Here is a 121,896-nt window from a genome sequence, read left to right on the forward strand (position 1 = left end):
AATATGGACGACTTACAGGCTGTGAGTCAGAAGCGGGAGGAATTATAATATCATGTCCATGTCAACTGGCCCAGGACATAAACTGATTCTTACAATCTGTTTGTTGTAGTCCAAGAAAAAAAGATTTAAGTTTGAGAAGATAACTCGCGTCATCGTTTACTTTGGGATTTGAACCGTTTGCATATCGTTAACATGTAATAATACACACTTAGGCTGCGCCCGAAACCGCATACTGTGTACAGTAGGTACTGAATGAGATGAAGTACCTACTTACTGACCGTTAAAACAGTAGGTACTGTATAGTATGAATCCTAGTAGTATGAATGCGATTTGGACGTACTACATCCGCCATGTTGATACATCAGGTGTCATACGTCGTCATCACGTCATGTCATACCAGCGCGAAAACAGCCGCATCGCTGCTTTCACCTCTTCTTCTTCATTGCATAACTCCACTCCCGAGGCATATAGTGAAGTGTCCATCGTATGCACGCTGCAAAATCTAACCTGGAAGTAGTAGGTCATCCGGGTACTTTTCGCATACTATGTATTTGGACATACTACTCGCCTTGCCTACTGCTTTTCGCCTACTATATAGTATGGAAGTAGGCGGTTTCGGATGCAGCATTACCAAAGGAAATGTAAAATCTTGAATTGCATAACAGGTGCTGCTTAGGTCATCTTTATTTAATGAAATGTTGCATACAAAACATTTGTAAAACACCAAATAAAAGCATTGGCAAAGAGTCAAAAAGTCATTTTTAGATAAATCGTAATTTCATAATCATTTTTATCATTTTAAATCATATTTCAAATTATGACTGTTAACAGCACTATAAACCTTATTAAGGTAACAACCATATTAACAATAATAAGTTAGTGATATCTTGATCTCTGTCCTAGTTTATTCTTGGTAACTCTCTGCCTTTAAGGGCGCACTCACATTATCCAAACCAAACCGTGCCCCAGCGCGATTGTCCCTCCTCCCTACTCCCCCAGAAGCACGCACTCACATTGTACTTTTATCAATTCGAGCCCGGGCGCACTTTTGTCATTAACGCTCTCTCTTAACACTGGAGCCCATTGTAATGTTAAGCCTGTGCTTTTTATTCAGAGTCATTTGGTGCGCGATGACACACAGCCCTCACATGCCTATCATATTGCTTAGTTGATCTGTCACATGTGCAGCTCGCACAGTCACGTAACCCTGCTGCACGCATCATAAGGTTTTAACAAAGGCAGATGAAGGTGAGAGGTCACGCAATTGACGTCTCTAATTTTGAAACGCGTTCTGGCACGATTAGTGATCACACTTCGCCTTCCGTGCCTGAGCCCAAGTGAGCCGCGCTCCAACCCACCTCTGCAACCCAGCCAGGGCACAATAGGCTTTATGCCCAGCTGCACTACTTCCTGAACTTCACCCAGCTCCTTATTTCCTGTCTGCCATTATTGGACAAACTGATTAATCCAGGTGTGTCTGATTATTGTTGTTGTGACTACTGAGGTCAGACACACCTGGATTAATCAGTTTGTCCAATAATGGCAGACAGAAAACAAGGAGCTGGCTGAAGTTCAGGAAGTAGTGCGGTTGGGCATAAAGCCTATTAACCAAACCAGGCGCGGTTTGGTTTGGATAGTGTGAGTGAGCCCGACTTAACAGAGCTGCATTATGCTGGGCAGATGTGTGATTGTAAAAAACTAGACATTTTCAGGAAGGCCTTCGCCTTTTATATTTATATGGCAGGTGGGAAAAAACTCTCCTATAGTCTGCATGGGAAGATTGATAATTATTTTGCGAAATGAGGGAAATTTTGAATTTATGTAATCAACAGCATTAACAAACTTGAGACAAGACAAAATAATAATAGGGCCCTGGTGCATATTGAAAACTTGAGGTGTTGGCAATACCTCTGTCTGCACTTTATTTATTTGTTTGTTTATATTGACCTTTTATGTTGTCTGCACTTACTTTTTATATTGTTATTATTTACTAATGAACTGTTTTGTTTTATGTATGTTTTTCTATTTTTTATTTATGTTGAATTTATGTTTAGGCTGCCTACGATTGTTTATTACACTCTTAAAAATGAAGGTGCTTTCTGTTGCCATTTTTTGTCTAAATTCTTTAAAGTACCTTTAACATCTCAAGCATGTTTTACAAAAGTTTCTTTAGGTTATATAAATGTATGAAAGAAATGGTTCTTTGAAGAACCTTTAACTAAATGGTTCTTCAAGGAACCAAAAAAGGTTCTTCTATGGCATCATTGTGAAGCACCTTTATTTTGTAGATAAGAAAAACTCAATAAGAAAATCAATAAAGTGTAAATCATAAAAAGAGTCCAGAGATATAATAACAATGGCCTAAAATTGTCTGTAACATTTTGTCTAAAGCATTTACAAGGTCATCTTTATTTAAGTCAAATCAAATCATGGTGTTACATACAAAACATTTTAAAAACAACAAATTAAAGCATTGGCAATAAGTCAAACCATAATAAATTAGCACCATCTTATCACATGTAAACTAACTATACACGCTTTATATGAGTGGAATCCTTCCAACAAATCCCAAGTGCAAAATTACAGTAGATGATGGTTTTTTAATGATCACACTTGGAACATACAGTATGTCTTAAAAAAGGACTTGGTAACTTGGATACAATGCTGGTTTGCTTTTTATTTTTAGTTGTGTGCATAGTCTTAAAATAGAACATATAAAACACACACAAAAAAACACACATGTTAATGGACAATCCCTGACAGAATGATATAAGTATATGTGTAGACTTAAAATAATTGTACATTTTTATGGAATATGTAGGTCCTGACCACCTTCACTTGACCAAGGTACATGGGCAACAGGTGGGCTTTTTGCAATGTCCTTACAATATAAGAGTTCATCTTATCAGAGCTTTCAGAAAGTGGATCAGACAGTTCAATAACCCAGCAGCACTATTCTTCATTAGCTGGTAGTTGAAAAAGACACACATGCACACGCGCACACACACGCGCACACACACACACACACACACATTCCTGTACAACTACCAAAATGAGGACCGGTTAAATTAAACTGCAGTATGAGGACCACCATTTCTGCTTTAATTTGAGATAAACAAATGTTATATTCTAACACTAGGGGTGCCCATGAGCCTAGTTATCACCTCAGATTCTTAGTAAAACAAAGGGAAAGAAAAAGTTTTTTACCAGCAGAGCGAGGACATTTTCATGGGGGCGCTATTGAGTTCATTTGTCAATGTATTGTTTGAACTACATTGATTTAGCTTTCAACCATCTTTGCCATTTTATGTTTCATCATGCAAGCCACAAACTGGGGTTTTTAAAAAACTAAATATGTTTGTTATTATAATCTGACTACAGTACTAAAATGCAAAGAGTTTCCAGTGCAATTATTAATTATACTAAAGGAACCAAATTTTAGCAATATATATACCCACCATCCCGCAATTTCCAAAAAGCGGCAAGAGAGATACCATCTGCAGTAACCAGATGAACATTTATTTTGTTCACAATTTCAGAAAACAGTAAACGTTACAACAAAATGTTAAAACCAAAAAAAAAAGGAAAAGTGAGAAACAGAGAAAGAGAGATTGAGATGAAGACCACATTTAGCCTTTAAAATTTTAGTTTTCTTGAAGCAGATCTCCGATTTAGAGTTACAATTGTGTTGTACACAAAATTCTTCACATCCTTCCAAGATCGTTCATTTAGGGCTTCTTCTTCCTCTATGCACTTCATGCATGGCAGTTTTCCAGGAACTCTGCGCTCGGCTATAAACTTGGCCAAGTGTTTGTGTACTGCACTCCTCTCTGCCTCACTCCATGGTCTCTTCACATTTACCTTGGCCGACACTACAAATGACAATGTAGATTTTGTAACATTAAATCATAAACCATTTACATTTATACTTTTGGCAAAAGCTTTTATCCAAAGTAACTTGCACTGCATTTAACATGTACATTATTTGCATTCCCTGGTAATCAAACCCACAATCTTTAGTGTTGCTAAGTTACATGAACAACTAAAAGTATCAATTAAATAAAGTTTTTTTTTAAACTGCAACTGCTTGCTCACAGGCCGTACCTTTGGCACTTTTGGTCTGTCGTCCTATTTTTTTATTTGGTGTGGTTTTTTTCAGCAGGTTTGCTCCTGAACACTCATCTGTAGCAGAAACGCATGAGAAGCTATTAGTAAAAACATTAGGTATTGTTAACCCTGTGTACTAAAGTGTAAACAGTAAAATGTGACATCAAGCCTTCATGAAACACTATCACACTACTTAAAACAAGATTAAAACATTACTTACCATCTACATCTGATTCTGAACTACCATCTTCACGGCATGACTTAAGTCGCTTTTCAAGGAAGGAGAGATCAGCACCTCCATCTAAAAAACAAAGTCACACATAAACCTGTGCCTGTAACAGGAGTATGGTACGGTCATGCGTTACAAGATTTGTTGAGCCACAAACTTTTAGACAGTATATAGTGTAAGGGTGGTTGAATACTGTACTGTCTCTGTTGGAATTATAACATTTTTTGCAATCTAGATGGAAATTGTAAGAGTCGGTTTACATCAACAGTGTAAAATCCACCTATGGAAAAGGACTTACCAATAACTAAGCACCCACCCACCAGATGACCTGTATGATGCGAAATCAAACAGCTGCCCACACGACCGTCGGTTTCTTTTGAAACGTTTTTACAGCAAGGTAAAGTTCAATTTCATTCCATTTCATAATTGTTTTATGTAATTGATTTTTGTCTTCATACTAGAAGTGTTCGAATTGTTATAGTTGCCATTTAAAATACATAACTGTGAATGTGTGTAGATAAATTCTCAGTCTGCGAAAAAAGGGCCAAGATGAGATGATCTTTGATCAAAACCACAAATCAGTATGTGTGGGTTAGCAGCTAGCATATTTTACTGTTTTGTATATTTAACTCATGAAAACCTGCCTTTCAAGACATGCTTGTTGTTTAAAGTATCTCTTTAGATCAGGTCCAAGATTGTGGCATTTAAAAAACATTTTACTTCACTTCATGGATTCCAGATGCCTTTGCAATAAAGTATTTTTCTGTGTGTACCTTAACCTTATTTTTTTAAATATAAAGTTTATCTACATTTGTGTTTACAGAAATCATGTACCACAGTGATGACACTAAAGAAGTGGACGTTGTGCCTGCAGTCTGAGTAAAAATATATGTGAGTTTAATACATAGATGGTAAATAACTGTGTATAATAAATGTGTATATAATTATGTGTATGAGCAGTCTGCTCTCCAATCACTCTCGATCGGTCCGTGCAGCGTGCATGATGTCAAACACACCTCTGTTACCTGGGGTCATTTAGGATGCGATGACGCGCAACTGTATGCATTTGTGCTGCACATGTCCAATTGTTATTGAGGCTTTTTACCCCTGGTATTAAGATGCATTTTGCCTGTTCAGATCACAAGTGAACAATGCTATAGACAAGTGTAAACGAGGTCTAAAACTTTTTAACCTCGTCAACTTTTGACCACATTAAGTAGTTTAAAACACATTCGACCGGATTGCTTTGTGGGGCAGATGCTCATGTGGTTAAATGTGCTTGAGCAGCCACAAAAGACTGTTGACTCTCCGCCTATTGATCTAATGTATTGAGCACAATGTTTTTACATAGGATCTGACTTCTAGAGCGTACACACAATATACAGCACTATCTTAAGGCTTTCATTGATAAAAATTAAGTGGCTGCTGTCCGCCTCTTTCATTTGTTTTAATTTCCGAGCATGTGAAAGTTGTGTGAGCTTATTTCATTAATTTTTCTGTTTACTAATAATATAAGCAGCAGACTCTAACATAATATTAGTTCACATCAATTTAAACCTGTCATTTTTCCCACTCGCGTTTAAACGAAAGCAGAGGGACTTGCCCACAGTTTCCACAGACTATCCCCTCAAAGCAATCAGGACAGAAGCGGTCGAATGTGGACAAAAGAGATCAATTAAAATACCAGGTGTGAACTTGATGTGTCTCTCTCGTCCACCAAAACGCATCTTAATACCAGATGTAAACAGCCCCTTACCATGACACGAAGCTTGGCATTCAGAAGCGAGTGCCTCACCCCCGAATCAAAGTAAACCCTACCCGAGACAACCTCTGCAAAGTGCACCAAGTTACGCTTATGCGTACCACACTCTGGTACAATTCGAAGCAATCACACCAGCAAAACGAACTGTACTTTGGGCTCAAACGTACCTTGGTACGATATGGTTCACATAATGCGAGTACACCCTAACTCTGCCAAACATACCAGAGTACGATGATGGTCCTCCCACACTCATGATGGTCCCCCCATACATGTTTTATGATCCGGAAACAAGTATGTTTATGTCATTGTGATGTAAATTGTTTTTGAAGGTCAGAAGATATGCATCCTGTCTCAGCAAAGCCAGTGCAATGAAGTTCACGGTAATTGTTAAGTTTGTAGTTTATTAGACGTGTTTGATTTCATGTGGCGTTGCGCAGATCGAGAGTAAAACTCAAGCTTTCTGTCATAGTGTTTAGCAACTGAAAATATACTAAAGTTATACTTAAGCTAAAATTATACTTGGCCTCTAAATGCACACAATAGTGAGTAAAATCTAAAAATGAATTAGACAATGGCTAATATTAGACAATACTTAGTTACCCAGAGTGAAGATTTTGACTTGTATCCGAGTGATGTACTTGCATTGTAGAAGGTTGCTAGCCGTGATATTTTATGAAGATGTCAAAGGGAATGACAGGCACTTTTGGTAAAAGGTAAATGCATAGACAAATAAGTTTGGTTAAAAATATACCATTAGTTTTGAGCACGTTTTGTGAATGTTTTTTACTTCAGTCTCTGTTTGTTTAATGGTCTGATTAGTTGCTAAATTGAACCATTGAACAAATACCTTGTCGAAAATAACAAATGTTTTGGTTTCCTAGGTAATCTACGTGTTGTTTAATTTGCTTGTTATATTAATTAACTACTTTAAAAAGGACTTTGTTGTTATTTATTCTTAGCAGGGTTTACCAGAAGTTACATGTGTTCCACAAAAGCCGTTTATGTTGTTACTGCTGAAACCATCTACATGATCTAGGGATGCCACTAACGACTTTTTATAACGACTAATCTATCGATTATTCTAAACAAATAATTTACCACAAAAAAAAAATCAACAAACTTTTAATCAAACATCCCTAAACCTTAATGTTCTTTTAACGTGGGATACTCTTTTTATATTGTATATAAATACTATTTATTATGTGATTTATATATATTTTTTTCACGTTCTGGAAAGGGAAGCACACTCAATGTGACGCATATAAATTTACCTGCTAACATCAATTGATCCACAACAAGTAAAATGTATTATTCTTGCAACTGTATTTGAAGAACTCATCCAAAGCAGAAATACAAAGATTTAAGCTGCGGTCACACTGGACTTATGTGAGACCAGTTCATCAGATCTTTGGCTTCATTAATTTATGCTTTTTAGTAAAGAGAAAGGTCACTCCATAACATAACGCTTTTCTGCTGGTCACATATCTCAATGTGTTATACCCCTGTCTGCCTTGTTGCCCTGATTATTGGATTGTTTACCCGTGTATGACCTTCTGCCTGTTTACTTGGACTTATGTTTGTGGATTGCCCTGATATTAAACTGCATTTGGATCCTCAACCCTTTGTGTCTCTGAGCAGTTTGTTACAGATTTAAATGTCTGTTGTATTGTGTTTACTTAAAAAATAATCAACTTACCCTTTGCTTCCCCACTCTTGGTCTGTCGTCGTTGTCGTCTGTTCTTATTAGGTGTGGGGTTTTTCTTCAGGTTTGCTCCTGAACAATCATCTGTAGCAGAAATGCATGAGAAGCTAGGTATTGTTAACTCTCGTGGTACATGTCTTCAAGATTCAAACATTACTTACCATCTACATCTAAACCATCAGCTTCACGGCATGGTTGACGTGTCTTTTCAGGGGATGAGAGATCAAAACCTTCATCTAAAAAACAAAAAGTGTAACTGTGAGCTTCATACATTATAACAGGATCAGGTGTTTTATTAACTGAGCTTGACACAAAACAGAGATTTGAATCATGTCATAAAAAATAACTTACACTTTGTTTCCCCACTCTTGGTCTGTCGTTGTCGTCTGTTCTTATTAGGTGTGGGGGTTTTCTTCAGGTTTGCTCCTGAACAATCATCTGTAGCAGAAATGCATGAGAAGCTATTAGTAAAAACATTAAGTATTGTTAACTCTCGTGGTACATGTCTTCAAGATTCAAACATTACTTACCATCTACATCTGAACCATCAGCTTCATGGCATGATTTAAGTCTCTTTTCAGGGGAGGAGAGATCAGAACCTCCATCTAAAAAACAAAAAGTGTAACTGTGAGCTTGATAGTTTATAAAACACCTGATCCTGTTATAATGTGACCTTCACACAAAACAGAGATTTGAATCCTCAGGGCGCGAAAGTGTGACCAATTCAGCCCTGGTCCGAAGACGGCATTAGGTAATGAGCCTCTTACAATCGAGTCAGAGCACCAATGTCGCGTGCGCCCAATTTATAGAAAAAAGCCAGGAGTCAGGACCACTGTTTTCTTCATAATCTTACTTCCCTGCCAGACTGGCTGTCTTAAATAGAGAAATAAATCCATTCATTGATTTGCATTGTTGATTCATTAATAAATAATTCCCCCCCAAGGGTTTAATTTATGCGCAAAAAGCATTACAATGAATAGGACATGATGATTACGTCTTTCTTTGGTGAAAAAGTAATAAAATAAATAAGACTACATGAAATGTGTTTCACTTAAATAATTAGAAAATTTACAAAACGAATTCAAAAGTAGCCTATAGCCAATATGAGTTTACTTTTTGTGTGACGCGCTCCAAAACCAATGCAGCACAAAAAACTTTTTTTTACCCATTTAAAAAGCACAATGTTTTGTTATTATTGTGAGTGTAACTTTACAAAAATAAATGAACACCATTACAGTTTTGAATGTTGTTTTACTTTTATTTATATGACCATAATTTAAGGTAATGCAAGATGCAAGCTCATCACGCGTATCATGCGATCACCGGCCGGGTTTATGCAGGGCAGCAATAAAGAGATATTAAACTTTAAACATTTAAAATTCTACTTTAGGGTTTTTTTGGACATCCCTTTGGAATCACTGCCATCATATCATCAATTTATCAGGCAATTATAAATATAAGCGCAGCGCTTATGAGTGTTCAAACACTGCTGAACCCTCAGCTGTCAATCTGCCGACCCTCACAAAGTTTTACATTAAATGATAGTATATTTGTCCAATCATTGCCCTGTGCTTATTTCTGTCAATGTTCTGCATGAAGATCTTTAAAAGTTTCTACTTCTTACTTCACGATTGCGGTGCGGCCGGTCGCAGTCTTTATGTCAAATGGGCGGGTATGAAATAAATTGATGCTGATGTCGGATAACGGGTCAAGTGTTATTTTAATCGCGCAGATGCGGGTTATCAAACAGGACTGTGCATGACTCGTATAAGGAAAATGGAATGGCAACATGAAAATTATAAAATAGCCTACATGTTTATATTCTGTATTAAACCACCATGGGCCCTAAACTAGCGGTGTTAAAGGGACAGTTCACCCAAAAATGAAAATTCTGTCATCATTAACTCTCTCTCATTTTGTTACAAACCTGCAAAATGTCTTTGTTCTGATGAACACCAAGCAAGATATTTTGAGGAATGTTAATAACCAAACCAAGCATGAGTCCCATTCACTTCTATAGTAGGAAAAAATTATACTATGGAAGTGAATGGTTTGGTTACAAACATTCCTAAAAATATTTTCATTCATGTTCACCAGAACAAAGACATTTATACAGGTTTGTAACAACATGAGAGTGAGTAAATTATGACAGAATTTTCATTTTTGGGTGAACTACAAATCCGATGCAGTCAAAAATTTGGGTGCACCTATTTTTTGTACTGGTGCACCTAAGAAAAAATGTTAGCCCTGATCATGTCATAAAAAAACAACTTACACTTTGTTTCCCCACTCTTGGTCTGTCGTGGTCTTTTCTTATTTGGTGTGGGGTTTTTCTTCAGGTTTGCTCCTGAACAATCATCTGTAGCAGAAATGCATGAGAAGCTATTAGTAAAAACATTAGGTATTGTTAACTCTCGTGGTACATGTCTTCAAGATTCAAACATTACTTACCATCTACATCTGAACCATCAGCTTCATGGCATGATTTAAGTCTCTTTTCAGGGGATGAGAGATCAAAACCTTCATCTAAAAAACAAAAAGTGTAACTGTGAGCTTCATACATTATAACAGGATCAGGTGTTTTATTAACTGAGCTTGACACAAAACAGAGATTTGAATCATGTCATAAAAAACAACTTACACTTTGTTTCCCCACTCTTGGTCTGTCGTCTGTTCTTATTTGGTGTGGGTTTTTTCTTCAGGTTTGCTCCTGAACAATCATCTGTAGCAGAAATGCATGAGAAGCTATTAGTAAAAACATTAGGTATTGTTAACTCTCGTGGTACATGTCTTCAAGATTCAAACATTACTTACCATCTACATCTGAACCATCAGCTTCACGGCATGGTTGACGTGTCTTTTCAGGGGATAAGAGATCAAAACCTTCATCTAAAAAACAAAAAGTGTAACTGTGAGCTTCATACATTATAACAGGATCAGGTGTTTTATTAACTGAGCTTGACACAAAACAGAGATTTGAATCATGTCATAAAAAATAACTTACACTTTGTTTCCCCACTCTTGGTCTGTCGTCGTCGTCTGTTCTTATTTGGTGTGGGGTTTTTCTTCAGGTTTGCTCCTGAACAATCATCTGTAGCAGAAATGCATGAGAAGCTATTAGTAAAAACATTAGGTATTGTTAACTCTCGTGGTACATGTCTTCAAGATTCAAACATTACTTACCATCTACATCTGAACCATCAGCTTCATGGCATGATTGACGTGTCTTTTCAGGGGAGGAGAGATCAGAACCTCCATCTAAAAAACAAAAAGTCCTTTGCCTATAAACTCTTTACTGAGATAATTAAGTTTCAGGTGCTTCTAACACCATGTCCTAACTACATGCACCACGGCGACATCCGATAAAAGTTACGTTTTCCATGATAATCAGAGTTTTGTCCTAACCAACCACAACGTGATACCACAATTACTCTATTTTAGAAACGGTCTGACATGTCATGGCTGACAGCTCCACCTATACAGAGATCTTATTTAATGAAAGCTATGCGCATTATGAATATTATGTCTCTCCTCTTTCATGTTTGTAGATGTTTGATTCAAAAGCAGAAATAAATAACAAATCCCTAAAGTTGCACAGGGGAAAGCACCAAGAAGCATAGGAATGTGTCTGTGTATTAGGGGTGGCACGGTTCATGAAAAAAATCCGAACCGTTCGGTTCGCTTGTCTCGGTTCGGAGCGCGTGTGTGTCGTACGGTTCAACGGTTCATGGCATGCGCAATGTATGTAGCCTCGTGCCCTGTATGTGACCTCAGATAGCGTGTTCCCCTTTCGCGAATAGCGCGAAAGAAGAGGTGACTGGTGTGGAGAGTGAGTGCTGCCGGTCATGTTACGTGTAGAAATGGCAAGAGGGAGAGAAAAAGAAGTCTGCCCGCAGTTGGAGGATGCGCCAGCGTCGTATAAGTTTGGTGTGTGGAAACAGTTTTTATTTCATGTTACCTATGATGACAGCGGAAATAAAATAATAGCTACAGCCACACGCGACAGCCTTCTCTCCGACCATTTATCTAATCTGAGGTAATGAACACTGTTTTACGTCTTTTCGTATTCAGCGCTATTTTTAGCCTTTCGTTGATAAAACAAAAGCGGCTGATTTCCGCGTAGTTTCATTTTGCTAGCGTGTGAAAGTTGCGCGATCTTATTTCATAAACTGCCCCTTAAAGTAATCAGGACAGAAATGGTCAAAAGTGGACAAAAGAGACGGATTTAAATATTACAGGTGTAAACGTTATGTTTCTCTCTCGTTCACATATTCTCTCTGCATTATTTAAGCAGCCTCTCAGTGATAAATCTTAAAGCTACACTGAAGTTGGCATTTTGATAAATGCAAGTTATCTTCGTGTGCTAAAAATGCACACAAAGTTCATGTAGATGGCAATACACATTCTCTTTTTTGCCAAATAAATGAAAAGCATGTTGAAATCATCAATGTCTTCCCTCTCGCTGTGTCAAAATCTCGCCTGGCTTTCCTCAGGGATGTTCCCAATAATGTGCTTAAAGTCAAATTCAGTTTGTGCATAATTACATGATATAACTTTTTTTAATACTGTATCCTAAATTATGGATAATTAATACATTAATAAGATAATACATTTCTGGAGTGTTAAAAAAAACAAGAACCGTACTTAACCGAGAACCGTGACCATAAAACCGTGATACGAACCGAACCGAGGGTTTTGTGAACCGTGCCACCCCTACTGTGTATGTGTGCATGCTCTTCAGCTGCAGTGTGATAGGGCAGCGCACAAACAGAGCAAACTGTTATGATGTGGCACGCCCCTGTTTTAGCCCGATTTATAGTCGTGCATAGGTTCTACACCGTAGCTACGGTGTAGGCTATCCGTAGCCTGTCGCGCACCTCACAAAAATTAACAGCGCGTCAGATCTACGCAGACCGCAAGCGTTGTGATTGGTCCACCAGAACCCCTCGCGTCAGGTAAAAAAAACTGCGTCATAGGTATTTGCGTTTGTGACGGTGAAAACAAGATGAGCCAAGTTGAGGAGTGATTTAACTCAAACTGCATCAAACGTCGCTGTTTATTTACTTCCACCATTGCTGGTCTTCTCAAATTATACACAACAAGTTGCAGTTTCTTATTCGTTTGTGGGTTAACTTGCTAAGCTTCTCCTTCTTTGACGTTTGCGCTGCTGCTGTGGTGACACGCATGGTTCCTGCCTACCAGCGGTCTGTGCGTGTGTTTGCATGACGACGCAAAAGTATAAATGAAAACCGATGCGGAACCTACGCCGTAGGACCTACGCACGACTATAACGAGCCCTTTAGTCCTGTTCAGTATGGACAGACAAACTGCCTGTCGCTGGAATCATATCGCTTCGCATGTAGTTAGGACACGGTCTTAGTTAGGGTGACCATACACTGTAAAAAAATTTCGTAGAAATTTCAATGTTATTGCAGCTGGGTTGCCGGTAATTTACCGTAGATTTAGATTTATGTTATTTACTGGCAAGAGTTTGTTCAAAGTTATATAAATTTTAAATATTAACAAGTCTTTATCTTTACAGAATAAAACTATACAATAACAGCCTCATGCAAAGCATTCTGGGAACCAGAAATCATCATCAACCTTTTTCTGTTTTTTGCTTCAGGTTTTGTTTCCCAGAATGTTTTGCTTGATGCAGTTTTTTTTTAGTTTTACTCTATAAAGACAAAGACTTGTAAATGGTTAATGTTCATTTTACTTTGAACAAAATGTTGCCAGTAAAAAACATAAATTTAAATCTACGGTAAGTTACCAGCAACCCAGCTGCAATTTCTACGGAATTTTTTTACAGTGTATGTGGTATTTTCCCAGGATGTGTTCTCGATGACGTGTGCGGTCGACAAATTATACTTTCGGAAGATGCACCCGAAAATCATGGCCAAGACACGTCCCGGGAAAATGGCACGTATGGTCCCCTAGTGTTAGTGCCAAAAAAATTGAAATTTAAAAACTTACCCTCAGCCAGCTTTACTCTCTTTTTCTTTGTTCTCGGTGAGACACCCACAGAATTCAGTGTGGGACCTTCACCTGTAACAGATAACAACATTAAAATTTTATAGAAATATACTTTTACATGGACTTCTTCTAAATTAAAATAATTACATTGGTAGTATACAGTAAATGATAAATCTGCTATCAGTTGTCCAATAAAGTCAATGATTAGCTCTTAAAAATTACCCTAGTGGGTAAACCACAGGCAGTTAAAAGATGTGTGTCTACACAATAAAAATGCATTGGAGATAAAACTGCAAACGTACCACAGGCCGGTGCAAGTGTATTAAGGTTCTTCCCCCTTAAAGTCTGAGTGCCTTGCTCCATTGCAAACAGAAGCTTACTTATTTTGGCAATTTGAAATGTTTTGTCAGTTTGCCTATAAAAGTCACGGTGAACTCTGATATCATGCCCCATGAACCTTGCAACTTGCTCCAGTTCTTGTTCACTAAGGTCCAAGAGTTGGCAAAGTGTGGCAACTTGTTTTCTTAATTTAGTTGACCTCAAGAGTTCAGGGTTTTCTGCTTTGCTTTTTTTTGCATATTTCCGCAGACAGTCACATCCGCGTATGTTTGTCATCACACCGGGTCTTGCAAAGAGATAGGGATTTTCAGCAGGTACACCAGCTTCCACTCGCTTTTGAACCAACAAATCAATTGATGCCTTCATTCTCTTTGTCAAGAAAACTGGAACTTTCTTTCCTCGTTTTCCTCTGATTTCTATGCGGGTTAATAACTTGCTGAGCTGCTTTTCCAATGGTGACAAGGTTTTATAAATGTCCTCGTTTATGGCACTTGTGCTTGCTTTCATGTAAACGTCAAGAGTAAGGCGTGATGCTTCCCCTTCACGCCGCTTGTTGAAGATAATGACCTGTGCTAGAACGGACTCGTTTAATGTTTTGTATGCATGTAAATCCATTTGTTCTGTCAATTCCTTTCTTGCTTCATCTTCTACCATCCTGAGATGGTCTCTTAAAGCAATCACATTTTTTGTGAGGGGGATGTCATCATCTTTATTCCATCTTTTTTCTTGTATGGTTTGGTGAGCTGTGACAGAAACACTGTTTCTCCAGTTTTTCTCCAGAAGTTCCAAAAACTTTTTAGCTTTCTTTTCTGCAAGATCATCTTCATTCATTAGAGTCTGTCCTATTAGGACCTCCACAGCCCCTTTAAGACAGAATCCAATTTTGACTGCTGTTGAAGGTTTTCCAAACTCATTTTTGCCTGGACTAAACTGAGTTAGACACTTGGCAACACTGACAACAAGCTGATATTTTGATGGCACACACAAATCTTCAAGATAATTGACAGTCTTGTCCATGTCCTTAGCCACTAACATGAATCGGCCAAGCTCTCTCATTCTTTGTGCAATGTACTGGTGCCTGGACTTCACTCGACCATGTTTTGCGTACAGTGATTCACCATAGTTGCAAATTAAACTATCACTCCTGATATGAAACGAAACATCATCTTGTCTCATTTGGTTAATGATGCTCTGACAGCCATCTGAGGAAGCTGCAATAGGAAGCAGGGATGCGGCGCGACTTTGTATTCTACTTCGTCTATTCTTTGTTTTTTCATCGGTCACACAAGATTTTCTTGTTCTGCATGATGATTGATGTCTCCAAAGGTCTTTTCTCTTAAACATTCCAAAACAGTATGGGCAAGGCAAATAATCCTTAACCGAGGCTTTATCAGATGGCTGCTTCCACGTCACTATTTGTCCTCTGCCTTTTTCCAGAACTTTGGAATTATGTTTAAAGTCTCCTTTGTTGCGGAGCTGTTCTAAAAGACTTTTTCTTTGTTTTGATCCTAATGAAAAGCTGAAGGCATATGCCACATCTTTGACATCCATGTGTTTTCTCTCTAAATGTCTTGAAATCTTTAACTGAGATTTCCCACAGTAGAGGCAATAATGTCTTTTGTCCCAAGCTCTTTTCTTGTCTTCCCGCCTTGTGCAAATTTTTAGGGTCACATTTAATTTGGATGTATCTGTCTTTTTTATCTTGTGTAGTTTATGGTGTTTTTTTACATACGTTCTTGTGTTTTCAGTTTTTTTGATGGCACTGTCGCTAGAATTTGTGTCGGAACATTCAAGTATTTCACTGGACATCATTGGTTTCTTCCACGATGAACCTTTGTCTGGGCTCAAATCACTGGACGATGAACTCTGACCTGGTTTGTAATCTGGGTCTAGTCCTGCACAACTGGATAACTCTGATTCTGATGAATCACTATCCTCCTGCTCCTCAGAAATAGCATCCAGCTACAAATTAAAAGTATTATTATTATTATTATTATTATTATTATTATTATTATAAGCAAAAAAGCAGAGAGTTGGCTCCTAGTTATATCTATTAAATCATTTAAAATCCTTCACATTAATACATGAACTTTTAATGGTATAATCCTTATGATCAGAATGTCAAATTGAAATCGCAGGGTTCATGAGTTGAAAGCAATTGCTTACAATTTAATCGTAAAATGAATTTAAAGTACGTTTAAAAAAAGAGGAAAAAAACTGGCAACACTTTATAATAAGAATATATTTCTTAACAATTAGTTAATGCATTAGATAGCAAGAACTAACAATGAACAATATTTCTACAGCATATATTAATCTTTGTTCATGTTAATTTCAGCATTTGTTAATGCATTTATAAAATCAAGCGTTATAACTTTTAACATTAATTAATGCATGTTTAATTTGTTGATGTTAGTTACTGCATTTACTAATGTTTACTAATACAACCTTATTGTAAAGTGTTACTTACTAAGATTTGTATAATTTGAATGTCATGTAACCATTATGCAATACTACAGTACATCATAAAACCGAGAATTCATTCATCACTTCGCCCAAGAAGCAGTGCTTCACCTTCTGAGAATATAGTTCCCACTATGTATACTGTTAAAAGATGGCTTATATGACTTTGTTATTTGTACACGGTGTGATTTGTATAGTCACAACACATAAATAGGAAAATGTTGGCATTATTTTGTCACTTATTTGGAGCAGTATGCTAGCTGGAGCCATTCACTTCCAGTCTTTGTGCTAAACTAAGCTAGCAGGGGCATGCGTCAGACAGAGTTACAGCATGCACGGAGATGAAAAAGGTATGGACTTATTTAACTCTGGGGGATACGGTGAATAAGCTAAATTCCCAAAATGTGGGCGTGTTCCTTTAAAAACGTGTCTTTACGGGATCTTTGCTGTATCTGTGTGAATGCAAACACAGATTCCGAGAAGTCATTGACAGTGTGAATGAAGATCAAACAATTCCAGACAAAACCAGGATGCGTTTTCTGTAATATCTGTGTAAAAAAGGGCTGAATAAACTTAAATACGGAAGAAAAATTAATGTTTTTAAAACATGCAAATGAGACATTAAAATATTTACTGGAAAATCACAGGGAAATTCTCAAGTAAATAATTTAGGTCAAAGGTGTTCAGCTGACAAAAAAGTCTGAAAACCAGTGGTGGCCGGTGACTTATTTTTCGAGGCCAAATGATGTGAAGCTCGTCACAACATGTATGTAACCTGTTATGTGTGTGGTTCATCATTTTAAAAATATGTGTTCGGCACATCATGTAAACTGTGCATCACGTCATGTCAAAATATGAGCCTGCTGCAGATGCTTCAAAGGGGTTTATGATAAGAGAGACGCTCACATTTGCCAGATACTCTGTTAATCTTATGTGTAATCAAAGTTAGGGTTAAGTAGGTGTCGTACGAGTATTTTGTGAACATGAGCATCTCTTTTATCATTCGACGTGTGTGCACCAGGCACGCATTTTAAAAAGAGGCATGATGCACATGGTTCACATGACGCAACAAACAAATATTTTGACTTGACGAGCAACACACGACACTGCAAACACATTATGAATTACGCACCTCAGAAGAGAAGTCATCAGCCGCCACTGTTAAAAAACCCTGTGCTGTAGCTTAGAGCCAATGGAATTGTCCAGATACTTGATGTTTTATATGTGAAACATACCTAAAAACACAATTAGACTGAACCACAGTCTCTATAAATAGCAATGCTGACATTGCGGACACGTGTGTCAAAATTTTGAGGCATAAAATCTGTTTCCGCCACACGGGACTTTTACAATGCATCTCATGCAATATCCACCCCTCGCCGCATGGTTGTTGTATGTTTTTACTAAATACAACAATAAATACGTCAAGTCTGACCACCAAAAGCGTTTGATATTTTGAGCTTTCAACCCAGAGGTGTTTGTTTTTAGTTCAAAGCAACTGTTTGAAAATGTGTGACACTTTCAATCATTTCGTGTGCTTCCACTAAACTCTGGACACTAATGAAAGCTAGGTGGACATGAAATTATATATATATATGTATGTATGTATGTATGTATGTATGTATGTATGTATGTATGTATGTATATGTATGCATATAAATAAAAATTATATATATATATATATATTCATATGTATGCATTTATATGTATGCATATAAATAAAAATTATAATATATTATATATAGGCTATATTGTGTCACCATTGGAAGCAGTGACATGAGCGACCCCCGCAACTCCTTCTCGTACTTTTGAGTGACTGACAGCTCTCTGTGCAAACACTTCAAAGTCACAACCAGATTCATCGAAACAAATAACGCAATTTGACGCGAGGTACAGAGGGGCGATTTAAATCCGATAAAGCATTACGTTATCCTCGCCGAGCGCAGCTCGTGGTTGCTAAGAAACACGCCACGGGAGCGCGCTTTGGAAGAAAGAAGCGCTTTGATCCGGGTTTAGCACGTGTTTTAAAACGTGACACGCGAACGGCCACGGAACGCTGTAATGTAACATTACGAAATACACATTTCCTCCTTACATTAAATGACAAATGGAACTTTTTAAAAGATTTTGAAAAAGCACATACCTGTGTTGAACGCTCTCCCATTGTTTCCTGGACACCAAGATTGAAAATGTATATCAGCATAACACATATTAAACATATCAAAATGTACAGACTGCACAAATACAACCAAATGAATGCATCCTAATTCAACTTAATCTATGATCACATGACTCTTAAAGTGAGGCCTACAGGCTGTACTGATGTTACAATCTATGGTCTTAAGTTCTGATTCAATCTTAAAACATTAAACAAGGGTTAAAACATTGAGATGTTTTACAAAAACGACAGTTAGTCTGTGAATTGATATGCATTATGCTTTCTGGACAATTAAGACAATTAAAACAAAAACATGCATTTAAATAAATATGAAGATAAATAATAATGTTAGAAACACTTACCTGACGAAGAAAAGTTTGTTCAAAACGGCTTGCGCATTTATTGTGATGCTGTCTAAGTCTCTCCAATCTTCTCTGAAATCGCTCCATCAACCATGAGTTATAAACAAACGCTGATGAGCAGTGCAGTGAAATGGGGGATGGGGAAACAGTGTAGCAGTGTAGCGCTGGTCTGAGGAGTGGGGGTTGGGCGACGCAAACACGTGCAGTGTAGCGCTGGTCTGAGGAGTGGGGGTTGGGCGACGCAAACACGTGCAGTGTAGCGCTAGTCTGGGGCAATGGGGGATGGGCGTTGATTTTGTATCACAACAATATTGTCACAGTGTTTCACATGGAAGAATCTTGACTTTTTCAACATTAATAAGATCTTAACCTACGTCAGATTTAACCATTCATTTAAATATAACTGTAGTGAAAAATATATGATATTTTAACACTGTATTCATTTTGTTAAAGGCCTGCATTAAAACTTTTATTAAAGTAAATTTACAAAAGCAGTACCATTAAGCATTATATGCAAAAATTTAGTGATTATAATACAGTATGTAAATGATGCATTGATTAAACAATTCTTTATATTGGAATTATATGAGAAAATGAAGACTAAACTAAACTTCGATTAAATTAGTATGTCTACACTGTATTTAATGTACTTAACTGGCTCACAGAGGTACAGTGTTATTCGTTTGTGAGCTGAAGTTATATGGATGTACATTTACTTTAATGTGTGGCTACAAACAGTTGTGTAGTGCAAGGTATATACAGAGTATACCCACTTTATTAGATGGCATGGGGTAAACCCACTTTTAAATTTCAAATATTAATGAATAATATTAATTTCATAATGATCCTTATGCTGAGAAGTCAAGCAGCTGTAGTTAAGCGACAATACTGATTCCATTTTGGAGTTAACCAAATATGCAAGACTAATCAAACATGTCACTGTTTATAACACAGGGCATTCAACCTTAGTTTGGCCACTATGTACTGTGTCTTAAGAACTAGTCTAATCAACTAGGGCTAATCAGTACATTTTGGATTGAAATGAGATCAGTCTTGACCAGTTTTGAAGAAAATAGATTACTAACTTGTATGACTAGTCTAAACAGTTTATGCAGTCGACCACAGGACATACTGTGTGAGTGACTGGAAGATAGCATTGTGCTATCAGCCCTATAACTAATTTAGTTATAAATTGCTAACGGTAGCCGAATAGCAATGAAATCACGATGCCCTTCTCCATTCAAATTGCCATCCAAAGTCACACCTCTTTCAAAACACATGAAGACGCACAGATCAGACGGTCACATCTCATGTCTCGTTCACCAGTGAGAAAACTTTGCAGTACAAAGTGAATAACATTACCAAAATAACCAACATAAACAACTGTTTTACATCAGAATTAAAGAACACTTTCGGCTGTGTAGACATAGTAACATAACTATATCGTTATGCTAATCCATAAACGAACACAAATTTCAGAAGCAACACAATGTTTCATCAAAGTAGAATATCTGAATCCATCTCAATACAAACATATCGTGTACCTGTCTTACCAAAATAAACTTTTAGACCCTTTGCCTCCTGCAGCTGTTTGCATCTCGTGGTAAAGCAAGTTGCCGATGTTCATTTGTGTTTTTGCTCTTTGCTGAGCCAGACAGTTTTTGCTGTTGTTGTTATAAAAGATTTCTTTTGTTGTGTGGCTCCTGTGCAGGTCAATTCAGCAGAAAAGTTTGTCATTATCCCTCTGTTTACAGACAGGAGATGAGCGCACGTGAACACACCGATGATGTATGGTGTCTGCGTGAACAAGCTGCGCAGTGACATTCAAATTATGCTTACGGATGAGGGACAAAAAAGACAACATCCGTTCGAACCGAGATCTATGATTGGTTTAAAATTTTTTGGTCCTACGCCTTTCACAGATGACAGAAATTTCAACAAATACATTCAAACAACTTAACATAGTGATTGCTATCAGGATGTGAGGAAACTTTTAATCAGCATAACTAAAAGTGTTTCTGGATCAAATCAGATACCCTGCCTTTAACCAAATAGCTGTCTCCCTCCAAGTGACCATGTCTGTGTGGCCAGGTAATACAACATCTGACTTCAGTAAAACTCCATCAACCTCCAAAATAGACAGCATAACACTAGTGATGACAATAGAATAAATTATATGAAAAATAATAAAGTATACATGGAAAATGTACAGTCACCTCCATAAGTATTGAAACAGAAGCAGGTTTTGTGTTATTTAAGCTGTTTACCAAAATTTATTCCAGTTAAAGTCATATAGTAAATATAGGCTTAAAGTGCACACATCCAGTTTGGATGAATGGTTTAGGCAGTTTAAAATGTGAGAGTAAAATAAGATCATCCACCACTGTTATCCTATATAGGTGTACAGGATTTTTATGTTGCTATGCTCACCATTGTGTTTTTTTAGTTAGAATGTTGATCTGGTCACTCTTAAGGTTCCTGCCATCTCTCTGATGGATTTGTTGTGTTTTGATGTATATCTAAAAGGGGCAGTTACATTAAATGGCTGTTATTCCCCTGCTGAAAAAAACAGCATCAAACCAGCATGGACCAGCATGGGAATTATGCTGGTCTATGCTGGTTTAGCTGGTGTTCACTAGCACAGTGGTTCTCAACGTCACTCCCGGAGGCCCACTGGCCTGCACACCTTGTATGTCTCTTTTGTCTGACAGACTCACTTCAGTTCATGGAGATCTCTTCTAATGAGCTGATGATTTGAATTAGGTGTGCTAAATAAGGGAGACATACAAAATGTGCAGGGCAGTGGGCCTCCAGGAATAACGTTAAGAACCACTGCACTAGCAAATAAGCACCAAAACACAACATATGCTGGTCTTGCTGGTATGCTGTTTTTTTTAGCAGGGTCCTTAACTATTTAGACAATCTGGATGTGAATGCCCTCTGAGTAAAGCTGAGGGTGTGCACTATAAACTATGTAACACAAAATGTGCTTCTGTTCCAATATTTATGAAGGTGACTGTATGTAAGGGTCAAAGATCACATAAAGTTGAAATTTAGTATCATAGTAGCACCAGACCCCGAGCCTAACCCTCATTTGACTTGACATTGTTCATTTAAGAGCATCTCTGTGGCTATTAGACACAGATGCATATAAAGTCCATATTCCTGCATAAAAACTAGAAAAACTCCTTATTTTAGAGACTTTGTATGACATCTTTGTATGACACTCAGGGGATGCTGCAAAACCACCATGTGAAGTTTGGGGCTGGTCAGATCTGTCTAGAACAATATATTGATGACAATACATGCACAATGTAAGCACACCTGAAGTGTCGCTTATAGACCTTTCAGCTGCAATAACACAAACAAACGGATTTTGTGGCCCAAACTTAACTTCCAGTAAACGTCTGCATAGAACAGAAGTCCATCTACAGTACAGTAGATTATTTCTGATAACAAGCAAAATAAATAACCACAAAATTACTCAAATCAGAGCTAAAGTGTATCAACCATAAAACTGAGAAACAATTGCTTGGAGGAAGAAGACTGGAGAATCAATGAAATTATTAATATAAACTTTAATTACAGTAACAAAAACCAGGCAGACTTAAAGTTTATTTCCACATCCTTTTTGTTTCCTATCTGAATTTGCGGAATTGCCCATGTCCTTCACACGTGATGCCTTAGATTTAGACATTAAATAGGCTATACTGTCTACTGTCATTCTGTCAAATGTTTAGATGAAGGTTGTGATTTATTTCACCTACAGTTCAGTTTGAAGTAATCTAATACAACATTGTTTAGTCAAGAGAGACTACACGACTGTCAGCGTGTGCCACAGTAGTAGAAACAACACAAATATGGATATAAAGTCATTAACCCACTGTAACTGTACTATATATGTCTTAATACATAAAGCTGCGTTTAAGTAATAAGTATACATGCAACCAGAGGTGGGTAGGAACGGTACATTTACTTCATTACATGTACTTGAGTAAGATTTCTGAAAATATTTACTATTAGTACATTTAAAATGCCCTACTAAAAAACAGCTAAAACTAGCATAAGCTGGTAGCTGGCTCTAGCTGGTTTAAGGTGTCAGTAGCTGTTTTAAGTTGGCCCATCCAGCCTGGCAAAGCTGGTCAAGCTGGTGGGTCTGGTCTTCCAACCTGACCAGCTGTACAGCTTAACCAGCTTAAAAAATGACCAAAACACAGGTAAACCAGATGGTTCATTAGCAAAACCAGCTAACCATTAGGCCTATGTAAATTAACCATGGATTTATTGTGGTAAAAGTGTAGTAGGTTTAACTATGGTTTTTGAAATCCATGGTTGTCAAAACTTATTTTGTTGTTACCATGGTTTTACTACAGTAACCATGTTTTTTTTTTTAACTCAAAGAGCCAAAACCAGCTCACCAGCCCATGCTAATTTTAGCCGTTTTTTCAGGGTTCACTTTAACTCTTACTGGAGTAAATTTAATGGACAATTTGTACTTTTACTGCGTTACTGTATTTTAATTCATTATTGTTTCTTGGCCATTTGCTCATTAATTACTCATTTGAGTCGATTCCTTCGTGTATTGCAAATAAATGAGTCATTTGAGTCGATTCTTTATCACGAATGTATTGAACAATGGGCCAAACGTTTGAATTGATTCGCGAATCAGTTTGAATGAATTGTTCAGTACGCTGCGCAAACTGAACCGTCTGTTGCGGTTTTTTTCACTCATATAAAAAACACGGAGAACATAAAGAGTGTTGGATGGCATGGATATGAATCTACTACATCTATTTACTAAAAGCAAACTTCACACGTGTACTATTGATGAAGACCCGGCAGTATAAGCGCGCGACCTGTTCGTCGTCAGATAAACGCGCGCACTATACTGTAACAGCACAGACTGAAGAAAATCCGTCGATGATTGACGTGTGATTTGCTGTATCTTCAAATGTAAGTGCTTCTTATTTTACACTATCGATGTCATCAGACCACTTTGGCAGATGCTCTGAGTTTAGTTAACTTTTTTGCATAGTGAATTCGAAACTGTCGGTTTATTTAATATTGTCTGTACTTTAATATTGACTGTACATCGACATGAAGACTAACTGTTAAGAGATAATTTCACAGAAATGCTTCTCTATTGTGTGTTTGTTATTACAGTACTTGTACAGTAGTCTTTAACCTGTACTGTTTGTGAATGGTGCAATTTTTACACATATTGTGTAAATACAGTAACATAAATGTAATATTTTAAGGTCCATTTAAATTTCAGATACTGATCATGCAATCCTTGATAAAAAGTGCAATACCTAAATTCACCATGGTTTTACATTTTTAATACATCATTACTGTAGTAACACAGGTAACTGGATTTTAATAAATACACTCATAAAATATAATTTAAATAATATATATGGTTATTCTTGCAGAGGGTAATAAAAATGCATAAAATATGTAGGGTTTTGGTAAGACATTAAGATGTCACATGGAAGTTGACCTTTGACCTGAGATATAGCCAAAAATTGTTGTGTAAGATCACAAACTTCAAAATATCACTAGACATGTATCCAGATGTAATAAAACCCCCTTCATCTGTTTTTGATATCAATATATAGAGATCTAATCAGCTTTAACATTTGTGTCAGACTTAAAGAAATTCAGGCATTCCTGAGATATTGAATTCACAAGTTCAATTATGGCCAACATTTTGATTTGTTAAGTCACAGTGACCTTGACCTTTGAACTCTGCTCCTCAAATAATTTGCACCCTAAACATTTATGACAAATTTGAAGAAATTCCCTAAAAGCAGTCTTTTTAGAGCTATCGCAAGGACTATTTATAGGCGCAATATGTTGTAAATTCATAGGGGGCGATAGAGAGCAAACCGTGTGTGTATCCAAGGTAAAAAAAAAATCGGTCCCTCTCATTTTTCCATCAATCTGAGGACCTCTTTAAAACTTAGAGAAAAGCCTATATTACAGCCATTGGAGGCCATTACAGTGAAAACATAGTGAGGACCGGCCTAAATGTCCTCACTTTGTAAAAAGGTCCTCACTCCAAAGGTTAAAAACTCACGCTGGTCCTCACAAAGATAGCCAAACAAACACACACACACACACACACACACACACACACACATTCTGGTTTCCATGTTTTGTGGGGACATTCCATAGACGTAATGCATTTTATACTGTACAAACTGTATATTCTATTCCCCAAACTTTCTGCTACTTCACATTTTCAAGAAACCTCATTTTGTTTGATTTATAAGCTTGTTTCCTCATGGGGACATCAAAATGTCCCCACAAGGTCACAAAAATACTGATATTCCTATCTTTGTGGGGAAAATTGGTCCCCACAACCACTACGGTAGCCAGGATTCACAATGTGGGTGGGCCCAGAGAAAATCAGGTGGGCCTTAACCGAAAATGCATCTGTTATCAAAATATACAAACGCACAACTACACCAGCTTCAATAGATCACCGTTTATTAAGAACAAAAGCCTGTATGGGCCCTATTTTAACAATCTAAGCGCAATGTGCAATAAACCAATAATAAGTGTCATCTCTCATCCCCTTTAAAAGCCAGTTGGTGGCGCCATCCCGATTCCATATTTTGGCAGAATTTGTAAACTAAAAAAACTAAGCGGAGGAAGAAGACCACCAGTTTAAGGTTGATATAAAAAATGCGTTGTTTTTATTTGTAATGAAATTTTTAGTTTTTGGTGTTAAAACCTTTAAAAGTCGTTTTCTTTCAGTCATGGAAGTAAAAATAGCAGGCTTTTAATTGCTGTAAATGTATGGCTAGCCCAGATGATCAGTCTTATCTCAAATAATATTTTACAAATATGCAAGAAAAGCTTTGTACTTTAAAAATACTTTAAGTAGTAGCCTAATTTGTTGGTATTTGAAGAGTTTTGTTGCAAAAAGAGATAATTCTATTTTCAGAAATCTTGTTTTTTGGTTGTGTATTTCAATTAATATCAATTCAACTGCAGTTGCTTTGTTTCAGAGGTGTATAATACTTAAGTATTTTAGTTACATTTTCCAAGCATCTGTGCTTTATCGGAGTGTTTGTCTTGGGAAAAAATTTACTTTTCTTTACTAAAAAATGTTCACTACATTCTAAAGCATAGAATCATACTGTGTATTCATTATATATTGCATATTAAAATTGATTTAATGCCTAATTACATAAAAATTGTGTACTTTTACTTTCTTGAGTAAAAGTACAAAAAATTACTAGATGTTTAATGTACTTAAATATTAAATATATACCAAAAACTTGAAATTATGAAATGTAGTGGAGTAAAAATTATGATAATATGTTATAGAATGTTTGTTTTCCAAAGAAAAACACAAATAAAATACGGATAATTGAAAATTTACTTTTATGCAGAAAGTAAAAATACTTAAGTACTATACAACTCTGGTTTGTTTTGATTTAAACCTTCATAACTTTAAATACAGCTAAGTAGCACTATAAAACAAAATAATAACCTGATAACATAACAATAATTTGACAAAAATGTTAAAAACGTAGTTATATTGTTTTGCAATGAAATTCTTCATTTAAACTTTTTAAAGTCGTTTTCTTTCAGTCATGGAAGTAAAAATAGCAGGCTTTTAATTGTTGTAAATGTATGGATAGCATGATCGGTGTAATCTCAAAGAATAATTTACAAATATGCAAGAAAAGGTTTGTACTTTAAAAAAAGTTTATTTGTAACAAACAGGAGATAAATAATTTACAAACGTGCCGTTTCAGCACTAGAACAGCTGTTTTGAAATTTAAGCATAACATAAAAACGGTTCTCATCTCATCATATCCACAGGTACAAAGTCATCATATATAATAAATCTGTGGGGTAGCATTAAAAAAATTCTAAATAAATGCAATATTTGCATTTGTTTAAAGCAAAACATTGAATTACCAGGCTACAGGTGAAGCAGCTTTTTACGCCTTCTAACGTCTCATAATCGGTCCTCATTTATGTCCAAGACACTCAATAATAATCTTTTTAAACATTTTACCATTTTAATCCTTTGATTTTTCATATTTTAAACGTTTGTGTGCTGCTACGCATCCATGTGATAAGCAAATGCGTGTTGTCGTCCCGTAGGCGCATATTACTAACGCGCTCATTAAATAACAAAAGCAATATTGCTCCATTGACTTTAGAGCAGGTTTTAGTTAGTCAGTGGCGTAGTCTATTTTATTTGCCTCAAAATAGCAACACACCAACAATGCGCCTGAACACACCTCATTTTCAGACCAGAAGGCTCATGGGCGCAAAAGTGGGCGCAAATGTTATCTGCAAAGACTTTTCTTTTTTTAGCTGCTGAACCAACACTTTATGTTCAGAATCCTCAACGGTGATGTTAAAGGGTGCACCATCAAGCTGTAAAGTTTTCTCACCGAAGGTCTTCATGACCTTCATTCTAAGACAATGAAGCAGCGCAGCTTTCATTATTCCTTACGTGTCAGCCTTAAACCGGGTGTTCATTTCTATGATGTGGGGTGTAGGAGGGGCGAGGGGGCTGTTCGAAATGCGCTATTTATTGCACTACTATTTACAAAATTAACTTATTCCTTATTATAATAGCAACCAAGAGTTTAAAAAAAGATTTTTTATAGGTCAAGTATAGTGATAATTGCAACATAATTTACTCATTAGTCATTAGGATAACTAATAGGCTTTACTGGATGGGCAGGTGGGTGGGCCTAGCTGACAGATAGCTACGCGACTACCCACAACGTGATAATTACCAGGTACACACACGCCTCTCATCAGGACCTGGATCAAACTGTAGTGGAAACCTAATTTCAGTTCTGTCATTCTTCTCCATAGAACTCCACTACCGTTCAAAAGTTATAGAGCACTACTTATTCTTTATTTATACATTTTAGACAAGTAGTAAGATCATCAAAACTACTGGCTGATATAATAAAACCAAATGCATTCAATATGTCACAGGTCGGAGCGGACCACAGATGTTGGGAGTCTCGCCCCTCCCTAGTTTCCACCTCAAGGAGGTCCCAAGAACACTCCAATGACCAGACACACAAGGAGCGTAAGTGAATTAAAACAAACTTTATTTAAATTATTTAAAAATTAGGGGAGGGGAAAGGGAATCTAAAAGCAAACTCTCGGGGCCAGAGAGTGTCAATCCTGAGTCGCTCTGACTCCGTCACGGGGACTCTCAGGTAGGTCTTCAGACTCTTCATATTTTCTCCCTCATGTGACCTCAACAGGATTATTCACAGCTTTGTCTTTGTGTTTGTATTGCAGGAGAACTGCCAGTGGAGCCTTTTCCTTTCCTGGATGTGAAGAAATGAAGATGGTAAGTGACACTGACGAATTAAATGAGGTGAGTACCTGATGCTGATAGCGGCGAGTACCTGGGCTCAACACTGGAACACCTAGAAGCTACACAGAGAGGTATTTAAAAAGCGACACGGCCTAGTATGGTGGTCAACCCACTAAGAATGCAGACAGTCGTCCTGGATTTTTGGCCTTCAGGGTTTAGGTAAGGGTGAATGATGTCTGAATGTGATCTTTACTCGGGTTGTTCAGGTGAGTATACATGACGACACACTGCTACTTTACTTTGTGGACTCTGGTGAGTATACAGAGATAATACACTGGCTCTTAGCTTTGAGGCATACAGGTGAAAACACAGAAGGACACACTGAGTCTTCAAGGATAATACGCTGGCTCTTAGCTTTGGACGTACAGGTGAGTATACAGGCTAATATGCTGGCTCTTAGCTTTGGGCATACAGGTGAGTATACAGAAGGTCACACTGGATCTTTACTTTGGGCATACAGGTCAGTATACAAGGGTAATATGCTGGCTCTTAGCTTTGGACGTATAGGTGAGTATACAGGGTAATACGCTGGATCTTAGCTTTGGACGTACAGGTAAGTATACGAAAAGGCACTCTGGATCTTTACTTGGGCATACAGGTGAGTATACAAAGGTAATACGCTGGCTCTTAGCTTTGGGCGTACAGATGAGTATACAGAAGGGCACACTGGGTCTTTACTTTGGGCATACAGGTGAGTATACGGAATGGCTGAGAATAGGTACAACTCACAGACCCTCGAAGAGGTAGACAACAGCCTTTAGCTCTTTGAAGCTTGGGAGACTGAAGAGGATGTATTTGCCACGACACTTGTAGCCTTCTTCACCGGGACAGACTTCCCAGACAAACACTCAACACGGTCACTTCCAATCGTAGAAGAAACTCCCCCGCCGACACAGAGCCATAGGCTCAGACTTGCAGAATTGGTAGCAAGAAGACTTACAGAATTCCTTCACAGATTTACTTGGCTTCAGTGAGTATATGGGTAAAGATACACCACCTCTTGACTTCGAACAAGGGCGGATGGAGGTACGGGTCGGGGCTGCTGCTTGTTGGGCATAACGCGGCCTGGTGTCACCACAACGGGTAAGTGCAGGTAGGTTGTTGCGCCAAGTATGTACCACAGGAATGGATCGAATGCTTTCCTCTTCCAACTGACAGAACAAGAGATCTAGACAGGGGCGGCCTCTGAAATCACTCCACAGACAGGTAACCATACACAGAGACAACACGGCTAGTTTTCCATGCAGCAGCCGGTACTTCCCTCCGTTGATGTTCCCCACAATAGTCACACAGTTCCTTACTTGCTACCGTTGCCTCGCCACCACCAGGTGGGGAAAAGGGACCAGAAGTCACAAGCGGGCGTGTATATAGAAGAGTGGTCGTCCACCAGCACCAGTACATGTTCTCTCAAACAGGGTTTTCCTTCCCGGCCTAAGGAGTGAATGCTGACAACAGAGACACGGCACGACACTGCAATATTCAGGTGTACACACGTCAAGAAAAGACTCACCCACTGCACTCCACACACTCCAGTGAAATAGGGTCACCACACCACATTTGACCGGAGACAGCGGATGGCCAGGTATAAACATTACCGCCACGACAATGTAACGTACTCCCTCCTTAGCTGGTTCCGGCTCACCCACCAATCCTTTCTGCGGTGGGGCCGCTTACACACTGATCACAACTCACAAGAGGTACCCCGATATTCCACACTCGTAAGTAACACACTGGTACGATGACAATTTAGCGTACTCACGATTCCGTTGACACTAGATCTTCTCCCTTTCCTTCCAGATAATTCACATGAACATGGCCGGCAGTACAATGTTCTCGTTCCTACCTCCCTGCACTGTATTTCCGGCAGCTCTTCAATGCATCCAATCTCTTCACAGGAAATAACATAGATCAATACGACACATCAATGAAGGCAATCCTTTACTCAAACCTGTGTGTATGTTCACGCCCAAACCTCAAGTTCACTTCACCCTATCCTCAATATCCACAAGACATCCATCTCTTCAATCGTCTCCACCGCTCCGCTTCACCCGCAGTATCTGCTGGAATAAACTACCTCTTCCTGTGTTTTCGATGCCCTATTTATATGCCTCCTCTTCCTTGAATTGCCCAAGCATCAATCGCTACACTCATCTGCACACCTGCTGCCAATAAAACCCAGATTTGGGTTGCCCGGAGTTCCCGGAAGGGACTGGTGTTTCAGGGATCGTCGTCGGGCGGAACTAATCTCCACCACTTTAGGTTCCGCAATTCAAAAGTCACTCCGTGACAAATATATTAAAAATATGTTGTATTATATAATCTTCAGTGTAGTCATGCTTTGCCTTGAGTTTGCATACATGTACTTTTGGCATTTTATCAAGCAGCTTCTTGATGTCTCACCCAAATGTTCCCATTTAGTATAAATATTTTTCTATAAAAATGGATAGTAGTTCTAATCATAGAATCTAATATGTTGAAATATTTTTGTATTTTTGTATACAAAGATTGTCTTCAAACATTTAGGCATACGCTTTCAGATTAGAAGTTATGTAGCTAAAAAAAATCTTTACACTTAAAAATGCAACAAAATCTTTAGTACCATGTAATCCTTACATGTTTTGTTTAAAATATTTATCTGACATTTATTTCCGTTGGAAGGAGGAATTCTTAAAAACAGCATCTGTAGCAGCACCTGAACCTTCTCACCCTGTTCCTATGCTTTGTCCTTTCTTCACATGATATGACACATAAAGTCACAAACATGGCAGGGTATTCATCTGAGTGTTGCATACTAATTTCATAAAAAACATTCATGATGCCTCAAGGTGGATCAAAAGACAATGGGCTCTGGAGTAAAACACAATTGAGATTCTTTTAAATTGATGTAATTTATAATTTCCTGGTGGACATTGTTGACTCTTGAAGATTTTTAGCTTAATTGTGTTCTTATACAAAACCTAGAAGTACAACAGCTAACTAAGAGTATGTTGGTGTGAAATTATTTCAGATTAAAGTTAAACAGTGCTGAACCTACTGTTGGTTGTGTGGTTATTGGAAGCAGAACTGTCACCAATAAAGGGTTAATAACATTTTGAAATTCAATACATAATGTTTGTACATACCTGTAATCCCTTATTGCTGATGTTTTGTAATTTGCTGTTGATTTACATTATAATGATTTTTACAATACACTGACATTGTAAAAACTGCTTAAAATTGTTTATTTTATTTACTTCCTTACCAAATATAAACGAATTCAGCTAGAATCTCAGAACCAGCACAAGAAGTCATAGGGTCTAGTGAGTCACTATAAACTCACATGCTGAAGTATTAGCATATTATCTGCCTCAACAGAAACCCCCTGAGCAAAAGAGCACATATGAAACCTGTTACTGGAAGCCTGAGCGCACAGATCATGTTGAAGCCTGTTCATGTGTCACATTCCAGAAAAAAATGACATTTCTAGGCAAATAGCAACTTCAGACATAGTGAGAGGATAAATTCACTGCTGAGACTAATTGTGAATACACAATTAGCTTGTCTGTGTTTCCAGTGGTTTTGCATACATTTGATGGCAACATTTAATTCAAGTCACTAATAAATGTATGGAATAATTACAAATATACATTTGTCAAAAGCTTTTATCCAAAGTGATTTGAATACATTTCATTAGTATGTGTGTTCCCAGGAAACATTGTCTTTGCATTGCTAACCCAATGCCCTACCAACTGTACTACAGGAAACAGGTAGGGTAGGAAGGGATAGGATAGTATGGTGTAGAGTAGGATAGGGTAGGGTATGAAGGGATAAGACAGGATAGGGTAGGATAGGAAATGATATGATAGGGCAGTGTATAAAGGGATAGGATAGGGTGGACTAGGGTAGGGTAGAAGGGATAGTGTGAGGTAGGGTAGAAAAGGGTAGGGTAGAAGGGATAGTGTGAGGTAGGGTAGAAAAGGATAGGGTAGAAAAGGATAGGGTAGAAAAGGGTAGGGTAGGGTATGAAGAGATAGGATAGGAGGGTTGGGTAGAAAAGAAAGTGATAGGATAGGTAAAAAACAATAGGTTAGGGTATGAAGTGATAGGATAGGAGGGTGGGATAGGGCAGAAAGGGATAGGGTAGGTTTAAAAGAATAGGGTAGGGTATGAAGGGACAGGGTAGAGTAGAAAGGGATAGGATAGAACAGGGTAAGGTAACAAGGGATAAGGTAGGGTAGGGTAGGGTAGGGTAGGAAGGGATAAGGTAGGGTAGGGTATGAAGAGATAGGATAGGAGGGTTGGGTAGGGAAGAAAGGGATAGGATAGGAGGGTGGGGTAGGGCAGAAAGGGATAGGATAGGTTTAAAAGAATAGGGTAGGGTATGAAGGGTTGGGTAGGGTCTGGTAGAAAGGGATAGGATAGAAAAGGGTAGGATAGGAAGGGATAAAGTATGGTAGGAAGGGGTAAGGTAGAGTAGTAGGAAGGGATAAGGTAGGGTATGAAGGGATAGGATAAGCTGGGGGATGGTAGAAAGGGGTAGTATAGAGTAGAAAGGGATAGGATATGTAGGAAATTATACGGTAGGGTATGAAGGGACAGGGTAGAGTAAAAAGGGATAGGATAGAACAGGGTGGGGTAAGAAGGGATAAGGTAGGGTAGGAAGGGATAAGGCAGGGTAGGGTATGAAGGGATAGGATAGGAGGGTGGGGTAGAAAGGGATAGGATAGGTATGAAAGGTTAAGGTAGGGTTTGAAGGGATAGGGTGTGGTAGAAAGGGATAGGATAGAAAAAGGAACGATAGGAAGGGAAAAGGTAGGGTAGGAAAGGATAAGGCAGGTTAGGAAGAGATAGGATAGGATGGGGGTTGGTAGAAAGGGATAGTATAGGGTAGAAAGGGATAGGATAGGTAGGAAATTATAGGGTAGGGTATGAAGGGATAGGGTAGAGTAGAAAGGCATAGGGTATAACAGGGTATGGTAGGAAGGGATAATGTAGGGTAGGAAGGGATAAGGGAGGGTGGGATAGGGTAGGAAGGGATAGGGCTGGATACCGGACGTCGATACTTTTATGGTTTTGAACAAAAAACTGATACTTTGAGTATCAAAAAATGATTTATCTTTCGGTACCACATTTCGGTTCCAAAAGCCAAGCGGCTGTGTCTGTGTGAGCCTGTACTTGCATGTAAGGACCTAAAGTGCTGGCGATTGGCTGTACACCACCACGTGACGAGGAGGGTTTCTAAAAGATACTCGCAGTCCAACTCGCAGTCACCCAACACACGTGTGGAAAGGATGCAATATGAGAAATCTACAGAAAGGCTTTGTGAATAGCGCAAATCGTCAACCAAAACTGCGCTTCTCCGAAACTGACGAGGGATTTTAATTTAAAGCATGTGCACAGCATGTGTCTCTCAATGCTTGTTACTCGCGCCTGGTTCCGCAGCATTGCAAGATTTCACGTGCGTCTCCCACAACAGACTCAGACAAGGTGTTTAAACTTGACCCACACACGCAGCTCTCAATGCTTATGAAATACTCGCGCCTGTCTCTCCGCATCGCAACGCCTTCATGCCTTCATCTCCCAAAATGGTCAATGCGTTTAAACTTATTTTTTACAGTCTATGGTTTAAACTTGATGCACACGCCTGACTCGTTATTTAAAACAAACTAAAATTTCATTTAACTGGTTTGCTAATTTCACTTGAATGAAATGATTGAACGCATTTTCTACTCATTTTAAAAATCCCAAATGTATTTAATAATTATGAAGTTGAGAATTACACTTTGTTTACAAAAAACAAACATGCATACAAATCTTCCCAGTAAAACTCAGTCACCCATTTATATATTTTAACTTTTTGTCAAAGTTGCAGCTATAATGAACCCACTTATTTAAATCCTGTTAGTCCAAACTAAGACCATTTTACATTATATAAAATAATGCAGTGTTAATTATAATCTTAATTTCTTTATTTTCATAAAAAAACACAGATAAGTGTGTCTGCTGCTGGTGCACCCCTATCCAAAAAGCAAAACCAGTTTTACTAATAATGTTACCCGGAGTGAGAAGTGTAACCAAAATAAAAGTTGGGTGTTTAATGTATTTTTGTTGATGTTTAAATGGATTTTAAAACATATGGTATCGGAAAAAGTATCGTTAGGAATCGGTATCGAAACTGAGGTATTGAAATCGGCACCGGATCGAAAGATTTTAAACAATACCCAGCCCTAGGAAGGGATAAGGTATGGTAGGAAGGGATAAGGTAGGGTAAAAAAGGGATAGGATAGAAAAGGGTAGGGTAAGAAGAAATAAGGTAGGGTAGGATAGGAAGGTATAAGGTAGGCTCAGATAGGAAAGGGTATGGTAGTTTAGGAAGGGATAAGTTAGGGTAGGGTAGGAAAAGATAGGGTAGGATAAGGTAGGGAATGATAGGGTAGGAAGGGATAAGGTAGGGTTGGAAACAATAGAAAATTATAAGGCAGGATAGCGTAGGAAAGGATAAGGTAGGGTAGGATAGGATAGGAAACAACAGAAAATTAGGATAAGAAATGATTGGGTGGGGTATGGTGGGGTGGGGTAGTGTAAGAAATAGGAGAACTTTGCAATATGAGTCATCTGTGGAAAATGTGTTAGAGCAGTAGACATATATAACATCATAGTTTACCAAAGAAACAGTACAACATAATGTGCAATTAAATATCTTTGGCAAAACACTAAGACTGCACAAATGCTGTGCAGCTCTTCATAAGCATTACCATGGCACTAATCAAGCCTGTCATTTTTAGCAATTAGGATAAAACTTGACGAGCACCGTTGCAAACAAAAACACACCCACAACACACAAGCCTTCAAGCTCAGTCAACAGGAAGTTCTGTGCCAAGTAGCATTGGCCAGATTGTCTCACAACAGGAAGAAAATTATTCTTTATTTAAAGCAGATGGTTCTGTTTATTGGTTATCAATCCCGCCACAACCCTGAACCCCCCAAATTTGTCCAGTATCAACAGTGCCGCTGCTAGCCATTTTGGTGCCCTAAGCATAATTCCTTTATAATGCCCCCCACCTCGACCCTGAGAAAAAAAACTTTGTTTTTGCCAGTTTAACTTTTTACAAACATATAACTTAAAAGCAGAAAGTAAAATCTTCACAGTTTTAGCCAACACACACTAATTTGAACGTGCAAACTTTTATAGAATAGCAATAGAAAAAAATTAACAAACTTAAATAGGATAACAAAATAAAAAAATTATCAAAATAATCCAGACATGTTTTTCCCAGGTACAATGTCACTTTAAATAAATTACATTAAATAAATATCAATAAGTAAACAAGAATACCCAATATTCTTAAATAAAACAAAGATTTAGAGAACGAAGTGTCACAGTAATGTTTGCTTCATATCATACATACATGATGACATTTTATATTTATATATATTTAACAGTCAGGAATTGTTAGCCTACCATGTGCACTGACTGCTAACGTTAACTTTTACTGAGAAAGTATTAACCACCGTCACGTCAAAACCACAAAATAAACTACTGCTCAATATCTAAAGAAACGTAGTAAAGAAAGTAACAGCTGGCGTCAGTTATTTGTAAAATGCATATGCATAGGTAATGTTTTACAGTAAAATCTCAATGCACTAAAGTTATAAATTATAACAACATAGTTTGCTAACATTGATGTCAGCACAGCAAGTTCGAGGCGCGTTCGAGGCGCATTCCGATTAGCAGCAGCTGCAGCCCATGCACATTTCCCTTATTAGGATTGATTAAACATGATGGACTTACCTGCAAGTGATGCACGCGCATCATCCCGCAGTTTTTTCTTTTTTCCGATCCTGACTCCTGCTGTCTTTTCGGGGCCGTTTTTAAAAGTTGCCTACTGACTGGCCGTTTCTCAATCCGAAGGCTGCAGCCTGCGCGAGGTCGAATATGCAGGCTGCATACGTCATCAAGCCTGGTTTATTTCAGTTAACTGAACATTACATTATCAAGTCATAAGCATATTACAACCATTTACGATTAACTAAGAATATTAGTCAACTTAATAAGCGTTTATATTACGAAATAAGAAAGTTTTGATGACGTATCCAGTCTAGAAATGCGACCTCTGGAGGCTGCAGACTTCGGACTGAGAAACGGCCTCTGTCAAACTTCTTCAGGCGCCCGCGCGATCAACCGGCACGGACCATCAAAGGCTGGGGGGCATACTTTCTATACTAGAGCAATTAAATTATGTCGTTTCCCCTTTTTTTGTAACATATATATGGATAAAAATTGCCTGATAATTTTCTATAGGCTAATGAAATTCTATCAGCATTATAATTTTTTTTCATTAGGGTTATTTTTGGTGCCCTATCAGCACCTGGTGCCCTACGCACAGCGCGTGATGCGCGTTATGGGAGCGGCGGGGCTGAGTATCAATTATATGTTGTAGCTCACGATCATCTCTTGGTGCACCTGTGCTATTTTCTCCAGCTGGTTAAGTGTGGGATGTTTGTTACATACTATAAGCACACTTCCTCACTATTAGCCCAGTTTTGGGGCTCTCTAATCTAGATTAACATAGTACTACTCACCCTCTCTGTTAAACTACAACAATCGATCTAAAACTCATACAGAGCCACCCACCACCCACACTTGAGTGTTTTTATAGCTAGCTGTATCACATGGGTGGCTGGCTGCGGGGGTGGAGGACGGATGCGGTGTCTATATTTTGGAAAAAATGTGCTGGAAAAGATGGAGAGAAACACACTGAAGACATTAAGTGTATTTGCTATGACAACGATTTATTCTCAATTAATTTATGATTACTGACTAAATAACCATAAATGTGACCCTGCCTGTGAAATCCAGGCTAAAGTCTCATAATCTAATAGTGAGATATAGGAGCATCAAAGTTTGATTTTGTTAATTGATTTCAATCTTTGACATGACATTACATGAGGTTATATTTCACAGAAACCCATTCAGCGTAATGTAAATAACATTGTGTAAAAATATAGCCTCACAGCGATATTGTTAATACTGACTCAAAAACCATGTCAAATATTAAAATGCATGTTTAGGTTATGAAAACTTTGATGATTATTAGATGATGAGACATTTGCCTGGATTGCACAGACAGTCAGATAATGCATTTACTGTAAACCACAGGAAAACACGATAAATGTTTTTTCACTTACATTGCAAATAAATGTCCTGACATTCACAGGTCAGGTGAAATGATTTTAGCTTGAGGTTAAACAGTGTGGATCAATCTAGCCTCCCACTTTGACTCCTGTGAGTAAATACACTGATGTAATCTGTTCAGCCCTCAGGCATAAGCAGTCAATCACCGTGCTTTCACATCATGTGTAGGCTGAGCCTGTATACAAAACGGATTGAATTTTGTTCTTTATTTTAATGCTTCTTTCCTGATCTCAAGTGATTTAAGCAGATTCAAGTAGAAAAGGAGTAGGTCTATAACCTCTGGCACAGTGACAACAAAGATGAAAGGTTTTTAAATGAACCCTCTTCCTCTCTGTGTCTTCAATCAGTAAAGCAACAAGTGTGCATTTAAATCAGTTCACTGAAATAGCACTTCACCTTTTTCTCTTATTTGATCCATCATTCGCTCCTGTTTTTCTATATTGTAGCAGTAAAGTATTGCAATGTTTAATGGGCTATATTAAACAATCTGCTATGTTTCAATATGTTTACTATGTTTATTCCTGCATTGTCAAATTAGGCCAAATCATCCGGTTGTATCTCCATAGACAGTGGTGTATAATCCATATATTGTAATGTAATTTAGGGGTAAATAATGTAATTAGCTGTCATTAAAAATGCAAAAAAAAAATAAATTATGGCAATATATTTCAATTTCCCCCCATTAACCACAATATATCTTTTCATTATGCTTACAGTTGCATTTGTGCTTTCTAAGACTAGATATGTAAGCTGTCACACACATCATAAAATAAAGCCCATTGCATTCTGCAGGTGCTTTGACCCCTATTAGTGTTGGTAATTATTTTCATAAACCTCTGCCCTTTGCTGAAATTGAAAAGCTCACTCGCTTTAGTTTGTAGTGTCTGTTGTGCACCTTTGAATTACTTAATACACACATGCTAGTCATATTTTAGCTATTAAATGTATGCAGTGGTGTAGTCTAGATTTTTGAAGTGAGTATACTGTGATTTTTCCCTCTTACCCTTATGCCCAGCTTGACACCCCATAAGCACCACCACACTCACAGATGCATACAGATCTTCATGTAACTAAGAGTATTCTAAAGTGTACTCATAAACACATAAACTGAATGTGTTATCAATGTCAGTTTATTATAAGAAAAAAAAGACTTTAAAAGCCAATGGGTTTACAGCTGGGGAAACTGGACTGATTTTTAGACTGGTTTAGTGTTAATCAACATCTAACTCATGGCCAAAAGTTACTCAACTGTTAATTAAAATTAAATAAACTGTTTACAATCTTCAATCCGTGGCTAACATATGCATTGAAGGAGAAAAATATCCACTCTTTCAAAAGCTATTATCTGACAACTATTGATAACATTACCATGTGTAATTTAATGGTGTAAATGTTTTTAATTAATACACATTTAAGATGACCATGAATTAACTCTAATTTGCATAGTCATTGATATAAAAAGATTATTTTTGCATATAATACAAGCATTGTCTAAAAATGAAAATAGGCTTTTATACTTAATTATTACAAGACCATCATGTAGCCTAATATTAGACACCCAAACCAAAGTGAAGAAAATTATTACTTTAATTTGCAAGTCTGAACTGAACATCAACGCAGACATGAATTTCCTCACAGACGTTTAAGATCATAAACATCTTGAATGTAAATATATAAACGAACACAGAGAAGGGAAGTTTAACACTGTGAAGCACAAGCAAACATGCTAAAGGCAGTTAAAAACCATCAGGACATAAACACCGGCTTATTTTATTGCATTTGGATCCTTACCTCCAGATAAAGTAATGAACTGGACTGATGATTTAAATTGTTTACTCACATGTGCGTTGTTAACTCTCCGGATTTTATGTTGCAGCACTCGTTCACTTCTCCACATGGACTGTTTGTTTACAGTGTCGCGTGAGCAGCTACACTGCAGGTTCGAGTTCATTTGGCGCTAAGCAGACCTCTTGGTGATGTCAAAGTTCCGCGAGAGCGATTCAAAGCAAATTTCTCCATCTGATAACTGGAATCGCTCTCACGGAACTTTGCTGTCACTCGCCTGTGTGGTTCATGTGGCACCACACTTGTCTCATCCCCATTCACTTTCGCGCCACTATAGTAATTTGATTTCATACGCAGAGCGGATTGCGCAGTTCTGCAAAAAGTCAGACACACCAAATATATAGCCTAATATGTATATGCATTTCAACCCGCTAAAGTAGCAAGTGTAGCATGCTAATGGTCAGTGCTTCACTATGACTAAATGTTTGAAATGTCAGAAAACCATGCTGTTACGCATCCTCACGCTATACTTTTAGTGGGTATATGGAAATCCTTGACAATTTCTAGAGAGGATACAGCGTATACCTGCGAATCACGTAAACTACACCACTGCATTTATGTTATTTCTGTCATCATTTTCTCATCCGCATGTTGTTCTTAATCTGTATGCATTTTTTTTTTTTTTGATGAACACAAAATAAGATATTATAATAAGCTGATTGTAACCATTGGCTACCATAGTAGGAAAACAAATATTATGGAAGTATTGTGATAAATAATGCAGACGATATTTTGATCAATGATGGTGAGTACACAGTTGAAGATTCCCATTGAATTCCATTGTATTTGTTTTTCCTACTATGGAAGTCAATGGTTACAATCAGCTGTGTGTTTACCATCATTTATCAAAATATCTGCTTTTGTGTTCATCAGATAAAAATAAATTTATACAGGTTTACAACAACATAAGGATGAGAAAAGAATGACAGAATTATCATTTTTGGTTGAACTATCCCTTTAACCAAAATGTATCCTTTATAAAATAATGCAGTTATTTTTTTACACAAAGAGCTACGAGATCTATATGAATCAATAAACAAAAAGGATGTTGATAACTCCCTAGTACATTTTAAGCCATTTAACACTAACAAATCAATTTTAACAAAAGATTCACAGTGTGCACGTCTCATTTTCGGCACTAAAAGCGTTGCAGAATGGGTGAACTTTATCTTTGTAAACTATTGTTCGTGGTTTAATTGCCTTTTTGTCTTTATGCTGTGGCAAAATGCAGCTGTCAAATCCTAATGGCTGAATAGCTCTCATCAGAAGCACTATGGGTGCGATATTGTCTCTGTGTTCCTCAATTCTTCCCTTTCTCAGTATAGTCCTTTGCTTTTATATTCCTGCTTTAAAATATTAGATTGCATGTCTCATTGTTTGCTTTTATTAAAAATATTTAATAAAGCAGAGAAATATAAAAGCATAGGAAATTTTGCACTTAAAATATTTGCTTTTATGTCATTCTCAGAGTTTGACATATTGAGAGACTTTTGTAATGCAAGTACAACTTGACTTTCTGTTTGTCTTTCATTTGTCTTTCTTTACTGCATAGCATTACAAAGGTTCGATTAATATAGTTGCAAACATGCCCAGAATAAATTACATAACTGTTTGGCACTTTCATGTGACTTCCAGTGCGTGCAAGCTTTACATTTTCATGAGAACATGCTTTCCCTCGGGACTGAACCCATGACTTTGTTGTTGCTAGCCCTATGGGGCTCAAGCTGTGCAAATTATTTATCAAGTAGCAAGTACTGTATTGGTCTTTAAAACCCCACTTCTTTTGGTGAGCATTACTTTTCATGTAACAGCAGTTGTAAGCTTTGCTTTTAAAGGAATAATTGTTGACATAATGTAAAGATTCAATCCTGATTCACATTTGGTTCACTGCTTCAGTCATACTGAGCCATGATGGCATATGGTCATAACACCATGGGATAAGCACCAAAGCATACTGAGAAATACGTAACCAGAAATGTTCATATCAGGACAGACTGGAGAAATCAAATTTTGGATGAATAGTTGTTGGTCTTTCCAAATGATCTTGAAACTTGACATTTTAAGTATGGCTTAGGTATTTAATCACGTTTAGGTGCCACTATGTAGTATGCAAACATTGGAATTCTTAAAATATCTTGAACTAATGTGGACTAAATGTTTTTTTAATATTCATAAATAAATATTCATTTTTCATTAAAGCCCATAGTCGTGGGAGCAGACCTTTATAACTAACACAGGTGCACATGAATCACCAAGATTTGTCATGGGTAACACTTCAATAAATCTGTGAATATCATCAGGTTTTGATTTAAAATTTGTATCTTAAAGAGCACCTATTTCATTGCTAAAAAGCATTATTTTGTGCATTTGGTATAATACAATGTGTTTGCGTGGTTTATGGTTACAAAAACATTTTTTCCACATAGTACTGTAAATTTTTGTAGCTCCAGATATACTTTCCTCAAATGCATTGATTTTGTACAAAACTCATCGATTTGAAAAGCGCTGTGTCTATGATTTGTCAGCTAATCTGTACGTTGTGATTGGCCTGAACACCTCTGACTTCAGCCAAAAAATTGTGATGCTCCTTACCATGTTTAAAGATTCGGTGACAATGCAATGCTAACAGGAGTTAAAGGGCCCCCCCACTTTTTTTTAAAATATGCTCATTTTCCAGCTCCCCTAGAGTTAAACATTTGATTTTTACCGTTTTGGAATCCATTTAGCGGATCTCCGGGTCTGGCGGTACCACTTTTAGCATAGCTTAGCACAATCCATTGAATCTGAGTTTTGCGTGTGTGTTTGATGCGCTGGATTTTCCCAACCGGGTCACGAGTTGCATGCGGTAAGTAAGACTTCTGTCTTATGTTGGAAATAGGAGCGTGAATATTATGTCACAGGTGACGGTTTGTGAGGGCGGAACCAAAAGTGTGGAAGACGGGTTCCGCCCGATGATGGTTCCGCCCGGACGCTTTACCCTGAACACCGGAATTTCCGGGGTTTCCCCGAAGCCGAAATTAAGCCTGATTACGCTCAGGTGGGGTTAATTTACACAGCGGTTGCTAATAGGCTGACAAGGAGAAGAGTCAGAGCTTAAAAAGACCTTTGAAAGACATCAAACGGGGTGCTTGTGGTGTACTTTGTATACGCTGTGTTGCTGCTTTGCAGACGGACTACGCTGGCTTGATCGTTCCCCTGGGGAAGAGAGAAAGGCACAGTCAGCTAGCGAAGGAATACTGGGAGACTTCACTCGTGAGAGAGCGGACACAGAGCATTCAACAGGGCAGATATTGGAAGTCATTGACAACGAAGAGTGAGTAACAGCTGTAGTACTTATCTGTATAAAACTTGGAAGAGGAGTTGCTTGGTGTGTGTTTTCCTTGTGTTTGAGGTCCCTGGCCCCACTGGAGAGGAAAGTGTGGGCGAGCCGCGGGTTGACCGGAAGCACAGACGAGACAATTGGTAGGAAGCACCGTTCACCAATAAAGCAGTGGCCCTGTGGGAAAAAGGAAGCGCAGGTGAGCCAGAGGAGCGATAAACAACACGCCGGGCCTGTGAATAACACACATCTCACTCTCATTGGTGGTCCAGCTATCGCACAACTATCCTCTCGAGGTAGTCGTAGCCAGGCGGCGAGGGCGATCTAAATAATCACGTGAAGTTGTATAAGAGTGCTGTGGGTGAGTCTCACTGATTGATGGTGTTTACGCTTTACTTGCTGTGTGTATGCTGTGCTTGTAGCGTCCAATCTGCCTAGCCTCAGACGAGCCGCGAGACGACGACATCTGTTGTGGCCTGGGCCCTAAGGAGAGCGAGGAAATTAAGCCCTGTGCCCTGGGTGTGTCAATGAGAGCTTCGTTCTGCCATAGAGCAGACAGTGGTGAAACCCAGTGAGTATTATAGAAAGTGTACCGTGCGGATTGAGGGTTATAGCTGTGTGTGTACTGACCTTTCCAACAGAAGCTCGTGGTGAGCGGAGCCCCGACGAAAGTTCGCCCCAACTCGGGACCCCGGCCGTGGAAGTAGGAGGGGGAGTTTGGGAAGCGTTCGGCTCCGTGCCACTGGACCCACCAGTCCCTACAACGCCCGGACAGCTCGAGTGGATGGGCGAAGGAATACGGTGCACCAACGCTGTAGCGAAGATCCACTGTCTGCAAGTGAACGAAGAGATCCAGTGCTGAGGGTAATGTAACTGGTGAGCTGAAATTAACCTGTGCTTATAACAATCACCTACCTGTGTCCCAGCGAAGGCTCCGTGTGAGCGAAAATCCCCAATGCTGTGAGTAACGTAACCTGTGAAGAGAAATTGTTCTGTGCTTATAGCAATCACCTACCTGTGTTCCAACGAAGGCCCCGTGTGAGCGAAGATCCCCAGTGCTGTGAGTAACGTAACCTGTGAAGTGGAATTGTACTGTGCTTATAGCAATTACTATCTGTGTTCCAACGAAGGCTCCGTGTGAGCGAAAATCCCCAATGCTGTGAGTAACGTAACCTGTGAAGAGAAATTGTTCTGTGCTTATAGCAATCCCCTACCTGTGTTCCAACGAAGGCTCCGTGTGAGCGAAGATCCCCAGTGCTGTGAGTAACGTAACCTGAGAAGTGGAATTGTACTGTGCTTATAGCAATTACTATCTGTGTTCCAACGAAGGCTCCGTGTGAGCGAAGATCCCCAGTGGTGTGAGTAACGTAGCCTGTGAAGTGGAATTGTACTGTGCTTATAGCAATTACTATCTGTGTTCCAACGAAGGCTCCGTGTGAGCGAAAATCCCCAATGCTGTGAGTAACGTAACCTGTGAAGAGAAATTGTTCTGTGCTTATAGCAATCACCTACCTGTGTTCCAACGAAGGCCCCGTGTGAGCGAAGATCCCCAGTTCTGTGAGTAACGTAACCTGTGAAGTGGAATTGTACTGTGCTTATAGCAATTACTATCTGTGTTCCAACGAAGGCCCCGTGTGAGCGAAGATCCCCAGTTCTGTGAGTAACGTAACCTGTGAAGTGGAATTGTACTGTGCTTATAGCAATCACTATCTGTGTTCCAACGAAGGCTCCGTGTGAGCGAAGATCCCCAGTGCTGTGAGTAACGTAACCTGTGAAGTAAACTTTATCTGTGCTTATAACGATTAGTTACCTGTGTTCCAACGAAGGCCCGGGTGAACGAAGATCCCCAGTGCTGTGAGTAACGTATTCTGGAAGTGGAAATTAACCTGTGCTTACAGCGCTTACTTACTAGTGGTTGAAGACTCTTGGCGAGTGAGGATCCCCAGTGTTGGTTTGAAGAGCCGCGTGACTAAGGCACGGGAGACAGAGAGAAAGAGGAAGAGGGGTGAGAAAAGTAGCGATCTGCAACAAAGTAACATACCAGCAACTAACTTTTATTTGATTCTGCCTCCAGGAGAAGCGGAGCGCGCCACGGATTCCCGGGCCAGAGCCCTAAAAGAGCCCTGTCCCCAGTCCTTATCCCAAGTGGCCCTGGAGGAGAGAAGAAGACCCATTAGTTTTAAATTACCCCTTCCCCTTTTTCCCCCCTTCCTTTTAAATATTTAATAAAGATTATTTTAACGATAGTTTACTCGTCTGTCTGGTCATTGGGGTGGTCTTGGGAACCTCCTCGAGGTGGAAGAGTTGAGAGGGGCGTGACCTTTAGTATAGTCGGGTCCGCCCCCGGCCGTGACAATTATATAAATGACACGAACATGTAGTGAATCATAAGTTATAAGTGTTGCATGACTCGTACTCGCTCTTCCCGCGGTTTAACTCCTCCTTCTTTCTTTTATAAATCTGATTAAACTAAAGACTCTTCGGAGATATAAAGGATGTCATACTACTCTATAGGTACTCCAGATTAACATCAGAAATGCAGAAACAGTGTGTGTTACGTGAGCTTTAACATCTTTTAAATATCTATAGGCCCCTTCTCCAAATCTTACCCTGGAGGTCCAGAGCCTGCAGAGTCCAGTTCCAACCTTGATCAAACACACCTGCACAAGCTAATCAAGGTCTTCATGATCACTAGAAAATCCCAGGTGATTTGGGTTGGAGCCAAACTCTGCAGTGCTCTGGACCTCCAGGGTAAGATTTGAGGAACCCTGATCTATAGTATATTTTCTCCATTGTGTTTATTAATTCTCATATTCCTCTCATATTTTCCTTGACTTCTAAGCATCTTCTCTCCCTTCGTCATCATGTGCTTTGTATCAGTCGATCAGAGTAACTCATGGGGATGTAAGATGTTTTGAAAAGATTAAAAACCTGTCAGATGTAGTGAACCGTACAGACTTGTTCTACAACACACCTGGAGAAAGAAACAGCACAAGTATCCAGATATAAACTTTACTTATCCATCATCATTGTATAGACATAGGCTCTTCATTAGTAATGTCTGAAAAATATACAAAGATTCATTCTATCCATTAGTTAAATCGGTTCCAATACTGATTTAATGTTAAACAAACACATATATGTCTGACAAAATAAAGAAAGTGAGGTTTAATACTACAAGCAGTTCCATGCAGCACAAATTTACGAGTAATGAAGCAAGCCAACAAACATTTACTTTCCTTGATTTCATCATTCTTTAACACTGTAGTTTTTGTTTTATAGGTGCTGTTTCTGTCTGATTTGGAAACTCACTGGCCCTTTGATCGTTTTGCTTCAGTAAGCCCTTGCTCCTATAGACCCCTTCAGTAGCTGTCTCCTCCTGAAGCAATGTCACAGCACCATGACAGGAAGAGCAGCTAACAAGGAGAAAAACAAACCATAAAAGTCCTTTTTCCTGAGAGCTACACAATCTTTCTGCTCAGCCACACTGAATTTATAAAGAGTCTGCGGGCCACTTGAAAATCTCATTAGGCGGGGTTGCTGTCTACACTTTTTGTAATTTATGGAAATTAAGTTGGTGATAATTGTCAAGATGGACTCTTCTGGGTTACCGAGTACAGACAGAAATGGGTTTCTATGCACCGGTGGAAATGATTTAAATTTCTAATAACTCACTGAATACATTCTCATTAAGTTAATAACTGTGTGACAGTGACTTAAAAAAGCCCACTATGAAATGTGGAATATATTTAGTACATAACTATCATTTATAAGCGTATATAGTATTGTATTGTGCCCCTAAAGAAACAGTTTTTATCCTTTAACTCTGCTTTATCATTTATCACTTAAATTAAAGGGGACATACCATGAAAATCTGAGTTCTTCTAAAGCACTAATCGGACGGGATTAGTTTTCCAAACGACGTTTGAGTTTCAGCGTGTCCCCCAGGACGTCTGTGATTTTATGTACCAATTCGGACGGGATTAAAATGATGCAGGCTATTCCAGAGATGGGAGTGTCTGTTTCATGCATTTGGGCGTTGCAGTAGCACGTGCTCTGGATACGCCAGTGTCGGCGCCAGAGAATACAGAATGAGGGGGCCTCCTATTTTACTGGTGGGGCACCTGGTTCATCTTATTATTTTATTATTATTATTACTACATGGCACTGTAAAATGCTTGGTACTGATTGGCCACTGGCCAGTCGCAACATTCAAAGGTATTTTATTCCTTGAACAACCGCCTGAAACACAGCCTCACCCGGGTACTGCGAGTGCGAGCGAGTCACGTTAACAGGGACAGTTTAATACCTACGAATTAATACAGAATAAATATGCATAATTAATAACGTATATGAGATTGTATTTACAATGATTAAACCGAATGTTCCTCTTTTGACTTTTAACTTGTTTTAACGCGTCTGGAAACGTTTTGCCAGAAGGTTTGCATTTCTTAAAAATAAGCTAATAAAAGACATCAAATCAAAATGTTATGTCTATATATTTACTCATATAGCAACTAGCCGTGAAATTAGCAGGATTGATACAGCCAGCCAAGTTGTTGTCGCAAATAAATCCCTCACTATAGTAAAACCATAACTTATAATGACGTTAAAGTGCAAGACTGGATAACTCACGCAAATAATAAAGACCAGTACATAACCAAATAACAGCAAAAGAAAACAATGTTACTGACATATCTAACACCAGAATGAACTATGCGTTTACCTTCAGAAGAGCTGCAGGCGACGAGAGGACTTTTTAAAACTTTTTAAGAAGGTCCTTTTATTTGTCGCGAAATTTCTTCGTCTTGCTCAAATGCCAAGACTTACAAGTATACATTATTTAGACAGAAAATGAGTTGGCGATTGAGCCCCCGAACGTGACAGTAACTTTCAGTGCAGACAAAACACTCGGGATACCTTTAAGAATTTGTGTTGTTCAAATGTAGTGGCTGCGTGTATGTAACTGGCTGACTATGTTAGCATTTGTTACCTTTTTATCATCCGCCTCGGCTATCGTGACGGTAGTTGTAACAGTTCACTCGGGTTTGTTTACACGCAGTCTCCATCGCTTTCTTATCAGGTTTACATCATCTGAACACCCGGGTGGCAGGGCAAAACTTGCAAATAAACTTGAGATAAACATGAAAACAGCTCGTATTTCCTTCTGTGTATCACTATTAACAACGCACATGCGAACACAGCGCTCCTCGACTACATTACCCAGAGTTCAGCACGGTCTGCACTACAAGCCCCACATTCTTAAACATTGTGGGTTAGTATTTTAATTATTATTTTTTATTAATTATACTCCGAATTTTATTCAGTATTCATTGTATAACCAAATGTATTTGCAGCACATTTTTTTAATTATTAAGTTCATTGTTATTTTGAGAAGTAAGGGGGCACAGTGACTCAAGTGGCCGGGCCATGCCCCCTAGGGCCCGCTCGTGGCGCCGACACTGGGATACGCGTGTTTCTAATGTTTAATATTTTGCTTTAAATGTAAAATTATGACAGAACATGTAATTTATTAATTTAATTTAAACAAATCAAAATAAAATATACAAATCCTACTAAAGTAACGTTAGCCTACGTGTTTTATATAACTGTCTGCTTATAACAAACACAAAGAAATGAAGAAATAATGATTAATACAATTTTATATCTTTATAAATTAACATTACCATTCCGGAGTTGAACAACTTTGAACGGAGTTTCTTATAATGTTAATGATATTACAGTGTTTAGTCTTAACAGCGTATGATATTCAGCTTGTCTTGATTTAATTACTTAATTTTGCCGAATGCGAAAAAACATTCATATCTGAATGAATGGGACTCAGGAAATACGATATACGCGCATTAGTAAGACCTTACGGCAGATCACGTTGGCCAAAACACGAAATGAACCGCGTTTTCAAAAGATATTGCAGGCAAACACAGACATTTGCATCCGGACCGGATTAAATTTCTCAGAGGACCTCTGAGTTCGGCGGAAAAACAGTAGGTAAATTGCTCTGGAATTCTTACGGAGGTCGTCAGAGAAAAACACAGACATGGGCGATTCGGACGGGATTAAAAACACAGAGGACCTCTGAGAAGCACGATTTTCTCAGAGGTCCCCCTGTAAAACTAATCCCGTCCGAATAGGGCTTAAGTGCTATTATTGGGTCCCCAGTGCTTCTATCGACCTACAAAATGTGAAAACGAACAAACCACAAACTAATTTGGTAAACCATATAAGGTAAAAAATAGGTAATTGAAATTTGGCTCCCCTTGTGATGTCAGAAGGGGGTCTTGTTTTAATAAAAATATTTATCTGCACTATCCAACCACAGCACTGCCATTTAGTTCAAAGGAAAGAGAAAAAATGTTTGACAGCACAATTGAGTTTCAATTTCAACAAACCGCGATCATTGTGATCAGTGTTTGCATTTCATCAGCTGATTTAAATTTTAAAGGACACACCCAAAACTGTACATTTTTGCTGGGACCTACAAAGTGTCAATTTTAACATGCTATAATAAATTATCTATATGATATTTTGACGTAAAACTTCACATATGTACTCTGGCGACACCAAAGATTTATTTTACATCTTAAAAAAGTCTTGTGAAACGTCCCCTTTAAACTACACTGTAGAAATCTGTAGAAATTACAGTATTGCTGGCAGCTGTTTCAGTGTCTTGCTGTAGATTTAAATGTATGTTATTTACTGGCAAAGGTTTGTTCAAAGTTAAATGAACATTAAATCTTAACAACTCTTTATCTTTACAGAATAAAACTAAAATAACAGCAACATGCAAAGCTGTACCATAATCTAAAGTAAAAAACAGATAATGGTTGATGAAAATTTCTGGTTACCATGCTTTGCATGAGGCTGTTTTTGTATAGTTTTATTCTGTAAAGATAAAGACTTGTTAATGTTTAATGTTCATTTAACAAACTGTTGCCAGTAAAAAACATCAATTTAAATCTACAGTAAGTTACCGGCAAACAGCTGCATAACCACAGCACATATTTTACAGTGTATGGTTGTTTCAGTGGTTGGGTCAGATATTGACATTTTCTAGGTTAATTTAACCCAACAGTTCCATATTTGACCCAATCATGGTTTAAATCAACCCAGCATTTATGTGTGATTTTCTATTGTGTATTTTACATAGCGCAGATCTGATACATTTACAACTTTTTCACAGAAGGTCAGCGTGTACTTTATCCAAACATATTCATCATAATCCTGCTCATGCACACACCTAATAATGCAGTGCTATAACAGGGATACCACTACATTAGCATCATATCTGTTGGTCAGGGTCACATATGATACAGCTGAGTGGCTGCTTTCTTTGTGCTATTTTGAAGCAGGACTGCGCGAGGTCACGACTCTTAATGGATTTCTGGAAAGTGCTTTTGCTGTTGCAATAGCTCCATCCTCCCAATAAGGTGAAGTGATCCCATCCCCGCAAACAGCCAAACAGCAAGAAATAAAATGGGAAGTGCATGTCTAGTTTCCATTTCATAGGATAACACAGTATATGTGCTGATGGAAAGATATATTTTGTCTGCACTTTTAACTTTTAAGTTTCACCCCTTCTGCTGACCTTTTGAAAATGCATTTTCTATATCTGGTTCTCAGTAAGTGTCACATTTGTTCCTGTGAGGTCCCTGGTTTTATGATTCACGTTGTGCACACATGGTACCACTTGCATCCAAGTTTATTCATTCGACTTATGGGGTAACAAAGTAAGAGAGACATGCTACGGTATGGTCCTGTAGCTCAACTGGTAGAGCACAGTGCTACAGTAGCAACACATACAAATAGATGAAATGTACACTGTATAATTGTAAGAGTCTGTGGATGAATCTTCAGGGTGTTTATTGTACATTGTCCAGAAAGAATGGACAAAAAATTGTACCCTTTCAAAAATGACATATTTGCATCTATAGAGCTCATTTTAGTACCTCAGAGGTACATAGTACCAAATGCACACATAGCTTTACCTAAATGGTACATTTTATGACCTTTAAAAGGGTACTACTGCCCCTTGGGACCATTTCTTGACCATTTTTTCTGACAGCGTATCAGGATGCATGTATGTTCCCTGATAATTAAACCATTGACTATTGTTACTATTGCTGCGGACTACCAGTTGAGACAAAGGAACAAAATAATATTTACATAATTTTACATAATAACATAATATTTACTATGACTGAATAAAATTGACACACAGCTGTGGACAAAAATATTGGTAAATATGAGCTTTTGAGCTACCTGATAAGGAACACTGTGCCGTACACGGAACACCCCCTCCCTTGCACGTGAGGCTGCATTACGTCATTGTAACTTTAAAGCATTAAATCTTCAAAATATACGGTCATGCGGCACATCGTTGTAAAGCTTAGACTTTAGGAATTCCATTAAGCGCACACACAAAGCATAATATGATTTCATAAAACTGTAATCTAGTTGTTAGTTACCTGAACCGGGCGGCGCCGATTTGGGATATTTACTTGCCTTCAAAATCTTCCCTTTATCCGCTTCGGTGAAATTGTCCAAAACAAATTGTTCATAAATCCCCAAAAGTCCAAGGAATATCCAAGCCCTTTAATCCAAAACGATTTGTTCATCTCACAATCTTGACGTTTCTGACCGAATTACGATATAAATACTGTATACAATTAGTTAACTAACGGACATTTGTTCGAATCTCACTTTTCATTCACGATTTATAATGAATATATTCGGATGTCATGTTTATTGTGCAACGTCTGAGGAACAAATACGCCCCCTTGTGGAATTTCAGCCGTTCCATAAGGGCTACATTTACCAAGGCTGCCATTATTTTGTTCACAACTGTATGTAGTGTTCCATGCAATGTTTGAGTTGAGGGGAGCTGGGGTGGTCCTAGTCTCAGCCTCAGACGTCACGCCCACAAACTGTTGGCTGAACGTCTGATGTTTTTCGTACACTTTTCTGGAAACCCTGTGAGAATGTTAAAGTCGTCTTTGATTGGTTGAAAAAAAACGGATTTCCAGGAGATGCGAGTGTCGCGATTAGTTTCGGTCCCTGGAAAACAAAGCTCTGACGTTCCAATTGAGGAAGAGAATCAGTCGTGTTCACGTGGATAATAATGAGCAGTTATCATGATCAGCTAAACATTGGATTTTCAAAAATATGCAAAGTTCGCGGCATCGACTTTCTAAAAGATGTCCAAGAGTTTTGCTTGAGGCAGTTAGTTGAGTCAAAAAGTTTGGTTCTCCTGAATTGCTTGTATGTGTTAAAAAGTAGAGAGATATGCTTCAAACAGACGTTTAACGGGAGCATCTCATTGGTGTGGCTGTTGATGAAGTGCACAACGTTGTTCTATGGTGAGTAATGTTGTTTATTTAGATGCTATTCGGTTGCGACTGGTTATTTCAAAACCTGACTTGTTGCCAGCCGGCTCGTTATTGTGGGGAGTCCAAAACGTGACGCTAGATGAAACAAACTGTGATTGGTTGTTTGATATGTCGGTCAAACAGCTCGTGGGCGGGCTTTGTCCAGAAAAAGCAGCGAAAAACACCAGACCTTCAGTATTGAAGGTCTGGCTACGCGAGACTAGGGTGGTCCCCCCATTGAGGGACCCCCTATAATATTTCTATATTAAAAATATAAATGGGGGGGGGTCCCCTGGTTTATATTAAAATGAAAATACTACATGAATTTAAAATTCTCATGCTGTGCTGCCACAAAGTGATACTGTCCATTATTTGTCCCAATTTCGCAATAAACTAATCCAAAAGATTTCTGTCTGTAAACTCTCAAGTACATTTCACGCTGTTTTCTGGAGGAATTGACAGATTGTTAAAGCAACACTATGTAGTTTCCATGTAAAAATGACTTACAGCTCCCCCATGTGGTTGAAAAGTGCAACAGTGCCTGGTATCAGACACTCTTCTGCAGGCAGGGGGAGGGGCGGGGCTGTGTTTCCTACCCTCCACCGCCCCTTTCAGAGTGTGTTTGTTGCAGCTAGGAGGCTGCTCAGGTTGCAACAACATTACAATTTGTCCAGTTAAAAGTTGTTCTATCACTGAAATAATTTTAGAGACATTATTTAAAGGTAAAAAAACTACATCGTGTTGCTTTAAATTTAGATTTATTTATTGGGTTAGGGGCTTTTAAAAATTATTCTCAAACTATTACTTAAAGGTGCTCAAAGCGAGTTCACACGTTTTAGGCCATAAAACATTTTTTGTTTCATACAGTAAACATCTCCTCACTATCTGCTTGCTGCCTGTCCCCTGAACACACTGTAAAAACGTCTTTGTAGACAGCCCAAGCTCCACAAACTGCAACAAAAACAAAGTGGTCAAACCTAGCACCACGAAACAAAACAAAGTGTTCCAGCTAATAAACGACAAGAAGGATTTGGGAGTGGGGGTTGGGCGCGTTCATGACTCATTCAGAAAGCACGGAAGGGAGGGGGAGGGAAGAAGTTAGCTTTGTTTTGTTTGACAACACTTCGAACATCAACAAGAAGTGATGTCAACCAGATTCGCTTAGAGTGCCTTTAGAAGTTGGAAGTTGGCCCCTTTATTTAATCCTCTTTGCTTCCTCCATTTGCAAGGATAACATCTGTGTAATGTCTAATGATGTTGAACAATTTAACTCATTTAAAGGGGTCATAGGGTGAAAATCAGACTTTTTCCATGTTTAAGTGTTATAATTTGGTCCCCAGTGCTTCTATCAACCTGGTAAATGTAATCAAGATCAACCCAGTAACTTTGTTTGGGTTAGCCATTTACTGCAAGCGTGTGAAAAATTAGATCGTTCAGATTTTGCCTGTTTTGTGAGGTAGGTAGCAAGGCGAATTACAACAATATCGCCCCCTTTATCTGCAATATCCAGCCACAGCACTGCCATTTAGTGCAGAGAGAAAGAGGAAGAAAAGAAGGACTTGACAGCACAATTGAGTTTTCAATTACAACAAACCACCATCATTGTGATCAGTGTTTGCACTTTAAACGACACACCCAAAGACGGCACACATTTGCTCAGGCCTACAAATTAGCAATTTTTAAATGCGATAATAAATTAGCTGTTGAGTATTTTGAGCTAAAACTTCACATACGCAATCTGGGGACACCAAGATTTATTTTACATCTTAAAAAAATCTCATAATATGACCCCTTTAAGGGGTAATATGGTTAGGGTTTGGGTTAAGGGTCATTTGGGGTTTCTTTGATTAAAATGTTGATTTAGGACCAACAAAAAATGTTGATTCAGGAAACCCTATAATGACATGGGGCTTGGTTGGGGGGGGTCATAATATTTGACATAAATTGAACACTGGTTTCTTGATCAATTTATATGAGGCACCACAACTGAGATCATTACAGTTTTTCTCAATTGCTAAAACACTATAACCAGGCTTTTGAACTAAATTTTTAAAACCATAATGCCATTATTCAGGAAGCACAATAATTTTGCTGAACTATAAACACTACTCCCCTGCTTTAACACATGAGTCATATTTGTTAAACTTTTACTTCAAAACTCTACACACAAATCCCTACATTTCTCAGTGTTTACACCATGTGGTCATATGGAAAGCACTAGCATCTAATACTGTTCACTCAAATCAGCACAGCTTAGGCTCAGTTAGCAAACAATTACCAAGGTGGAAACACTAATGCTGCGTTTACACCAACCGCGGTAGAGGCGTGAAGCGGCAGTGATTTCAATGTTAAATCAATGTGAAGATGCGTTGACGCGCGTCAGGAGGACCCGCAGTGCGGATGAGGCATTTGGTGCGGCACGGAAGGCGCGTTTCCGCCTCATTGAGCGTTGTGCGCGGTACGCGCCGCATGCGCGAATGGTGCTTTTTGTGCATTTTGTGTTTGACGCGAATTGGCGGCTGACGCCAGAGTTGAAAAATTTGAACTTCGGCGCAAATTTTGCGCCGCGTCAACCAATCAGGAGCCTGCTTACTGCTGTGGAGGCAGCCCCGCCCGGAGTCACTCATTCAACCTGAAGGAACGCTTGATATTGTCTGTGAGCAGTCACCCGGAGCTATACGACACAAGTTCTTATTTCTGTAGCGACAGGAATAAAAAGGACCTCGCTTGAAAGAGTGTCAGTGAGGACATTGGGCAACCTGGTAAGTTGTAATACCTATTTCACTTTTGAGTCACGTAACGTTTATCGACCCGCGATGTTTATTTTCCCCCTATAGTAAGTTACCAAATACAAACCGGTAACTCTCTAGATAAATGCACAATCAACATCAGTCATCTTGCAAGCAGACAACCGCATAGCACTTGCCTCTCCCACAAGAAGCGGAGTTTGCCTCTGACGCATGTCAAATGCTTGCTTTTTCCGCACGTCTACTCCGCTCTACACGCGCGAATGCATTCAAAGTGTTCAAGCGGCAAACTAGGCGCGGTAGACGCGATTTTGACGGCTGAAACGCGGTTGGTGTAAACTCAGCATAAGAGTCAAAATTAAACACACATAAATCAGATCCTTCAATAGATAAATAAAAGGGCCTGAATCAGTTTACTGAGCTTTGGAACAATGGATCCACAGAGAAATGAAGGAATAGGTCGAGGTGAAGGAGGAGGAAGAGGAGGAGGGAGAGGCAGAGGAGAAGGCAGAAGAGGAGGAGGAAGAGGACATGGTGAAGGAGTAGGAAGAGAAGGAGGACGAGGTGAAAAAGGAGGAGGGAGAGGACATGATGAAGGAGTAGGAAGAGGAGGAGGACATGGTGAAGGAGTAGGAAGAGAAGGAGGACGAGGTGAAAAAGGAGGAGGGAGAGGACATGATGAAGGAGTAGGAAGAGGAGGAGGACATGGTGAAGGAGTAGGAAGAGAAGGAGGACGAGGTGAAAGAGGAGGAGGGAGAGGACATGATGAAGGAGTAGGAAGAAGAGGAGGACATGGTGAAGGAGTAGGAAGAGGAGGAGGACGTGGTGAAAGAGGAGGATGACATGGTGAAGGAGGAGGGAGAGGAGGAGGACATGCAGAAAGAGGAGATGGGTGAGGAAGGGCAAGGTGACAAGCAGTCTCAGATGAAATTCGAGCCACTCTAGCTGACCATGTCCTTGTTCATGGTATGACTATGAGGGAGGCTGAGCAACGAGTAAAGCCTAATTTGAGTCGCTTCACTGTTGCCTTCATCTTCAGAGCCTTCAGGGCGGAAAACAGATAGATGTACTTACAGTAAGACTGCTATGTACAGTAACTTTAGTGTGCATACTTTAGTGTTGGACTATGCTACTGGAATAAAGAAATGCATCAAATTGCCTTGCATACAGATCGACATATCAGTAGATGAATGCCAGGGGTGGATCATACAAGAGGATTTTACCCTCGCTGTTTGGCTAGGACCAATGTAGCCTGTGATGTGGATGAGATTCTCTGGCCTTTACCCAGAACAAAGACGGGATGATGAGGAGGAATAATAAAAAAATTACTGTTGTGCTGTGTAGCACATAAATGAATAAAAATGTGCTAATGTATACATTGATTGTGTCTTTTTTGGTCATATGAAAAGGTTTTTGAGCGGGAGAACCACAAGCAACTTACCAGTTTTGGATATATTGTTTTGAATTTATTGCAATACTATGTTGTAGTGTGTGTGTGTTTAAAAGCTTGTGTGTGTTGTCTGAGGGAAAAGTCTGGTTTTTCAGTAAGAGTGAATGGTTTTGAGTGTAGAGATTCATTTTGACCTGAAAATAGGATGTTTGGAGTATTGTGTGAGATCTTATGGAATTGTGTTTACTGTTTTGAGAATATGAGGCATAGTTTCAAGAAATGTGTTTAAGCAACCGAGAAAAACTGTAAAATCTTGGAGAAATAAGTAAGGCTGGATAGATGTATTTTTCCTTTTGATGCCAGATTTTTAGCATTCCTTTAATGAGTGCGGTCACATAGAACAACGGTGGAACCTCTAAGCAACTTCTAACCATAAAATAAAGTTGTTTTAATATAAATTCATATCACACACTACCTCAAAATGTTTGGTGTGGCAAATGCCAAAATGCTACAAAATAACCTATGTTGCAATGTGGTACTTTTAGCTCATTCACCGCCAGCCTTTTTGAGAAAAGTTGCCCACCTGCATTTTTGTGATTTTAACAAAAGTTTCACAAAATTCCTTGCAGGAAAAATTATCTTCTATAAATATGTAAACATACAAATTATATCAAATTAAAGAACACACCCTCTGCTTTCAAACAAACAATAAACAAACAAACAAACAAACAAACAAAAAGGGGAAAAAACGTTTCATTATATATTTACTTTTTCTACTTAATTTAACCACTGAAATACGGATATTTCTCTTCAAAAATACAACATTTTGAGCAAAAAAGCTTAAAAAATTGCGTTTTTGTAAAGGAATTTATGTTAGAGATCAGACTCAGAATGACTATCAAACATAAAGGCAGTAAAAATAATTCACTAAATCTTTTTAACTTCCGTTTTTGATCAATTCGGTTTGGCGCCATCAAGTGGATAAAAGCGGTATTACACTTTCACTTTGAAATTCGTCCAGAGAGGCACATTTATTAGTTAAATATTAACTCATAATTGACGAGATAACTCGTCAATGGCGGTGAATGAGTTAGAAAGATATTTTTACTGAAATGCAATATAATATACATAACTATATTATCAGTGGTATATAAACCTTACATAATGATGTGTATTGTTTTTTATTAACTTAGAATGAACCTTTTTTTTGGGAGCTGCCATGTTTCTCCAGTAGCCCTAAACTGACAAACTGCTCTATAAAGCGCGTTTTGTCTCTACGTTGTCTCAAATGATGACATTTTTGTCCTGTGGTGACTACTGTAGCTTCACCAATGGTGCTTTTCTATTGCATAGTACCCCACGGTTTAGGCCGGGTCAGCTCACCTCACTTTGGCTTGGTAAACTTTGCCATCGAGATTAGTAACACTTCCCAGTGGGAGGGATTATAGGTGTGTCATTATATTTGCGCTGCCTACTGCTGTCAGAGATTTTTGAATGCTATACATCCCCATACATTCATGTATTTATCAGTCTGCCACAAAATGAAAATTGACCACCACAAATAGATCACAATTATCACTACCTCTCACATGACAGTTTCTGTACAAACACCTGTGGTGTCGGTCGACGCGCTCCGCTGAGCCTCATTTAAGTTGCATTTAAGCACATATGTGGACGTTTGCATCACGAATGTGCCACCACAAACTGCAAGTCCAGAAAAACCGTTATGGTGTTCCTGGTTCTCAACCTGTGGATGTTTTTCATCACCAAAAGGGAGTTTGGGAACTTATAGCAGAGCACAGATGACAACATGTTTGCTCGAGACAGCGCCAGCTTAGCATTAAGGTAAAGCTAATCTTTACATTGTAGCGATGACGCTTGTAGTGACGATTCTCTGTGACGTTGTTTTCGCGTCACGTTTGGTATCAGTTCGGATCGCTTGGAACACCAACCGAGGTGCTACAAAAAAGTATCGGGTACTACGTACTGCACCCAATGGAAAATCTCACAAAAAAAAGCTGATCTGACCCAAACTACCATGGGGTACTATGCAATGGAAAAGCGCCATAAGTAGACCCCGACCCAAATCGTGTGGTACTATGCAATTTGTTGCAATTCAGCATCTCACTGCTAGATGTCTTTAAAAGTCCCACATTGCACCTTTAATTTATAATTTGTATTTTGTGAGTCATCATTGCCTCAGAGCAAAAAGAAACTCACTGAGATCTCACATCAGTTAAAGTATAACATACTGTGGTGAGATGATGAAGTATTCAGTGTAAATGTGCCAACAGCATAGTCAAACTATCAGTTTATCTTCTGTATAAGGCTCATTTCAGCTTACATCACATTGGCCCAGTTTCACAGATGAAATTTAGATTAAAGTGATAGTTCACCCAAAAATGAAAATTCTGTCACCATTTTCCCTCTCTTATGTTGTTTCAAACCTGTATCCATTTCTTTGTTCTGATGAACACAACAAAGATATTGAGAAATGTTTGTAGCCAAACCGTTCGTGAGCCCCATTCACTTCCATAGTAAGAAAATAGAATACTATGGAAGTGAATGGGGCTCACAAACAGTTTGATTACAAACATTGCTCAAAATATTTTCCTTTTGGTTCATCAGAACAAATTAATTAGTTACATTTATATAGCGCTTTTTTCAGTACTCAAAGCGCTTTACATGTGAATGAGGTACATTTATGTGGGTTTGTAACAACAGAAGGTTAAGTAAATGATGACAGAATTTTAATTCTTGTGTGAACTATCCCTTTAAGCCAGGATTAGACCTTTATTAAATCTTGAGTAGCTTTTAAAAATGTGACTTAGAAAAACATTACTGTGCATACTGAGACATAACAATGGCACTGATATATTTAAGACATGTTTTTCCTGTTGACGGCTCAAATATGAATTTTAGTCTGAGACTAGTCTTAAGCATCGTCTGCGAAACCGGGACTAAATCACACAACACAGTCATTGAATGGAGCAATGAGGTATCGCCAGTCTTTTAATGTTATACATTTTGCAACTTTTTTTGATACATTAAAATAGTTTGAGGTATTCAGAGTATACAGACATTCATACAGTACAGCAGGATTTTTCCATAGAACGCCAGAAACAATTTAAAATCATACAATTAAATAATAAAATGAAAAAGAATTGCTTTATATATAGACAATACATTTGATTACACACACACATTTACCCCTCAAAAGTTAAGGCTTACTTTACTCAAATGTTTTGAAATGCATATCCTTACATTTTGAAAAATTGTCAAAAATTTTATTGTTGCTGTTTGATAAACAATTTTTACAAATTCTAGTCATGAGAAAAAACTAAAGAGAATTAGGGATGTGATGAGATTTCGTGCACGAGATTAAAATGTCACATGATTTCTCATTGAGATTTCTATTGTAAAGAATTGGACAATTTTTAAAGATTTAAATGAATTTGTTTTGCCAAAAGTAAGCGTTTTCTCAATCTAAAATTAAAGTAAATAAGCAATCGCGAGTCCAATGGCGCCATCTGCAGACATTTGTTATAAATCATAATGCTGGTTTTTACATGTATGTTTTTCTTTAATAAAACGATGTGTTTACTTGGTTTTGATTCTTTATTTGAACCAATTATTATTGCATTATCATTATCATGTATTTTTAAAGGTTATTGTTCACTTAGATCTATTTTTATTATCAAACAATAATCAAATTACTTCATTATGAATTACTTAAAAAAATATTAGGGACAGTCCTAGATTAGTTAAAACATTTATTTTTATAAATGTGATTTTTAAGAACTTATGCGATTTCAGTTTTTCATGCATTGAGGATATATTTAATCATTGAGGATTTCTTAAAAAGTGTCAAAATCTGTCTTGTGGAGTAAGTGTCTCTTCACACCCCTAGTTAAAATATAACATCCTTTTAATTTCCTCTGGATTGTCTTTAGTCACAACATAATTCCTAAAATTACAGTTGTGTTATTCCACGGTTTAGGGAGTTTACAAAGAAATGAGTAAGTGACCCTAAACTTTTGACCGGTAGTGTGCGAATATACAGTAGTGTGCACACATGCACACACGCTTAATGACAGCAACTTCATAAAACTTTGAAGATAAGGGAAAAGCACCATGCAAGGACAATTTCCCTCTTCTTGACACCTGAAGGCAATGGCATGCAAAGGTTGTGAACTTGTTTAAATGAATATACACAAAAAGAATGCTGGTGTACAGTGCCATCTTCTGGTGCAAACATGCAATAAGTTCTCATATAAGATAGAATTTTATCTTTTTGGGTGTTGCTACGAATAAATAATGAACAACATGTGATCACTAAATGAGGTAAAATACTTCAATGCAAATTGCAAATGCCAATTTTCATCTTTGTAAGCATTAGGATTAAAGAATTTCTTTAATCACTCACAGCAAAACATGCATGTTAAATAAGAGATCCTGATGTCAGTTCCACATGAATTCCCAACATGCACATTATATTACCTAGCAGCACCTGTAAAAGTACAATGGTGAAATATAATTTAAATAAATAAATAAAGATAAGCTCATTTATTAAACCTTACTTAAGACATATGTGTCTATAGGTATAAAAATATAGATCATTAAGGTCACTTAAGCCTTTGAACAACAAGGGTTCGAATTCAATACATTTTGTCAATAAACAGTCCTACTAAAAATGTGCATAGGAACCCTTTACCAGATTTAGTTTTAAGCAGTAACACAAACTTCCTTAACTTAAAACAAGGTATTGAAGCATCGAAAGTGCTTTGTCAGCAATGCCTTTGTGTTTCTATCATAGTCAAACATCATGTGTCTGAAGAAAGTGTAGTACAACGTGTCAAACCTTTTCGATCTCTAGGTACTCTGCTGTTTGATCAGTCAGACTTTGACTTTGTTTTCTCTGTCCACATTTCAAAAATCCATTAGATGTCACTTTCTCATTGCGCTTGTCAAACTCCTTTGTGATCTCTGCTAGTGTCCTCCCCTTGGTTTCAGGTAAAGTAAAACCAATAAAAAGACACCCGGCTACACAAACACCACCGAACGGTATGAAGCAGAACTGTCCCAGGCCGTTAACAATAAAAGGGAATGCCATTCCCATAAGGAAGAGATTAAGCCACATCATAGAGCCGGCAACCATATAAGCTGCAGGGCGAGCCATTTGGTCAAAAAGTTCAGCCGGAAGAATCCCCGTGACCCCTGCGGGACCCATACCAAAACTCAAGATGTAGGCAAAGACACACACCATACTCAGATAAGGCATGCCGGGCACTTTCCCCTGCAGTGACAGAGCCACCGTGAAGACCACCGCCCAGCAAGCCATGAGCGCATACCCACCTGCGAGAAGCAACCTGCGTCCGACACGCTCTATCAGTAAATTACACACCACGGCGGAGGTGAACTCGCACGCGCCCGTGCCAATGGCCACATACTGGATCTTTTCCAAAGGAATGCCAGCTTCCTGAAAGATATAGGATGCATAGAAATAAATGGAATCATTACCACACAGCATCATGGCACTACTGGCTGCCATAACAGTGCAGAGCTGCCTGCGAAGGCTTCGGTCGGCGAAGAGTTCCCACATAGTTTTGGCACGGACTTCACCTGTTCCCGTCCTCTCTTGAAGGATCTCCTCCATCTCCGAGTCAAAAACGCTGCAGGCTCTAAGGCGCTTCAGGGCTTGGATGCAGGCCTTGCTATCTCCTTTGTCGATGAGAAGGTAACGTGGGCTTTCTGGAAACCAGGGCAGGGTGAGCAGCTGCACAAGACCAGGGAGAGCATTGCTCGCCAGTAGATACGGCCAGACAGACTCGCTCCCCAGAACCTCAGTAAGACCGGTTACCTGACCCAACAAGATTCCCAGAGCAGTAAAAACAGCGGAGGAAAAGGTGACAGCCCCTCTGAGGTCTTTAGGGGCACTCTCCCCAAAGTACATGGGCTGGACATTCATACTAACTCCGGCATTGACACCCACCAGCAGACGAGCAAGGATGACCATTTCGAAAGATCCAGCTGAGCGGCTGCTCAACACAAAGACTGCACTTAATAAAAGAAAGCAGTTGTTTAGTAGCAGTGCTCCTTTACGCCCAAACCGGATAGCCATGGGTCCAGCAAGCAGAGAGCCAAAAAGTCCTCCGAGTGAAAAGGAGGAAACAATAACTGTCCATATCACTGTCACCTGAGTGGGCCCCAGAGCAGTACCCCATCTTCTCACACACGTCTCATTGATGAACTTCTGCAGGTGAGATGTGGGTGCATTGATGATTGAAATATTGTAGCCATACTGAAAAGTGCCACCAATGGCTGCAGAGCAGACAGTTAGTGCAAGAGTCAACGTCCATCCTTCTCCCTTTTTACTAGTTTCCTTCATTTTATAAAAGCAAAGCAGAAACGTATACGTTTAAAAAACCTCACTTCAATAGCTGTGCCATTACTGAAACGTTTAAATAGAGAATGGCTACAATATACACACGTGCAAATCCCTGCTGTAGTCTCTTTAATGTCAGCGGTCTGTCATTGAACAGCAGCAGTAGACGTAGCGCTTCCGTGGATGACGTTAGTCTGCTCTCTTTCAAAATAAAAGTCCGCGTGTGAGTATGGTTACAATATCTGCGCCATTACCGAAACGTTTAATTGGAGAATGGCTACAATATACACACGTGCAAATCCCTGCTGTAGTCTCTTTAATGTCATCGGCCTGTCATTGAACAGCAGCAGCAGACGTAGCACTTCCGGGGATGACGTCAGTCTGCTCTCTTTCAAAATAAAAGTCCGTGTGTGAGTATGGCTACACTATCTGCGCCATTACCGAAACGTTTAATTGGAGAATGGCTACAATATACACACGTGCAATTCCCAGATGTCGTGTCGGTAGGGTTGCCAACTGTCCCGTATTAGCCGAGACGTCCCGTATTTTGAGCCTAATTTTTTGTCCCGTAAGGGACGTCTCGCGGCGTCACAACCGAGCGGCAGATAACATAAAAATCCCGCGAGAGCGATTGGAGATCATACAGAGGAGACTGCTATCGAAATGTTCTTGCGGTACTTTGATGCCATCCATCGGTCAGTTCTCGCAGCGGTACAAGCAGCAGTAGACAGTGCTGATCACGACACTTGATAATAATCTCCGACACCTTTCATCCAATCACAACCAGTATACGTTTAAGAGGGTAAGCTAATACGATTTCAAGTTTTCTTTTTTAATGGAGATGGTTACAAAGTTCGTTCTCAATTCTGATCCAGAGACCTACCTAAAACGCCTCAATCTGAAATGCCCCAAGGCATTTCCAACTTTGCTAGGAAATTCTCGCTCTTGAGATTTACAGACTGCAACGTAAGTGTGTTTTAATTATTTAATGTTAACTCAATAACTAAAAAAATAATTCAGCTCACATAATCTATGTTAGTTTAAGTTTGTCACACGTAAGATTAACATGAAGAGGATAACGTTTTACCCTAAGGAGTCAAGCTGCATACGAAACACCTAAAATAGGCGCCACCTGCTGGTGAAATCATTGTAAAAGCAACCAGATATCAGTCCAAACATTTTATACTTTTTACAAAATAATTGCAAAGGTTTTTCTTAAAACATGTTAAGAAAAATAATTTATTTAACTTAAGCCAACAAATAAAAGGGCAAAAAGATCATTAACATGAACTCCCCTTTTAATTATGCACATGTTTGTTATGAAATCTGTCTATAAACAAAACGTAGGCAAAATGGTAGCGTTATTTATCTGAAAGAGGAATGTTTTATAAACTAGCATAATAAAACGGACCCCAATTCAACTATCTATATTAGACACTGGCCATTTGTGATCAACTCCCCCTAGTGGTGCCCCAAGTGAAAAAGCACTTCATATTTTTTGGTAATGTGACTATTATTTTGGATTCATTTCTGTAAATAAATATATTAACCATAACCTACTGTTAATTTTTTCATTGTTGTTCAAAGTTGTATTGTTGAGTTTCTATAGCAAAACAAAACAAATTGAGTGTTTTTTAATTAATCTTTTACTGTTACTAGCTAAGTTTCATAGTCATCGCAATAAATTCTCTTATCTAAAACCCTTATTTATTATTTTTGAAAAGGAAATCCAACTATACATCAAAGCTCTTTCATCTTCCAAAAAATTAACTGTTTTTGTTAAAAGTCCTTATGTACCCTTCACATTGTCTTCCTTTATTTCTCATCATTGCAATATTTTAATATACAAATTCTTTATACCTCTATATATTTTCATTTATTGTATTGAATCTTGAAACCCTGGCAAAAAAAAATGTAACTGAACAGAAGCAGACAGAGCACTTCCGTAAATGACGTCAGGCAGCTTCTTTGAAAATAAGTGTCTATACTTCTTTGAGTAATATTTTTGCAGTAAATAAATACACTGCACATAATATTCACTCGTAAATGACACATAACCAGTTTTGTGCAGTAATTCCTGTGTAGTACATGAAACTTCTGAAAAGTAACACTAAACACACACTTTTAATTACACTGTTCTGTAATGTCTAAGCAAGCACTTAATTATCCGTCAAAAGCACACAAAATGTATGGCAGTGGTGGTATTTGAACCCACGCCCCCAAAGAGATTGAAGCCTTATCCTGCAATCACACTAACACTTTGCACATGCAAGCATTTGTCAGACATTGCTGCGGAGAGTGCAGGGAGCAGCTCATCAATATGATCTTTAGCTTCGTCCATTTGTGCTTTTCTGTAGAAAGAAAGGCTGTTTTTCAATAGACCTTTTTACTGTTTGTACACAATGATGACGTGGCAGTGTGTGCGCGCATCTTGGCAACGGAAGTATGGCAAGAATCAGCAGCGAAGCAACACAGACAGAGAAAGTTATTTAAAAAATGACTTTAACAACTTTTTCATCACAGCTACCAAATCCGTGTACTATAGCGAAATGGATAGAAGACGTTAGCATATACGTATATTATATTAGTGCAACCAAACGCAACAACCAGATATTTTGATGCTGGTAAACTTTTTTGATAAACTTTCTAAGTTGCTAACCACTGGGGAATGACACCACTTCTGTTGCCAAGATGCGTGTGCAGGCTATTCGATCACGTGCCTTGTAAAAGGGTCAATATGCATTCTTCAGTGATCTTGCATCCTTGTGTTCTCGCTCTACATCATCATTAACCGTCGAAGTTCAATAGAAGGTATGCACTGACGTCACTTTTCCACCTGACCACCACAGAGCTCACCCTGTTGAGAAGCAAAACAATCAACAAAATGGCTGGTTTTCATAGCGGTTGCTGCGAAAACACCAGTAAAACTGAGGACCTCTATGAGGGGTGTGGATTGGCTCACTTTGTTGGCTCGAGCGAATAAAATAATTTTTGTTTGGCACCTGGAACCTTTGTCTCCTGAGTATTTTTTCTTATGAAGATTCTAGCTAAGCCTTTTTGCCACTTCACCAGCGGTCGGGCACTGTAACAGAGATTTCTGTAAGAGTATTGGGAGAATAAGGTTGTTTTGGCATGCAATAACGTCCCACGTGTTAATTGGTTTGTCAGAAGCGCTTCCTTTAGATTTCTGTGGGAGCTTTGGAAATCTCACCTAATTTTCGATTTCAAGCAAACCCCATGGCTTCATTTGTTGTGTCATATGTACAGTGAGGAAAATAAGTATTGGGACACCCTGCTATTTTGCAAGTTCTCCCACTTAGAAATCACAGAGGGGTCTGAAATTGTCATCGTAGGTGCATATCCACTGTGAGAGACATAATCTAAAAAAATTCAGAAATCACAATGTATGATTTTTTAACTATTTATTTGTTTGATACAGCTGCAAATAAGTATTGAACACCTGAGAAAGTCAATGTTAATATTTGGTACAGAAGCCTTTTTGCAATTACAGAGGTCAAACGTTTTCTGTAGTTTTTCAACAGGTTTGCACACACTGCAGGAGGGATTTTGACCCACTCTTCCACACAGATCTTCTCTAGATCAGTCAGGTTTCTGGCCTGTCGCTGAGAAACTGAGAGTTTGAGCTCACTTCAAAGATTCTTTATTGGGTTTAGGTCTGGAGACTAGCTAGGCCACGCCAGAACCTTGATATGCTTCTTACAGAGCCACTCCTTGGTTATCCTGGCTGTGTGCTTCGGGTCATTGTCATGTTGGAAGACCCAGCCTCGACCCATTTTCAATGCTTTAACTGAGAAAAGGAGGTTGTTCCCCAAAATCTTGCAATACATGGCCCCGGTCATCCTCTCCTTAATACAGTGCAGTCGCCCTGTCCTATGTGCAGAAAAACACCCCCAAAGCATGATGCTACCACTCCCATGCTCCCAAGTAGGGATTGTGTTCTTGGGATGGTACTCATCATTCTTTTTCCTCCAAACACATTTAGTGGAATTATGACCCAAAAGTTACTTTTTTGTCTCATCTGACCACATGACTTTCTGCCATGACTCCTCTGGATCATCCAAATGGTCATTGGCAAACTTAAGACAGGCCTGGACATGTGTTGAATTAAGCAGGGGAACCTTCCGTACCATGCATGATTTCAAACCATGACGTCTTAGTGTATTACCAACAGTAACCTTGGAAACGGTGGTCCCAGCTCTTTTCAGGTCATTGACCAGCTCCTCGCGTGTAGTTCTGGGCTGATTTCTCACCTTTCTTAGGATCATTGAGACCCCACGAGGTGAGATCTTGCATGGAGCCCCAGTCCGAGGGAGATTGACAGTCATGTTTAGCTTCTTCCATCTTCTAATGATTGCGGCAACAGTGGACCTTTTTTCACCAAGCTGCTTGGCAATTTCCCCATAGCCCTTTGGATTCTTACTGATTGTATGGGGTGGACAGGTGTCTTTATGCAGCTAACGACGTCAAACAGGTGCATCTAATTTAGGATAATAAATGGAGTGGAGGTGGACATTTTAAAGGCAGACTAACAGATCTTTGAGGGTCAGAATTCTAGCTGATAGACAGGTGTTCAAATATTTATTTGCAGCTGTATCATACAAATAATAGTTCAAAAATCATATATTGTGATTTCTGGATTTTTTTTATAGATTATGTCTCTCACAGTGGACATGCACCTACGATGACAATTTCAGACCCCTCCATGATTCAATGTGGGAGAACTTGCAAAATAGCAGGGTATTCAAATACTTATTTTCCTCACTGTTCTTTCTAAACGATAGATCTTCAGGAGTATGACTCAGCACAGCAGGAGCTCAAAGACGATTTTCTCCTGCCGACGTGGTCCTCGAAATCAACTTCTGCAAGGAGAGCACAACTGGGTTTCTTGCACTCTGGCTACCCACACTGAGGACATATCCAAAGCGCGTATCCATCTGGCCTGGCTGACTGCAACTGAACATTACATTCACAAGTCACAAGCATATTACAGCAATTTACGATTAACCAAGAATAATAGTCAACTTGATATTTGTTAGTATTCTAAAATAAGAGTCTTTATAACGTACGCAGCCTACAAACGCGACCCCCCCGATTGAGAAACAGTCCACGTGAGACTTCCAAAGCGTGTATCCATCTGGCCTGGCTGACTGCTGGCAATAGAGCCTCTTTAAAACAACTGCTGGCAGCGGTGGGATTCGAACCCACGCCCCCAAAGAGACTGGAGCCTAAATCCAGCGCCTTGGACCGCTCGGCCACGCTACCTCTTGGAAAAGAGCTCTCTGGTGGGTTTCGGTGTGGGTGCAGCTCAACGGACAGCCTCAGATGATTTCGAGGACCTCGTCGGCAGGAGAGAATCGTCTTTGAGGTCCTGCTGTGCTGAGTCATGCTCCTGGAGATCCCAAATCCTACAGAGTTCTATCGTTTAGAAATTACATCTGACACAACAAATGAAGCCATGGGGTTTGCTTGAAATCGAAAATTAGGTGAGATTACCAAAGCTCCCACAGAAATCTAAAGCAAGCGCTTCTGACTAAACAATTAACACCTGGGATGTTCTTGCATGCCAAAACCACTTTTTTCTCCCAATACTCTTACAGAAATCTCTGATACAGTGCCCGACTGCTGGCAATTGAGCCTCTTTAAAACTTCTCCTGGCAGCGGTGGGATTCGAACCCACGCCCCGAAGAGACTGGAGCCTTAATCCAGCGCCTTAGACCGCTCGGCCAGGCTACCACTTAAAGGGCTTGCTTTGGTTGTCCGGAGCTCGCATATGCAGGCTGCATCGAGCGTCAAGCCAGCTTCATTCAAGTTAACTGAACCCCCGGAGGCTTCAGCCTTCCGATTGAGAAACGGTCCACGTGAGACTTCCAAAGCGCGTATCCATCTGGCCTGGCTGACTGCAACTGAACATTACATTCGCAAGTCACAAGCATATTACAGCAATTTACGATTAACCAAGAATAATAGTCAACTTGATATTTGTTAGTATTCTAAAATAAGAGTCTTTATAACGTACGGAGCCTACAAACGCGACCCCCCGGAGCCTGAAGCCTTCCGATTGAGAAACGGTCCATGTGAGACTTCCAAAGCGCGTATCCATCCGGCCTGGCTGACTGCTGGCAATAGAGCCTCTTTAAAACAACTGCTGGCAGCGGTGGGATTCGAACCCACGCCCCCGGAGAGACTGGAGCCTAAATCCAGCGCCTTGGACCGCTCGGCCACGCTACCTCTTGGAAAAGAGCTCTCTGGTGGGTTTCGGTGTGGGTGCAGCTCAACGGACAGCCTCAGATGATTTCGAGGACCTCGTCAAAGCTTCTAATTCTTGCGATATTTTTGAGATGATAGTATGCTGATTTAGTTATTGCTTTGACATGACTACTGAAACTAAGGTCAGACTCCAGAATCACACCAAGATTCCTGACTTGATTTTTAGTTGTTTGACCCCTAGCGTCAAGGTATGCATTCACCTTGAGAACTTCATCTTTGTTTCCAAATGCAATGACTTCAGTTTTCTCTTTGTTTAACTGAAGAAAGTTTTGGCACATCCAACTGTTAACTTCATCAATGCATTTGCACAGGGAGTCAATGGGGCTGTAGTCATTAGGGGATAGAGCTAAGTAGATCTGAGTGTCGTCTGCATAACTGTGATAGGCAATTTTGTTCTCTCTCATTATTTGGCTTAGTGGGAGCATATACAGGTTGAACAGGAGTGGCGCAAGAATTGAGCCTTGCGGGACTCCGCATGTCATGGATGTCCAATTATATTTATGTCCAACTATACTTAAATAATAACATATACCTTCTAAGTATGAATTTTAACATTTCAGTACCACCCCAGAAAGACAGACCCATTTTTACAGCATTTCAAGTTGTATGTTGTGATCGACAGTGTCAAAAGCAGCACTGAGATCGAGTAGCACCAGCACTGATAGTTTGCCTGTGTCTGTATTGAGGCGAATATCATTTATTATCTTTATGAGCGCTGTCTCTGTACTGTGGTGTGGTCTGAAACCAGATTGAAAAATATCAAAGTAACCATTAGAAATTAGGAATTTGTTCAGCTGATTGAAAACAACTTTTTCAATGATCTTGCCTATGAAAGGAAGATTTGAGATTGGTCTGTAGTTGCTCAATACAGTGTTATCTAGGTTGCTCTTTTTCAGGAGGGGCTTAACAACTGCAGTTTTAAGGGACTTTGGAAAAGTCCCAGAGTGAAGTGATGAATTTACCACTTCTAGGAGATCTGGTTCTAAACAGTTAAAGACACTTTTGAAAAAAGATGTGGGGAGTGTGTCAAGGGCGCAGGTTGATGTTTTAAGATGCTGTACTGTTTCTTCCAAAGTTTTACCATCAACTGCTTCGAAATCAGACATCATAACTACTTTCTGATGTTGTGGTCTGATTTGTCTGACCCCGGCGCAGCTCAAGGATGTGCTGATCACCTTTCTGATATTATTGATTTTCTCAGAGAAGAAGTTAGCAAACTCACTACATTTGCTGTCCAAGAGCATTTCACTTGGAATGCGACTTGGGGGGGTTGTTAGTCTCTCTATAGTAGCAAAAAGTGTGCGTGTGTTATTTATGTTTTTGTTTATAATATTTGAAAAGAAGGTCTGTCTAGCTTTGCCTAGTTCCACACTGAAAGCACGAAGGCTGTCTTTATAGATATTATAATGGACTACAAGTTTTGTCTTCCGCCACATGCGCTCAGCTTTTCTGCATTGTCTCTTCATATTCTGCACCTCTGTTGAGTTTCTCCAAGGTGATTTTTGCCTGCCATTCTTCTTCCGAACTTTTACAGGAGCAATATCATCGATTGCACTCTTAATTTTCGAATTAAAGGAATCAAGGAGAAAATCAACAGAGTCTGCAGATATGCTTGGTGTTAAAGATATAGCCTTCATAAATAGCACACTGGTGTTCTCATTTAAGGATCTCTTTTTGACAGACACAGATCTAGTTTCAATAGTAGGAAAGATTAATATATCAAAGAAAATACAGAAATGATCAGACAGTGCTACATCCTTAATAACAATTGATGAAATGTTTACACCCTTACTGATAATTAAATCTAGAGTGTGTCCACGATTGTGTGTGGGTCCATGTACATGTTGAGTCAGATCAAAAGTATTTAAAACAGCTGTGACATCTTTTGTCATAATGCTTTCTGGCTTATCTATGTGAATGTTAAAATCTCCAGCCATAGCAAAACAGTCAAACTCTGAGGAAATCGTTGATAACAGTTCTGTAAAGTCCTCAACAAATGCTGGAGAGTATTTTGGGGGCCTGTAAATAATGATCAGTAGAATGCGTGGGGTACCTTTCAACACAATACCTAGATGTTCAAAAGACGGGTAATTCCCAAATGACACTTGCTTACATTGATAGACATCTTTAAAAAGAGCAGCTAGACCGCCACCCCTCCTAGCCGTTCTGCAGAAACTCATATAAGTAAAGTTAGGAGGGGCTGTTTCATTAAGGACTGTTGCACTGTAGCTTTCTTCTAGCCATGTTTCATTTAGAAACATAAAATCAAGGTTGTTTGTGGCTATTAAGTCGCTGACTAGAAGTGATTTGTTTTTAAGTGAACAGATATTTAAAAGTGCTAACTTAACAGTACAATTTTTTTCCCTAACAGAGATCTTAGTTTGACAAGTCACAGGCAGCAGATTAGATTGATTTACCACACGATTTGATCTAGCCTTACGCTTTCTATCATGTACTAAAACAGAAATAGAGAAAGATATAGGCACACTGAGTTCCTGCTTTTGTAAACATTTGATAAAAGTATTAGTATTTTGATAGCAGGAACCCGACACACATCACTGAGAGCCGTTATCAGTTGTTTTTGGTTCACCTACAGTAGATGGAGGAGGGTGTGTGCCTTGGCGTTGTGTCAGAGACCGAAGAGCTCTCACAGGACGAGGAGGGGGAACTGGGCCCACTGGCTTTGGTGGTTTTGGGGCTTGCCGTTTTCTGGTTGAAATCTGGGGGCTTGCAGCAATAGAGTGGGATAGTTTAGTTCCAGCATAAACCAGTTCCTCCATTTTTTCAGAGAAGGTCAAAAGCGGGGATGCTGGAGAGAGGAATGACATATCTAGTGAGGAGTCCTGTTGTTCTGATGTGACCGGAGGCTGTGATATGTTGTCCTGGTTTCCCTGGCTGTTTTCCATTAAGTCGTCCTTGGGTGCTGAATCTTGGAGCCGTTCTAATCTGACACAGTCTGACTGTGGTGAGCTCTGTGGGCAGGACTCAGCTGAGATTGTGTCCATGAGCAGTGGTTGTTGTGGCTGCGTGGTGTTATCTCTGTCCTTGTGGGATATGTCAACGTCATGTCCATTCAGGTGCTGGAGAGAAGTCCTGTGGTCATTCATACTCTGTCCAGGGCAGGAGAGAATCGTCTTTGAGGTCCTGCTGTGCTGAGTCATGCTCCTGGAGATCCCAAATCCTACAGAGTTCTATCGTTTAGAAATTACATCTGACACAACAAATGAAGCCATGGGGTTTGCTTGAAATCGAAAATTAGGTGAGATTCCCAAAGCTCCCACAGAAATCTAAAGGAAGCGCTTCTGACAAAACAATTAACACCTGGGATGTTCTTGCATGCCAAAACCACTTTATTCTCCCAATACTCTTACAGAAATCTCTGATACAGTGCCCGACTGCTGGCAATTGAGCCTCTTTAAAACTTCTCCTGGCAGCGGTGGGATTCGAACCCACGCCCCCGAAGAGACTGGAGCCTTAATCCAGCGCCTTAGACCGCTCGGCCACGCTACCACTTAAAGGGCTTGCTTTGGTTGTCCGGAGCTCGCATATGCAGGCTGCATCGAGCGTCAAGCCAGCTTCATTCAAGTTAACTGAACCCCCGGAGGCTTCAGCCTTCCGATTGAGAAACGGTCCACGTGAGACTTCCAAAGCGCGTATCCATCTGGCCTGGCTGACTGCAACTGAACATTACATTCGCAAGTCACAAGCATATTACAGCAATTTACGATTAACCAAGAATAATAGTCAACTTGATATTTGTTAGTATTCTAAAATAAGAGTCTTTATAACGTACGCAGCCTACAAACGCGACCCCCCCGATTGAGAAACAGTCCACGTGAGACTTCCAAAGCGCGTATCCATCCGGCCTGGCTGACTGCTGGCAATAGAGCCTCTTTAAAACAACTGCTGGCAGCGGTGGGATTCGAACCCACGCCCCCGTAGAGACTGGAGCCTAAATCCAGCGCCTTGGATTCGGCCACGCTACCTCTCGGAAAAGAGCTCTCTGGTGGTTTTCGGTGTGGGTGCAGCTCAACGGACAGCCTCAGATGATTTCGAGGACCTCGTCGGCAGGAGAGAATCGTCTTTGGGGTCCTGCTGTGCTGGGTCGTGCTCCTGGAGATCCCAAATCCTACAGAGTTCTATCGTTTGGAAATTACATCTGGCACAGCGGATGAGGCCATGGGGTTTGCTTGAAATCGAAAATTAGGTGAGATTCTGACAAAACAATTAACACCTGGGATGTTCTTGCATGCCAAAACCACTTTATTCTCCCAATACTCTTACAGAAATCTCTGATACAGTGCCCGACTGCTGGCAATTGAGCCTCTTTAAAACTTCTCCTGGCAGCGGTGGGATTCGAACCCACGCCCCCGAAGAGACTGGAGCCTTAATCCAGCGCCTTAGACCGCTCGGCCACGCTACCACTTAAAGGGCTTGCTTTGGTTGTCCGGAGCTCGCATATGCAGGCTGCATCGAGCGTCAAGCCAGCTTCATTCAAGTTAACTGAACCCCCGGAGGCTTCAGCCTTCCGATTGAGAAACGGTCCACGTGAGACTTCCAAAGCGCGTATCCATCTGGCCTGGCTGACTGCAACTGAACATTACATTCGCAAGTCACAAGCATATTACAGCAATTTACGATTAACCAAGAATAATAGTCAACTTGATATTTGTTAGTATTCTAAAATAAGAGTCTTTATAACGTACGCAGCCTACAAACGCGACCCCCCGGAGCCTGAAGCCTTCCGATTGAGAAACGGTTCATGTGAGACTTTCAAAGCGCGTATCCATCCGGCCTGGCTGACTGCTGGCAATAGAGCCTCTTTAAAACAACTGCTGGCAGCGGTGGGATTCGAACCCACGCCCCCGGAGAGACTGGAGCCTAAATCCAGCGCCTTGGACCGCTCGGCCACGCTACCTCTTGGAAAAGAGCTCTCTGGTGGGTTTCGGTGTGGGTGCAGCTCAACGGACAGCCTCAGATGATTTCGAGGACCTCGTCGGCAGGAGAGAATCGTCTTTGAGGTCCTGCTGTGCTGAGTCATGCTCCTGGAGATCCCAAATCCTACAGAGTTCTATCGTTTAGAAATTACATCTGACACAACAAATGAAGCCATGGGGTTTGCTTGAAATCGAAAATTAGGTGAGATTCCCAAAGCTCCCACAGAAATCTAAAGGAAGCGCTTCTGACAAAACAATTAACACCTGGGATGTTCTTGCATGCCAAAACCACTTTATTCTCCCAATACTCTTACAGAAATCTCTGATACAGTGCCCGACTGCTGGCAATTGAGCCTCTTTAAAACTTCTCCTGGCAGCGGTGGGATTCGAACCCACGCCCCCGAAGAGACTGGAGCCTTAATCCAGCGCCTTAGACCGCTCGGCCACGCTACCACTTGCTTTGGTTGTCCGGAGCTCGCATATGCAGGCTGCATCGAGCGTCAAGCCAGCTTCATTCAAGTTAACTGAACCCCCGGAGGCTTCAGCCTTCCGATTGAGAAATGGTCCATGTGAGACTTCCAAAGCGCGTATCCATCTGGCCTGGCTGACTGCAACTGAACATTACATTCGCAAGTCACAAGCATATTACAGCAATTTACGATTAACCAAGAATAATAGTCAACTTGATATTTGTTAGTATTCTAAAATAAGAGTCTTTATAACGTACGCAGCCTACAAACGCGACCCCCCCGATTGAGAAACAGTCCACGTGAGACTTCCAAAGCGCGTATCCATCCGGCCTGGCTGACTGCTGGCAATAGAGCCTCTTTAAAACAACTGCTGGCAGCGGTGGGATTCGAACCCACGCCCCCGGAGAGACTGGAGCCTAAATCCAGCGCCTTGGATTCGGCCACGCTACCTCTTGGAAAAGAGCTCTCTGGTGGGTTTCGGTGTGGGTGCAGCTCAACGGACAGCCTCAGATGATTTCGAGGACCTCGTCGGCAGGAGAGAATCGTCTTTGAGGTCCTGCTGTGCTGAGTCATGCTCCTGGAGATCCCAAATCCTACAGAGTTCTATCGTTTAGAAATTACATCTGACACAACAAATGAAGCCATGGGGTTTGCTTGAAATCGAAAATTAGGTGAGATTCCCAAAGCTCCCACAGAAATCTAAAGGAAGCGCTTCTGACAAAACAATTAACACCTGGGATGTTCTTGCATGCCGGGGCCGCTTTTTTCTCCCAGTGCTCTTGCAGAGGTCTCTGGTGCAGTGCCCGACTGCTGGCAATTGAGCCTCTTTAAAACTTCTCCTGGCAGCGGTGGGATTCGAACCCACGCCCCCGAAGAGACTGGAGCCTTAATCCAGCGCCTTAGACCGCTCGGCCACGCTACCACTTAAAGGGCTTGCTTTGGTTGTCCGGAGCTCGCATATGCAGGCTGCATCGAGCGTCAAGCCAGCTTCATTCAAGTTAACTGAACCCCCGGAGGCTTCAGCCTTCCGATTGAGAAACGGTCCACGTGAGACTTCCAAAGCGCGTATCCATCTGGCCTGGCTGACTGCAACTGAACATTACATTCGCAAGTCACAAGCATATTACAGCAATTTACGATTAACCAAGAATAATAGTCAACTTGATATTTGTTAGTATTCTAAAATAATAGTCTTTATAACGTACGGAGCCTACAAACGCGACCCCCCGGAGCCTGAAGCCTTCCGATTGAGAAACGGTTCATGTGAGACTTTCAAAGCGCGTATCCATCCGGCCTGGCTGACTGCTGGCAATAGAGCCTCTTTAAAACAACTGCTGGCAGCGGTGGGATTCCGACCCACGCCCCAGGAGAGACTGGAGCCTAAATCCAGCGCCTTGGATTCGGCCACGCTACCTCTCGGAAAAGAGCTCTCTGGTGGGTTTCGGTGTGGGTGCAACTCAACGGACAGCCTCAGATGATTACGAAGACCTCGTCGGCAGGAGAGAATCGTCTTTGAGGTCCTGCTGTGGCGAGTCATGCTCCTGGAGATCCCAAATCCTACAGAGTTCTATCGTGTAGAAATTACATCTGACACAACAAATGAAGCCATGGGGTTTGCTTGAAATCGAAAATTAGGTGAGATTACCAAAGCTCCCACAGAAATCTAAAGCAAGCGCTTCTGACAAAACAATTAACACCTGGGATGTTCTTGCATGCCAAAACCACTTTATTCTCCCAATACTCTTACAGAAATCTCTGATACAGTGCCCGACTGCTGGCAATTGAGCCTCTTTAAAACTTCTCCTGGCAGCGGTGGGATTCGAACCCACGCCCCCGAAGAGACTGGAGCCTTAATCCAGCGCCTTAGACCGCTCGGCCACGCTACCACTTAAAGGGCTTGCTTTGGTTGTCCGGAGCTCGCATATGCAGGCTGCATCGAGCGTCAAGCCAGCTTCATTCAAGTTAACTGAACCCCCGGAGGCTTCAGCCTTCCGATTGAGAAACGGTCCACGTGAGACTTCCAAAGCGCGTATCCATCTGGCCTGGCTGACTGCAACTGAACATTACATTCGCAAGTCACAAGCATATTACAGCAATTTACGATTAACCAAGAATAATAGTCAACTTGATATTTGTTAGTATTCTAAAATAAGAGTCTTTATAACGTACGGAGCCTACAAACGCGACCCCCCGGAGCCTGAAGCCTTCCGATTGAGAAACGGTTCATGTGAGACTTTCAAAGCGCGTATCCATCCGGCCTGGCTGACTGCTGGCAATAGAGCCTCTTTAAAACAACTGCTGGCAGCGGTGGGATTCGAACCCACGCCCCCGGAGAGACTGGAGCCTAAATCCAGCGCCTTGGACCGCTCGGCCACGCTACCTCTTGGAAAAGAGCTCTCTGGTGGGTTTCGGTGTTGGTGCAGCTCAACGGACAGCCTCAGATGATTTCGAGGACCTCGTCGGCAGGAGAGAATCGTCTTTGGGGTCCTGCTGTGCTGGGTCGTGCTCCTGGAGATCCCAAATCCTACAGAGTTCTATCGTTTGGAAATTACATCTGGCACAGCGGATGAGGCCATGGGGTTTGCTTGAAATCGAAAATTAGGTGAGATTCTGACAAAACAATTAACACCTGGGATGTTCTTGCATGCCAAAACCACTTTATTCTCCCAATACTCTTACAGAAATCTCTGATACAGTGCCCGACTGCAACTGAACATTACATTCGCAAGTCACAAGCATATTACAGCAATTTACGATTAACCAAGAATAATAGTCAACTTGATATTTGTTAGTATTCTAAAATAAGAGTCTTTATAACGTACGCAGCCTACAAACGCGACCCCCCGGAGCCTGAAGCCTTCCGATTGAGAAACGGTTCATGTGAGACTTTCAAAGCGCGTATCCATCCGGCCTGGCTGACTGCTGGCAATAGAGCCTCTTTAAAACAACTGCTGGCAGCGGTGGGATTCGAACCCACGCCCCCGGAGAGACTGGAGCCTAAATCCAGCACCTTGGACCGCTCGGCCACGCTACCTCTTGGAAAAGAGCTCTCTGGTGGGTTTCGGTGTGGGTGCAGCTCAACGGACAGCCTCAGATGATTTCGAGGACCTCGTCGGCAGGAGAGAATCGTCTTTGAGGTCCTGCTGTGCTGAGTCATGCTCCTGGAGATCCCAAATCCTACAGAGTTCTATCGTTTAGAAATTACATCTGACACAACAAATGAAGCCATGTTGTTTGCTTTAAATAGAAAATTAGGTGAGATTCTGACAAAACAATTAACACCTGGGATGTTCTTGCATGCCAAAACCACTTTATTCTCCCAATACTCTTACAGAAATCTCTGATACAGTGCCCGACTGCTGGCAATTGAGCCTCTTTAAAACTTCTCCTGGCAGCGGTGGGATTCGAACCCACGCCCCCGAAGAGACTGGAGCCTTAATCCAGCGCCTTAGACCGCTCGGCCACGCTACCACTTAAAGGGCTTGCTTTGGTTGTCCGGAGCTCGCATATGCAGGCTGCATCGAGCGTCAAGCCAGCTTCATTCAAGTTAACTGAACCCCCGGAGGCTTCAGCCTTCCGATTGAGAAACGGTCCACGTGAGACTTCCAAAGCGCGTATCCATCTGGCCTGGCTGACTGCAACTGAACATTACATTCGCAAGTCACAAGCATATTACAGCAATTTACGATTAACCAAGAATAATAGTCAACTTGATATTTGTTAGTATTCTAAAATAAGAGTCTTTATAACGTACGCAGCCTACAAACGCGACCCCCCCGATTGAGAAACAGTCCACGTGAGACTTCCAAAGCGCGTATCCATCTGGCCTGGCTGACTGCTGGCAATAGAGCCTCTTTAAAACATCCTACAGAGTTCTATCGTTTAGAAATTACATCTGACACAACAAATGAAGCCATGGGGTTTGCTTGAAATCGAAAATTAGGTGAGATTCCCAAAGCTCCCACAGAAATCTAAAGGAAGCGCTTCTGACAAAACAATTAACACCTGGGATGTTCTTGCATGCCAAAACCACTTTATTCTCCCAATACTCTTACAGAAATCTCTGACACAGTGCCCGACTGCTGGCAATTGAGCCTCTTTAAAACTTCTCCTGGCAGCGGTGGGATTCGAACCCACGCCCCCGAAGAGACTGGAGCCTTAATCCAGCGCCTTAGACCGCTCGGCCACGCTACCACTTAAAGGGCTTGCTTTGGTTGTCTGGAGCTCGCATATGCAGGCTGCATCGAGCGTCAAGCCAGCTTCATTCAAGTTAACTGAACCCCCGGAGGCTTCAGCCTTCCGATTGAGAAACGGTCCATGTGAGACTTCCAAAGCGCGTATCCATCTGGCCTGGCTGACTGCAACTGAACATTACATTCGCAAGTCACAAGCATATTACAGCAATTTACGATTAACCAAGAATAATAGTCAACTTGATATTTGTTAGTATTCTAAAATAAGAGTCTTTATAACGTACGGAGCCTACAAACGCGACCCCCCGGAGCCTGAAGCCTTCCGATTGAGAAACGGTCCATGTGAGACTTCCAAAGCGCGTATCCATCCGGCCTGGCTGACTGCTGGCAATAGAGCCTCTTTAAAACAACTGCTGGCAGCGGTGGGATTCGAACCCACGCCCCCGGAGAGACTGGAGCCTAAATCCAGCGCCTTGGACCGCTCGGCCACGCTACCTCTTGGAAAAGAGCTCTCTGGTGGGTTTCGGTGTGGGTGCAGCTCAACGGACAGCCTCAGATGATTTCGAGGACCTCGTCGGCAGGAGAGAATCGTCTTTGAGGTCCTGCTGTGCTGAGTCATGCTCCTGGAGATCCCAAATCCTACAGAGTTCTATCGTTTAGAAATTACATCTGACACAACAAATGAAGCCATGGGGTTTGCTTGAAATCGAAAATTAGGTGAGATTCCCAAAGCTCCCACAGAAATCTAAAGGAAGCGCTTCTGACAAAACAATTAACACCTGGGATGTTCTTGCATGCCAAAACCACTTTATTCTCCCAATACTCTTACAGAAATCTCTGATACAGTGCCCGACTGCTGGCAATTGAGCCTCTTTAAAACTTCTCCTGGCAGCGGTGGGATTCGAACCCACGCCCCCGAAGAGACTGGAGCCTTAATCCAGCGCCTTAGACCGCTCGGCCACGCTACCACTTAAAGGGCTTGCTTTGGTTGTCCGGAGCTCGCATATGCAGGCTGCATCGAGCGTCAAGCCAGCTTCATTCAAGTTAACTGAACCCCCGGAGGCTTCAGCCTTCCGATTGAGAAATGGTCCATGTGAGACTTCCAAAGCGCGTATCCATCTGGCCTGGCTGACTGCAACTGAACATTACATTCGCAAGTCACAAGCATATTACAGCAATTTACGATTAACCAAGAATAATAGTCAACTTGATATTTGTTAGTATTCTAAAATAAGAGTCTTTATAACGTACGCAGCCTACAAACGCGACCCCCCGGAGCCTGAAGCCTTCCGATTGAGAAACGGTCCACGTGAGACTTCCAAAGCGCGTATCCATCTGGCCTGGCTGACTGCTGGCAATAGAGCCTCTTTAAAACAACTGCTGGCAGCGGTGGGATTCGAACCCACGCCCCCGAAGAGACTGGAGCCTTAATCCAGCGCCTTAGACCGCTCGGCCACGCTACCACTTAAAGGACTTGCTTTGGTTGTCCGGAGCTCGCATATGCAGGCTGAAATCCAGCGCCTTAGACCGCTCGGCCACGCTACCTCTTGGAAAAGAGCTCTCTGGTGGGTTTCGGTGTGGGTGCAGCTCAATGGACAGCCTCAGATGATTTCGAGGACCTCGTCGGCAGGAGAGAATCGTCTTTGAGGTCCTGCTGTGCTGAGTCATGCTCCTGGAGATCCCGAATCCTACAGAGTTCTATCGTTTAGAAATTACATCTGACACAACAAATGAAGCCATGGGGTTTGATTGAAATCGAAAATAAGGTGAGATTCCCAAAGCTCCCACAGAAATCTAAAGGAAGCGCTTCTGACAAAACAATTAACACCTGGGATGTTCTTGCATGCCAAAACCACTTTATTCTCCCAATACTCTTACAGTAATCAGACTTTCAAAGCGTGTATCTATCTGGCCTGGCTGACTGCTGGCAATAGAACCTCATTTAAACTATTGCTGGCAGCGGTGGGATTCGAACCCACGCCCCCAAAGAGACTGGAGCCTCAGCTGCTGAAGGATAGTCCAACATAATCTTAAAAAAAGTTGAAGCACAGCCAATCAAATCTATGCACTTCAACATTTACAGCCAATCGCGTCGAAGTGCTTCAACAATTACAGCCAATCACAGGGTGGAAGTTTCAACATTTTCAACATTTGACCAATCAGCGTGAAATAGAAAGTCATCAGGCACGATTCCCCTCCTCACCTGTAGGTGTATTAAGGGTAATGCTCAATGACATATCAAGGTCAAGGCCAATGCCACTTTATTATCCCTGAGGGGCAATTTGGTTTACAGCACGCAGTAACACATATACAAATATACAAATCAACATTGTCTGAGGACCACAATGGAAATAAGTCTTGGACTTTATTGTGTTTTTATCCTCAATTGTATTTGATGTCTTTTTTGTGTTTATGTGTAAGACATTGTGGTCGATACAATTAAATAAATTAAAATCAAATCAAACAGCAATAAATAGACAAATAACAATTAACATCACCACAGTACTACATGATTTAAAGGATGCTGTTAACAATAGGGATAACAGCCGGGAAGAATGACTTCCTCAGTCTATTTGTATTGCATCTCATCAGACTATATCTGCGCCCAGAGGGTAGCAACCGAAATAATACAATACAATACAATAAAACAAATAAAAGAGGGGAGAGGACACAGCCTTGGGGAGACCCGGCAGAAGATAAAAGGGCATCTGATAAAACACTGTTCACTCTCACCCGTTGTGACCTTGTTGTTAAAAAATCCATCAGCCAGCAGATCAGTCCATTGTCAATGTTAAAAATATTCTTTAGCCTGTCTGCTAAAACATAAGGCTGAATGCTGTTAAAAGCAGAGGAGAAATCAAATATCCGCTCTTCGCCAGTAGGGGGATTAGGCTGAAAATTTCAATCAAGTTGCCGAATTTGGCGAAAGTGTATGATTTTAGACGAGAGGGATAAGATGCCCTAACAGGGAGTGTCAGAGGTCAAAAAAATTCAGTAGAAGTTCATGCCCTACGACAAGCATCATTGCCCTGAGTTCAACATCTTTAAATGGAGGACATATTCTTTTTATCTTTTATTACAGGCTATAAGCGGTAAGAATGTATAACTTACTCACATAATTAAATGTGACATATAATATGCTAGCTCAGCAGCAGTGTCCAGTTCCCCTATACCAAGCACCACTGTAAGTATTGGCCACTTTTCTCTATTTATTATTCCAGGAAACCATAAAATAATGAAGTAAGAACAATACCATACATTCGTATACAGTGCTTTATTTTCAATCGATTCACTATTGTGCCAAATTTGGTATGGTCAGTAAGATAAGACATTGACACTTTTATTCAGCAATGCATTGCATGCACATTACATTTATCAAGAACAACAATAAAAACATTTATAATGTTTCAAAGGATTTCTATAAAAATACAGACAAATTCATGCATGCTACTAAACAGTGGTGCATTGTTACATATAGGATGACATTAAATGATTGAACAGTTATATTTGATGCCTTTCTCCGGTTGCAAAATATATTCCACTGCATGTTTGCACACACACAAAACCCTGGAGTTCCAGTCTCTGTCCCCAGAACCACTGCCAATGTTACCAGTCCCACATCATCAAGCAAAAATTCTGAACATCTTTGTCACAAATGTATGCAATTTGTTAATAGTTTGTTAAAGTATCTGATATCTAGAAAGAGGAAAAGGCTAACATGCACAAAAATTAAAAATTGATAATATTTATATAATGACTTTTTTAATGACTGAGGTGTGGCTAATTTAAAGTTACCAGACCAGTTTGTACACTGTAAAAAGTTTAATGTGCTTTTTGACATTTATTTGCTTTCAACATTTGAGATATCAAATACACTGGACAATTATACAGTTAAGAAGTTATTTTACACGAGAAATGTTTACACAAAGTTTTTAAAACGGAATAATAACAGAATTTCTAAAAATATCCCAAGTTTACATTCACTGTACAATGTTACTTAGTTTTTATGTTTTGTGATAGTTTACATATTATATTTTATGCTTTTAATTGTATGGTGTTGACGTCATGAGCATCGCTGAATGTTTTAATTTATTTAAGTAGTTGCGTATGAGTCTCTTAATTGTTCACAATGTATAAAGATTAATCTTAACATCATACAGTCACTGGTGAACAGGAGTCAAATATGCATAAAATGCTGAATTGCAAAAATTCTTGTCAGAGTCATGCCTCCGTTTGTTAGCTTTTTTCTTATGTTTGTTATTTAATTAACTATCCTGTTTGTAATCATGTTAATTAGCTCCGCCTTTGTTCTCATATTTTCAATTGTCCTCACCTGTATCTTGTTTGATTTGATTATCTGTCTTGTGTATTTATAGCCTGTCTGTAATTCAATTCCTTGTCCCATCTCAGTTGGTGTTAAATGTTGTTTAAGTGTGTGTTGTTGCACTGCTTGTCTGTTTTAGATGAACACTAATTTTATTCAAGGGTCTTTTTGGATAAAGCGCTTATTTAACAAAGGTAACTTGGGAGTAAATGTTTTGTCTTTTTTTCCTCACAGAGTGCTCCTAACGCGCTGTTACAAGCACCATGTGTAATTCCACTTCCTTGTTTAAGACCTTGCCACCAGAGGATCACAGGTGGATTGCCAGCCGGCTTTTTAAAATGGGGTCCAGGGGAAAACCGGAGCTCCGTGACAACCTTTAGCTCTGATTTTACCCACCACAGCCTGCACTGACATACAATCAGGCAGATTTTTTGTTGCTTTCCATATAAGCTGTGGAAGGTCAAGGTTCTCTGTCCCAATCCTGCTTGTGGACAGCATCAACTGACAGGAGGCGGTCTGCATAAAAGGGCACGGCAGGTTCAATACATTGACAGGATGTACGACATGGTCACAGAAACCCTCATCTGCAAGAAGTGTAAAGCCTCTCATGTGTCCTGGAGTCAGACTGTCCATCAACAGCTGGATTTTGGGTCATCCTCATGCAGAAATGAGTACAGTTTAATTTCCTCAAGTTGTTAGCCCATCATCCCATATTTGCAAACACTTTAAACATTTGCATTTGATGTAAATAATGTATCTGTGGATTTTGCTTTTTTAAGGTATGCTTGTGATCTGAGAGTCATTAGACTCTTGTGTGAATGTGGCCTAGGAAACAGCCCCACGCAAGTTATTAAACAGCTGCGTGAGAATCACAGCAAGGAGTGGCTCCAGCGTCTGGCCCAGTACACCACCCGGTGCATGGACTTCATCAACCGCCCTGGGGCAGAGCTTATAGATGAACTTAATGTGGAGGAGAGGGAGGAAGACAAAGGCTTCTTTGACATCAGTGAGGATCACACAATAAGAGATCTAGAGGCTGTTCTGTCATCGCCCTCCACCACAATGAGAACAAGTTTCTCTACCTTGGTTTCAAGCAGTTCCACCTTTATCCAGGTCTCCATATGTATAGGTCCCTGAACCTGTTCTTCTGACATGTGACCCCTCACAGTCTCCAACTGATGTCTCATCTGTTCACTTGGAGCCTGATACTGGTCAGGATGATGATAGTAATGATATTGTAAGTGTTCCTTTGTATGCGTTTCAATTTAACTAGAATATCTCAAACAGTGTTTGCGAATATTTGCTTCAATGCTTGAAATCGGCTCTTTCAGATATTTTGAACTTAATAATTAGTTAACTAACAGAAAATATGAATATAAAGCGAAATATTTAATGTAATGTTTGTTTTTAATGAGCTGTTGACTGCCAGAACGTGCCAGGTTTCCAGCATGTGGACAGGCTGGCAGAATATCTGGTCGAGCTTCGGAAACGCACATGCCTCAGCCTGACTAACCAGGAAGCAAAAATAATTATTGGACTTTGGCAGAACCTGGTTACCCGGGACAAGTGGCGGGTGGTTTATGGACCTTGATTCCAGAAGAGACTTATGAGTGGACGCTATAGAACACCAAAGACGCCCACTCACACCACTGGAGTACAGAGCGCCGCCAGATGTGTGCCGGGAGCAAGCAGCGCACCTGCTCAGTGGCCTGACTGTTGCCGTCTGACCATTTTCATCAGGCTATGCATAGTCCACCCTAGCCCCAAAAGAAAAGGCAAGGTAACCAATTCAAGATGGTGTTTGATCCTAGAAGACTATCGCAAGGTAAGGCAGCTTGTGCTAGGAAATGGCTTGGTGATGAATGAAACTTCATTGCAGCTGGTGGAGGTTAACCAGAACACCCTGATTCAGTGGTTCCACAAAAGACAGCAAATGACTGTGCCAGTTCAAGGAATTGATTTGCCTCATCCCCTCCCTGAAGCTCAGGAGCCTCCTCAGGATGCCAACCAATGCAGCCGCACCAGTACAAGCTACCAGATAGCGCAGTAGGACAAGCAAGGTAAAGACCTATATCTACTAGGCAGCCCCCTCTCAGACCCAAAACACCATCAGCACCTGGAGCATCACTGCAGATGGTGTCAGCAGGTTTCCAGAGTGTGCCGTTGCTCCAGTATGTGCCAATGGTCCAGGGCATGCCGGTAGTCCATGGTGTGCAAATGGTGCAGGGCATGCCACTCATGCAGCCAGCAGTTATGCAGAGCACCACCTCACAGCCAGCTGCACCAGGTCCTATTCAAGGAGCTATGCCCAAGAGACCCTAAAGGGGAACAGTGGAGGCAAAAACTTGCAAGAAGTGTGGCCAATTTAAGACTGCTGAAACCAGGCATAGCCAATACAGGGGCAGGATGTACTGTCCCCAGACTGTGTCAAAAGAAATGTGGTTGGAGAACATGCCTAGAATCTCCAACTAATATATATAGTGTTATAAATAGTTCACCATTCTTAATAGTTATGTTGATTGTTACTTTTAGTTGGTTTTAAACCTGTTATTTAAAATTTTATTTATTTAATCTTCTTTTATTGTTTAAGCGTGTTTTTTTTTTACTTATTTGCTGTTTAATTTAATATTCATAACTGTTCCTTTAACATATTTGTTAAAACATTTAGAACAAATTGTTAAGTGATTACTTTTTTGAATTTGTGTTATTTTTTCAGTAGCATGCAATACTCCGCACACAATAAAAGGTCGCTCTAAAATGTGCAGTTTTATTGTATTGGGGGGTCTGAGAGCCAGTCAGTATCTGGTGTGACCACCATTTGCCTCACGCAGTGCAGTGGTTGTTGATTGTGACCTGTGGAATGTTGGTCCACTTCTCTTCAATGGCTGTGTGAAGTTGCTGTATATTGGCAGGAACTGGAACACGCTGTTGTGTACGCCGATCCAGAGCATCCCGAACATGCTCAAAACCTCTGTACTACCACATCTGTGGCATTGTGCTGTGTGATAAAACTGCACATTTTACCGTGGGTTCACAGCAGCCGCGTTTGAGGCATCGAATTCTCGTCTACCGCGTCTAGTTTGCCGCTTGAACGTTTTGAGTTTACTTGCTAAATTCAAGCGTGAAATTCTAGTCATCAAGAGATTCACGTAGAAATTCGCATCATGGGAGGGGCTTATGCGACCCCGCTTGCTTTCTGTAATCACGTCACTACTTGAGCAAGCTCCTGATAGGTTAGCGCGGCGCGTTTTTCCGCCAAAGTTCGAATTTTTCAACTTGTGCGTTTGCCGCAACAACGCTCAATTAACGCCATTTGCGCGTCTGCCGCACTAAACGCATTAGTCGTGGCGCGAGACCTCCAGACACTCGTCAACGCAACTCAACATTTAAATCACTCGCGCTTTTGACCCCTCTACCATGGCTTGTCTAAACGCAGCATGAGAGTGGCCTTTTATTTTGGCCAGCCTAAGGCACTCCTGTGCAATAATCATGCTGTCTAATCAGCATCCTGATATGTCACTCCTGTCGGGTTGTTGGAATATGTCAGCAAAGGAGAAGTGCTCACTTACACAGATTTAGACAGATTTGTAAACAACATTTGAGAGAAATCTGCCTTTTGTGTACTTAGAAAAAGTCTTATCTTTGAGTTTAGCTCACGAAAAATGGGGCAAAAACAAAAGTGTTGCGTTTATAATTTTGTTCACTGTAAAATAAAATAAAAACAGTTTCACAACTTCAAAACCATATGGTCCCGTAAGAAAATTCTGCACATTTTTTATTTTATTTTTTTACTTATGACAGGTCACACACAGTCTACTGTGCCCATCCTCCAACTGAAAATGTTTGCCATTCATCAATACAAAGTGCTGTTTAACATTTGCATATCCTTAATCATGTTAAGGACAACACCAACAAGAATTAAGGACATAATGAAACTATTAACAGGTAGAAATAAGGAACAATTGTGTCTTTGTCCTGTTTTAAAGCATGTGTCAAACTATACTGCAGCAACCTTTGACAGGAAGAATGTTTAAGATATTTTTCAGTTTGTTACAGCTTGCAATGCTGATAGTGACTTATTCAGAGAAAAGTCACAATTAAAATGACCAAACACAACTTTCATCTGTCTTTAAACCATGGTTTGGTGAGAGTATTTTACATAATACCTGGTCAACAACTGTACAAAAGAAGTGCAAACTGACAATGTAGACAACCAACTATTATCAGAAAATGAGAAATGAATGATAATTGTATTAGTTCTAATCAACGTAAAGTCAAAACACATTTGTGGTGCATACTGTGCTTATGCAGGGTACTATGACTGAATATTATAACTGTAACACACCACAGGTTGTTTCGATAAAGCATTTCGTAATGCATTTCAATTTCTAAACATGAACGGTTGTCTTAACCGTCTCCAAGCACCTACGCTGGACATCACTTGACGCCACATAAAGTCTGATGGGTTTGATGGTCACTCGTTCATCAGAACGTCTCGAGGTCTGGATTGCAGTGATAGACGTGTGATTATATCAGAGAGATGACCCAGGTCAGGCTGTTGAGACTGCTGTTTTATGTACTCTAGTGTTCGAACCTACAAGAAGAGAAAAGGGTTAACCACCATTTACACTTACCACTGAGCGCGCGTGTATACGTATACTAACCGAGGTGCGTGTGTCACAGTAGCCGTGTTTGTGGCTCAGGTTCCACAGGTTGACAGTTAACTGATTGAGTTTGTTGTTGCGCAGATCACCATGAGCCAACAGACAGCCGAACAGAGAGAACGCCAGACCACCTTGCCTGCGCACCCCCTTAAGAAAACGAAGAAAAAAAGCATAACAAGAAACAGAAATCAGCCTTAATCGTGCAAATGGATGTCTGAAGCAATAAGATGGCAAAAGCCTGTCAGGTCTTCAGCTCATATCATTGGGATTACGATAAAATACACTGACTCGTTGTTTGGCTTCACCTGACACAATATCCAGGATATTTTGAAACCAATACTGACTTATTTGAATAAAATTGGTCTTTAAAAGTCAAGTACTCCATCAGCAGAGTGATGGTTCTTCCCAACTCCTCTTATTTTATTGAATTTCTTAATGTACCTATTAGTGTCTGCTTTTACTTTTGTTTATTTGAAAAACGTAAAGAAAATGGCAGCTCATCTACATAAATGCTCTTAACAAAACATTATTGTCCGTTGGTGTGGACGCTAATATAGTTATCTTGAGTTATCGTCATCATGCATAGTGTGAATGGCCCTTCAGTTTTTCATTTGTGATTCAGTTTACAGAAGTGTCCTAGCAAATTAAGCATTTGATCTACGGCAGAAACAGTACTCACGTCATCTCGCCCCAGACCCTTTAAATGATCCAGAACCTGAACAATAAGAGTCTCGCACAACTTGTTGATCTCAGCTATAAACTTTGGATCTCCTCCATAAAGAGTTTCATTGGAATCCACTGTGACAGGAACACAGACGCTGTATTTTAGATATGCATTGTGCTTCCCTGCTGGGTTCATTCGACAGCATGTCTGCATTTGTTACCTTTAGGAATGGTGTATAGGTAGGTTTCCTGACTCATTGCTGCCAGTAATGGCAAAGCGCTGATGTAGACGCGGACTTTAGCGTCGCTGTTGTCCTCCCAGGTGTAATCCTGCACCATGTTTAACAGCCCTCGCACCAGATACAAAACGCCCTGCTCGGGATGATCCTGGAGTAACCGATAAAAAACATTCAGATGCACTAACATTAGTAAGATAACAGGTGCTTGGTTTAAAGTATTACTGCAAATATTTCATGATGTATTACCGGCACCACCAGCAGCGTGGAGAGGAAGTTATTGATGAGGTCGAGAAGAAAAGGCTCTGATGAACGCTGTTTACCCTCGATGCTGATAGTACGTGGCACGTCGGGCAAAAGACTGACGGCTGCCTTTAGAAACGCATCAGCTGAGAAATAGAAAAATCAATCTAGTCAAACTTTTTTATAAGTTGTTAGGTCTCACTTATCAGTCTCCATTAAAGGATATTTTTCTAGATGAAAGATCTAGCACTCACCCTGGGACAGACACTGGTTGGCCAGCGCTACCTGTCCTGACAGTAGATAGAGATTCAGACGGCTGAAGATACTCGTGAGTGAGGGAATGGTGATGAAACTGTAGGCAGCACATGCCTGAAACCAACAGTACCACAAAAATAAAAACAGTCACCGATGGCATCAAACTGGACAATCACTATTTAGGGTTCCCACACCTTTTGACCAATGAAACAGAATTATTTTTCCTGACCTTGCATTTTAAAACGTCAATAAAATTTTATTTGTCAACATAAAAATCGTAAACTAGGTCAAACAATTTATTGAAAGAGGAGGAAATGAAGAATTTACACACAAATCAGACATCACTATGGCTTGTAAGTTTTACTTTCAATATCTGGTAAGTTAAACATAAGAGAAGCATAAGTAGGGAATTTTTTAGGTATAGAATATGGATGTAGATAACATTTTACCCCCTGGGGAAAATAAATAAATAAATAAAAAGTATATTAATAATTTATACATTATATACTGCACCACATTTTATTTACAGAATGCTGATTAAAATTATTTATTTAAAATCATTGGGTCTCATTCACTAGGCATGCGTATGCACAAAATTGTGAGTAAAATGTCCGTACAGACGTTTTCACGAACAAATCCTGATTCAACAAAAACTTTTTTTAAATGTATTCTATGTGAACGAAAAAATGCAATAACAACTAATAATCACATATACCATAAAATAATAAAATATTATAATGTATATAATATTTTATATATATTCTTTATATTATACATTGTCATATTATGTTTTCTATATGTAAAGATGCACATAATGACAATTCTTCAGGCTTTGCTTCCTCACTTTTTTAAATCTCTAAGAAAGCGTCCTGCTTAATGCCTAAATGTAAACGTAATGTTAATGTTATGAAAAGTCCAAACGTCAATCACGTGATTTAGGCCTCCAGTACGTTTATTTTAGATACAGATGCTTGTTTCTGGTGAAGTCATATTAAAGGTCTTCATTATAGCATCTCTAAGCTGTCATCTTTGAACGTATGCACAAATTCATGTGCATACGCCACTGATCTAACCCTTGCCTCACAATTGTGAAGCCAACGCGCCACCAAATTGGTATGCCCAAACATTCTATTAAATCAAATGGATGTTATCAGATTTTAATGATAAAACATCACTTTACTAGTCTCTGTTTTTATATCTGAAGTCTCCCTGTACATTATTACAACACAAACGTCCTAAGCATGTACATAGTTGTTTACTAAAAGTAGTACATTTCGCTTTTGAAACAGTAAGTTACTATATATTCATCTTCATTACAGTATCAGATCAGCAGACAGAACGCAGCATATATTTAGTATTAATGACAAACGTGCTCATTCTGAAATCTAAAGAAATAATAATGCGTTGTACCATATGATGCATGTAATATTTTGCTGGTTTTGTAATTATGTTATCTTTACAAGTTACCTAAACTTATTCAGAGAAAATAATGGCAAAAAACTTTATTTATACCTGTGTTATTAAAAGATTAGTAAAATTTCTTAAAAAAAAATCCAGATAATTTACTCGCCACCATGTCATCCAAAATGTTGATGTCTTTCTTTGTTCAGTCGAGAAGAAACCACGTTCCTTGAGCAAAACATTCCAGGATCTCTCTCATTTTAATGGACTTTAATGGACCCCAACACGTAACAGTTTTATTGCAGTTTAAACTTGCAGTTTCAAAGGACTCTAAATGATCTCCAACGAGGCATAAGGGTCTTATCCAGCGAAACAATTGTCATTTTTGACAAGAAAAACAAAAAATATGCACTTTTAAAGCACAACTTCTCGTCTTCCTGCGGTCCTGTGACTCGCCAGCGTGACCTCACGCAATATGTCATCACGTCTAGAGGTTACGGATGACGAATGAGAAACTACGCCCCAGTGTGTAGAAAGAGGACCGTTCCGACGTTGTTGTATGTCGAATGATACCAATTAATGTCTTTGTGTCAGTTTATTGTTTAAAATTGTCAGCAAATGTGCGTTTCATATATGTAACACGTGACCTTTCCACGGCATTACGCAATTGCGTGAGGTCGCACCTCGTGTCACAGGACCGGAGATGGACGAGGGGTTGTTTAAAAGTGCATATTTTCAATTTTTCTTGTCAAAAATGACAATCGCCTCGCTAGACAAGACCCCCATGCCCTGCCCGGGACCGTCTAGAGTCCTTCGAAACTGCAATTCCAAACTGCAACAAAACTGCCACGTGCTGGTGGCCACCAAAGTCCACCAAAATGCGAGAAATCCTGGAATGCTTCTCTCAAAAAACATCACTTCCTCTCGACCGAACAAAGAAAGACAGAATTTTTTTTGTTTTTTAAGACTTTAACAGAATGCAGCAGACACACTTACCTTAAGGTGTTATTATAAATCCCTTACCCTGCCCGATTTAAACATAAACAATGCAAATAACACCAGAAGTAACAATTAATTTACATACACATATCTTAAAAAATAATCTTGTGTGACTGATGTAAACCAGGTAAATTTAGATTATGATTTTGAATGGGTATACCAAGATGGCCGCTCGAACTCTGCACTGGCTTCACCTCACGCTGTTACGTTAAGCGCTCTATGCGCAATCCAGCCATTTATATAGATCAGTGGCATACCCATGTGTTGTAAATTAAACGGAAATTTTTCGTGAGAAGTTCAAATGTGGAAAAACTTACAGTTATTAAGTGAATGAATAAAGAGAATAAAAAGAGTTCTCAAGCCCTTCACTTTTTATGCAAGTAAAATGAGATTCACTCATTAACATTGTGTGTTGTAGACATGAAACTAACCCTAACAAAAGCAGCTGTTTTTCGTGAGTGATTTCCCTTCATCACACGATTGGTCTCCATGGCTAACTGATTGACCGTCTGTAAGAGACACAATAACATCATCATGTTAGACTTCAGCACATGTCCAAATAACTTGAATCTCTACTTAAAATTTTTAAGCAATCAAAACTAGTTCTCCTGTAGCTCACTTTGTACAGCATTGCATTAGCAACGCAGAGATCATGGGTTTGAACACATATACAGTTTGAGTCCCTTTAGATAAAAACATCTGATTAATGCATAAATGTGTTAGCATCAGACCCTGAACAGATATTAAAACTGTCATTACTGTGGACCCAGGAGAAGCAGAGCACTGAAGTGACCTTCACATCTGTTGCTGCTATCACACAAACACACACACACACGTGTTGAAATATAACATGCAAACAGTGAGACACACGCAGCTCACATGTATCAGATGAATGATGACGGGCTCCAGGTTACAGAACGTCGCCCGGGCTTCCACACAGAAACTCAACTGCTGCTCAAAATCTCTCCCAAACGACACCTAATAAAAGAAAATAATTTTTCTAAATACATGTATGTAATTTGTTATAAAACAGTTGCTTGTTCTCGATCTTAAAATATATTATCATTAACTCACATCTCTTTCCTATTTACGACATGTTCAAACTTGCCACATTACAACTGGTCACATGACGTGTGAGAATAAATTTCTTTATTACATTTACTTACAATTTATGAAAACTTGGCATACAGGATACAGTATACTGCAATTTAGCTTACTTATACTTTCAAAAATGTATATGGTTTAGCTAGGCAGCTCCGGTCGCCACTTACTGTTATTGCATGAAACAAATCATTCTGCAGTAACACCTTATTAACATACAATCCCATCTCATCTGACTTACTGTCAACCTGTCCCATTGCATCTCAGCCTATACTATTTCTTTCCCATCTCAATCATATCACCATCCATTTCTATCCCATATCATCTTATTTCGATCAAATTTCATTAAATTGTCTACCACATCCAATCCTATCCTATCACAGAAGAGAAAAAGATGCCTGTAATAAAATTAACTCACCATCCGTATAAATCCATTGATAAGCAGAGCAAGAGATCTCTTCTCATCATCGAGAGTTAAAGCACTGAAACACATGCACAGGTCAATGCAACTCGCTGTGAATGTGAGATGTAATGTCTGACACACAGCTCACTCACTTGACAGAGTCGTGCATGGTCTTACAGATGTGCAGCAGAGCGTTCAGTATGACCGGGTCTCTCGTCGGCTCCTGCTGGTGTCTGGATATTCGGTTGAACACATCAACATTAACAACATTAACAATAAAAATCAAGTTTTTATTGTTGTTTATACGTCTGCGTGGTGTTTTAATATGCTTTAAGACAACCCATGTGCAAATTTATAATTCAACATTATTGAGTATTTTATGCATAATATTTGAGTTTTCCAAAGACATCTCATTCCAGTGGTTTGAAATCGCCGTAACCAATCAAATCATCACATTTGAACTCAAACGTGCTGAACTAATGTGAAGTGTGTAATAGTCTAACCTGTTAACATCAACTAAAAACAATTAGTGCTGCAAATGCGCAGTTCATTTATGCATTGTAAAAGCGGACTTGGCAGTTATATTTATGAAACCACCGAAATTAGCATTTATTTACGCATACAGAAGGGTAAAATTCGCATATTCATAACTAGTATGGTCCGAGCTGTGCGATTTAGTAGAGGCAGGGACTAATTTGCATATTATATTATTATATTATATTATTAGTAAATAAGGGAATTACATTCAAGCATTTTTAAAGCATGTAGAAACTACTGTCGCTGAAAAAACTTTTACATATGCTATTATGATGCTCAAAGATGTGTTTTAAGTGATAAAAGTATCAACAACATGGGGGCCCTATTTTAACGATCTAAGCGCATTGTCTAAAGCACACGGTCTACGGTCTAAACGGGCGCGTCCGAACCCACTTTTGCTAATTTAACGACGGGAAAAATGGTTTATGCGCCAAGTGCAAAGCCTAAAAGGGTTGTTCCTATTTTCTTAATGAGTAATGGGTGTGTTTTGGGCGTAACGTGCAATAAACCAATGAGAGTCTCAGCTCTCATCCCCTTTGCACCTGGCCCTATGCAGAGTTGGGTATAACGCGTTACTATGTAACGCATTACTGTACTCTAATTACTTTTCCTGATAACGCAGTAACGTAACGCTTTACATTTTAAATGTATGTAATTTGATTACAGTTACCAATGGCAACAAAATTACGTTACTAGCGTTACAAATTAAGCGTTGAAAAATTAATTAAAATGTATTTTAAAATGACGTTTTGCCATTGCACGGCAACGTCTGTTAACGAGCATGCGCGCAGCGTCAGTTAACGAGCATATGCTTTACTCACTCGTCTGAGACGCAAGCAAATGGATGCTATGAGAGCGGTGGTTCATCCTTCAAGTGGAATACAGACAATACATGTCCAAAACCTTGGCATTTCAGAGTGGGCTTTGCGCGATGACATCTGGTCTGCTAGAAGCGGTCGTACAGGTGTGTTTTTAAATCACTAATGTACAATAAGGTTTAATTTGTTAACATTATTTAACTATGTTATTTTATCATGAGCTCAATGCGTGCACTGCGTTGAGTAATCATATGTTTATTTAAACAATTACCAAAAAACTTTTAATTGTTATATTTAAAGAACTAACATGAATATTAACATTCTTAAACTTGACCAAAAAGCCCTCGCGAATGCGACGACGTGTTCAAACTCTAGTTTCTGTCTCCGCGACCGCGACTGAATGTAGATAGTGTAGCATTCAAGAGAAATGCACTTGTTTGACAAAACTCCTGGCTTTATTTTAACAGAGCACCCGTAGGCCGGTGCTCACGCATCCAGTCGCGCGCCCGCGCCAGAGCGTGCACAACATCACAGCCCAAAACAAAAACAAAAAAACCCGCCCCTCTTTGCACTAACCAATCACATTTCAGGGAATTCATGGCAAAGAGAACAGAAACTCAGCGTTAACCCTTACAGAACAGAGTTGTAATAAACATCCAAGAACATAATTTTAAACACTGCTACAATAGATAGATAGATAGATAGATAGATAGATAGATAGATAGATAGATAGATAGATAGATAGATAGATGTTAATGAATGTAGAATGTTAAATGAGAAATGTTAAACATCTGTAACTTATTATAAAAGCTACACATATTTCTGGATCACTATATGACCAGTAATTTTAGGAGGGGGCAAAATCACACCAAAAATAGCTTTAAGCATTCAAATATGCAATGTAATCATTACTGTTTTCAAATGTTACAAGAAACATTTTCACATTAACACTGCGTTTGGGTTTATCCGTCCTTGTTTCTGACAGTTTCACTTTGTAGTTTTTTACATTTGATGTTGTCAAAGTAACTTAAAAGTAAAGTAATTAGAAATTAGATTACTTTTTGCATGTAGTAATCAGTAATGTAATCAAATTACAATTTTAAAGTAGTAATTAGTAATTTGTAGTGGATTATTTTTTTTGAGTAACTTACCCAACACTGGCCCTATGTCTAATCCCTATTTAGAAAGCAATTTCAGTAAACTGAAAAACTAAGCGGAGGAAGAAGACCACCAGTTTAAGAATAATGTTAAAACATTGTGTTGTTTTCATTTTTATTGAAATGTTAATTTTTTGGATTAAAACCTTTAAAAGCCGTTTTCTTTCACTCACGGAAGTAAAATAGCAGGCTTTTAATTGCTGTAAATGTATTGATATCCTACATAATCATTGTAATCTCATAAAATAATTTGCAAATAAGAAAAGGTTTGTACTCTAAAAATACAAACAAGAGATAAAGAATTTACAAACGTGCGGAGAGCCGAAGTGTTTCAGCACTCGGATAGCGGCATGAGTTTTTTTAAAAGCATTACTTAACAACAGTTCTCATCTCACCATATCCACAAGTACAAAGCCATCAAATATAATACATCCGAGGGGAAGCATTTAAAAATTTTTTTAAAACAGATGCATTTGTTTAAAGCAAAGCATTTATTTACTTACCAGGCTGCAGGTGAAGCAGCTTTTATTTTTTATTTATGTCAAAGAGACTTAATAATAATCTTTTACATTTCAATCCTTTAATCTTTTATATTTAAAAGTGTTTTTGTGCTGCTGCGCCTCCATGTGTGTGATAAGCCAACCCACGTTGTCGTCCCGTTTATAGGCGCATATTACTAACGCACTCTTTAAATAACAAAAACATTGTTGGTCAATGGCATAGTCTCTTTTATTTGCCTCATAATAGCAACGTGCCAACAATGCACCTGAACACACCTCGTTTTCAGACCAGAACGCCCATGGGCGCAACATTGGGCGCAAATGCATTTGCTATTTAAACAACGTGGGGCTAAACGTGAAAATGATCATTATAAAACGGGCAGTTCTGGTACTTCATTCTGATTGGTTGAAACACGTTCTAAGTCGTGATAAAATACACCGGTAACCTCACGGTTCAGACCACATTACAAAGTATCACTGCGCCACTGTTGTTTTTGTTTGTTTTTGTTTGAAAGCAGATGGTCTTTTCTTTCATTTGATATTTTATGTTTATTTAAAGAAGATAATTTTTCTGTAAGGCATTAAACTAAAACTGGGTGGCAACTTAAAAAAAAAAAACCGCTGACGGGGAAAGAGTTAAGCATGCTTCCAAGCATATTTGATCATCACTTCAACAGTTGCACGATATAAATGTTAATGTATAAATTAGATGAATGGTGATTTATAAAATAACCATCACAGTCTTTAATCATATTTTCATTGTGTCTTTGCTGCGTCTGTGTTGGTTGGGAACTGCACTCTGTTTCAGTCACACTTGATTCTGAGGAACTACTTTGTTTGGCGGAAGAGTAATATTTGTACTAATATAATTTAGTGCTGCACAATTAATCGCATCGCAATCGCAATCGCGATATCAGCCTGTGCAATTATATGACAGCAAAATGTTGCAATTATATTAAATAAATAAATGTGTGGACTTGTTAACACAAACTTTCTGATAACAGTTTGATGATTTTCCTTGCTGTTTAAAAAAAGAAAGAAAAACGAACAAAAAAGGCAGTGCATGTGGCGCATGCACGTGTGTGGAAATACCAGAGCGAAGAAGGATGCAGAGGAGGTTGACAGTGATCTGGTAGCTAAAAAAAAACTCTACGTCTGTTGTATGGCTGTATTTTGGATTTAGAATTACTGACACTGAGCAGTTGCTACATCACGTGGCAATACGAAAACATTTCTAGTTTTACAAATACACATTTTAGCATTATCACTAAACTGTGTGTGGATTTTTCTTAAAACCCATCAAGTTGATTCATGATAGCATTTATTATAATCGCAATCGCACATCGCAATATTAGCATGAATAACCGCAATGGGAAAATTTACCCAAATCGTGCAGCCCTAATATAATTACAACTTATTTGTGTTTTATTTTATAAAACCCCGCTAACGTTATGCATATGGAGTAACCGTTTTATAAACGCAATAAACCCCTCGAAGCGTTGGGTTACCAGTGCATTTTATAACAGCTAAGGGGGTTTTAGGCACTCCGCTTCGCGTCGTGCTTAACAACGCCCCTTAGCTGTTATAAAATGCACTGGTAACCCACTGCTTCTTGGGGTTTATTGCTTTATTGCGCTGGGTTGAAACTAGCAAAAGACACTTGCGTCGCACATTGCGCCAGGTGTATGATAGGGCCCGGAGACTTTAACTAAGATTAATATTAACAGTACAGTAACCATCCCTATCATAGACACTGTGATATAAAAACAAAAGAGATGGTGTAGATACGAGTGACAGACGTACTTGATGAAGGTCTCCATGATGCATTTACACACCTCCACCCTGACACTGTCTTTCTGAAACATGTCCAGAAATGGCAGGAACTTCTCCTGTAATAATCAAAACACATCAGAAAGAAATGTTTCTTTTGATCACAATACGTTTACTATAATTGAGCATTATTTAGTTCTGGAAAATGATCTTATACAGGCCAGTGTTGTGATAATGAAAATCTGAATGTCCAGATTTGACAAATTCAGTCATAAACAGTAAAGTTACATTCAACAATATTTCAACAATTATAACAAATAATATAAATATAAATAATCAAACATACATTTACATTACAATTACAATATCAGTGAAGTCATACCATAGAGAAGAGCACAGAAAAATCATGGAAGTAGGTAACAATCTTCTGTATCACTGACTGCAGCTGAAAACATATAACAAACAACATTATTAGCATTATTATGATCTGACATCATCAGTATGGTATCTCTGACCACTCAAGCATGTACTGTATTATCTCTCTCTTGTAGCTGTGGATAAGCATCTTCAAACGCTCTGTCTGGAGTCATGTGTTTGATGATGTCAGCAAGAACCGTGTTCACCTCCCGTTTCTGTGAATGACACATGCAACAATGTGGGTTAGATATTTTGTAAAAACATACAGTAATCACATCTAGACACCCATCGGATACTCACTGTGAAGTGACGGCAGGTGAACTCAACCCAGATCTCTGCACAGCTCATGTAATCCTGATATACAACAGCAATTCAGGTTTATTTTTTGTACTCATCACTATACTGCTAAACCATCAATACATTTTATTTTTAAGTCCGATGCAGCGTAAAGTCGAGATGTTTACCCGTGGACTTCGCACTTTTGTTATGACCTTCCACGCTTCATTGAGTATTGAAAGTCTCTCGTTCTCTGGAGGATCGGCACAGGACAGACTGCGGCCCAGAGATGCAAACAACAAGTGCTAAAGAAAACAGACAGATCACTTACTGTGCATTTACTAGAAAGTGATCAAGTGTTTGACCTGCATGTCTGACCTTAGGAAATCCTGCTTCATCACAGTCTTTGATCATGCCGATAAAGTCTGTAGCTCTCGTAGCCACAAATTCAGCCCGGAACGCCCACATGACAGAGTTTAGCAGAAGAGCGCTATGAAAGAAAACAGAGCATCTATTATATACATCCACACAAACCTTTTTCAATTTACTCAATTCACATTTATGGATTTGGTAGACGCTTTCATCCAAAGTGACTTCAAGCAATGGGCAATTTGTCTGTCTATACTGAATACAATAAAGTGGTGTAGCACATCTTGTTATGTCAATTGAATGTGTTATCAATTCACTTGAAATAAACTGACTGGGTGATTCTCACGAAACCATTGAAACACCACGGCACTAATGATTTTAGCTTTAAAATGTGTAATATAGTAACATTAAAAAGCATCAGAATTAACACAATAGTGTGTTCTAACCTTGCACATTGTGTGATTTCAACATAAGAATTTATAATTGGAAATTTTATCTCATTTTCTGCTGAAATTCTCATTACCGCAATGTGTCCGGCTGTGTTTGAACATGCGTTATGTTGTAATTTAATCAAATTAACACAAAAATATTAAGAAAAAAAATAAATGGATGTTTTGCTAGACTACTTTAGATGACAGAAAAAATATTTACTGAATATTCATGTATAATAATAATGAAGAAAAATTAGGAAAATGATGTGTCCATGCCTGATGTTCTCATCCTCCGCAACACTTTTTGAGAACAGTTTAAGCACACATACAGAATTTTAATAAAGTTTGATTTTGAGTGACCAAGCACATGGACCAGTTACTTCAAGATGGCTACCAGGTAAGATCATTTATTTACAGTTAATTTGAAATATTGTCTTGTCAGAATGCTTACAGGACATTTTGATTATCATTACCGCAACAGATGCTTATTAAATGTTAATTTAATGAATAGAAGCATAATACTTTGATTTTAAATGCATGTGCAGAATCACCAAATTATGTTCTTTCAGGTTTGTCATGTCATTTTGAAAATATGTCAGTGTTGATGTTTTCTGACTGTTGCGGTAATGAGGTTTTTTAGGACTAATTTTTTAAATTATGTTACAAAAAGTGTTAAATGATAAGTAAAAGTTTTTAAATTAATGTTCCCATTTACTCCAGACTTTGTTTTTCAATGTCTGGTGGGAAAAAAAGTAAATTTAAGCAATTTTTATATTTTCATCCTTGACATTTTTAAAACCAAGTTTTCGTGAGAATCACCCGACTATTGACATTTTAAAACCCAGTTCTGACAGGGATATTATATTTAAGCAGATTTCATAAAAAAACAGGATAAGAGCAATTCCAACGTTACAGATCTAAAACTTGAAATGTAAATTCTCAGGGAATGTTAAACCACTTGTTTATATTTTCCTAAACCGCTGATGATAGAGTCCAGACATCAGTAAAATATCACTGTATGCTCAGGTTATGGATGTGACGAAAAATGTTTCTGGGAGACAACATACTTTATAGGAATTCTGTGAATTCAAATGCAAGCAGAAGCAATAATACCCGACAGGGACGTTTCTTCAAAGAATAAGATTAACATTTATTTAAATTTGTGTGTGCATTTGAGAAAGAAACAATGTTAGGGATGCGATGTGACATTTCTCCTTTATAGAGGTGATCTGATTCTTGTGAATAAAGTCTGAGACAACAGTAAATTTAGCTGCATTAGCGCTACAGTGTGCTAACAAACACATCCAGAAAAGCCCCTGAGTAAAATAACCCATCAGTAAGTGGCTGTGGGCGGGGCTTTATAAGTGCGATGTCACATTAACAAGAGAGTCAAAAAAAATCCACTTTTACAAGGTGTTTAGACATAAATGCGTGTTAGCAGTGTGTGAACACAACAACATTAGACATGTTGTTTTGATTCTCTTGTTAATGTGATGTCACACTGATACCCTGCCCACAGCCACTGACAAGTTAATTGAACCCAAAAGCTTTTCTAAGGCTGCGTTCACACGGTACCATAATACGGTTGTCAAACTCGTATTTGACTCCTTAAGACGGTTCCGTTCACACGCAGTTCGGTTATTTACGGGTTTGACAACGGCATTCTATAACCGACCTCACACCCGTAACTTTTCGGGTTTCACAACTGTATTTACAGAGAAGCTGTGCCGTGTGAACGGAATCGCACTGGACAACCAGTTGTCTGTCACGTCATTCGTTGCTCTTTGTGTTAAGATAACATTACAGTGCATGAAAATGACTGCAAACGACGCAGCAGAATTGCTCCATAAGGTTAATGTGATATTATATTACCTTCATAGACGCCACAGAACATATTACATTACGCCTAAAATCGCGTGCAGCCCAGTAAGTGAGATATATAAAGTTTAAACCTTAAAAGTGGACGATTAATATAATGTTAAGTGTAAAATAAAAGGGACATAAAAATTAGCTGTTTATTTACTCACCTTTCATCTTCAGTGAAGCAATAAAGAAGATATTTTGCAAAAAACCCATCTGTGATTCATATAATGCAAGGCAAAAGATGGGTCACTTTGAGAGCTCAAAAAGCAGATATATCCAATAAAAAAGTAATCTTCATGACTCCTGGTGACATTTTTTGCTGCTTGTAAATCGGTCAGTTTTTGCAGGATATTGAAAGTTATTTACAACATTATTAGCGTCCATACAGAACTGTGGCAACATATAAAGTGCGCTTTTACACTCCCGCTCTTTAGGTGGCGCTAAGTTTTGCCTGCGGTTGGCAAACCATACTCCCTGCACCACCTACAGTTCAATTTCTTGCAAAAAACTGATCGATTTGCTTCACAAGTCATTATGATTACTTTTATATTGTATATATCTGCTTTGGTAAAACGTGCAGTTGCTGACACTGATTTTATGTTCATTCATTTTGGAAATTAAAACTTTAATAAGGAACCACCCTTGTTTATTTTTCTCTGCACAATGGTAAGCGTTACACCAGTCAGCTGTTTTTGTTAATTACATAAATAAAGTTTTGCCCATTGCATAAATAATACTTTTTTAAATATTTACGTCCATCACTATGGTTACAGGCGCCGCGTGTAACTAGCATACGGGTTTGAGGTCGGTTGCTCGTTCATACAGGCAGTGTTCTATTTGTGTCTTTAATTTGCTGTGTGAACAGGACACTTCCAGACTCACACCTGTACGTAATTACAGTTGTCACTCCCGAAATTGTGTCATGTGCACGCACCCTTAATGTGTTTGTTTGCACATTGTATCGCTAATGCGGCTAAAGATACTTTTGTCTCAGATTGTTTTCACAAGAATCAGATCTATTTTAACTGAAAGCGCTTACAGTCTGTTGGTAAGGGAGTGAGGGCAGTACCTCATTTGCATTTAAAAGTACACACATGAAAACAGCGCTATTATTGCTCCAACCCAAATAGGGGCATTCTGGACATGCTATAAGAAATGATCTGTGAGGTATTTTGAGCTAAAACTTTACAGACGCTTCGAATGACGCATATCTGATCATCTGTCATGCATGTGTGTGTCCCAAATGTGCAAAAGGTGTGAAAAGACTGTAAATGATTTTTACTTGTTTCCCAACTTCTTGCATCTCTCCATCATCTCTGTCAGCAGTACCTTTAAAAGACAAGCGGTTTAAAGACATATCATACTAAAATCAACTTGCAAGAAGTTTTTTTTTTAAATATCTTAAATCAATAAAACACTTCAAAACTAATTTCAAAACAGTATGATTTACAGTTTCAAACAGTCAAATTTTCCAACGTCCTACTTGCAACAGAACAACACTGTAGACACCTGCAGGTGTACAACGTAAATAAAGTATCCCACATCAGTCTATAGAAGCCTTTAGTAAAGTGTTTCTGAAGGACTTCCTTTAGAGTTAAAGTGTTTATTTTTGTGTACCTCTGGTGCTCTGTAAGCCACACACTGCAGGATCCAGTGTATGGCAGGAGAATAAAGGGTCAGATAGATGGGAATCTCCACGCGCTGCTGTGCCAGCTGATTCTGAACACTGTCCCCATGAATCTGACGAAACGTGGCCAGCAGGTCGAAGAAGTTCTTATTCAGACTGTCCTTCAGATGTGGAGCAACCTCCATCCCCACCTGACAGAAAATTAATAAGACATTATAAGAACACTATTAGGGTGTTATGAGTGTTTGCCAACTAGTTGTTAGGCAATTGTCCCTCCTCTACTGTGATTGGACAGCAGTGTGAGAACTGACATTGACGAGCTGAGCTTTCACCCAAAGTTAAATATTTTTCAACTCTCTTTCAGCGCGAAAAAAACCCCCACTAGCAGGTGGCTATTTTGAAAAATGCCGCACTTTCATTGGAAACAACTGAAAACATGTGCTGCCATTAAATGTAACCCTAAGCACGCCCCCCTAAAGGGGATCGCACACCGGCCGCGCAGCTCAGCGTCGTGCCGAGTTGTGTCTAGGAATACGCGGAGGTATCGTAAACCGGAAGTGCACAATAAATAGCGTGAGCTTCGTCAGATAGCGTATACTTCAAAATGGAAAATATATATTAGCAGCCAATGTTAATCATTAATGATTTGGGACAAATATGATGTTATTTTTGGTTAAACTATGTGTGTGGCGCGACAGAGATTTGAGCAACTTCCTGAGTCACAGCTGGGCGGTGCGAACAGGCGACACCCGGCGGCGCCGGTGTGCGTATACTTATAGAAAACAATGTGTTAGATTTTTTTAGAACGCCGCTGAGCTGTGCGGCCGGTGTGCGATCCCCTTAAGTGTATCACAGCATGAATTATGTTCTGGATGTAAATCATGAGACTTTTGCCCAAACCTCGCGGGATGTGACGAAAAACTTTTATTTGTAATTAGTCAATGGATATTACATATTTTTGTAGTAAAATGGAAAGTGTTGCACATTTCATTAGTGCACATTTCATTCATTTTGTTAAACATTTTCAACTGCTTTTATCACATATTGTGTCATTTATTTAGGGACTACTAAATAAACAATAAACTTTTTAATAATACGTTTTTTACAGGTGCAAAGAATTCTGCTTCTGGATGTTTCAGGAAGCACAGATAATAAATCTTTAGGTTAAGCAAATGTTCATTTCAGAGTGTTTATATGTGTATTTTTAGAAAAACTGAAAATTTGTTAGGTGCAATTTTTTGCCACGTGGATTGACATTTTTACACGTACTGTAGTGTGTCCCATCCGGTGAATAATTCTAAATGAACGCTTGGGTACTTCACGCCCACTAGAACACAATACAGGAAATACATCATGTAAGTAGTTAAGTGGCCTTAAATTGCGTGCGCTCGCTTAGTCTACGAGTCCGTAGGGTGTCCCATCTGTCATCAGCACCCCTTTTGCACCCTTGACTGCAGCAGGCTTCACGCACTTTACCAACCCAGAAGTCCTTGCGAAAGAGCAATGAGACCAAGACAGAAGGAAGGAGTTCACACTGATGGACAATGTCTCTTAGGGTGTTTTCACATATGTTGGTGCGCACCGTGGTGGGCACCAAAATACATTGTATCATTTTTCAATTAGTGCGGTCCGTGTTCACATATTATTATTTTTACTGTACTCGAAAAGCCGCACCGTACACCACGTGACAACGGTCACCGCTGTCATTGGTCTCTGACCGCTCTTACCGTCTCATGACCACCCCCACGTTTCCATGACAACCAGCCTGACAGGGAGAGCGCAACTATCAAGATGTGGAGATAAACGATGCACGTCTTTGCGAAGTTTCTTTGCTTTAACGCGAAATTGCGTAGCTGCTCTATTAAAGCCTTTCTCACGGAGCCGTTTGCTAAAAAGCCCGTAATGTCACTATTTGTGTGTGGAGGACAGATATGCATTTATAAAAGCAGCAGCTCAAACTTAAAGGAGACAGCGAATCTCTGCAACGGACCAGGTTTGGCTTGTTTGTCGTTAACCCACAATATAACACCCGGCTCACGTCACAACGGAAGCCCAGTGGCTTAAACATGTGGAGAACTTCCAGTATTTGGTTCTGCCCGAGGTCCAGCAGTGTTCACACCACAGGTGGGTCGCCCCAGAGTTCGGTGACAGCCGCTCCGAGACCGCTCTAAACAGGTGGTCTCGGAGCGGCTGTCACCGAACTCTGGGGCGACCCACCTGTGGCCGTTTAGTGCGCACCCGAGTGCAGCTATTGTGTTCACACTGACCCAAACGAACCGTACTCAGAGCGACACGTCATTTGGGCCGACCTAAACAGTGTTTATGTGAAAACACCCTTACTATTCTGGCGTGACGCTCGAGTCTGTCCCAAAATATGACTGTCAAGTGGACTCGCGTCAAGGCTTCGCCAAAAAACGCATCAAGTGCGCCATTTGGGACAGGGCCATGATCTAACCCATTTCAATGAAAACTTGGCAACTTCTGGCGACACGAGCGAAAGTGACTATTGGGGACCAGATGGGGCGTGTCCATTGAAGCAACAAAGATGAGCATATAATGAGCAAATTTTGGGACCAACTACCAATGAGAGCGAAGCAGTGGAGTTCACGTCACCCGTCTCTCGTCAGTTACTGGAGGTGACGGCACTCATTTGTTTATGACAACCAGATTTAGAAACGCCTCCTAACAACCTCATTGAAAGAGACGGGGCGATACACAGTGAGAAAGTCACTGGTGGTCTAAACGAGTGGTAAAACATAATTTTGTTGTCTCGTGATAAGTCCTTCAAAAACCATGGTGACGGGTGTGTTCGACCTCATATGGCGCAGACTGGCATGTGGATGACATCAAAATACCACAAAAGCAACTCGAAAGCATACAGAGCAGTCGACCCCCAAATCGTGTATTTTGATGTCATGCGCTTGTAGGTTCTTGTGACCCCCGGATAAGGTCGAACTTGTCTTGTCTTCTAACCAAACATACCGCAGCATATTTAAAGAACAATCATGTGACTTTTATGCACGTCAGGTGACCTGTAATACGATTTCCATTGCAAACTCTTTTGTGATATATGGGCGTATATGCGAAAATGCGAGGGTGCATTTTCAATTTGCGCAATTTGAAGGGTAATAGAAATGCAGCTTATGACTCACCCTGCATAAGTACGCTCGTGCATATACAGCCACCAGTGGGTCTCCTATTCCTCTGATCATCGCCGTTAATCTCTGCAATGTTTCCTGAATCCCACTGACATACAGAGAGAAGCAATAAATCAAATAACATTCATTCTTTCCATTCTTCAAACTAGCAATGTGAAAAGAAACGCAACATTGAAAGATACTTACGATTTAGTCAAAAAACGGTTGCATTTCAAAAGAGCAGCTTCAACATATCTGTGTCAAAGTTAAGAGCTCACTAAAACAATCTTGAGCTTATAATTCATATGAGGAATGGTTAAAAAAAAATTGCTTAAAAGGTCCCCATAAAAGGTCAGATAAGTAAGGTCTGAGATGAACATCCCGAAAAGTGGAAATACTGTGTTCAGGAAACCATTTCAAAAACTTTGCTTGTTATTTTCTATATCTCACTGATCTGGAATCAGAACTGATTGAATGATGTTGAAAGAGCGGATACAGTCGAGGGATGAGCTCTCTGATGGAGGCGATCTTAAAGAACCAGTTGAGACACGTTTCTTTAGCCGTGTCATTCACATCATCTGCACAAAATGACTCTACAAAAAAATTAACGACAACATGAATAATATGTAAAGCACAAAGATATCCAGCAACTGTTATACTGTTTGGATCTCTATACCAGGTCGTGATGAAGCATATTATTGTACCTGGTAGAGGATGAGGCTCAGCACACATGGACCAGATCCTGTCATACACCAGACCACCTGCACAAACACACACATATACATTTTTCACATTAAACTGAAGAGAAAAACGTTTCTTTTACAATACAGTATGACCACATAATAACTTGAGTCTTGTGTAGTACTGTTGACCAAATACACCACAGTACTTGTTGTAACCACAATATCATTTGTGATACTATATGTGAGCATGAACCACAAAACCAATCATAAGGGTCAATTGTTTGAAATTGCTGAAATGCTTTCCTTTGATGTATGGTTTGTATTGATGAAGGATTTGATTATATTTGGCATAGATACAACTATTTGAAAATGTGGTATCTGTGGGTGCAAAAAAATAAAATAATCGAAAATCGCCTTTAAAGTAGTCCAAATTAAGTCCTTAGCAACACATATTATTACTAACGATAAATACATTTTTTATATACTTATGGTAGGTAATTGATAAAATATCTTCATGGAACATGATCTTTACTTAATATCCTGATTTTTGATATTAAAAATAGATAATTTTGACCAATACAATGGGCTGTTGGCTATTGCTACATACCCATGCGACTTATGACATGTATATCAAGCTGTTACTGCAGAAATTATGATTTTAACCTTCTAGCTGTTACCCCGCCCCTCCCCTGAATAATAATGATAGCAGTTTATTTAAAAATAATAATAATAATTATAATGCAATATATATTTAATATTTAAAACCCATAAAAATGTAAATGCTAAAAAAGCCATAAATCTCAACTAGTTCTGAGTTAAAATCACATTTACCAACAATGGCCACTAGGTGTCAACGGTTTGCTGCATACTCACAAATAGATAAATTACAGTCACTGCATCATTATTATTAAAAAATACAAAAACAGCATTTTTGGAGCTTTCCAATGATATATAGTTTGTCAAGACTTTTGAAGATTTATAATAGGATATTACAATTATGAATATATATAAAAATTAATATGTATTCCTACGGGGTGAGTGACATTTAACAAAATGACTACATTTCTATCATTGAAATATAAAAACTACATTCTTAGAGCTTTCCAACAATATAAGGTTTGTCAAGATTATTTCAGGATTATAGGATATATAATAATAAATATGTAAAAACACCTTGGGCCTACCCTTACATTTTAGAAAATTACTCGCACTATATCATTATTTTTGCAAAATATGAAAACCTCAATCTGACAGCTTTCCAACAATAGGTTTGTCAAGATTAGTGCTGGTTAAGAATTAGAAATTATTGTTTTAAATATGAAATGCCAACAGGAACAGGAACTTTTATCAATCCATTATGATCAGCTCTTACCAAACGTGTCCAGGATATCTGTGATGAGGACAAACTTGCTGGGGTAAAACTGAATGACTGAAGTATCCGACAGCAGTTTAGAGCACTGAAACAGAAAAAGTCATGAACAAAAAACAAAACCCAATTTTACTGGTCTAACATAAGGCATTTCTAAGTGAAACAAGGTATTTATCACGAAAAGAAATATAGGACAGTACTTGATTTTATAGAACAGGAATTAATTTAATGTTGAAACGAGTTCTCTACAAAGACAGGACATGAAATAGTGGGATTGGTGAAGTTGTTTCAGAAGTGAAGAAAGGTATAAGATACAAAATACATTAAATAAACCAAGACAAGAACATGTAGAAATGTGGTTTGGATGTATTTTGTGATTTGGATTTAATCATGCCTATTCACTCTTTCTCAGACCTGGATGACGATCTTCAGGGCTTTGACCTTCTGGTCTGAACCCCAGGCCTCTTTAAGAGACTGGTTGAGTTCTTCTATGCGGTTCACATAATCTTGCTGGGACAGATTCAACAGCTCCCTCTGAGAGCCCTGAACACACACAATACACAACACGTTCATACACGCTTTAACATGACATCGCAGTACATAAACATAAAAAGACACAGGTCAACTCGAGACGTGACGAACCTCCTCCAGATCATCCAGTTCCTCCAGGCGCGTTCGTACCTTATCTGACACGGCTGAGCTGGGGCTGGTTGCTTTACCTTCACAAAGGTCAAACCCATCAATGTCTAAACATGCCTTGGATTTCACATATAAAAAACATACAGTTGCTCCAAGAAACCTAAGAAACAGTTCTGGGTTTTTCTTCATCATCATTCATGTGTAAATTATAGTTCAGCCGTTTTTTATGCATCATACAAATACTGTGATATGAATGTGATACCAGTTTTATTCACAGCACTGCACAAAATCAATTAGTCACTTGTGATACAAGTTCACATTGCATTCAAAATCAGATTTTTGCTCATATATGACCCAGATTTGTCTCTTTGCATGACATCACGTGGAATCAGATCTTTTCAATTGTAATTTGAGACAATGTTTTGCAATGCGACCTCATTCTAAACAGTCATATCAGAATTGCGTCATTCTAGATTGATATGCATCAGAATTGCAAAAATATGCAACCACAGCATGTTTGCAAAACCACTTACAGTAAAAACATAAAATTTTAAGCTTTATCCACGTTATAAGTGTAAACCCATTCTGTGTAGATCTAGCAGCAGACTGCCTTGGCTCATTTGATCTCGTATTGCTCAAATTGATACTGTATACACCCTAAAAAGTCATGCATATGAACTTACTTTTGTCTGAGCCCATGAAGAGGTTCTGTGAAGGAAAATAAAATGTAAATGAACATCTTTTTAAAGTAATCAATAGAAATGAGTGTTGTCAAGCATTGCACATACTATTGAGAGCTTCTCTGTGGTGGTGAATCTGGACAAAATCTCTCCACGCTTAGATGACCAAGGCTCAAAGTCTGAGCCCACCTCCTCCTCTTGATCTTTACGTTTCCTGCCCAACTCCTACAACATTAAACATTTGTGTTCATCACCATTACACATTTACCCATTAACAGATATTAAAGGAAGGCAGTCAAAATAGAGCCCGACCGATATATCGGCATTCATAATGGCCGATAAATGAATATTTAAAAAAAAAAATCCTCACTGTTGGTGTTTTTGACAGAGCGCTCTGAACCAGTAGCTGCTGGTGGGGTCCAGATTTAGGCGTTTAGCCACTGCCTGAGTCAAGTGATCAGCAATTTATATTTTGCTGTTGTTGTTATTTATCAGAACTTAACAGAATTTGCCTCCAGTCCTATTCAAAGTTATTTTAGTAGTTAAGTCTTTTAAAACTGGTAACTTTGATTTGGTTGTTGTTGTTTTTGTTCAAAGGCCTTTACGTTTCTTAAGTTTGTATTTTTATACATTTTATTTAACAGAACTTTAATATATTTTGATGTTCCTCTGTTCTGTTGTGACAATAAAAGAAACAAGTTTCTTTTTAAAATGCATTATCATATTATTTTAGTTAAAACTCATAAATAACTACAAATAACTAATGTTAGGGAAATCTATTAATGTTTTGTTGCGCGTTTCTGAAATAAAAAAAAGAGTAAAAAATATCGGCCGATATATCAGATTTTAAAACCAACAAACATTTGTATCAGTATCGGCCTTCAAAATCCTTTATCGGTCCGGCTCTAAGTCAAAATATGAAGAGTTTCGTTGCAAAACGAGATAAATCCATTTTTTTACATTTTTGTCAAAACATGTTTATCATTATGTTATCATGTTATTATTTAGTTTTATGGTGCTACTTAGCTGTAATTTTTAAGTTATGAAGGTTTAAATCAAAACAAACCAACTGCAGTTGCATTGAAATTAATTGGAATGCACAACCAAAATACAAGATTTCTGAACAATTAAAAAAACGGTGGTTATCTCGTTTTGCAACGAAACTCTTCATATATTTCCTAGACACAGAGGGGCAGTTTTCCAGACACGATTTAGATTAATCTAGGAGTAGGCCTTATATTATTAGTTATATAAGGATATTATAGTAGTTTTTACAAACAAACCTTACAAAAAGACAATACTGGTGTGCATCTTGAAACATGACAATGGCACTGATATATGTTAAGATATGTCAGGGCAAAATGTTTTTAAATAATTACAGCTCAAACACGCATTTTAGCTTGGGACTTAAATAAGCCCTGTCCAAGAAATCTGTAGATGCATGAAGGCTTTATTCAATGCAATTGCACAGATACATAGTTCTGCCTCAAGATGTCACTCTATATAATAGTGCTGCCTCACTATTAGTCGCGACTAATCGTTTGCAGAATAAAAGTATTTGTTTATAATAGGTGGGTGTACTGTGTATAATAATTATGTACAGTATTGTTCAAAATAATAGCAGTACAATGTGACTAACCAGAATAATCAAGGTTTTTAGTATATTTTTTATTGCTACGTGGCAAACAAGTTACCAGTAGGTTCAGTAGATTCTCAGAAACCAAACAAGACCCAGCATTCATGATATGCACGCTCTTAAGGCTGTGCAATTGAGCAATTAGTTGAAAGGGGTGTGTTCAAAAAAATAGCAGTGTGGCATTCAATCACTGAGGTCATCAATTTTGTGAAGAAACAGGTGTGAATCAGGTGGCCCCTATTTAAGGATGAAGCCAACACTTGTTGAAGAAAGCTCAGAAAATGGGTCGTTCAAGACATTGTTCAGAAGAACAGTGTACTTTGATTAAAAAGTTGATTGGAGAGGGGAAAACCTATAAAGAGGTGCAAAAAATGATAGGCTGTTCAGCTAAAATGATCTCCAATGCCTTAAAATGGAGAGCAAAACCAGAGAGACGTGGAAGAAAACGGAAGACAACCATCAAAATGGATAGAAGAATAACCAGAATGGCAAAGGCTCAGCCAATGATCACCTCCAGGATGATGAAAGACAGTCTGGAGTTACCTGAAAGTACTGTGACAGTTAGAAGACGTCTGTGTGAAGCTAATCTATTTTCAAGAATCCCCCGCAAAGTCCCTCTGTTAAAAAAAGGCATGTGCAGATGCAGAAGAGGTTACAATTTGCCAAAGAACACATCAACTGGCCTAAAGAGAAATGGAGGAACATTTTGTGGACTGATGAGAGTAAAATTTTTCTTTTTGGGTCCAAGGGCCACAGGCAGTTTGTGAGACGACCCCCAAACTCCTACTATGGTGTTGGGCCTATTTATCGCATACCAGGGATCATGGATCAGTTTACATATGTTAAAATACTTGAAGAGGTCATGTTGCCCTATGCTGAAGAGGACATGCCCTTGAAATGGTTGTTTCAACAAGACAATGACCCAAAACACACTAGTAAACGGGCAAAGTCTTGGTTCCAAACCAACAAAATTAATGTTATGGAGTGGCCAGCCCAATCTCCAGACCTTAATCCAATTGAGAACTTGTGGGTTGATATCAAAAATGCTGTAAAACCAAGAAATGTGAATGATTTGTGGAATGTTGTTAAAGAATCATGGAGTGGAATAACAGCTGAGAGGTGCCACAAGTTGGTTGACTCCATGCCACACAGATGTCAAGCAGTTTTAAAAAACTGTGGTCATACAACTAAATATTAGTTTAGTGATTCACAGGATTGCTAAATCCCAGAAAAAAAAAAAATGTTTGTACAAAATAGTTTTGAGTTTGTACAGTCAAAGGTAGACACTGCTATTTTTTGGAACACACCCCTTTCAACTAGTTGCCCAATTGCACAGCCTTGGGAGCGTGCATGTCGTGGGTGCTGGGTCTTGTTTGTTTTCTGGGACTCTGCTGAACCTACTGGTGGCTTGTTTGCCACGTGGCAGTGGAGGATATGCTGAAGGCCTTGATTGTTCTGGTTAGTCACATTGTACTGCTATTATTTTGAACAAGACTGTATAAATACACACACACACACACACACACACACACACACACACACACACACACACACGCGCGCATTTATATAATTAATAATTATTTGCATGTGTATATACATGTTTATATTTATATATAATCTATATTATATATAAATATAAATATTTATTATGTAAATAGATTTTTTTCTTAAAATTATACATGTATGTGTGTGTATTTATATAAACATAATTATTATACACAGTACACACACATGTAAACAAAAACTTTTATTCTGCAAACGATTAGTCGCGACAAATCGTGAGGCAGCCCTACTATATAATAAAAAAGTGATTGAATGTTGACAAGTTCTAAAAATGTAAATACTCATTAGTCCCAATGGTCTCGTACACCCTGCAAACTTGTGACAACATTAAAATATGGGAGTGAATCCCCTAAATGTTCGTTTCATGTCTGTACGGAACAAGACTCACTCCCGAAAATGTGATGATTGACACGGATATAACCATACCCTGATAGCACACAAACATCTCGAAGACGTCTATTTGATGTCTGCGTTTACATCTGCGAGACATATTATTTAGATTGTTTGCTCATCTGCAATACGTCTCTGAGACGTTTCCTAAAAGATGTCATATAGACATATTGAAGACATCTGCAGGACGTTTTCATTTAGAATGTATGTAAAGCAGCTCTTTCTAAGACCTTTATAAGACGTTTTTACACACCAGATGTATTCCAGATCTCCAGATCTTTACCAGACATCTTGCAGACGTACCTGTGCTATCTGGGTAGCAACATTCTGCCGTCTCGCATGCTTATCACTCACAGATTTAACCAAAATAATAACAGCATTGTGTTTTGCAATAGACCTCCGTCTTGGCGTTGTGTATTTTACGCTTTTGTGAGGCTGCTTCACAGCGTGGAGCGCGCGGCCTTGCAGTGTTGCCAGGTCCTCGTCTTTTTTGTACGTAAATACCGTTTTGGCGCTTAACCATTTATGACTTTTGGCTCATGAAGCGATCAAGTTTTTGGTGTTAATAAAGTGTGAGGGTGCCGGTCCCAATATTTTGATCTTTGAGGTAAAGCATTTAGATTTATTTCGGTTTATTATTGGATTTTTCTTGTTCGCTTTTTTTTGTGCAAGATCTGGCAACACTACTCAGTAACCGCTGTCATTTTCTGAACTGCGCATACAGAAGACTTTATCCTCTTCTAAGCATTTATTTTTTTCAGAAGAGAGACCTGTCCTGTTTATGATGAACGTTTAAACAATTAACTACTAGTTGTTCAGTTCGGTTATGTGCACACTGTGCAGTTTTTGTAAATTCGGTTGTCACTACCTGCATTTTGCGGGAGTTAATTCGGTTGTAGAATGCAGTTGTGAGTCCTGTAAATTACTGAACTGTGTGTGTACAGAACAGGATTAAGCATTAAAAGGTGCATTTTTTTTTTTAATTAAGCATTTTTATACTGGACCATACACAATGCATATTAATTCGGTTGTCACTTCACCTTTTAATGCTTAATCCTGTTCTGTACACACACAGTTCAGTAATTTACGGGACTGACAACCGCATTCTGCAACCAAATTAACTCCCGCAAAATGCAGGTAGTGACAACCGTATTTACAGATACTCTGCATAGTGTGTACATAACCGAACTGAACAACTAGTAGTTAATAAAGTGTTTAAACGTGCATCATGGACATGACAGGTCTCTCTTCTGAAGAAATAAATGCCTAGAAGGGGAAAAAGTCTTCTGTAGCCTATGCGCAGCACAGAAAATGACAGCGGCACAAGTGTTTGCTGACTAGTTGCCAGATCTTACAAGAAAAAAACAGCGAACCAGAAAAATCCAATAACAAACTGAAATAAATCCAATTGCTTTACCTCAAAAATCTCAATATTGGGACCGGCATCTTCCCACTGTAATAACACAAAAACCGTGATCGCTTCATGAGCCAAAAGTCATAAACAGTTAAGCGCCAAAACGGTATGCAAGTAAAAAAAAGACGAGGACCTGGCAACGCTGCCTCACAAACGTGTACAACACACTAACGCCAAGATGGAGGCTTATTGCAAGACATAATGCTGTTAAATAATATGCTTTGAGTAATAAGCACGCGAGACGGCAGAACGTTGCTCTGGTCATATCTGTGTCAATCATCGCAGCTTCGGGAGTGAGTCTTGTTCCGTACAGCCATGAAATGAACATTTAGGGGATTCACTCCCGTATTTAAATGCGGTTGTCACTCCCGAAAGTTAGCAGTGTGTACATGCCAATGATAATTGATAAGACATCGATCCTGGTGTGTCTAATGAGGTTTTGTGTTTATGATTTACCCCAGCAGAGATGCTGTGTGGAAGAGTTGGGATGTCAGATGTTGCAGCAAACAGGGACAGCGGGTCGGTCCCATCAAGCATAGAGCTGAGCGGATCTAAAGCAACAGAACTGGAGGAGGAGGAGGATGAAGACGTGCTGCCTTTACGCACACTACGACGAGATTTAGAATCTGTCACCTGAAAAAAAGACAATCATAATGAAAAATTATTAAGTGTCTTTATCAAGTTCACAACTCATAAATCCAATCCAGGGTTTTAACCTACAACCTTTTGTTTTCTCTTACTCTTCCAAAAGTTATTGTATTAGGTTTTATACTCGGTCACTTGGGAAACATCATAGCCGGACTTTATTGAAATTCAATTAGACATATTTACATTAGAAACAGTGTGTTATACTACCGGTCACAATTGTGACCATTAAAAAAATCCTCAAAATATATCTATAGGAGACCCCACCTACAAAATTGATAGTTCTATTTGTTAATTAAGATGTTTAACTTCTTTTTGTAGTAGTCTGAGGCTATGTTTACATTAATGCGTTTATGCTTTAAAACGCGTTACTTTTGCTACGTTTACGCCTTTCATCTACACTACATCACCGTTTTCGACCCTCATAAACGGATTCGTTCGCAAACGCTGAAGACCCTGTTTTAGTTTGAGAACTCAGACGTTGCTCTGAGTGTAAATGAACGTAGACGGAGTCTTATGTAAACGAACAGCTGACGTTAACGTGACAGCGCATCATTTTCAAAGTAAAAATTATTTTATTCATGTAAATATTGGTTTGCAACGGAGGTTTTGCCAAAAATAGTAAACATCTACCAACCAGCTATTATAAACGCTATATCGGATTGTTTTAACATGTATCCTTATAGATAATGTCTGTTTTATATTAATGTTTGAGTATTGTTGGGTTTAATGTGTTTATGTTTTGTTTAAATTTAGTTAGCTTACGAAAGATAGACTGTAATTTAAGCGCCATATAGGCGTTGCAAAGGCCAATATGAAGGGAGAATTGTAATGGGTCAGACATTATTTTCCAGTTTAATGTAAGTTTTGTTTGCTTCTTTAAAATGAATTTCGTTTCAGTTAATTTGTCTCTTAATTTTAATCGATGTTTTGTTGATAAGTTTTGTGAATATAAATTAATAAAAACAATAAACTCAACGTCATTATTATAATGCTCGTTTAGGCGCTTGGCTTTTAGCTATTTGTGCGTTGCTAGCAGAGGACGTGCACGGACCTCGCACCAGGCATGAAAACGGGTCAGGGGTGAAAAAGGTGAGAAGGGCGCTCGAGGGGCGATGTGGCCTCTGATGGGGCCGCGAGGTGGGAGGACCCCCCCAGAATAAATATTATGGGCTCATTAGGGAACATGCTGTAACTTAACTTATTTATTCTTCAGGCATGTGAATGGCCAAGGACAAAAAAGAAGGAAGGAACTCAACATCCCTCCACATGGGCAGAAACAAAATTCCCACCATAACATACATGACCATTATTTCAATTATTTAATTCTGACGGACAATTTAGATTTAAAATGTAAACATTTGACTAGTAACAGAAACCATATTTAATTAAATGGGTTGATAAATGTGGAAAGCTGTAACAAGTAGAATTCCCTTACTATTTTACATTTGCAATAATTTTATTTTGCCATAATCAGACCATCAGTCACAAGGCCATACAATTTTAAGTTGGTTTTGCAATAGGGTGGACCTGAAGGCCTACATCTAATTTATAATGACTTAATTTTACAATATAGCACTGGTTAAATCAATTACGTAATAATGTACATTATGGTTTTTGAGTCATGGGTTGAATAATTTTCAGATAAGCAAAAAAGTGATGTGGGAAAATAAAATAAGAACAAATCAAGACATTACAAGCATATAAAGTAGAAAAGAACAAAGTTACAAATAAAGTAAGATCTAACATTATTGATTAGGTAGAAAAACAGTATCAAATTAACATAACACTGTTTTCATTCTATAAATTAAATATAATTAATCTTTTTAAAGCTATAAAAGTGATTTCCTTTTGTCTTTTGTAGTTTGATTAACATTATGACTCAAACATATGCATTTCTTATGAGACGAACTGTCCCTTTAACAACGGAGAAGCGCTGATCTATACACTGACTGACACATGATCAACTTCTCACTTATATTAAACGACTGTTTTTATGAGAATACTTGCAGAGACTGTGGTATTACAATATAGTTTGTGTGTATATCTCCTGTGAAGCCCAAAAAAATATGCGTTTGCGTGATTTTTGAGTTTGTGCGCGGATGCGCACTGAAAACAGTTCACTTTAGCATCTTTGTCGCTCAAATAGTCTAAAATCGCTTAAATGTTACTGTAAACGGTAAACTTTCTTATGAACTGTATTAGTAACAGTATGTTCTTATTACAGCATTTCATGCAATATTTTGCAGTTTCACCATATTTACATTTAAGTACTTACAGCCGTAGACTAGTAGACCAATGTGTCTTACAAGCGAGGAGTACGTCCATAATTCGTTCCAATCCATTCCAACAAAAATCTTTTAGGTCACTTGGCAGTGTCAGTCTATGTAGATATGTGTTGTTTTAATTGATTGACGCATTAGAATTCTACAATGATAGTTTTACAGCGTTTTGTGTTGACTTTACGTCCCGAAGGCAGTCGCTCTACGCATCTTCAACAAGCTTGTATGACGAAGAACACAGAAATGCGGATGACATCACAGTAGCGCGAGAGCCGTTCGAAAGCAGACTTCCTTATGGCTTCTCGATTCACTCTCGTGATACTTTGATGTCACCTGCCTGCCTGCCTGTCGGTTTTTGCAGCGCAGCATGAACTCAAACAAACCTAATAGGTGTGTTCGACTTCATGCGGCGCCGCAAGAACCGATAGCCGTATGACGTCGAAGTACCGCGAGAGCGAGACGAAATTAGACTTCGTACACTGATCTTTTTTATTTTTTTTTTTTTTTTTTTTTTTTTTTTTATTATTAATGAACATTTATTTTACAAACATATGAATACAACATTCAATTTGTCACATGAACATACGAGGGAGGGGGAGGGAAAGGGGGTGGTATCAATAAGTCAGTTCATATCAAGTTTGAGTAGCAAAGAGTTCATCATAGAAAGAAAGAAGCATCATGTTTTTCTTGTTGTTAATTCTTCGAAGCGTGGATAAGAGGTACTGAAATTCAATGAGAAACATTTTAAATATAGGTTTTTCTTTTTTGAATTTCTGTTTGTGAATGTAATGTTTGGATACAAGTATAAAAAAATTGGTAACAAATTCAATACATTTCTGTTTGTGTGTAAAATAAAAAACAATATCTCTTTTTGTAAAAATGTAAGAATTATCAAGAAAAGCAAGGTGATTAGATAACATCAACCAGAAATTACGTACGTACTCACATTCATAAAAAATATGCAAAATGGATTCATCATCTTTGTTACACAATGAGCATTTTTGGTCAATGTCTATGTATTTGGAAAGCAATATCTATATAAATGACTGGATTGCGCATGACGTCACAGCTGTGAAGCCACCGCGCCGCCATGTTGGTATACCCAAACGTTCTATTAAATCAATGGACGCGATCAGATTTTAATGATAAAACATCACTTTACTAGTCTTCGTTTTCATATCTGAAGTTACTCTGTACATTATTACAACACAAACGTCCTAAGCATGTACATAGTTATTTACTGAAAGTTGTACACTTTAGTTTTTAATCAGTTATTATACATTCATCTTCATTACAGTATCAGATCAGCAGACAGACCGCAGCATATTTAGTATTAATGACAAACGTGCTCATTCTGAAATCTAAATAAATAATCATACTTTGTACCGTATGTGCATGCAATAATTTGATGGTTTTATGTTATCCAAACTTACAAGTCACCCCAACTCACTCAGATAAACAACGCCGACCGTGTAACTGAATGTCAAAAAAAAAACTTTATTTATACCCGTGTCATTAACAGAACGCAGCAGACACACTAACCTTAACGGTTTTTTATAAATCCAATTTCCTGCCCGATTAAAGCATAAAAAATGCAAATAAAACCAGAATTAACAGTTAATTTACGTACACATATCCTAAAATAAACCTTGCGTGACTGATACGCTGAAAAGCGGGTGAATTTAAAACATGATTTTGAATGGAAGTCAATGACGCCGTCTGCCGGTTGGGCATACCAAGATGGCGGCTCGAACTCTGTGCTGGCTTCACCTCACGCTGTTACGTTAAGCTTCTTAGCGCAATCCAGTCATTTATATAGATCAGTGACTTCGTATGATTTCTTTAATTGTTCTCGCGGTACTTTGACGTCATCCGGCTGTCGGTTCTTACGCCGCCGCATAAAGTCGAACAAGCCTAATGTCTGGGATACATGTTTGGATGACGGCGAAGGGCGCGTCTTCAAACAACGCGCACATACCCCCCTCCCCCCCAAAAATGTTTTCTCATCGAATCTACATGATTCACGTGGGTCACCTTTTTTGAAATCAAAACGGCGAATTTCGCCGAAAGGTGAGGGGTTTTCATGCCTGTCGCACACTTTTAAAAATTAATGCAATAAGCATTTCTGGTAGTCTAAAGCAATACTTCACTTCTTACTTTGTTTGATTGAAGTTTGCATTTGCGTAAATTTATTTTTGCTTCAAGTTCGCTACTGTTTAGTACTGTTCACTTGAATGCTTTCTTTTTAAATAATAAAGACCTTTTAATCAAAATTAACCTTTTAATCATATTAATATGTTGTAGGGGGGAAAAAGAACAGTATAAGACTTTCCCAAACACATTTTTATAGGTTCAAAAATAGTGTCTGTTATAGTTGCCAGCAAAGGACCCATGTATGAATTTTTGTCAATATCGCACACCCCCTAGGCTGCGTAAACGTGCAAAGGTAAGCTATTATTAGAGTAATAAGTTATTTTACACTTTTATGCGCATGCCCAGTTACGTGATTGGTCATGTTTCATGCGTTTATGGTGGTGTATAGTGTGGATGAAGATTCTTTTTAAAATGCCAGTATAAACGAGGATCGTTTTCATTTTAAAATGCCGTTTTAAAACGCAAATGCTCTAATGTAAACATGGCCTGAGGTAGACATCAGCCGTTTCTCAATACCAAGTACGCCAAACTCGGACTTGTGTCATTCGTAGTTCGAACTTGCAAGTTCAGACTCGGAAGAACGACCTCCTGACGCGAAATGCATTCTGGGAAACTTTGCTGTCATAAGTCCACACAAGTCTCCTCTGATGCATCCTCGATAAAATGGGCGGATCAAGAACACATCCGGGGATTTTATGTGAACTTGGGCTTGATGCGAACTTTGATTTGGAACAGGACTTGGTCTGCGACTGATGACGTTTCACAAGTCCACAAGAACGCAAGTACAGACAAGAACGCATATTGAGAAACGGCTATCTTCTTCTAGATGTGCAAGCAGGAAGTAAACTGATCTGGTCATGTGACCTTTCACCCTAGTCACATGACATTGATATGTTTTAATCAAGACAATCTATTGTTACATTTAAAAGTTTAATTTCTTTTCCAGAGCCAACATCAACACTTTTAGAGCTTTCAGAAATAAGAAAAAAGACACAGTCACAATTGGGACCGGTGGGATTAAACGGGTTAAGTGACCCTATCTGTAAAATCCAGGCTAAAGTCTCATAATCTAAATATGAGATTATGAGCATCAAAATTTGATATCACTTATTGATTTTACACTGATTTCAGTAATTGAAATGACTGTATTTAAAATGATAAAAAAGAAACAGTTGATGTACCGTGATGGCTTTAAGTGGATGATAGTCATTGAATTCCACAGCTGAAGCCTCCAGGCGACACATCTGCCTCTCATATTCATATTTACGACTACGAGAGTGCCTGTCAATCACAAAAGCACATCAACAATTATATATTATACACAGTAACTGATACAAACAGTGTGCCATGACTTTTCAAACATAGTATCATAATAAGCACATCATGTTTTGAACATTACAATGCCATGTTTTCAGGACATGTACCATGCTATTCTTTGAAATGCATTCAAGTAGCATATAAATGCATTAGTTAATAAAAGTATTGTGGTACAAAGTATATCGGAAATGTTTTAATTGTCATCAAAGTACAGATCCGTCAAAAGCAATATTTATCCAACATTTCTGATATCTAACAAAAACGAATACCTCTGTTATTAATTCAATTCGTTAACATTAACCTCTGTTAATTTTGTTCTTGTCAGAAATCTTTTTAGAAAGTAAATACATCTCTTACCACTGAACAGAAGCCATGTTCACTCAGTATCATGTGATGCGGTAGGGCGAGAGATAAAAGTCCTGGTGTCATAATAAAAGTCAGTTGTAATTATGTAATCTATTTATTTTTATTCAAGTGTAGTTTTCATTTTCAATGTGATAACGTTGAAGGAAAAATTAAAATTTAAAATAAATGTAGTCATTTTACTGCAATACTGATGCAAAACTGCCATCAAGGTTTAAGTCCCCATGAAATAAAATTTGACCATTCTTATTTTTTAATGGAATATTGCAGTGTTTATTATAAACACTTGGTTAAAGCTTGTCCAATTGAACAGAGACAAGTTACTAGACATTCAGAACCATAAACAAAACTACATAAGGTCAAATTAATTATTTAACAGTTACTTCTAGTGCTCAATTTTGATTGTATGAGAGGCACTTTTAAGTGTTGACCAGCATTGGAACGCTTTACTGTTTTATATCACTCTCTGCCACAGTAACTGTTACAACAATACAAAATGATAATAGCAAAAAAAAAAACCTGTCACTCTCTTCCACACATTCTGCCACCTTGTTATGTAAGTATCTTATTCTGAAACACTGGCTTATTCAACTGAAATTCAGAAACCAATAATTAACAAATGATATTTTACTGTTGTGTAAAATGAATGTTTGACATTGTGATGGGTTACCTCCTGATGTACAATGCATGTCCTAAACCAAAAATCATTCTGTACCATGCATAACAAAAAACAAACAGCAGGGGGCAGTGTGTTGGCATCTTTCATCGTTTGCGTTGCTGTTTGGCAGTACAGTAATTGAACTGTAATCTGTAATTTTGTAGCTTTTGTTAGTGTAAGGATTTAATTTTATCTAGCATGGTGATTGTTGTTCTCACTTTAGAATTTGAATTTTAAAAATTCACCTTGATCTTTTAAAAAATACTTAAAAAAAACTGTACATTTTATAGGTATATATTTCCT

The 121,896-nt window shown here is 39.2% G+C and overlaps 3 protein-coding genes and 18 non-coding genes across 36 annotated transcripts; all 21 read right to left on the reverse strand.

Annotated features, from left to right (window-relative positions):
* Positions 1-3,498: 3,498 nt before the first annotated feature.
* Positions 3,499-20,322, reverse strand: LOC141363695 (uncharacterized). 13 transcript variants are annotated; one of them, XM_073866637.1, is made up of 17 exons: positions 19,099-20,322; positions 18,722-18,748; positions 14,079-16,077; positions 13,777-13,848; positions 10,984-11,058; positions 10,805-10,891; positions 10,615-10,689; positions 10,442-10,522; positions 10,252-10,326; positions 10,076-10,159; positions 8,331-8,405; positions 8,152-8,238; positions 7,962-8,036; positions 7,795-7,884; positions 4,328-4,408; positions 4,105-4,182; positions 3,499-3,872 (listed from the first exon to the last, which is right to left on the reverse strand). In XM_073866637.1, exons 1-17 carry the CDS (start codon positions 19,183-19,185, stop codon positions 3,637-3,639), a joined length of 3,384 nt encoding a protein of 1,127 aa, XP_073722738.1. In that variant the 5' UTR covers positions 19,186-20,322; the 3' UTR covers positions 3,499-3,636. The 13 variants fall into 13 exon arrangements, with proteins under 13 accessions (XP_073722738.1, XP_073722745.1, XP_073722742.1 ...); XM_073866644.1 differs by lacking the exons at positions 18,722-18,748; positions 19,099-20,322 and adding an exon at positions 17,711-18,178; XM_073866641.1 differs by lacking the exons at positions 10,615-10,689; positions 10,805-10,891.
* Positions 20,323-59,328: 39,006 nt separating this feature from the next.
* LOC129421266 (solute carrier family 2, facilitated glucose transporter member 11) lies at positions 59,329-63,278 on the reverse strand. Of its 3 annotated transcripts, none has more exons than XM_055176680.2 (2): positions 61,692-63,278; positions 59,329-61,553 (listed from the first exon to the last, which is right to left on the reverse strand). In XM_055176680.2, exons 1-2 carry the CDS (start codon positions 62,722-62,724, stop codon positions 61,192-61,194), a joined length of 1,395 nt encoding a protein of 464 aa, XP_055032655.2. In that variant the 5' UTR covers positions 62,725-63,278; the 3' UTR covers positions 59,329-61,191. The 3 variants fall into 3 exon arrangements, with proteins under 3 accessions (XP_055032655.2, XP_055032656.2, XP_055032654.2); XM_055176681.2 differs by having other exon boundaries at positions 59,329-62,718; positions 62,827-63,277; XM_055176679.2 differs by having other exon boundaries at positions 59,329-63,277.
* Positions 63,279-67,922: 4,644 nt separating this feature from the next.
* trnal-uag (transfer RNA leucine (anticodon UAG)) lies at positions 67,923-68,004 on the reverse strand. The gene has a single exon. It is a non-coding gene; the product is annotated as a tRNA-Leu (tRNA).
* Positions 68,005-68,394: 390 nt separating this feature from the next.
* Positions 68,395-68,475, reverse strand: trnal-aag (transfer RNA leucine (anticodon AAG)). The gene has a single exon. It is a non-coding gene; the product is annotated as a tRNA-Leu (tRNA).
* Positions 68,476-68,888: 413 nt separating this feature from the next.
* On the reverse strand, positions 68,889-68,970 carry trnal-uag (transfer RNA leucine (anticodon UAG)). Its single transcript has one exon. It is a non-coding gene; the product is annotated as a tRNA-Leu (tRNA).
* A 3,467-nt stretch (positions 68,971-72,437) lies between these two features.
* On the reverse strand, positions 72,438-72,519 carry trnal-uag (transfer RNA leucine (anticodon UAG)). Its single transcript has one exon. It is a non-coding gene; the product is annotated as a tRNA-Leu (tRNA).
* Positions 72,520-72,916: 397 nt separating this feature from the next.
* Positions 72,917-72,995, reverse strand: trnal-aag (transfer RNA leucine (anticodon AAG)). The gene has a single exon. It is a non-coding gene; the product is annotated as a tRNA-Leu (tRNA).
* Positions 72,996-73,350: 355 nt separating this feature from the next.
* Positions 73,351-73,432, reverse strand: trnal-aag (transfer RNA leucine (anticodon AAG)). The gene has a single exon. It is a non-coding gene; the product is annotated as a tRNA-Leu (tRNA).
* A 413-nt stretch (positions 73,433-73,845) lies between these two features.
* trnal-uag (transfer RNA leucine (anticodon UAG)) lies at positions 73,846-73,927 on the reverse strand. Its single transcript has one exon. It is a non-coding gene; the product is annotated as a tRNA-Leu (tRNA).
* Positions 73,928-74,317: 390 nt separating this feature from the next.
* Positions 74,318-74,399, reverse strand: trnal-aag (transfer RNA leucine (anticodon AAG)). The gene has a single exon. It is a non-coding gene; the product is annotated as a tRNA-Leu (tRNA).
* Positions 74,400-74,787: 388 nt separating this feature from the next.
* trnal-uag (transfer RNA leucine (anticodon UAG)) lies at positions 74,788-74,866 on the reverse strand. The gene has a single exon. It is a non-coding gene; the product is annotated as a tRNA-Leu (tRNA).
* A 390-nt stretch (positions 74,867-75,256) lies between these two features.
* Positions 75,257-75,338, reverse strand: trnal-aag (transfer RNA leucine (anticodon AAG)). Its single transcript has one exon. It is a non-coding gene; the product is annotated as a tRNA-Leu (tRNA).
* An 882-nt stretch (positions 75,339-76,220) lies between these two features.
* On the reverse strand, positions 76,221-76,302 carry trnal-aag (transfer RNA leucine (anticodon AAG)). Its single transcript has one exon. It is a non-coding gene; the product is annotated as a tRNA-Leu (tRNA).
* A 413-nt stretch (positions 76,303-76,715) lies between these two features.
* Positions 76,716-76,797, reverse strand: trnal-uag (transfer RNA leucine (anticodon UAG)). The gene has a single exon. It is a non-coding gene; the product is annotated as a tRNA-Leu (tRNA).
* A 571-nt stretch (positions 76,798-77,368) lies between these two features.
* trnal-uag (transfer RNA leucine (anticodon UAG)) lies at positions 77,369-77,450 on the reverse strand. Its single transcript has one exon. It is a non-coding gene; the product is annotated as a tRNA-Leu (tRNA).
* A 355-nt stretch (positions 77,451-77,805) lies between these two features.
* trnal-aag (transfer RNA leucine (anticodon AAG)) lies at positions 77,806-77,887 on the reverse strand. The gene has a single exon. It is a non-coding gene; the product is annotated as a tRNA-Leu (tRNA).
* Positions 77,888-78,528: 641 nt separating this feature from the next.
* trnal-uag (transfer RNA leucine (anticodon UAG)) lies at positions 78,529-78,610 on the reverse strand. The gene has a single exon. It is a non-coding gene; the product is annotated as a tRNA-Leu (tRNA).
* Positions 78,611-79,023: 413 nt separating this feature from the next.
* On the reverse strand, positions 79,024-79,105 carry trnal-uag (transfer RNA leucine (anticodon UAG)). Its single transcript has one exon. It is a non-coding gene; the product is annotated as a tRNA-Leu (tRNA).
* Positions 79,106-79,495: 390 nt separating this feature from the next.
* Positions 79,496-79,577, reverse strand: trnal-aag (transfer RNA leucine (anticodon AAG)). Its single transcript has one exon. It is a non-coding gene; the product is annotated as a tRNA-Leu (tRNA).
* Positions 79,578-79,990: 413 nt separating this feature from the next.
* trnal-aag (transfer RNA leucine (anticodon AAG)) lies at positions 79,991-80,072 on the reverse strand. The gene has a single exon. It is a non-coding gene; the product is annotated as a tRNA-Leu (tRNA).
* A 5,455-nt stretch (positions 80,073-85,527) lies between these two features.
* vps35l (VPS35 endosomal protein sorting factor like) lies at positions 85,528-120,995 on the reverse strand. Of its 2 annotated transcripts, none has more exons than XM_073866650.1 (30): positions 120,930-120,995; positions 120,437-120,536; positions 114,631-114,807; positions 109,280-109,396; positions 109,175-109,199; positions 108,495-108,571; positions 108,267-108,395; positions 107,856-107,940; positions 106,505-106,561; positions 106,297-106,393; positions 106,008-106,055; positions 105,816-105,909; positions 102,654-102,854; positions 102,319-102,365; positions 98,752-98,863; positions 98,562-98,678; positions 98,398-98,451; positions 98,230-98,312; positions 98,063-98,123; positions 97,714-97,799; positions 93,051-93,131; positions 92,914-92,977; positions 92,274-92,372; positions 91,826-91,903; positions 88,994-89,108; positions 88,746-88,885; positions 88,482-88,647; positions 88,277-88,395; positions 87,598-87,744; positions 85,528-87,527 (listed from the first exon to the last, which is right to left on the reverse strand). In XM_073866650.1, the coding sequence occupies exons 1-30, from the start codon at positions 120,944-120,946 to the stop codon at positions 87,408-87,410; spliced, it is 2,913 nt and encodes a 970-aa protein (XP_073722751.1). In that variant the 5' UTR covers positions 120,947-120,995; the 3' UTR covers positions 85,528-87,407. The 2 variants fall into 2 exon arrangements, with proteins under 2 accessions (XP_073722751.1, XP_073722752.1); XM_073866651.1 differs by having other exon boundaries at positions 98,063-98,120; positions 98,227-98,312.
* Between the last annotated feature and the right edge of the window lie 901 nt (positions 120,996-121,896).

This window comes from Misgurnus anguillicaudatus, chromosome 4 (assembly GCF_027580225.2).
Source record: "Misgurnus anguillicaudatus chromosome 4, ASM2758022v2, whole genome shotgun sequence".
In the NCBI taxonomy this organism is placed as follows: domain Eukaryota; kingdom Metazoa; phylum Chordata; class Actinopteri; order Cypriniformes; family Cobitidae; genus Misgurnus; species Misgurnus anguillicaudatus.

Bases quoted from the DNA above. Each gene is read 5' to 3' on its own strand.
- LOC141363695 (XM_073866637.1), bottom strand. From the start codon at position 19,185: ATGGAGCGATTTCAGAGAAGATTGGAGAGACTTAGACAGCATCACAAT. The intron at 11,059-13,776 runs GTAAGTTTTTAA...TTTGTTTTTTAG, and splicing joins GAGAGTAAAGCTGGCTGAGG to ATGGAGGTTCTGATCTCTCC. The intron at 8,239-8,330 runs GTAAGTAATGTT...TTTCTGCTACAG, and splicing joins TGATGGTTCAGATGTAGATG to ATGATTGTTCAGGAGCAAAC.
- LOC129421266 (XM_055176679.2), bottom strand. From the start codon at position 62,724: ATGAAGGAAACTAGTAAAAAGGGAGAAGGATGGACGTTGACTCTTGCA.
- vps35l (XM_073866650.1), bottom strand. The intron at 88,396-88,481 runs GTAACAAATGCA...TTCCTGTCACAG, and splicing joins CCTATACACCATTCCTAAAG to TGGATTCCAATGAAACTCTT. The intron at 87,528-87,597 runs GTTAGTATACGT...CTCTTCTTGTAG, and splicing joins ACTGTGACACACGCACCTCG to GTTCGAACACTAGAGTACAT.